Source organism: Corapipo altera, unplaced genomic scaffold (assembly GCF_003945725.1).
Source record: "Corapipo altera isolate COAL_440 unplaced genomic scaffold, ASM394572v1 68, whole genome shotgun sequence".
Taxonomy (NCBI): domain Eukaryota; kingdom Metazoa; phylum Chordata; class Aves; order Passeriformes; family Pipridae; genus Corapipo; species Corapipo altera.
Genome location: NW_020884919.1, coordinates 4,177,041 through 4,321,219, shown reverse-complemented (window position 1 = coordinate 4,321,219; position 144,179 = coordinate 4,177,041). Strand labels below are relative to the sequence as shown.

Genomic DNA, 144,179 nt, shown 5'->3' with positions numbered 1-144,179 from the left:
CACTTTTCCTGTCCATTACACTCATTTATAGTAAGCTGTGGACCACATCTGCTTGTGGAGCTGGAGCTCTCGAATGATTCTCTGGGAGTTTCCCAGGTGCAGTCCCTAATTAGGTTAGGTATAGCTATAGCTGAACCTACCTCTAGTTACATATAAATTACTGGAAATATTTCCAGTTTTCCATGCCCTACTTGTGTACTGCAAATGACAGGAGAAGGTTGAGACACTTCAGCAGTTTTCCTTCTCCTGACCTGATTTCCATGAAGGGAAACCTGCACACACACACTTTGGAATGGAGTAAAAGGGTATCCCGTGGAATCCTAAAGTTCTCTGTGCTCCATTAAGGGGTGATCTCCTGGGACCATCCTCCTAAAGCAGCGTGGTGAGCTTTGTCCTAGGTCAGATCCAAAACAGAGGCTTATTGGTGTGCTAAGAATTCAAGGAAACCCAGAGGTTAGCCCTTATCTTGGCTCTATCTGGTCAATTCCTGCTATGCTAATCTGCTCGGGAATGATGGTGCAGTGCCAGACCTGAATCCAGCAAGTGAGATGTTGTCCCAGTATGTAACATTTTCTTTACAAGCCTCAGCCACCACAAAGCAGAAACAGTTTCACAACACATGCAGAACACAGAAGGATTTAGAAGGAGGGCAAATATGAATATTTCAAAGGAATTTTCATATTTTTTTTTTCATGTCTAAATCTTTCTGTAGGATCCTCACCTGGCAGTGTAATTAGCCAAAGTCTGCAGCAGTAGCCACTTAAGCTACAGGGTTTCAGAGGACTGAATATTTCTCAGCCTCCTCAATCCATTTTTGCAAATGTGCAAAAATGGGATTACTGGGAGGTTTTGTATGACTTGCTTTAGCTATAATTCCCGAAGAGTTTTTAGAGCTGCTAATCTAAGAGCTCGTCTCTGGAGGCTGATGACTCTTAAATCTATCTTGCAGATTTAAATACCTCACCCTTAATATCCAGCGTTGGGGTTAGAAATGCCACTTACCCTTTCCATCCCCTCTCTGCTCTCTGAGAAGGATGATAAAACTACCAGGAGAGACAGATAAAGACGAGTAGAAGCGTTAGGAAGAGGGAGAGAGCCATTTTTCCTGGCTCAGCCCAGCTTGCACTCTAACAGGTATTTACAGTCTCTGGCTCGTGGTGCTTGTACTCAACTGTGTCAATCTGCTTCTATCCACAGGCTGACTGTAGCTAGGAGCAAGATAATTTATCTTTCTTGCTCTTACCCTTGTCTGTGTCCCCGCACATTAAGGATGTTTCTCAGGCAGCACAAATATGTGTGAAATCTCTTGATTGCCTTTGCCCCTTGTGAAAAGACATTGTATGCTCTGCCCTTGACCAGCTATTGTTATGCCATCAGAACTGGCTGATGGATTCGCAGAGCACAAGCACAAATTCTGATGGTCTGGAAAAGAAAAGTATATAAATATATATAAAAATATATATGCTCTGTGGTGGAAGGGCATAGCTCCTGTGACATTGCCTGCCAGAGAGCTGCCCCGCACTCCGTGAGCTGGATTTTCATATTCATGGGCTACTTTCTCAGCAAATAGTTCCAGGTGCTTAATGGACTCTGTGCATCCCTCCTCTGTCTTTCCACATTAGTGTTTTTGGGTAGGGAAGAAGGGTGCTGTGTGCTGCTGCTCTTCGTAAAGGTCATTGTTCCCAAAAGGATCAGCACCATTACCCTTGCACAAGGTATTCCCAATTCTGCAAAACGTAATGGCTCACAGTAATTTCTTCCTTGTCAGCTGCAAGGATAAAAATCCGTGATTTTTTTTTTCTTTTGCTTCTAATGTGCAGAACTTCTGTGAGCATTTTTCACAATAGCTGAATATTTCTTAGGAAAGGACTAAGACTAAGTGGAAGCTGGGAGGGAGACACAAATTATTTTCAAGTGGTCATGTTCCTCATTCTCTATTTAATGCCTGATACAAATGGAGCCTTCCACAGATATTTATCAGGCTAAAGAGGGAATTTTTGGTGCTGGTAGACTTCTCACAAAGCCTAATCATTCAGGCTGCAGTTTTATATTCAACATCTCTCAAGTGATAAAATATAACATCATCAGTTTTAGAGAACAGTATCAGAACAATATCTAGAGATTATAGAGGAATAATCTGTAAATGAAACTGTGACTGTAAACCACCTCTGGGAGACCAAAACATCATTCTGGAATTGCCTCAATATATTTAGTTTTAAGATCACTGGGATAGTTTGTGCAGCGGAGACTCCCTTTCTTCTGGCCCACATGCATAACAAATAGATTTGGTAAAAAAATGTCAGGCGCATGATTCATCTGAAGAACATACTGAAAATCAGCTTCAATTTACTATTATTTTAGCTCTTGAAAGTAGTTATTTAAACCAAAATGGGTCAAGTACAACCAAGGATTACTGATTCAAAATCCAAGGTTTGACTAAATTAATAATTTCATTTTGGGAAAAACGTCTGTGAAGTATCACATAACACAGACATTAGTATGCTTTATGTCTCTGAATTCTTCACTTCTGTCTTTTTCAAATGTATTGAGAAGAGCTTTATAGATTTAGTCCTAACACTGTCTTCAAGAGAATTGTGAGCCAATCTGTATTTTACAACTATAATCAACAGATATGTAGAAATACTGGAGAAATATTGGGAAACAGCAAAGAAATACCTTTGCAGATTGACAAAATGTACAGGAAAATAATATTCTGAGCCTGCATAAATTCACCTCATAATTCAAATGCTTAATACAAATATTAACGTTTCAATAAGGAGAAAGTCTTATAAGTTCTGTGCAGCTTTTCTGAACTTTACAGATTTTTTTCTGGCATAGAGGCTTCTTCAGGACGCAAGTTTGGAGAGCAGATGCTGACAAATGATGCTGCAATGCATTCCCAGGAAAGTATTTTTGCAAATGTACAGCCATAATCCAAGTTAAACATGAAAACTGGGCATAATTAATTCCAAAGTGAAATTGGAGGCCACATGAATATTTGGAGTGCCCTTTTCAGTTAAGTAGGGAAAAAATAAACGTGTGGCAGCTGAAGCCAAAGAAAAAGAACTAAGATCCTAATGTGTTTATAGCAACATATCAAAGAGCTAACAGATGTTGGGTAAGGTCTAAGAGAAGTAGCCAAAGAGCTCAGGTCAGAGCTCTGAGACCTCTGTATTAGGAAAGTCGAAGCTCACAGCATGAAGGAATTCTGTGAAATCTTGTTTTTGACTCTATCTACTGCTATGATGTTACAAACACAAACACGTCCCCACCAGACTGACTGTTTTCCTCTAAATCTCTGAGGAGCTGCTATAAGCCCCATGGTGCCTGTGACACATCACTGTGCTGGGTTCATTACAGATAGATGGATAATCAAGGCCTTCAGAGACTATCAAGACTTGATCTGGCATTTGCTGACATGCCATAAGATGATGTCAAGGCAGCAGAAATGGACCTACAACACTGGCTGGATTTGCAAACAGCTGGAAGGTGATCATTGTGTGTCTGCCAGTGTGTGCCTGAGGTGTGCATTCCAGCGACCCCTTTAGCCAGGTTATCATGTGAATTCTCTCACTTCTCTGTGGCATAAAAGCCCTTTACAGACCTCATTTATTGGTCTGAGGGGTGTGAAAACTCTTGAAAAAGTATTATTATCTTGATATAGGAGCAGTTTTCTTGCTCTTTGTATATGAGTGAAGTTAAGGACCCAAAGGACACTGAATTTGAATTCAAATTCTTTATGAGTGAGTATATGTAAACATATATATATCTTTTCCTCACCATAAGTGGCAGAAGGCAAAGGACTACAACTCCCTCATCTGGTGAAACATCCCAGTCCTTTGTTTTTCCCCAGACCAGACCTGAGGGAAGGGAGACTTGGTATCTTTATGAAGCAGCATCAAAAATTTCCACCCAAGCTTTCCATTACTTTGGGGAAAGTTTGTCCATGTTAAAAATATTTTAGCCTCAATTTGTTTTCAATTTGGTTTTTTTTATTTATTTTTTATCATAAACTAGAGGGTTTTTCCCCTGTTGCTCAGAAATGTTCTGCTCCCCCATCGTGTTGGCTTCAGATGTATGTGCAGCTCCTATTGAATTCAATGGCACTTCTTAACCACAAGTATTCAATTATCTGCTGTTAATGGCCCATCCATTTTGAAAACACCTATTGCTTTCTCTAAATATTCTCTTAACTCATGCTGGTATTGACCAGGTTTGGCTGGAAAAGACATCTGCTAAGCGTGCTGTCAGAACAACACTTACCAGTGCAGCCTTTCCTTCACGGGATGCTCTCTCAGTCCTATTTTAGCAAAATTCTTTTCTTTTCTACAGTGGTGTTTCTGTTTGTGCATGAATCTTAGAAGAACGTGCAAAACATGAGCTTCAATGACAACCCATAGAAAACAGTGTCAGAATTTGAAGTAACATCTCTGTAAGAAGCCAGGTAGACTGGTAAACTCCAGCTTGTGACCAAAGTACCACCAGCTCTTAAATGCCCAGGTGGAACAGACATGATTCCCTTTTTTAACACTTCATTTCAAAGGATGCCATCACCTATAATACACAGAATTAAAGGAATTTCTGCTGCAGAAAGATTAAAAATAGGCAGTGCTCCTGGGATTGGAATCTTTTGGTTCAGGTGGTCTGACATGGGTACCTGAGCCTCAGCTAAAGAAAACCTGCAGGGTAAGAAAAATCCTGGCTCTTCCTCCAACCCTACGAAGCAAGCCATGATTTTTTCCCATGTCTTGCCTTACCAGCAGCCCCTTCCTGTGGGTGCCTGATGGCTTCATCCTCACACTGCACAGAAAGTTGAGTAAGTTATGCATTCAGACCCCGGTGAGCGTTGCTGAAAGCTTCACAACTCCCTGACGGCAGCAGCTTAGCACGGACAGCACAGACTTTTCCTCCTCCAGCCAGCCTATGGAAAACTGAAGTCTTTCACATGTTCACCTTGACAGATCTGGGTTAGCAGCATCCCTGACAGCCCAGCTGTCTTGTGTCCCGGCGTCTCTATTTGGACACAGACAGTATATTTTAGGAGGGGCAGAAAGAAGAACAAGAACAGCTAATTTGCCCTTCTGAAGGAGCTGTGGTTTGATGAAATCCTGCCAGCTGAGCTGTGCCAGCCTTTCCGCTGTGCCTTGTCACTGTCACACAGGTGCTCACTCCTGATCCGTGGCTGACAGTCTGAGACACAGAACAGGAGACGACACTTTTTCTCTGTTTACGTGTTTCATGTACTTGCTAATTACTTCAGAGGATGGTTAAATTTTACTTTGAAAACCCTATTATGCAAGGTATTGTTTTTGTCTTTGTTCCTGGCCAATGTAGTGCGTTGTTTTCTTTGGCATATCACATCGACAGTATTCTCAGTGCTAGTTAATATTATTTATTTATCAGTTCAGTGACTCCACTGTGCTAAGGCAAATACAAGGTATTGTCTTTGGCCATGGGGGACAACATTGCATTTGAATGCTTTTATTTACTGGTTGATCCTTATTAATATAAATTTCTAGGTTTTAGTCAGGACATTTTCACGTTCATTAAAAATGAATGGTTTAAAAAAACCCAACCCGATTGCACATGGTACTTCAAATAAGAGTCTTTCCAGATACAGGGCAGCCAAAAGTTTTCGTGGAATATTGGATCATTTTGTGGATGGGTCATGTTGGAGGTCTAAGCAGGTTTAGACCTTAGGTCACAGTACTTCTGTGTGACACATGGAGTCTCCTTCTGAGCATGTACAACTGGACATGCAGACATGCAAATTGCTGTCCAGGTTTATCAGGTTTATCAGGTCAAGCAATAGAAGCAGGACACTCTCCATCCCACTTCAGTGTTATCCACCTGCACACTCTATGAGCAGTGGACAATGTTAACTAAATCTAATTTTGGCCTGCACAAAGTTTTCATAGCCAGATTAACGAGGGATGTGAAAATCTCCTTCCTTGGCACTGCTGGTGTGATCCCACGGCGTTACCCTCACACGGATATAAAAGTCCCTCAGTGACTGTAGCGCTTCCCACACAGGAATAAGCTCTTCCAGAACACGTATGTGGCATATTCTCTTTGTTTGCACTTTCTCCACAGTTGTTTTACATTCCTTTGAGAAGGTGTGACAGAGCCAAGCGAAACCTTCTGGAGAGAGACTCACTTGTGCCTGCAGGGGTGGAGCAGGGAGGGCACTGGGGGCTTGGCATGGTAGGGCCCCCACTGGGAAGGTCTAGGAAGTGCTGAGGGTGAATTTTGGGCTGAAACCACGGATACTAAGGATTGATATAGATGTATCTTTAGCTTAACCTCCAGAAAAATATTATGCAGTCTTTCCTTTTTTATTTTTTTTTTTTGTCTCTAATTGCTGTAATATATGGAACTGAGTAAGTCTCCTTTGTTATTATAGCATGAAGTATCTTTCCCATTAATCATTGTGTCCCTGTGGCCCACTAAAGTCCCTATGCTAATTTGAATTAATCGCTCTGTTCTGGGCAGGTATCTCATGGTATAGTCTTTCATTATCCCTATAATTTGTTTTGGTTTGTTGTTTGGGTGTTTTTTTCTTCAGATGGATGGGAGATGCCAAACAGAAGCTGGGGGTAAACAGGCAACCATAGAGCAGACAGGCATTAGTTTCCCAGCTATGTTTATAAATTGCCAAATGATGCAGAAGATGCAGCGGTTGCACCAGGAGCTCAGTGATCATCATGCAAGTGAGATGGTGCACAGGTGTTTGGGCTCAAACAAGGAGATGAATTTCTGTCTGCTATTCCAGCAGGATGCTCGAGCTCTGTATCCATTGGAGGAGGAGGAGGAATGGCAACGGGTTGAAATAAAGATGTTATTTATATTCTTGACAGTGCTGATCTGAAGCACCTTACTGGGTGAGGCGAAATGGCTGAGCTCACAGGCATTGACTGGTGAGAAAGAATGATGGCACAAACTGTTCACTGGTGGATGAAATCAGGTCCAGGAAGGTCTGTTTTTTTAAAGACCTTTGCTGAGCTCATCTGTGTTTTGCAGCAGCAAAATGCTGACCTAAGGCTTCACCTCAGCATAAAGCAGGGAGATGCTCTTTTCATCAGAAAATGGGTTCCTGGCTGTGGTAGTAGGAAAACTCTTTTGTTTAGAGATCCCAAATGGGCATAATTAGGTGGAGAACCAGGTGGTATGCATTGCAAAGTAAGAGAGCCTGGTGGGAACACCAACTCAGCTCTGCAAGGAGGTCTTGTGATTGCATCCATCCTCTGGAGTGAAGCCACATGGAAATACAGACAGGTTCTGTTTGCAAGGCAAACCACTCTTTGCCCAGGTAGCATTCCCCAGGTGGAGCAGGAGGATGGACAGGTGTCTGTCATCCAGAGTTCTGCCAAGCATCTTCCAAGCCCTGATGGAAGCAGCCACCACTTTGTACACCCTGACTCTCCAGAAGTATTCAGTGGGTTAGAAAACTACCAGACTTTTACAGCCAAATTGCAAAGTATTCTCCTCGAGATGAATCTTAATGTCTGTTCTGAAAAGCCTTCTTAGCACAGTCTGAGCTATTTGCCTTGTAAATTTATAAGCATTATGCTGAGTAAATTATAAGTATTTCCTAGTGCTTCTTTTCTACCTCTTTATTCTCTTCCCCTAAAGAAAGGTGTCTCTCCCATGATGTGTTTTATTTGTAGATTGCTGTAGCTGACAACTTGCATGAAAACTTAGGGCAGGAGGACAGGAACTGGAGAGGGAGAATATATCTGTGAGGGAACAAGGCAACCACATGGTAAATAAGGGTATTTCATGGATGTATTTAATTAATACTCTGGAAAAGGAGGAAATCAGATGTCACATGTCTGCAAATGAGTGTCCACATGGATATTTTTGTCTAGCATTTAAATTTGGTGAATCACACAGTTAATGACTGCGTAGGATATTTCTGGTTGGTGTGGGTTTTGAAGGCCCATGATTCTACAAAATCTTACAGGAACAAACTCTTCAGGTGAATTAACTCCTGCTATTTATGGCATGGGAGGAAGTAGTCTGTCAGGAAGTATCCAGACAAGGGGGTTTTCATACATTTGCTCACCTCTCCTTGTAGAGGTGGAACTTGACTGGGACTGAGGATACTTTCCATGCCCTTCACTGAAGCATAATGGGAAATGCAGAAATCATGGCTGAATAAAGCTGGTTTTGAGGATTTGAACCTTGACTTGTTGAGCTCAGCCCCCTGTGCACCACAACTCTTACATCACATGGTGTACAAAACCAGTGAGAGGGTCTTTGGTGAACTGGATGCAAGAACACTTTTACACCTGTATGTTCTAAACCTTGCCCAGAAAAAAGGTCTGGTAGCTGTCATTCGGAAGACCACTTTGTAAAGACTTTCAAGTGACAAACTCCACACTTTCCATCACGATCTCTTTAAAAAGGTTTGTTAAATAGGGCATTGCACTTGCAAAGTCTTTGTTGTTCTGACACTTCTGAGTAATTCAGATTGAATTTCAGTCTACTGGACTTACTGATTTGCACTTCAAAGACCCAGAAAGTGAGCTGCAGAGCCAGACATTTCTTGAGTTTGGGGCTTAAAAAAAAAAAATTAAAAATTTTGGCAATTGTTAGCTGAAATGCTGACTCATCAGTGACTTTTTTAACCTGCCTCAGTGGCTAATTAAGGATTTCCAAAATGAAACATGGTGCAAAATGGAGAAGAGCAAAGAGAATTTGGCTGACAGGAGATTAGCAAAGGACAGGGTTTGATCTAAAGGGAACATTATCCTCTGCACATCCCTGAATTGAGCTGCAGGAGTGTACCTGCTTGCTGGGACCACTGATGAGTGCACAGGATTTATAATAAACTGCCAGGTCTACTGTATCTTTCATTAGCTGACTGAATGTTTTTTGGTCTCAAGTGAAGACGACACAGAGCTAATACCCTGCTAACCCGTATCCTGCCTCAGAGCTGGAGATAAGCTGCCAAGACTTGAAGGGCTACAAAAAAACCCTCTATAAGCCTATGTTCCAATAACAACAAAGGAAAATGAGGGCAAAAGACTGAAAAAACCCTGTTAATTTGCTTCTTTCTTCTTTTAATTTGCAAAACTGAACACAACCCATCTCTGAGAGTGGGTCCATTTAGGTCTCTGGTTCCCTGTCCGACCCTTGGATAGTACCAGTTTTATAGGAGTTCACATAACTGTAGTGAAATAAGTCACCTTCAGATATTCTGAATGATGGAATGGTAAACACACTCTTATTTATGCATTTTATTATTTCAGATTATTATTCCACTGGCAAAGGAAATCAACCGTACTTGAATTTGCCTGTTTGGAAATCTGACTATTGGATTTCAGTGCAGTGTTGAGGAACACTCATCCATTTTTTCAGGGTATCAGTTGCTATAGAGGGATGGTGGATTGTTTTAGTTACACCCTCAATTTTGGTGTCATTAGCGAAGTACATTGAGCCTGTAACCAAAGGTTAGGGAATATGATTACCTAGATGTTCCTGTGCACTCTGTTTAAATATTGACAAGGTGTTTTTTTTTCAGGTATCTTCTGATAATTTGGAATATCCCTGGATTATTCTAATACTGTATCATACTAATATAATAATGAATACTTACCAATATAAACTATATTACTGGTTATGATAGCTGCTTTGCCAGAGATTTAGAAATTCCTCTGTGGAACTAATAACCCCCTCCTTTTCCTAATTATCTTGATTACTACAGGAATTAAATAGTTGATAAATAATTGTCAGAAAATCAAAAGACATCTTAATCTTAACAGTAGTAGACAAAATTATAGCACTCAACAAAAGCTCTTTTAATGATTTCCAGAAAATTGGATGATTTCTTTTGGAAAAACAATATTTACTAAAATTCACATTATACAACATGACTATCAATGGAAGTTGTTCTTTCTTACTGAACTATACTTTTTTATATTTTTGTTAGGAATGTAAATTAAAAATAATGAATGTCCCAAGAACACTTACTTTATACTAAACTAAACATTTTACTTTCGTGTTTTCAATATATTTGTTTGGAGTTTTTTGTTTTCTTTTGTTCTTCTTGTTTGCTTTTCACTTTTAGTCTCCTTTGTTACACATAAAGTTTGAAAAGGTATTTTGAAAGAGAAAGCTGAAAATTAAAAAAGTAAAAAATATATCTTTTACCTTATTTCAAGTTTAAAACCAATGTTATGTTATTAATAAAAAAAGACTCCTTTCAAAAGAAGTTTACATTTTTGATAGCAGAGAACAATTTAAAATATTTTAAAATTCCAATGATCTGTGAAGAAAAACTCAACAAACATTTATGTATGAATTATCCTAAGTCATACTCTATATCTTCTTCCTTTTTGATTGTTTTGTTTTGAGGGTTTTTTGTTTGTTTGTGGGGTTTTTGTTTGTTTTGCCACCTCCCTGGCATCTGCTAATGAGTGTGCAGGCCTAGCACTGCGGCAGGACAACTGGGAACTGGTTGAGATATCCCAAGAGGAGACAGGCACAAAACTGCTGGAGGAGTCTTTAAAGTTTAATTAAAGAAGGAAACTGGAACCAGTGCTAAAATTTTAAAGCAGTTTTTAGAGTTCATGAATTCAGGAAGTTTAACTAAACAGTTGCAAAAAGCAAAATAACCCAGTAATCAGTAAAAACACCTCTCTTCTTGAAAATTAGAACAACTGAGATAGAGACTCAGATAATCAAAACTTCACTATTCTAGTGTAAAAATGTCTTTATAAGAGAAAAAAAATGTTCCTTTATGGCTCTGAATATTATACATTTGTTATTTCACAGTCTCATGTCCTTTATTATTTCACAGTCTCTTGTGACTCTAAGCAGGAGCAGAAGGAAACTGTACTGGAATCAAAGACAAAATCATAATATTTAAGATTTGAGAGGTCTGACTAGGAAGTTTATCCTAACTAAGAGAAGATTCCATGCAACTAAACTCTGTGACTAACTCCCCAGTTCTGGAGCTGGACCATACAGGCTGTGCCACTCCTCTAGGCTCCCCCAAGAGCCACCTCTCTATATTGTCACATTACTTTCTGTCTGGTTCCTTAGAATTGTGGCAGTTAATAAGACATTTTAGGAGTCCAGCTTTATTATTATTAAAAATTATTGTTTTCTCTCTCTGTTTTGTTTCCTGAAACAACAGTAAAATGTATTTCCAGTTCCACTGATGTCTTCCATTTCCCATGAACTACCTGGAGAAACATAGCTTAATTATTTCTGTCTGCACATTTCTAGTCTAAACCATGCAAAATTTCATGCAGGTTCTCACTAGTTTAGGAGATACTTTCCAGGGAACACCATTATGTCCAAGCACAACTTGCAGAATACAGCTGATTTTATACAGCTACTTCTATTTGGCTGTTTAACTTCTGGAATACTTTAAAAAATCTTTTTTCAAGTACAAACGTATTATTAATATTAAAGGAAAAAACATCATCATTATGTTGACATAGGAAAGATGAGTATTATGAGGAAAGTATTCATGAATTTGCTTAATGGTCTTGCTGCTCCAGTTTTTGGATTAGGTTGTTCTCGTGGTGGGATTAGGAGGCACACACTGAAATAAAGGGCAGGAGCACCTGATGAATATTAACAAAACTCAGACAGCTCCAGGTGTAAGTAATGATTAACCTGCTTGCTTTACCCATGCCAAAGCCCAAGAAAGCTGAGCTTACTGCTTCTGCCACCCGGGTGTCAAGGTTTATGCAGTATAAATTACCAATGAATTCATAGCCAGACTGCATAAAATACACCAACAAACGAAACACAGTAAGAGCTCCTGAAGCAAAATATGTAGGATGATAGAAATGTTCTATTTATAAGCCTCAATTATTAATCAAGTTTTTTTTTTAACTATAGGTTAAATAAAAATTTGGAGAACAGCATCATTGGGTTATCTGTCTGTAAGTTCTTTTAAAGGAAGTCTCACCTTGGTCAAGTCCATCTTTTTCCACCAATTTATCTTTAATAATTTAGTTGAGACACTTTTTTTGGCTAATAAAATTAATTTTTTAGTGTCCCATAAACACTTTCTGCATGGAACAAGTAGCTTCTCTGTTTTATGCACTGCGTTAAAAATTCAGCATAAATTTTTATTTACAATGGTTCTCTGAAAAAAATTAGAGTTTTGCCCATTTTCTCCAAGAAGCAAAGAGCTGAAAAAGGATAATTTTCTGAAATTGTCCGAAAATATCCCCAGTGCCACTGACAACTTGGCTTTGATCTTTTGAGATATTTAGAGTGAAGCCCTGACTTGCCCAAGGGAGTTTTACTATGGAATTCGAATCTCCCCATACACCCCTGAAAAAGGATGAAAGAGCTGGGAGTGTTCAGCCTGGAGAAGAGAAGGCTCCAGGGAGACCTTAGAGACTCTTCCAGTGCCTGAAGGAACTCCAAAAGAGGTGGAGAGAGACTTTGGATAAGGGCTTGGAGTGACAGGACAAGGGGGAATGGCTTCCTACTGCCAGTGGGCAGGGTTAGATGGGATTCTGGGAAGGCATTCTTGGCTGTGAGGGTGGTGAGGCCCTGGCAGAGGTTGTCCAGAGAAGCTGTGGCTGCCCCGTCCCTGGAAGTGTCCAAGGGCAGGTTGGACGGGGCTTGGAGCAACCTGGGCTAGTGGCAGGTGTCCCTGCAGGGAACAAGATGATCTTTAAAGTCCCTTCTAACCCATACCATTCTGTGATACATATACTAAGATATAATTAGAACAATAAACTCTTAGGCCACCCTTGTAGGGTGCTGAACTGCCCCATCCCACCTGCAGAGCAGCTGAGAAGTGGTGAAATGATGCAAAACAGCCACATCCCTGGCTATGCCTTCCAGAAGTACCTGCTTGACTTTTGCTTTGTGCCTTACCTCAGTTTTGGTTAATGCACAGGGATCAGAGGGGGCCTTCCTGCCCTGAGCCCCGTAATGCACCTCATCCATCCACGTAACCATGGAAAAGCAGCCCTTGCTCCTGCACGGGGAGTCAGGCAAAGTTTCAACTGCACTTAAAATTCATAACAGAGCTTGTTCTGTGCTGACCTCCCCGTGTAGACAAGTCCTTTATGAGATCATCTGCAGTTTTGATGATAATGGTGGCTTTATTTTCTTCTATTAGGCCTTGGGGTGCAAGAGCTATTGTAAATCCTCTTGCACTTGTGCATGCTATTGCTCCTTATTTCTCTCCTAATTCACAATTCCTATCCCCTAGACCAAAATACTGATGTAAATAAGCTTTTTATTTTCATTTTTCAAAGTTATAGCTCCACACAGTATGACACAAAAAAAAATCCACACACTTTCTTTTTTTTCAAGAAAAGTGTTTTTTTCGAAGAGGAGAGTTTTACATAAGAAAGGTCAAATGCTCTATCTCACATTTGATTCATTTAATAGCAGGATGCTCTTTCTGGCCATCTGCTTATTGTTGAATTAATTGTCAATTAATTGTCTCTTAATTGAAGCATTTGTTTCCAATTTTCAAAGATTAGCAGGGTATTAAACAAGAGAGGTCAACACAATTTAGGAGAATGTTTTAAATTTTGCATCTAGAAGCTGGGAATTGTAGCTTTCATTAAACATCACTCTGGTATAATTTGTGTCATTAAAAGTGGCAATTTCAGCCGATTACCACAGCTGTTTTCAGTTTACTTGCTTGAATGATTCCTGATTCCAGGAGTTAAGAAGTGCTGAACTCTCACTATTCTTGCTGCTGCTATGTCTGTTAAAAAATAGAATTAGTCCTATGAAGAAACATGAAAAAAGTTATTATTGTTTTTCTGGAAAATATAACTCTTTATTAATTAAAAATAGTCATATACAAATACCTGTTAATAAAGGAAGACACTAAACCTGAATTAAATGGGTTTTATACTAAGCCAGACTGTAAAAGTGAAAGGCTGATGGAGGAGGAAGCAGGACCAAGGCCCTGACTCTGCACGAGGACTGGTAAAATGGTCCCACATGCTTTAGGGTGATGTGTGGAGGGCAGGAGTGAGCACAGGGAGCACGGAGACAGCCTGAGTTATATCAAATGTAATTACACCAGGCAGATTATAAAAACATACAGGAACTGAGCCCTGAAGTCTGAGTGGGACCATTAGACCTGGAGCTCGGCACTGCACCAGCCATTGACTTTACCATCAGCTATTCAGGTGTGGAGCCCTGCAAGGCGGCTTTGACTGATGAATGTTGTCCAGAAAGGAGTCGATTAAGCCCATGGCAGCTCAGGACTGCCGATAGCTATCACTTTAAAGTTTTGCTTCTGTTTTACATTCCATTAAGTAATTTAAATGCTTAGATTGAATAAGGCCTTGGTCCCTTAATGCATCTGCTTTATTAAATGGAAATACAAGCCTAGGAAGATATGTTTTTGGAAAAAAACTATTGTGTTTTATTCCCTAGAAAGTTACATACTGAGGAAAAAAAGTCATGCTTTAGTTTAATTCAATCTATAACTTTATTAATCAGTGATTCAGCAGGTTCTCGGAAGAATCTTTTCTTTCACGTCTGGGATTTGATATTGTATATCTTTTTGTACTGAGTAATTTTAGGTAAACTTCAGTAAATTTAGACCTGGGAAAACAAAGTCTGTCCCCCCTAACTTGATGTTACTTTATTAAACAGACCACTACCTTCTCCCCAGATTTTGGGCTGCAGACTTGGAGGGGTCTTGTTTTCCCAGTATCAATGCCTAGGCAGTTGTGTATGTGCACTGATACAACCATTCCTTTGACCACATTATACCCACTATCTAGTCATAGAGAAAGATCTTCTAAAGGCCAAGCTAACAGAGTTTAGGAGATCAAATATATCAGTGCTTGAGTAGATAACACTGATTACTTGAAGAATACAGCATGCTCTGTCTTATTTGATAGAGAAGGAATTAAATTTGATTTTGATGTTTGCATGCACTCAGGCTGTACAAAGTTGGGTGTACATTCATCTGTCACTGTGTGGGGAGACTCTATAAACTCTAAGCTTGCCCAGCCCAGTCTTGTTTGCCTTTTCTCAGAAGTATAAAATCTTTAGAATAGCCACAAAATATATTAGATAAGTAAGACATCAAGAAATGTAAAGTGTTTTTTGATGCTGCCCTTCAACCCTGTGGCACGATATCTTGTGGCTCTTCTCCAAACTCTGCCAATTCCTGAGACAGCCTGCAAGTCAGTTCTGAGACAGATTGTAGGACAACTGCAGTGGAAAAAAGGACCAGGTATTTGAAGCTGCTCAGGGTTGCGAATTTCAGCTTAAACCCGGAGGAAATGAATCCAAAAGAATGGTAAGATGAGGATACATTATTTCTCTCCCTGGCTCTGCAGTTTGTCAGTAAATTGACACTATTGTGTGTGATAAGGGTAAAGAAGAGGATGCTCAGGCAACAGCAGGATACTAGGGAGAACTGAGGTCTGAATTTGAATGGGATCACAACTCCTACTTACAGTAATTAGCTCACTTAGTACATTCAGGGAAGAATAAAGTGATAAAGCCTGTTACAAACCCCCAAATTCCAGGCGTTTTCTATAAACCAGGAGCGAAGATAAATCTGCTCTTTACTTGCATTTAGCGTAAACCACAGAATCCAACAAATCTTTCCTGACTAAGCCCGTGCTTAACAGCTGGGAACCTGTTCTCGCTGGGTCACGCCTGCTGGCTGGAAATGATTTATTTGTGATTTACATAAGCACGAGTGGAAAATATGGCCTGATTGCTCCTACTGAAGAGTGTTGTAGAGGTGCATACAGTAAAGATAATTTAGTAGTTCTACACCAAAGTCTTTCCGAAAAGAAAAAAAAAAAAAGGCATATTTTTAAAAGTACTTTCACAAATTCACCAGGACAAAAGCACTGAACTGGAGTATATTTATTTATTTTTAAACAATATGCATTGTGGATGTCCTCACCAAATGCTGTGCAGAATAATCTTGCAGAGAAAGAGGAATATTTAAAGGAAAATTTTAAAGGAATTGGACTATGCAGCTGAAAAATAAGTATTATTTAAACTGGAAAAGTATATATACTTTTTATTTGGTTCAACAGTCCTAAGAGTCTGTGTTCATTTATATATTTATTTAACACAAACCCAAATTTATATAATATGCATCAAGGTTCAGGATAAAATTTCCAGTGCAGAAAATTTGGTTAATTCAATTCTTCAATAACCTAATTATCAATGTTGTGTATTTTCCTCTGGAATTTTTTCTCCTTGAATCCTTTTATAGCTCGGAATTACCTTTTTTTTTTTTTTTAAAACACTCTCTAAGTAATATTTTGGTACATTTAAGAATTAAACTAGATTTAATCTTTAACCACAAAACCTGATATTGTCCCCAAAATATTGGGTTCACTGTCAAGATTAGTTCAGATGAGATAGACTTAACTGTGTGAATTTCATCAACTAATTACAAAAAATAATAGGTTTACTATGAAAAAATCTGAAGAATTGGTTTGAAACCCATGTACTGAAACTACAGAGTTGTCTATGGCAAGCCATTGAAGGCAGCAAACAATACCTATTTCACCTCTTCTATTTTTTTTTTTAACTTTTATATCATTTTAATGTGGTCTGGCATGTTGAGATGCTGTTGAGTCACTACACATCCCAGGAAAGCTCCGAATAACTACTCTCAGATGCCTTCACTAACTATGCATTCTTGCAAGCACGTCCTTGCCCAAATTACTCTTATATTTTCCTCAATCTGATATCAGCAATTTTCATCTTATTAGTGGAGTTTTAGTCTGAACATAGTTTCTAACAAAGGCAATTCCTGCAGGTACTCTAAATGCTCTAAATGTTTTAAAATATCATTGTTTTCCTTTATAACTATCAGGCAAGGTTATTAATAAAGTCCTTGTAGACTTTGATTAATGAATCTCCACCACTCATTCCCTTATGTCAAGCAAATTTCTGAAGCCTAAATTTTTCTTCTTGCATTTTTGTAATACTTAATCTTTCATAAAATCAATGCATAGCACTGCTAGTTTAATGTTGCTTCTTCCTGATATGGCAAACTGTTCAGCAAGACACAGAGCCACATGAGGTGCATTTACTTCAAATGTTTAGGACCTCATTTCATTTCTTGGTAAATTGAACACAAAAAAATTTGTGAGTTTTACCCTGGCTGATATTAAATAGGTGTCTTGTTCCTGCTGTGAGCAAAACCCTTGCAGAAGAGAAAAATGTGGGATGTGGGATGTGCTGCCACGGTGTAAAAATTGTCTGGCTTGTGCTACAAATGGCTTTATCTGTTTCAAAGCCACTGAAGAGAGAAATCATTTTAAATTATTGTGGAGTAATGTTCTAGCATATAAAATCAGAAAAGTGTCAGCTACCGACCATTGAATGTAACAGGTGACTCGCTCTTGAGACATCTGTCAGTAATACTGGGGGGAAATGCTGGGTTGTCAGAAAGGGCTTCAGCTTGAGTGACATAATACTGGCGGCCTCATGCTGACAAGCCTGAAATGCCCTTGAAATTTATAAGTATTATCAATGGCAAATTCCTATTAAAAAAAATGTTACACTTGGAGGCATTCTATGAGAAATCTCATCTCGAAAAAGAAATCGATATTCATCACAGAAATAAAAGTAGTTCTCGAGTTGCTGAAAATAATCCTAATTTAATTGCCTTGGATACATGTAAAAAACTTCAAATCCTTATTAATATTAATATTCTCAAACACATAGAGTCAGTCCATCTCATCACAGGCACTTTGCAAGGAGGGTCTTCATGACTTGGAATCAGTCAAAGCAGGACAAAGAAATAAAAAATAACCAAAGGGGATCATTGAAATGAGATGAATAGCTATACACATAGAGATTAGCAGATCAACTGGCTTCATTTAATAAAAAGAAAGAAAGTAAAGTGTTTTTGAGATATTTTCATTGATTTTAGTACCTCAGCTCCATATATATTCCTTAAGCATATGTTACATACAAAATAACTCCACTGGCAAAGCAGTATTTTAATGGTGAAGGTAAACACTTCAGAATTAAGAAATGCTAACTGTGTAATTCTCTGTAATTTTATTTTTGTCCTTTGGCATACCTGTCCTATAGTAGCTCCCCTGGGTGTTGCTGTGGGGCAGCAGCAGCGGTCAGAGTGTTTAAATTTCAAATTTGAAACTTTTCTTTTATTCCAACGTCTCAAGTGTTGGTGATAATTGTTCTTTAGAAGAAGTTCTTTGGAAGTTCTTTAGACCCTTAGGTCTGATTTTTCAGCTTTCTGCGTTTGTGTTCCTCCTGTTCAGGATATGCTCAGCCTGGGAAGGAGGTGGTGATGTGATGCTGAGATCTACAGCTCTTCTGTGAATGCTCAGGTTCTGCTCTGTGAAGAACACTAACCTAGGCAAAGTTACCAGGGTTTTTATCTTTTTTACCACAGTTTTTTGAAGAGTTGTATACCCAGTAAAGCTGCTGTGAGCCAGCTGTTCTTCTCACTCGGTGTGTTAGAACCACAGAATCACAGAATTGTTTAAGTTGGAAAAGACCTCTAAGATCGTGAAGTCCAACCATTAACCCAGCACTGCCAAGGTCACCATAAACCATGTTCCCAAGTGCCATATCCACACATTTATTAAATCCTTCCAGGGAAGGAGACTCCACCACTGTCCTGGGCAGCTTTTTCCAGTGCTTGAAAACCCTTTCGATGAAGAAATTTTTCCTGATATCCAATCTAAACCTCCCCTGGTGCAACTTAGGGTTTAGGTGGATATGTTTAAGAGCATATGAGATTTAGATTGAAGTTGTTTTATAATTCCTCACATCAGTTCATCTTGGAAAGGGAGGAGTGTTACTGCTGGTTTAAGAAAGGGAGCAGAAGCGTGTGAGATGTCAGCTCACAGCACTTTAAATCCTCGTGACACTCTGATGGAGCAGTGCTGTCACTGTGACTTGTAGATGTGATTCAGCTGTAGGCTATGTTATATGTGGTGGCCAGGAACAAGGAAAACATGCTCAACATAACATGTACTGTACAGAAATTATATTTTTTCAGAGAAAAAGGTGCTATCGGAAGCCTCCAACCACTTCCCAATAGAGTTCTGACATTATGATGGGGTTTTCAACAAAGATTTCAAAAATACATGTTTCTGATGTTTTATTTATTAATTAGAAATGTTACCGTAATTAAGAGTGTAACAGCAATAAAAGAACTGCATTGTAAAATAACTCACTATCAGGAAATACCAGCTATGAAATAAAGGCCACATTAACAATACAGATCCTGCCCTGTGTCCTACATTGTACCACTCAAATTATGTAGAAGGCTCTGATTTAAATGTATGGATATGTGTTTCTTTAGTCTCATTATAAAATTTAAGAAAAAATACTGTCAAAGTCTTTTGGGTAGAGCCAGAGAAGGCCAAACCTGAGAAATGGATTCCTTTGTAGCTTTTGTGATTGATCTCAAATTATGCTGAAGGAAGCACCTCTGTTTCCTCTGTTCAGAAGTTAAGGCCCACGTTTCCATCACAGACTCACCCCTGTACTACAGCACCAACTTCATTTTTAAAGTCCACAGCCAGAGAAGGTAACAGGGAAGAGGAGGTATGAGATTTTTAGTCAAAATCCTTTTTATCTCTACTGAGTGCCAGGCAAAGCAATTTTTTGGAAAGATCCAGAGACACTGAGAGGAGTGTGGTTGTTAGACGTGTTCAAGAGCTGCTTTTGAAACCCTACAAAAAGTTTCCACCGAGAAGAGTGTGAGTCTCTCAGACTCATCAGCCAAACTGGGAAGAAGTGGAGGTGGGTGGAGAGTTACAGTAAGTGTAGTAAAGCTGTTGCACGTGTACGAGCCCTTCCTTTTTCAGTTATCCACCCTAAAAATGTCTGTGGGAAGGCTGCATCTGAATATGTGCATCTCTTTGGTTATGAATAACAATGACCTGGGTGAGCATGAATTTCAGCAATTCTCCTCTCAGGAACCAAGGGCACAGCTGAGAATGAAGGATCTGACAGCAGCATCTTTTGAATACTACTTTGCCAATGAATTTCGGACTGAGAGAAAAAAAGGAAGAGCTTCTGGCCTTTGGAAAATCCAGTTAACAAACACAGGATCTTTTAAGGTCATGTTAAAGCTCAATTCTATGGGATGGTCTTAATATACAATTATGAATATACTACATGTAAATTATGTATAATGCTTTGGAAAATAACAACATAGTCCTGTCAGCAAAGGGTTTTTAAATACAGAACAGCAAAGGTTTACAACCTCACAGCCTTATTTAACAAATTTTAAAAAATGAATCCTAAAACATTTGAAAGTATTTAAAGATAAAATAAACTGTTTCTCCCTGCAGTAAATAATGAGGCATTTTCCCTGAGGCTGCCTGGCAGCTGGTACTATTGTTTTCTATTTTTTTTTGGTTAATGTTAAGTCCAGTGAGTTCCCTTGTGTCAGTAAGATGGAGAGCAGGGAAACGTGGCTAGAGGCTCCATCCCACAATCTGTGTTATCCCTTGCCCAGCTGTCTGGTGCTTTGGAATTCTTTCTGCCTGTTTTGGGTGATTAAACCCAGATTTCTTGGTGCCAGTCAACGTTCACTTAATTTCACGCACAGAGAGCAATACAAAACACAGAAAATGCTTCAAGAAACAACAGAGGACTGACATGCAGAAGTAGCATTAAATATTTTGGATATTTGAACCTTGTCTCCTGCAAGTTTGGCAGACCAAGAGTCTCAGAATATGTTTGGTGAGACTCAACCTGTTTCACTGGCCCTGTGAATTTAGAAATCTGAGTTATTTTCTCTGAGCTCAGTGAATCCCAGTGGTGAGCTGGAGCTGTGGGTTGTCCTCTGCATCATGGTTTTGCATGGGTTTGAGGGTATGGTTTGGTGGTTTAGTGGTGAACATGGTGGTGGTGCTGGGTGTGATGGTTGGAGTCAATGATCTTAAAGGTATTTTCCAACCTCAACAGTTCTATGATTCTATTTCTTCTCTGCCTCCTGTCAGCAGCTGATGAAATTTCTTGGATGCTGGACCTACTCAGTGTTTTTTCTTCTTTTTCTATCATTGTATCATGACAGAAATCCTCAGTCTCCTTGTGTGAGGTATTTGCTACTCACTAACAAAGAGCTTTGGGCTTCCCTAAGAGTCCTTGGTGTCTTTCTCTGTGCTGTTGTGTCCTGTCTTGCCTCAAAGCCTTTGATAACTTAGTTTGAAGTCTTTGGGCTGGGAAGCATCACCCCGGTGAACCCCAGTGACTGTAGTATTAATAAAGCAGGACTGACCTGGTCCTGCAATTTGGTAAAAAATGCAGTGGTTAAAAGAAGTTTTTATGTATAAAAAGTGATATAAAAAGTAATTGATCTCATAAGTTAGTAAGGAAAGGACATAGTTACTGTGATCTGCATCTCACTTTTCTCCCACTTGTTGGATGTTTTCTGTTGTATCCTCATAATGCCAGAGTAGCCTCTATACTCCTCATTTTATACTTTTGTAACTAATGTCTTTTGTTCAATAAAATCACTTCAGCAGAATATGTTACTTCTGAGAAAAATTAAGCAACATTTTTGATACATCTTGAAAAAACTCTCAGCATGTGTCTCTGTTAAATCTATTTCATTTACCTCTTCAATAACAAACCTAAAAGAACCGTGTGAGTAAACTATGTTGCAGATATATTCCTATTGTTCCTGCAGGGTAGGTGATTGTAATCTTTTATGGTAAATTCAAAAAAAATGAACTGCTTCAATAAATTTTGTGTTTTACAATGAACACACTCAACATGTTAATCTTTTATATGGTCATTGTCTAGAAGAAATATCCGTAGTGGATAGTTAAGACACCCCTGCAAGGCACTAGAGCAATGTGCTTTCTATTTCAAATTAGGATAGCCAAGCAGTTTTATTCTTTAAGGCTGCTGTAAAACCTAAAAAAAAAAAAAAAAAAAAATCTAAATGAAAGATATTAAATGGTGAAGTTACATAAAGATGTGTTTCATTAAAATCTTACTGGAAGGTGATTCTGTTTTTTAACTCTTGTTGTATTTCGGAAGGTATAGTATAAAGCTGAGGAATCTATACTGGCACTGAACAAGCCTTGCACATTTATTGCTTAATTGCAGATAATTGGCCTGGCCACAGAAGTGTAGGCCCTGCCATTCCAAGATCATGACATATAAAGGTTAAGTATCACTTCCAGGAAAATCTTCTCAAGAAATTTAAAAGTTGCAATGCAGTTTGGTAAGATATCTAATTTTCTTGCTGACTGTGATTTTTCTGGTTTTTAATTTCAGGTTAATACAGCATTTGAATTTATTGATAACATGTGTGCCCTGACCAAAAATGATTAAAGTACTTAATGTTACTTTAATAACTGCATACATTTGGGGCATTTTTTAAAAACGGCTAGAGAAATGTTAAAGTTATCTCGCTATAGGATAATTACTTGAAATGGAGTAGGACAACAAGGATATTCTCTTATGAAACAGAAATACTAGGAAAAAATTTAATATTTCTGTCTGCAAATTAATCTGATTATTGGACAAAGCAAATTGTGAAATAACCGTCATTCAAGATCACTGTACTAAGAAATTAATAAACATTTATTTAACATTGCCACTTCAAAACTATAAACCGTAATTTAATGGCAATACTGGCATGATATAATTTATTTTGAGGGCTGCTGTAATAAACACTGTGAGTTAACTCTCAGCTGGGGCTGGATTGAGTTTGATTCCTGCGTAGGTAAAACTGTATCAAAACCCAAACATTTCATCTAACAGTTGTAGATTTGCCAGGGGGACACATTGGATTTGATACTGCTCCACGTGTCACCTAGAAATGAAATATATTAACTTGTATCACAGTTCTATTAGAAAACAAGATTTTTAGGTATTTATGACTAAGCTGTAAAGCTTGTTTCTGAGTGAAATGCAGAGACTTTCATCTTCTCTAACAAGTTTTTCTCTCCCAATTTCAGATAGAACCAATTTGTTTTATTATATTGTGTGGTTTTTGCACTGGAGTTAACAGGTACAAACACACCATGAAAGATTGCATGGGGCTTTGTGTAATATGGACATCTATGTTTCCTCAGATGAGGATAAATCAGACTGCAAGTTTGCAACTGGTTTGAAAGGTCCAAGTTAGCACTGAAGATATCATTCCTTCATCCTTCTTCTATCTGTGCAAACATCCAGATGCCTCCCGCATAAGCCATCAGTCCTACTTTTGAGTGACCTTACAGTGAGCTGGGTAATAATCTGAAAATTAATGTAGATTAAAGAAAAAAAAAAAGGAAGAAATTAGTTTCTAAACTTGATTATTGGTACTGGCACAAGAAAGGGGCTGGAAGTATGTGGCCAAGATAAGAGAGGATCTTAAAGCTTCGTAAAACTTGTGTGTTTAATTTTACTTCTTTTCCATAGCAAGGCCAAAAATTTAATTTCAAGGGAAACAGGGAAGGATTTGCTCCCTTTTCCCAATGGCACGTACAGTTCATCTTCAGTTTTCATCGTGTTATGAGCTGCCAGACATCATTTATAGCCACATGAATAATTAGGAAATGTTCTTCTGCAGGTGTATGTGTTCTCTGCTAATCACATTTGTCCTTCTACAGTCAGGAGAAACAGTGGATTAGAGAATATGATTTTGACAGCACACTGTTAATTACGCCAGCATCTAATATCAGAAAAAAACAACCCCTTGCTTGTTACTGACATGGTATTAAAACACCGATTTTAAAAAAAAAAGACTTCCATTTTTTTGCACGTATATGTTACTGTTGTCATCATGACTACTCTCCCGGAATTCTTTCACTTCCTTACTTATTACTAGGATTCTAATTCAGGACTCATTTTCCCACGTACCCCATGACACAAGTGGTTTGTGGACGGTGTCACTGCTGATTCCTGAGGGGAACCTGCTCCTCTGCAGGGCAATGTCTCCTGCAGCAGCAGGAAACCTGGCTTTGTACCTCTGCTGTGCTCTGTGATGAGCAGCCACTTCACCCCCAGCACAATCATGAGCGGTGTCACTGCAGCTCTCAGTAGTGTCTGACTGATTTCATGAGTAGTGCTTGCTGTGGCACTGAGGTTTTTTAGCTGAATATATCTATATATATATATTTTTTTTTCCCATAAAAATAACCTTCTGGAGGAGGCAGGGTATTACTCCAGCAGCGAAATCCCCAAGACTTATACTTGGAAGACATGTAAGAGGTGTTATTGGTGGTATTTATAGATCTTTTACACTAGAAGAACTGTAGAAAAAGCCTGTGGTGAAGATGAGAGCTTGGTTGGGAGGCCTGGCCCTTACCTGGTGGATGCTGAATCTTATCTATGCTCTGAGAGGCTTGAAAATAGTAATACTTATGTGTGATACAGAACAAAATTAGGTATTGGCTAATAAGAGTTTGGGATAACCTGCAGTGAGGTGTTTTTCTGATCACTCCTGAGACATCAAAATTATGGTGCTGCTTTTAGTAAAACTGTAATAAACTCTGTTTTCAGGCTTTTGTAATGGAGTGCAGAGGAATATCTGAGGACATTTTTGGGTTAGGCCTGGCATACTGTAGAAATACATTGTCATGTATGCAACCAATTTTCAAGTAGTTTTACTGGTTTGTTTTGTTGTTTTGTTTTGTTTGTTCTTGTTGGTTTTTTTGTTTTGTTTTTGTCTTTGTGTGGTTTTTGTTTTTGTTTTTGTTTTTTAATGGGAAATTCATTGAGAATTGCACCAGGCAGGTATTTTATTTTCAAAGGTAGATTAATAGATTTACCAGACTGGAGCAATTTGAAATGCTGACAGAGCTCCAGTACCTGTATTAATGCAATCATTACCTCCTTATCTTTTACTTTTTGGCAAAGCTCAAAGTGGTCGTAGGGAGATACTGGGATCCTTTTACAGCAGACTCTGAATTTTTGTAATGAAAAGATGCAGCACCCTGCTGCAAAAAGTTTATCTTAAACCTAGTTTTGCAACTGATTATGATTATGATATTTAAAAGACATATAGATGTGGCTCTTGGGGACATGGTTTAGTGGTGGACTTGGCAGTGGTGGGTCAGCTGTTGGACTCAATGATTTTAAAAGTCTTTTTCAACCTAAATGATTCAGTGATTCTGAAATTCTAGTTTAAATGAGTTTGATCCTGATCTAGCCAACAAAGATGGGACCTTGCAAGGAGAGAAGGTATTCTAGGAGAAGGAGAAAGTCTATATCCACTTTCAGGATACACCTTGAAGAGGAATGAAGACATAGTTGTATTGTTGCTTGAGTATCAGGTTGGCCAGGAGGAAAAACATATTTATATAAGAAAAGCATCTCATAAAGCAGACAGCTTGGTTCCCCAGACTGCCTCTGTATCTGTGTCTGGCTGTCACTGAAGAATAACTGCCCAGGCATTTTGCTGGGACACGCTTCCTAAGAAGATCCATGAGGAGGTATCAGGTGGCCACAGCCCCATGGACAGCATGTTGTTGTCACTGAGCATTCATCTCCCTCCAGGAGATAAATGGTGAGTGTGCCAAGCACACAAGGTTGAACACTTTACATCATGAACAGCCAGTGGATGGCATTCCCACAGGGTGTGGGAACTGAGCTCTGGGATGGCTGAGGATGTGCTCCTTGGAGATGGGAGGTTTTAGAGCTGTTTTAAAGGGGAACTGCTCTGCTCCATCTCATACAACGATGAGGAACAGTTATTGTTCCTCCTGAGCCACGTACTTTGCTCCTGCCTGAACTGCAGCCTGGTCTCAGCAAAGCTCTCTTTCCCCTGTGTGAGTCCAAATTCCTTGTTTGAAAAAGGCCTTTCTTGCACTCCAGGTGTATCTCCTCCTACCTCTCATCTGAACTGCCAGAATATACAAATCCATGTGGTGATTTGGTCAGTGGTGGCTCCTGGCCCAGAGAAGGCAACACTGAGCAAACCTCCAGCACGTTTTGCAGCTCCCATTTGGAGCACTGCCTCCCACATGGAGCCCAGAATTTTCTATCCACCAGCTGGTCTAATTACGCTTTCTGTGCCTGTTCATGATGCCTCTCTCTCTAAATTTTGGATATGCTCAGTTTGGGAATCTAAAACTCAGATGCCTATAGATTTGATCTAAGTTTAATATCAGGACCCTGCCCCAGGTCATTACATTGCATAGGAAGCTCACATCTTTTCCTTTCTTACTTTTGGCATTAAAACATTTTTTCCATGTATCTGGGCATTCAAGTACTTAACAATACCTACCAGATTTAGCATACTAAAAATCAGCAGTTTTGCATCTTCAGTGTAATTTTCTGAGTTATGTTGCTTTAACACTGTTACATAGTCTTTAAAATATTTCATATTTCAGCTTTAAAACCATGTTAAAAGGAAATGTTCAGAACCAAGCAGCTTTCAAAAAGCCCCTGGTTTTTTTTTTTTTTTTTTTTTTTTAGTGCTGATGAATATACAAACCGTGGCAAATAATTAAACATTCTAATTTGAGATAATCTTTGATTAATGAAGAAGCTGCTTTCGAATGCTCTTCTTTGGCTCTAATAATTGATCTTTAATTGTCCCATCTAAAGGTTGTATATTGCCTTTCCTCCTGATTGTGTCCTCCTAATGCCTTGTAACTCGGATCCAGCTATTAGCAATGTTCATTAATTCCTCTGGAAAATGCTGTGAACTTTCCAAGTTGAAATAGTGCTTTATGAAACCAAGATCAGTTTTCTACCAGTTTGGAGTCTCTTAAGAAAACCACACCAAGAGTTGTTACAAACGTGCTGTGTAATTATTCAGACTGAAATTATTTTAGAATTTACATTTAAACTGTTTGAGGACATTGGACAGAAGAGGTGTAGGAGGGTAACCTAATTAAAAATAATGGCACAGATGCTTTTTATTCTCTTACTGCGTGTAAACAGGTGATGGATTTGCAATCAAGTGAAGTCTAAGTGGTAAGTGCATTTATGCAAAAATTGCACAACAATGGAATTTAGGATCTGCTGAAATGTTTGTGATGGTAGAAAAACTCTGGGTTGTTACAAAGGAATTTTACTTGGATCTCTAAGTAGGGACAGCTAAACATACTTATTTCATCGTACCTGAGAGATGAGGCTTCTTCATAAGTTGTTTGATTCTGGAATAAGCTGTGTTTTAATCTTATTCTACTTTAGTTAGACAAACTGTTTTAACCTGTTGCTCAGCAGGCTTCCTTTTGTAAGCTCAAGGAAAAATGGCTAAACTGCTTTGTTTTTCCTACTAGATGCTAAATTATGTGCCTCAAATGTTGGTGTGTGCCTGGTGCTTGACCACAGCACAACAGCACCAAAGGCTTGTGATTACACAGCACATTTTCTTCATAGTTTGATATTAAAATATGCATAAGGTACTTGCATGAACACAGGTTTTTACAAATATGTCTAATTAATACAATTTGAAAAATGTTTTTGCTTCCTTTGCTCCTGAATTTTTCAGTCTAATTTCATTAAAAGTGAAATACTTATTCATGTGCTGCTTTCCCCAATTTTGGCTTAATTGTTTCCAGTCTGTACAGCCTGGCTGTCTGGAGATGTTTATTACAGAGCAAATGTATTCTGAAAGGAGAGAGCCTGGCTAAATTGCTGGAAAGAAAAATTCTACAGTCTGATCTTATCAAGACAGGTTCCAGAAGGTTCTTGTTTTTCATTTTGACTGTGGGACCGTTAGCAAGGCAAAAAACAATCCAAAGAAGTTAACTAAAGTCTATCACAACAGTCAGTGGTGCTGGGGAAAGGAAAAAAAAAAGAAAAGGAAAAAAACCCAGCGCTGTCAAACTTATAATCCATTCTGCAGAATTGCAGAAAAAGCATTACATATCCTGGAATTATACAAAGCTATTTTCTCCTGGCTTTGGAAAACACAATTCTCTTCCATGCAAATGCTCTTGGTATTTAGGGAATCTCTTAATATACTTTAAATATGTGATAACACAGAATGAGAGTACAGCATCAAAGTATTCAATAATCTATTTTGAGTGATCTTTAGCAACTCTCCTGAGCACTTATAGCTTGCTGGAGGGAAATGCACTTTTCAAAGATCATGAGCAGTCCCTATGGAGACCTGTAACCTTCCTCAGAGCAATTCACCACAGCCTGATGGGTCTGATCACTGCACAAGGGAGACAGTCAGTGGAAGATGCTCAGGAAACACTCTGGGAATACTAAACATAACCCTGCAACTGCTGAGTCACCTCCTGCAATCAGGGAGGGGCAAACAAAGGGTTATTTGGGGATTGTAAATATCATTAGGAAGTATTGGCAAAGGCTTCATTTAGACCTTGGCCGCTGTGTGGTCTGATTTGCTGCATAATGAGTTTATTAGTAAATCAAACAAAGATAAAATCTGGGGTTAGGAAGGTCTGGGAGGTTCAACTCTGCGGCTGAGGAAGGAAGGAGTGACTGTGTGGGTAGCAGAAGCCTCCTCTGAGCAGCACAAAACCTGTATTTGTTCTTCTAGACAGAGTTTGGAACTGATGTGTCATTCTCGTGTAACCTGCTGGGTTTGTGACTAAAGGACAAGGTTTTCCCCTCACCTCTGTCCCCTTGTAAGAGCCATGCTTTGCCCTGGTGGCCCTAATGCACTTTCTGATTTTCCTATGGGTTTTGGCATTTAAGTGTTTCCCAAGAATGTCATCTTTGCTGAGAATCTACCACTGTTTGTGAGTATGTGTACTGTTAAACCCCCTCGGATGGAAAGGTGCAGAATGAGTTTCTTATCACAGGCCCTGTGTGACTATATCCCCTTCCTAAGCCACTGCTGGCCTCCCTCAGGTGTCACATGCCATTTTTTGCCTGTCACCATCCTTATGTACTATTGCTTTCTCTACTGATTCAAGGCCACCCAGAACAGTAGCACACGATTTAAATCAGGTAGAGCCCATCCCTGTAATTTCAGCTTTTAGAGGGTCCAGATCCATGTGATTTTTTGTTAATCTGTAATGTGCTTTGTGTGGCATTTGTTTGGGGTTTTTTTTGTTTTGTTTTTTTTTTAATGCAGCATACATGTAGTACGAGCTCAGTTTGTTATTTTCTGAGCCGTCTTTTCTTTTCTGCCTGAGTCTTGCTCCACATGGTAACTGCTGTAAGAGCTTAAAATAACAGGGAAAGTGTGAAGTGCATTCACTTTTATGGACCTGCAAACAAGGGGCAGGGGAAGGAGGGAGAAGGTACCATGATCGTTTGTCTACCTCAGTTCAGTTCATGTCCTCAGCTGTTAGTCTGCCTGCAATGGTGTGAAGGGCATCATAAAAGACATGGTACGAAATATTTAAGACAAAAAGAAAGCTCTGGTGTTGTGGGGAGCCTCTCAATGAGGTCCTATTGTTATTATCCCATTGTATCTGACCTGTTACTGGCTTCTGATTTCCTCTTTCCCAGAAGCTCTTTGACCACAGGCAGGAAATGTGCTGCAAGTAGATGAAGAGGTTGGCAGTTGTGTTGTACTCTCAGAGTCTGGACACACAGTTGGTCATTTGGAGGGTGAAGAAACAGTGGTTAGATAGAGGCTATATCTGAAACACAAACACTTTACCTTTCTTTGAGAGGACCTGAGAGAAAGAGGTTTGCTGTAAATCCATCCCGAAAGTACTCATGTTGATTTTTTAGAAGATTTTGTAAAATATAATAAGCAGCTGCCATGAGAAAAAGGAGTGCCATGTTCCCCATTTTCCTTTCAGTCCCTGAAATGCCCCCTTGGCCATCACACTGCTGCTCCACCAGGAAAAGACAGATACATCCCCTCTCCTGTTCCTACATTGGGAAAGAACTGCTTCAAATGTCCTTGCTGTCCAAAGCAAACACTGAGGCCAAATATTTGACCAGAGGCAGGGGAAATCTCTTTTTCTTTGCAAAACATTAATATAAACAACAGTGATAACCCATTCCTTATAGCAAGAGACTTTAAAAACACGTGTGTGTGCATCCAGCCTGGAAGTGTGGGTAAGGGCATCAGAGGTACAGTTGTCTTTTATTAGCAGCAGCTCACTCAGAGGGATACAAGGAAATTTCATCTATTCAAAATATGTTCTGCTGTTGCAGCTACCACGGAGTTATCAAAGCCAGGGGGAGTTACTGTTCTTGTTTTCTTTACATGGAAAACCCTTGACTCTGATTCCCTCATTGTCCCTCTCTGGGTATTACAATTATTAGTGCAGTGGTGCAATATTTCTCTCTAAATGTTACTGCAGAAAAGTAAATAATTTCTTATTTCTGTGATAATTTTTTTTTCATAGAGACACTACTTTAGGAATAAATTTTAAGGACAAATACTATGTTTATTGACTCAGAAACAAGTGAAAATGATAACCGATACAGAGGCTGGAAAAAAAACAATATTAGGAGCAGGTCACATTACAGGAAAAATCCATATGTATTTAGGGAGGTATGCCTAACACTCTGACTGAAATGAAAATAGGGAAAATTGATTCATGAAAATAAGATTTCATGACCTCACTTTGGCCACCCAAAGGGTGGTCAATTATTTAACAGCAGTTACTAATAACTGCTTTATAAGTAAATAAAAAAAAATAAACTCTGGATTGTTATTATAGTGAGTTAACTCCCTATGTGGTAAAGCTAAATGGACTGAGTGAAGGTTTTTCAGTCTTAACCAGAAAAACAGTAGAATCACACAATCAGAGCAATCCACTGCTGCAAATAGGCCAAATATGCACAATTCCCTTCAAATCACTTTAGAAGGAATAGGTAACTCCCTGGGATCTGGGAGAGAGGGAAGACAACAAGGTAAGTGAGGGCAGGTGTAGGGCAGCCTCATCACAGACGGTTTAAATGTGACCTGAGATAACAGAGGAGCTTTTCAGGCAGAGCAGATCTGTTGATGGGGTAGAGAGAAAACAAAAGTGATAAGAAAGTTGTTGTAGCAAGCTCAGTAGGAAGGAGACCAAAGGTTCTATGCTGTTGTTTATTGAGTGATTGCTGCGACGCCCGAGGTGAGTTGCATCCTGCCATCATAAGGTGCAGATGGCATGCTTTAAAAATAGCTGTGGGGCTTGCCTTGTAAATACAGACAATCTTGGTTTTTCTAAGCATTTGTGTGCTGAGCAGAGCTCTATGCTGCAGGTGCACTGTGTGCCGCTTGGACACATCACTGCTTTGCTGCTCCTTTTCTGGCTGTAAGAACCACAGGGTTTTCCTGCCTGAGGGTCTTCCAGGTCACCTCATTCTGGGTAAGACCTGCTTATTCCTGTTAAAGAGAATCTTTTTTTACTGGATCATTTTACCTTCTTGATAGCAGGAAGGCTCTGGGCTAGCACTGCCAAGGCAAGCTTTCATGACCTGATAGACCCAGTGTCCTGGCATCCCATCTGGCAAGGGCTGAGTTTGCTTCAGGGTGCCCTTGGTTGTTTGTTGTCACATGTCTTGAGAAGAAGGCTCTTGTGCTTTGTCAAATTAATAATTACAACTTTTATTAGCATTCCTGTGGAAAAAACTCACATAGTTTCTTTCAGTCAAGGGACAAGACTCCCACGACAGGGGCTTGTACAGGCTCTGGTGAGTCTGGGGCTAGTGGTGACGGGTGGGTACAGCAAATAACCGGGGTGAAGGATGAAATGAAACAGTGTCAGCACACTGGTGGGTGTGGCTGGCAGTGTGTGACTTAATGTGGTTAAGCTCCTCCAAACAAAGCAGGAAAGCTGTTGGTATGAGAAATGTGTTTTTCTGCCCACCCCTTAATCCCTTCTCTGCCCTGTGTACCCCACACAGCCCTCAGTTACAGACATGCAGAGCTCCTTTTTTTTAATTCTCTAAACTGTCTGTCAAATGTCACTACCTTCCCATCACTCTCCTAACAGCTCCTTTGAGAGGGTGATAGCAGGGTCGCCCTCCATTACATTTGCTGCCCGCTCTCTGTCCCTTGTGCTTGCTGGGACTTTGCCCCTCTCGTGTGGCCTCACTCCCCTGTACATTGGTCTTGCTGTAACTTGCAGCAGCTCCTTCTTCTCTTCCTGTCCTCTGGCTACTTCACAGCAACACAGGAAAAAAACCTCAACAGACTATTATACTAGTTCTGCAGCTAAAAAAAGGTATATAGGCTACATGTTTGCTGATTTTTTTGGGGTTTGTTTTTGGTTTTTTTTTTTGTTTTGAGTCTGAAATTGAAGGGCAAAGGTTTTTGTCTCTATTTTTCTTTCATTCCATCAGAAGAGCTGAGGAGAATAGCTGGGAAGAAGGGGTCAATATTCATATTCTCATGAAACTCTACAAACATATGGCCTTTGCCAGCACAGCTGCTTTCCTGCCACCACTGACAATCAAGGTTAAAACACACGATACTTATTCAAAAGGAAATGCAGTGGGAAAAATTTTCACTCCACTGTTTGTGTAGTTTTATTTCCAAGGGCAACTTGAAAAGTTGTAGTGTATTTAAGCTTGGTTTGACCTAAATGGTCAACCAAACAAGAAACAAATACCCTTTTGGGTTGAGTTTGACACTGGATCCCTCTTACTTCAGTAGCCAAAGTGCCTCAATGTACTTCTTCCTTGGACAAGATTCCTGGTGGGACCAAGTTTCTCTAGGAGCAGTCTCATTATCTGGCTGGTGAAGTAAAGAGCAAGTTAGTGGGAAGTCTAAAAAATCATTTGGCAGTGCAGAACAGGGCAATGATACTGCAGGAACTGATGGATAGAGGTCAGCTCTATTTTGGGTCAATATTAAATGCTCTGTGTGGTTGTTTTGTTGGGTTTTTTCCTAGCAAAGAAGATGAAATGTTACAGTTCAAGAGTGTCACATCTATTGGTGCTTACTGAAAATGGAAATCCAGATAATAAACAAGTATTACTGCAGGGGTCTGGGCAGGCAGAACACCAGGATGGAGATGTGTCTCTGAATTACACTGTTAGTCCACAACTCTGACCCGTTTGCCCCTATATCTCTCCACAATGTTTCAGTTTGTTGTGTGTTGGTTTGGTGTTTTTGTTGGTTGTGTGTTTTTTTCCCTTCTCAGAGGTTTCAGGGACTGAATAGGGAGAAAGTATTTTTCTTTTTCCAGATGACTGTGTTCTAGCTATGTGTAGGAAGGGTGTCATTCAAGCTTGAATGGAGGGGATTGGGCTTACATGTGGCTGGTTTGAGATAATGTTTAGAGAGAAAAGAGACATATCAACTCTGTTCTTCCCTAATTTCACCCCTAATTCTTCTGTTTTCCACCCTGGCAAATCTATATTCCATGTCTAACTACTTCCTCTGCCACCTGGCTGCAAACACTGCTGACTTCTTGCTATTATGCTATCGTCTCCATCATGAAAGGGAAAGAATTTGGTTTAAAACTATTTTCATAATAACTGTGTGTGTATTCTTTTGCCTGTGCTGGAAAAAAAAAAGTACCTTCTTAATTTAATTAGAGCTTTAAAATGGTGACAAAGGAAAAGAAAACAATAATAAAGGACATAATTACATATATGCACACCTGGTTTTTAGTTAAATCTCTGAGATCACGTGTCTGGTGCTGTGGGGTCAGAGCCTGGAGAACCAGGCATGTGACTGTGGCTGTTTCTTCACGCAGTGACAAGTATTTGCCCATAAGTTTCATCATCCTCCCTCAGGAGTGGCTGCCGACCGCGGGGTAACGTGGTTTCACTGTGGAGGGGAAAAAATGAGTTTTCTATGTAAAATTACTTCTAACACCATAACGCTTCTTGACATGAAGGTCAATAAGTGCCTAAATTACTCTAAGTAACTGAGTTTATTATAATTCCTCTCTGTCACATTCCCTTGCTGCAGCTGTGACACTGTGCATGTAACTTATTTAATTATACAGTGGTGGCTGCTGCTGTGTGTCTGTTGTCGGGGAAGTTATGAATATTTAGATTTTTCTCCAGTTCTGTAATTTAAACAAATTCACTGAAGTGTATTTAACCTGAAGTAATCTACATTGCGTGCTGCTCTGGGCTGTGCTTTTTTAGAAACTTCCTTCTGTGAAATCATATTCACCAAAGCAATTTTTTTTGGTGTAAAGACGGGAAGAGAAACAGTCCTTAGACACTGTGCAGATCTGTAATTTCTCTTTTGTTTGTTTTGTAAAACAACTTCAATTACAGTGCTATTGGTGCTTTCAGTGGGTGTGTTTTGACAGCCTGGACCTATACGGCAAACTTTCACACTCACACATGTGCACACCCCCAGTTTTCCTTCCCAAGAATTCATTTGGACACCAGCCTCAAAATATCAAAGGTCTGTGGGCTGAGCTGTGTTTGGCAACCTGGTGAACAGCTATTGGAGGGCAGAAAGTGCAGGATAAGCTATTTCCATGACAAACGCTTTTCCTCTGAGGATATTGATACAGCTTAAAGTAGAGATTCGTTGTATATCTGTCAGCACTGTACAGGGTAGACTGTGAGTAACATCTTGCAATATTTAAAGAAAATGTTTAAGGGGGGGCAAGGGAACTTTACTTTTTTGCTTTTAATAAATATCTCAAGACAGAGGGTAGGTCCATAAAAATATAAGAGGATCTATAAAGAGAACAAATTATCATTTTATAATGAAGCCTAATGGACCTTCCTGAGTAAATATGATGACTTGCTAATATTCACACTTTTTTTCTATTTAGCAGTAAATTATGCATAAAGGACAAAACAGAAATAATCACCCAGACATTCACGTCACTTGTGTCTGACTAATTCTCATCCATTGTCTTTTATAGTTTTAAAATGGGAGATGAAGTAGCGTGGGGCAATGTCTGTGCTGATAAAGTATGGAATAATGACTGTTTTCTTAATTTAAGTTGCCTATGCTCTTTTTGAATATAAAAGTTTGCCTACAGTCATTGCTGAGTTCTTTGCTCTAAATCAGGATGTAGTACAGGCAAGTCCCATGGAAGAGTCCAAAGAGCAAAGAACTAGGAAAAAGTAAAAATATACTGACTTCTTGTCATCTGTTGAGTCAAATAGTGTTGTAAAAGTTTCAAGGAAAAGAAGTAAACCTTTTCTAGTGAAAGAACTCCCTGCCCATGGCAGGAGGGTTGGAATGAGATGGTCTTTAAGGTCTCTTCCAACCCAAACCATTCTGGGATTCTATGAAAACACCTGAATGCTTTTTTTTCAGAGTAGGTGGTGGAGGCAAATGGTTTCTTTTAAGATACTGATTATTTTTACTCTAAGCTGTCTGGAAAAAAAAAAATCCTGGTAAAGAACCATGTTTATCAAGGTGGGAAATGCATTTTGCACTAATGGGTCTGATTTTTAATTTGAAGAGGTTACAGAATATTGTTTAAAGTTAAATGAAGATAATTGGAATAAAGCTGCGCTGTTCTTATAAAAATATGTTTGCTCTACCTGTAGAAAACAACAAATGACTCATGAATTATTGTAAAATAATTACACAGACCTCTATTCTGTGATTAAAAAAATGAAATTATGCCAGTTAAATGGTAAAAAAACCCCCAAATCCTAAATAAATTCTGCTATTCTGCTCTATGAAGCCTAATTCCCATTCAAAGGACAAACATACTTTCTTATTCTGGTTTTAGAACTGGATCTCTGGAATTTCGTTCCTCAATAGGATTTTGATTGATTTTATTTCAGTAGTTTTACCTCATTTCATAATGTTTGTATTAAATCAGATCCCACTGAGCATTTAATAATTTTCAACTTCTAGGCCTTGGTATTTATATTATATTTGCTGTCAAAATTAAATATCAATGAGAATAAAAATAAATGTAAGTCATTGATCAGATGGAACAAACTACAGCAATGACAGGGAACAAAAAGCCTGATCCAGAAATCATCTGTAATATTGACTTCAGTGAGTTTTGGGTCAGGCCTCAAATGGAAACCAAACCCATCTATGCTTGCCAGACAGGTCAGAGGATGACCTGGAATATGATAGTCATTAATCCACTGTAATAACTGGCTGTCCTTACATGGAAATGGTGACTAGTAATTTAAAGTGTAGGACACTGGGCTGTGTTCACGTGGTGTAAAGCAGAGCATTTACAGGCCAGATAATACCAAACTGTCCTTCAAGCACCCTTATCATCCATCTCCTGGCCATAAACTACAGGGGAATTAGCTGGCAGTGCCTCAGTGGGCCAAGGAGATAAATGTTGGCAATTCCCAAAACTCCTTCGTTGGCTGTATTTAGGAGAGGACGTAGGTGATGGCAGTGTTAGTTCTTCAGGTCTCCCCTGCATGGGACTGTGGGAGCTGAGCATCCCTGAACAAATCTCCTTAACTCAAGTGAGTGATCTGTTTAGAAAGCTCAAAAGGCTCCTTCCCTTACTTCAGGAGCTACGTCACTGGGGAGCAAAAAAATCCAGGCATCAACTTGAGATTGCATAGAAAATACTACACAGGTTACTGTGTGGTTATTTACCTAGAAGGAGACAGTCAGGGAAGCATGGTTTCAAGCCTGTTCTACGAGGATTTTTTTATATAATTTGCATTGAATACCCATTATTAAAAATAGAGGGCTATATCTTGCTTATTTGTATATGTGCTGGACATGCCTTGATAATGGGATCAGGAAATTCATGCTCGTGGGATAAATCGAATACATAAACCTTTGGAAACAAAAACTAGTCTTGCTTTCCAAGTACTGATCCAAATATTGCTTGCCCTCATTTATTGATTAATACTGTGGGTTCTTAAAACTTATAAGTTGGAGAAGTGAAAATGAAGTTACCTTACAGTGCCTGTAGGTTATAAAGAGGTGCCTGTATTAGTGATGGCCACAGTGTTCATGAATCAAGCTTGCTTTTCTCATTTCACATCTCCCGGAGGAAATAAAGATCCCTAAGTATCCTCCCTGATGTCTGCTAAGTGAGGTCCAGAAGGTCAGTGTTCTTCTGACCTTCAGAAAAGCACACATGTTACTGACATCTCAGCAGAGAAACTGTCGGAAGCAAGGTCTTGAATCTGCTGCTCAGCTGCGGAGGAACTGAGGAGTAGTTCCCTGATGAATAGGGAGCCTGGTCACATCTCTTTCAAGGCCTTCAGTAGGGTGGCAGCTCTCTGGGAGGTGGCTAGTGGGGTGTATTGGTCCAAACCAGCTTGGCCTCTTGAGCATCACACCCAGTGACTACTAGTCTAGGTGCAGCACTCTCAGCCCTCTGCCTCCTAGAAACCTTAAAAGGCACTCCAAGAACCAGGATGCTGAAATACCTTTTTTTTTTTTTATTATTTTTTTTAATGCAACCACTTTTGTTATTTTATTTTTCTTTTTACCACCTAGGGGATGATTAGGACAAATGAGTGGGAATGATAAATTTGGCAACAATGAGGAGGTGTGAAAAACCTGTATGGAGACAGCACAAAAATAGGATATCTCCGGTAACTCCCAGGAGTTTTCGTTTCATTAGCTGAGGGAAAACTGCTGTCTTAAAGAACTCTTCTGATTTTTTTATTTTTTTAACTCTGCATGCTGGTGGGAGGGGAAAAATTGTTACTGTGAAAGATATTAAGACTGGAGGGGGGAAAAGAATATGTTTGCATCATAAACCAAATGATAACAGATTAAAGCAGGTAAGCAGCATCATGCTGGCCATTTGGCTAAACAGGTTTGGATCAACTGGCACTAGTGAGTCTGTGCTGTTTAGGGGTTTATATTTAAATACCAACCGTTGTCCTTCCCATATGTGTTGACAAAGCTCTTCTCAATAGTCATCTGTTGTTCTATCCACAGCTTGTTTCTGGATAACTATCCACAGAATACTTTTAGCTTTAAGAAATGAAAGCTGGTTCTTATGGAAGATAAGTGCTTAAAGGGCTTTCTTTCTCAAACAGAGAGAAAAAAGTAATATTCTCTAGTGGCTCTGTGCTGCACGTTATGTGCTAATCTGCCCTATTTCAGCCTATTCCCTTGAGTGCTCCTTTGCACCAAGACTCTTGGGGATGTTAAAAAGGCAGAAAATATTGTGTGGTGTAACTACACATTTCCCTAAACTGGGGCAACCACCAAGCACCTCAATGAGCCTCTTGACTGCCTACTGCCACAGAACACAGCAGGCTGCACTATTGAAGCCTTGCCCTAAAGTGCAGGGTATGTGTCATAAATTTTCTTTGTCACAGATCTGTAAAGCCAAGTGCACAAGTACTATCTTGAACACAATGGTGTCTCTGAGCAGTGCAGTTAAAGGACTGTTTTTCTTATCAAGATCAATGAGCTTGTAAATTTTGCAGTTAGCTTTGGATATTCTCAGAATCTATGGTCTGTCATGTTTGCGGTTTGACTCGGGCTTCTCGCTTTTCCCGGGACAAACAGAGCTAAACCCACCAGGATATTCGGTGCAGCTGAAAGGAAATAATAATTCAAGGTCCTGGTCTTGAAAGTGAAGTTTCTAACAATACCTTTGCCTGTATCCTTCCTGCTCTACCCTTGAACGTGAGCACGACTGTGCACAAACTCCCCCTCCAATTTTTGAGGCCGAAAAGCTGAAAGAGGCTGAATGTTGCACAGCCTGGAAGCAACTCCAGTGTAGCTGTGCACCTGCTATTCTTAGGAGCTCAGACTGCAGAAACAACAATGCTGCCTCTGGCTTTGACATCTCAAAATTGTGAATGACACTTCAGCATTTGGAACTGCTGTCAGTCTGATGGGAGAACTTAGAAGTGGCTGATACAACTTAAAAAGGGAAGAGCATTGTATCTATAGAAGGGAAAGAAAAAAACCTTTGGGGGGTTACAGAAATATGTTGCCTTGGAAATATTTGATCAGTTTTACCATTCTATTCAGACATTTCACTTTTTAAAACCTTTAAATCAAGTAAGTTTGGGTCTTGAATGATGCAGCTTTAGTGGCTGCTTATCAGCCACTCATGAATATGCAAACTGCAGGAGCTAAACTGGCATTTTTGATTTTTAGGTGAAATTGAATGACCTGAAAATGGATCCTTCTTCTCCTGTGGTACCAGCAACCATTTTGGAACAAACTGCCTCGCAGCTCGGATGCAGTCCCACAGACAAAAAACTCGCTGTTCACTTAGATGAGCAAGATGAGTTAAAACACCTTCGTGAATGTTTCTGTATCCCAAAAGTCAAGGATCTGCCTCCAAGTGAGAATTATAATAGCTCTGAGGGAGCAGGGAGGGGGGAAAGGGCTGGGCTTCATATCTTGTGCATGTGTTTATCACGAATCTTTGGAAATCATCATCATCACTTATGAGATAATTTAGCAATTGTAGTCATATCTGAGCACAGAATGTCCCTGCTGTTGCTAAATCAATCCGTCAGCTTATTCTAGCACCAGAAGCTTTATGCTCTCGTTCCCATCCTGAATAAAATGTGAGGATGCAGTACTTACATGGTGCTTATGCTGTCAGTCAGCAGCTTTGAACAATATAGTGACTGATTGAAAATTATAGGCAGAAGCATTTCTGTCTAATGGCTCGAAACGGCAAAGTCGCTTGTGATAGTTCAGAGCAGTTGCTTCCTTGGTGTAATACACTTTGGTATTATCTATCTGGTTACAATTATTTTAGTTAATGAAAGAGACAGCACATGTATTATATTAACATTCATGTCTTATTGCTGGTAGTAGAGATATTTTCTTCCTGAGGCCAAATGGAGCACTGTGCCTTAGAACAAATAATTGATCTGAGCAAATAATTCCTAGTGAAACCTTTTATCAGAGGATATTTCCTGCTTTCCTTATGAATTGCCTGCAAATAAATAACTGCACATGGCTTCAATGTAGATGTGCAAAATGGTTCTGGAAGTTTTTCTGCTTCTTTTCTGGTCTGTAGGTTGTTTTGAGGAGCCTGTGGCATGCCCTGAGTGTGGAGGGGGCCTGGTGTGGAGGCAGGAGGGTTGTGCAGGAGGGCTGGCAAGTTGAAAGCCTTTGCTTCAAGTTATCACTCCCAGCCCACCAAAAAGCAAAAAAAAAAAAAATCTCTATGGGGGTGTTTTGTACCCAAAATTTCTGCCGTGTTCAGCCAAAATCACACAGGGAAACCTGGTGGAAGCACCCACCTTGTGGAGGCAGCAGGGTCCAGGGCTTCTCTCCTGCTTCCCAAGATCTGTCTGGGTTTATTTTCAGCTCAGATACATGGGAAGCAAAAGTTGTGTTGCTTCTGCAGCCCCTGTTCATTGCACACTGGAAACTGAAGAAATGGCATATTGTTTCCTCAGATGGTAAACAAGTATAGGCACAGTCACACTCTTCCTTTCCTGCTGTGGCAAAATACACCCCTTGAAAATTGAAGGAAAAAAATATGACAGAACTTTCTTGCAATTTTTTTTTTCGTTTTCCAGTAAAATTTACATCTGCAGATATAATTTTCTGCAGATTTTCTTTTTTTCTGAAAAGAACAGTTCTGATGTTATATGAGAAACTACCAGTGCATTCCCCAAATTGTGTACAGGAAGGAACTGTGATAGAAAATGGTATCCATAGTTTCAAAAGATGTCCAGGAATTCAGACTATCTCTGTTTTCAGTATCTTCTTGCTAAACAATGATGAGTGTTGAGAATGCTGTCTGCTCCTTCCCTTAGGACACAGGGATGATAAATCCCAGTTCTTTATTATTCAGAACAGAACTGGGCACTTTACAAATATCTAAACTAGGTGCTTCTTCCACATGGAGGAAATTTTCTCAGCTGGTCTTCCAAGAACTAATTTTATTTATTTTTTTTTTTTTTACCCTGGTTGCTTAAAAGAGTTTCCTAAACCCCATCTGTTTGTTTGAGTATGACTATTCTGTGCTCAAAGCTCCTTCAGCTGCCACAATGATGTTGCAAAATGTGCCTCTAAAGCTGGAAAGGTGCTGGCAGACAGCTCCCATGGCCGTGGTGCTGCTGCCCTTCACTGGGCTGTGCTGTTGAAATCCAGCTCCAGTAGGATACCTGAACAGCAGCTGGATCTTCAACTCAGCGTGTAAAATGTCCCTCCAGAATATCAAAGGTCACCTTTCAGTGTAGTGTTGTAGCCGCTTCATGTTAAAGAATCTTCTGAGAAATACGTAGAGGTTTTGATACCCCTGTGACAATTTTGATTTCTTCCCTTCCAGCCTTTATTATTGTTTATTTTTCAACCACCATCATATTTAGACCCAAAGACTGCTGATGTGAATGCTTTTCCCTGCAGTTATGATAATATTTAGTCCTGAGACTGTGGAGAGATATATGTTTTATTGAAGATAAGCAATGTACAAAGTAGTACTAGTTGTACAGCACAGAGAACTCATCATTCCTGTGTTCCCAAATTAAGGGATTTTTTTTCCCTTTCTCTTTTTCCCCTGTCTCTCTTTTTCCCCTGTCCCTCTTTTCTGCACTTCAGCTGTCATCAGGAACACCTTCCCTGCTGAAAAACAGCAGGGTTGTAAACATATATATATTTACATTGTGTGTCTATACCACAGAGACAGATCTCCCTTGACATTTATCTGCACCCAGGAGCGGATCCTAGATAACATATTCCTAAAGATAAATGTCATTACAGATATTAGCCATCAAATATTCTTTATGTATTTACATAAAACATTACAATGAGGTTTTAAAATTAAACCTTACAAGAAGCAGATCAGAACATCCATAGGAGACAACTGTAAGATGACGTACAGAAAAAATATTTAGGAAGTCATTAGAATAGTTTAATTTAGTTATCAAGTTATGAACTGTCACAGCTGTTTGTTTGTTATATCAATCAAGTGGAAACCAACAGCAGCCCAACTCCCTGCAAATCTCTGAGGTTTTATGTGCAAGCATGAGGGACGAGGCTCAGGTGAGCAAATAGGGAAAGATGACAGCGGGAGATTTAGAGAAATGTTTGGATCTCCCCACTCTTCCCCGAGCTGACAGCCGAGACCCCTTAACGCTTTTCCATGCACCACAGGGAGGAGGCAGGAATGCATGGATTGCAGTTGGGCACCAAATCACCCGTCTGATTAAGGCTTTGGCTTGTGCTTTGTCATCTTGTAAAGGAATAGAGCGTCATTTGGGTTTCTTGGGAATAAAAAGATGCCCAAGAGTGAAAGTGTTGAGCTGTATTTCCCAGAAGAAATGGTTAAAGGCAGTGGTTAATCATATAAATGTGGTTCTTTTTTTGGAGGGCTTGTGAGGGGGGTCCAGGCAGGTGTGAAGGGTGTAATCTTTTATCCTTCAACAAGGGACAGATCTCAGATATGTATAAGCAGGTTTAGTCCTTCCTCTCTAGTTGATAAAGACATTGAAATTTTCCCTTTTGCTTGGACTGAATATTTCTGACAATAAACTTGCTTTTTCTTTTAAGTTTAAAAGGTATAGAATTGCATTTTTAATGTGGACAAATGGGTATAATTACCATGCAAAATAATTTTTTACATGAATCTCAGTAGGTGTGAAAATATGTATTTAATTAATACACTTAGTTTTTTAATTCCGGCTTCTCTAAGAACACATTTCAATAATTATTTCTTGTTTGCTTTTCCTTTATTTCCTCAACTGTGTTTATTTGCTGTTTGAATATTTCAATCTATATTGCATATCAACTGCAGCTCCTCCAGAAATAAAAAGGGTGAATACTTTGAGAAGTAAGGGTAGAGTAATTTGGGAAAAGTCAAGTGCTAATTTTAAGAAAACAAATGTATTATTGTAAAGAATATTACTGTGACTGTGGAAGTGTTGGAGCACAAGTGTGTGCTGGTCAGAAGAGGGGGAACTAAACAGCTTTTTGTCAAAAGGAAAAAAGTATAACCAGATAAAGTATTGATAAAATGCCAAAAACTATATCCAAAGTAACAGGTAGAAAAATACTTTGTTTTTCTAAAAATAGAGAAAATACACTTTATGAAAAAGGTAATGTCATCTCTCTTCAACAGTGAACAAGAGGTGGTTTTATTTAGAAAGGACTGTGGTGCAAGGAAAGCTGGTTTGCTTGTAATCCCTTACCTGTTTTACTGCTTGGTCAGAGCATAAGGAGCATTAGTGAGATCGAGCTCCAAATTCTTGAGCAAAAATCCTCCTCTCTAATCCCAATGGGACAGTGTTATTGTGTTTCTTGATAGGAAAAGAACTGTTAATAGAATCAATTTGGGAGCATGGATAATGTTTGTGCCTCTCTGTTTTCATTCATATTAGAATGGAGATGAAAAACAGACATAGTATCTGTAAAACAGATTAGGATGAAACTGCTCTCTGACTTATGCTGTTTAAAAGCTTCTAAAGCTTTAATTAAGAAATTACCTAAGTTGTCTATATTCCTGAAAAATGTGTTTCTGGTGAAGTTCAATGAAGTTGGGAACTGTTAGTGCAAAAGGTAGTGAGAGACCTTTTCCAGACTATTTTTCTACAGCCCTTTGAAAATTTTCCGTGACTAAATTGCAATTTTATGCTCATTTTTAGCATGTATCTTAATAAATTCTTATCTTTATTCTGAGATCTAATATAATCTATTTTGGTAAATATCATTCTAATTATTATATTTACCAAAATTACATGTAATATTAGCTTTTGGGGAATTGTAAGTATAGGTATAGACAAATGTAAATTACTACTTCTAGAAGGTCACCATCATTTGTCCCTCCAAGAATCTCTACCATGAGAAATAATAGAAAAAGGCTTGTGTTTGGATTGATAGATGATGACATAGGGTAATTAGATTGTTCAGAACCTCAGTACAGCTATTATTTATAAATTTCTACCGCCTTGCTTTTCTCCTAATCATTGAAAGGATTTGTCAACATAGATTTCCTCCTCCTCCTCCGACGATGACATGAAGTGCAGCCCACAGTATATGCTGGCAAGACAAGAACTTTTGAGAGGGCCTTAAAATATTCTGTGCAATGACTACATTTTTCTAAACAGAGATTTAATCATACCAGGAGAACTTACATGAAAGACACAGATTTACCTAGTCTTAACTGTTATTAAATGCATGATTCAAGTAGCTTCACGACTCAGGGAAGGCATATACTGATGATGGAAGAAAAGTGGATAGCCTGGTTGGGAAAATGCTCCCTCTTTGCTCACCTGTGGTTACAGACTTGATAAAATTAGTGCCAGTGGTTGCTTCTAGAGAAGCTCTCTTCAGAGAGCTGGGGATTTAGTGATGCTTGAACTCACATTAGCTCCAAGAATTGTAGGAGGACAAGGTGAATAACTGCTTGCAAATTACTCACTGTCCCCCTCCTTGGAGGCTTTGCAGGGTCACCTGAGTGATGCTCTGGGAGGGAGGTCAGGAGGTGGCACCTCTATCTGAGTGTGGGGACCAGGATGTCCCAGGGAGATGAAGAAGGGACAGAGCTCTGGATGGTGGCACGTGTGTGCTTGGGGGTGTTTGTACACATGTGCTGACCCTCCTGTGCTCACCTCCATGTACCTGTTGTTTCTGTGGTTTCCCTCCACAGCTGATCTGAGCCTGGTGAATGGAGAGGAGAGCTGTGTGTACTTTGCTGGGAATTCTCTTGGGCTCCAGCCAAGAAAGGTTAAAACTTACTTGGATGAAGAACTGGACAAGTGGGCTCGAACGTGAGTACACTGTGGGATATGTGAGATGCTAACCTGTGCTCCAGGTGAGCAATTTATTTTGGGATCTTCCCTGGAAATGCTTGAATTGCAGAATAGTGTGTTAAAAGCACTACAGTCCAGGTGTAAAACACGCTCAGTGTTTTCCTGGCACTATTTGCGTCTCTTTTATAGGTATGAGCAGTAAAACAGGCCAAGAGACCCTTCCAGCTGTGATGACCCATACTGTGCATTGTAGCTCTGATTTGGCTCATCCAACAGCTTTTATAAACAGTGTTTATACACAAGGCACACAAACTCATTTGGTTTTTGTACCTTGCTGATGAATGTGGTTGGGTTTCAGGCCCTGTGATTTTCTAATTAGTGTTTTTAACTGTGTGTGATTCACCCTGCAGGCCTTGCAATGGGCAGTTCCCCTTGAAATAACACTGAGCACAGGTGATGCTGCTGCCAGCACTGGCAGGTTTTTGGCTCTTCTTAAACCAGGTCTCTGCTTGACAAGTTCATTTTATTTAGAAGGAAACATTCCTGTCTTCTCAATAGCATCTCAGCAAGGAGCTGAGAGTGGATTGCCACAAACTCTGCTGAATGAACCTGACGTAAGAGACGCAGGAGGACAAAAGAAGGACACATTGCAGGAAAGGAATATTATCATCATAAAAAATGGGAAAATTTTAATATATATAGGGGAAAGAAAAAGGTTTTTTTATTATTTATTTTACTTTTATTAATATTATGCTCTGTTTCCATTGAGACTCTGTGCTTTGAGGTATCCAGCCCCTGCCTGAGCAGCTGGACCAGGGATAAGTAAGGAAAAAGATAAGTAAAAGCCAGGGAACTGAAGGTGGGAAAGGAAAATAACATCCAGACGAGTAAGTGAGCTGGGAGAGAGATGAACTCTTTTATAGGGTGCAGGATATCAGTGGAACAGATGTGATTTCATGGTGAGAGAGCAGAGGAAATATGGAGAGGCAGAAGAGGAAAAATGAATACTGCTAACTGGGCAGCCCTGTTTCAGTAGGAACAGTCTAGATGGAGGCTTCACAATGGAAATGGGAAAACTCTGTAGCTGCTCTTTCACTTGCTAATATATGAATGCTGTGAGTTCATACATATGGTTTACTGTTTCCTATTTATCACTTGTATTCTTTTAAGTAAGAAGCTGAGAATGAATGGGAATGACTGTGAACTTTGGGAAGTGTTTGTTCCTGCTGGTTATTCAGTCAGCACAGTGATGCAGTTTCTCCAGTGGTTTAGAAAAATTGCAACCCTGTCCATTTCTGTACTGTTCATCCTACTTTATCAGGGAAACAGCTGAGCTCCTTCAAAAGGTAGAAGTCAGATAGCACTCTTATCTGTTAGAGTGATGCACTGGGAGTGCAAACACATTTCAGCTCCTCCACTGTATCTTTTCACTGGCTCACTTCTATTCTTATGTTTGTCTTTGCTGCAGTGAAGGATGGATTTTTCCTCAATAACTATAAAAAAACCACAAGAAAAAGGTAGGCAGCATGTTCAGATCAAATGTGCCTTCAGTAACTGTATCCAAGGGGGAAATATGGCTGAACATGATTTTGAGCCGTTGGAAGTGAGGGAGCAAAACTAGAAAGACTTTTTTACCAAAAATACAGCTTGGCTACAAAAAACCTTACCCAGAATAAATCAGAAAGTTTAAAACCAAATAAATAAACCTCTAAAGAATAAAACAAAACCAACAAAAATAAAAAACAAACCCGAACTAAAATCAATCAAAAACCCCTAGAATAAAATCCTGCTAGTTGCAGATGCACCTAAAGCAACTGAGAAAATCAGAGTAGAGGTTAAGATAACTTTGAAGAGAGTGATGTATGCTTAAAGAAGCTGGTGGGTAGGATGGTGTTCTGGGGGCTGCAAAGGAACAGGTGGTTGGAGGTACAGAAATGGGTAGTTTTATTCCAGCCACCAAGGACAGCTTAGCAAAATCCAGTCTAAGGTGGAAGCTGTTCCCATCTGGATCCTGTTCTATGGCTGATGTGCTGGTAGTGTGGAATTTAGTGGCTGTGGCTTGGATAAATAAGTAGAGAGAATCTAAGCAATGGCATGCAAATTAGGCACATCCATCAAGTCAGCAATGGTATAGATTCTGGCTTTCTTATAAATTGTTTTATCGCATTTTCTGTTTGTTGTGTCTTGGGACCCATCTCAAATAGCTATGAGTCTATTTAAATGGTTTTCACTGCTTACAGGTAATGGCAAGAGTGAAAGGGAAGATTTACCCAGCAGTGGTGGTCAAGGGCAGGGAAGCTCAGAGCTTTATCTCCTTGTGGTGATGGTAACTCTTTAGAGCAAAGCTGGGGGAGAAAGAGGCTTTTTCGTGCTTTTCTTGTTGTGTTCCCTCTCAGTGGTGAGTCTCTTTCATGCACCTCCAAGTTAAGTGGTGAGTTATGGATTTTTTCCCTTAGACTGCCTCCCACACACCTTCTCTGGTTTTGTTCTTCCTCTCCGTGTTCCTCAGTCCTTTTCTTTTTTAAAGCTAATGTGTAAACACTACAAATCCAAGCCACTGGCATTCTTAGTATGCATTTAAAAAGAGCCTTTTAGTCTTCATCTTTCTGTTATGATTTCAGCTAAATCCAAGACTTATTGAATAAGGGGCAAAAGGGGATGAGGAGTTATTGTGCTTAGCCTAGAGTAGCCAATAACCCAATATTTTGAAATCTAAAAGTCCAAACTTAAAGGGACTTGTTTGGTTAGAGAAAGGTCAAGGGGTGCTTTTCAGTATTTTCCCTTTGCCCTGCCAGAACTGGTTAAGTAACTAAAATATTCTATAGAATCATTATTGCACGTGAACATACTCAGTGCAGCGGGAAACGTCTCTCACGTCCGAGTAACTCATGAAAGTGGAACTATTAAAAGAGAAGGGAGCTTGCTGTAGCCAGTTGTTATGCTCTTGTGAAGGGCTGGCAGGGCAACTGGGGAGTGGAGAACCTGCTGTATGGAAGTCTCGAGGATTAGAGTTGTTAAGCTGAGCAAAATTAAGACTGAAAGGAAAAAATTATTGTTCTCTGTGAGTGTATCAATGGGCAACTGTAGGGGCAAAATGGAGCCACTTATGTGAAACAGCATTCTGGCACAGCAAATGTAAGCTAGGAATTAATAAATTGAGGCTAGAAATAAAACATGTTTATATACACACACTTCTAAGCACTGAAACAGGCTGGCAACAGGCTTCTGACTTGAAGATAGTAGATTAACAGCCTCCTAGTCTGTGGAAGGTTTTATAATATAACACCTGCAGTAGCAAAGATTATTTTCAGTGAGTCAAAAGGTATCTTTGGTTCTATGTGGTGAACTAATCCTGCAAGAGGCAACAGCCCTGCAAAGAGCAGTGCAGCTTGGAGGGGCTTGGCCATGTCCTGTGTGACAGACCCACCTCTCCTGCCATTCTCAGGAGTCATCCCAGCCCTGTGCCTTTCAGCAGGTTGTTTGTTAGACCTGCCTGTTATAATGCCCTGGGTTTTTAGCTTTGCCTTTTATTTACTGATCAATACAGTTCTTTTTCTTTTTGTCTGTTTCTTTGCTTGAAACCATGGTCCAACTTCAGAGTCTGTACTGGCTCATTAAATACCTTGCATCACTTTTGGCAAAGAAGCAAGAAAGAAATTTGCACTTGAACAAGATTTGGATGAGCACAGAAGATTCCTGAAGCTGGCAATTAATTTAAATCCCTTTTCTCACTGCCTTTGAAACCCTGGGATCATCTCACAAAATGTGTTTCCAACTCCCCTAGTGAGCTTTAAATCAACCAGACCTCAGCGAATAAAACGTGGCATTGTGATTTCCTGCCAAATTGAAAATAAAATGGTAACCAACTAAAAATTAATTTGGACTACGAGAAATTCGCACAGTAGTTGAAGAAATAGGCTGTTTGTGTGATGCTTTATGAATTGATGGGCAATGTTTTGTATTCATTAATTTGAGTACCTTGATTTAAATCTCTCTTCCAACCAAGGGTGCAGTGGGAAAAAGAAAAGGGATAAAGGCTCTCCATGTCTGAGGGGAATACCAGAAACACAGCACTTGTGTCCTTAAAGATTATTACCCCCAGTGCCTACCAGAGCTGAGAGAGGGGTGGCATAATATACAGAGATATAAATTCTCTGAGGCAGAGCATAGAATTTTACAACCTAAGTGTAATAGGATGTATTGTGCCATCAGCAAAGTCCACAGAGTTTCATGTGATTAAAATAAAAAAAGGGTCCAAGAATATGCCTTTAACTACCATTTTAATGGCAATAATTTTTATCTCTTGTCATTTATATTGGCCATCAAGAGGGAGGCAAGCTGTAAGCTGTGCAGTAATAATAATAATAATATGAATAATAATAAATGCTGCCTCTCCCCTCTTTCACTATAGTTAAATGTCCATGTTTTCCTCTCAAAATAAAATATTCTCATGCCCAAAATCTCATATCTGTTCTCATGATCACTTGGAAATTTATTCTGAAGTTTTGTTAGTCCTGTGTGCTGATAGAAAGAACTTTCATCAGTAAATTCCCATTAGGAGGACACTAATGGCTATAAAATCAGAGAAAGCTAATGAAAGAGAATCCCATAGGTAGTTAGGACTTATTTTTCCCGTCTTATTAAGTTCACTATCCTCTTTCAAAAATACAGATTCCCCTTGGGCTAGGAGCCACTGAAAATCTTTGGGGGTTTTACTTTAACAGTCTCTATTATCCTAAAGTCCCTTGATCACTATATTATGGTGAAGAATAAGAAGGGAAATTACCAATAAATGTCTTGCTGTTTGTGAAACACATAACACTGTCTTTAGGGAAGGCAGCTGCATTATGGTCTGACAGAAGGGAGGGAATTTTAGCAGTAGTCCTGCCCCTTACAGCATTTTCTCCTCTACCCACCCACTGCCTTTATTCCTCATCTGTGAAATGTTCTTGTAAATGAGAGCTGTTTCACACTGCCCGCTCTCTGCTGTCAAGGTCTCATCAGAGAGCAATTCTAAAATGGAGAAAAGCAGTGAGCTGGTGTACCATGACGTTATCCAAATTGGGGATCAGGGTGCTCCTTGGCATCTGTGGAGGACTGGTCTTGTCAAACCTAGGGATGTTATTTTACCTCTAAGAGGTGTTCCATTGTACCTGTGCCCTTTTTCATCTGTTGACCTAATGTAGTCTGAAAGTAGATGGTATTTTGCAAGGATGACAGGCTTGAAATGGTTAATACAACTGTGCTTTTGCACCAGTTCTATTCTCTAGGATTGTAGGGTTTTTTTGAAATATCTCTAGGAGGTGTGAATTAGACCCAAGTCAATCAGAAGGGGTCTGACTGTAAAACGCCCAGGTAATTTGTGTGTGAGACTTTCCCTGAGAAGGGAAAGTATGAGGTGGATAGCAAAAAGCAATCTTTTAAATAGCCTTGAGGGTGGGGTAGTGTCTCATGCACCCTCTTTTCTCATGTCTTAATCTTCCAGCTGTCCTCTCATGATTTTATGTGAACATTGTGGGCTTGTTCTTCTTTAAAAAGTTCATTTTTTTTTTCTTTTTTTCCCCACATCAAAGCTTTCAGGGCCTTTTTTTCCTCTCTACCCAGCTTCCTACTGGCTTTGTCCCTATTTTGAAACAGCTTTATAGTCAGCCTCATGCAGCCTGGTGTTTCTGACTCCACAAGTACCCTGTGGTGCTCAGCAAATATGAAAATCATCCAGTGTGAGATGGGAGCCCAGAGCAATGTTCCCCTGGATTAGCACCATTATTACTTTCCTCAATCTGCCTCCATTTGCATTTAAATCTCTACTCTACACCCTGCATGTTTAAGAAACTTGGCAACTTTTTATTTATATATGCATGGTAGCTACCTTAGAAGTTTCCTTCTCTGTCATAATTGAAGGAAAAATTAGCTCAGAGCATATAATCCAAGACTGAATGTACATATCTGTCACTCCAGGGTAGTGGGGCACTTGGGTTTAGGGTGACCATGTGATCCACTGTAGACAAGAGCAGTTTGCAATATAAAGTTTTTAAATACACTTTGTCAACCCCAAAAGATTTATGCCCTCTCAGATCTAGAACAGTTTGTCAGGGAGAAGAGAAGCAGTAAAAATTAGCAAGCAGCTCAGCTGGGGCAGGTGCTGCCCTGCACAAACACGAAGTACCTGCTGGTTTATGCAGGAGGGTGAACTCAGACAGGAGACGCAGGAGGATGAAAATTGTTTCTGACAAGAAATATTTCTGTCTGGCAGCAAGGCAGTATTCAAGTCTATCATCCTCTGCACCATACAATGTTCAGCTAGAAATGCAGGTGGGGTGACTCTGTGGGTGATCTCTACTCCCTGTGCAGTTGATGTGAGCCTGGGTTAGCAGGTGCCATCCCACACTGAGATACCCTTTCCCAGCATGCCTGCTTCCAGAGGCTTCTGGTACCCATGCAACCACTTCCAGAGGGCTTGTGAAAAAGCTATCATCTTTAATGCTGGGGAATTTTTAAAGGAACTTTTTGGGTCAAAATAAGTAGTTGTCAAGCAACTGAGAACCTGTCAGAAACCAACAAATGAATTTCATTTGCTACAAGCTTTTATGGCATGAGAAAAGTTATCAGATTAGGCAAGTCTCTTCCTCTTCCTTCCTCCAAATGTGGGGTCTCCAAACCAGATATATTTCTCAGGGCTGATCCAAAGGGAACAGCTCCTGTTTTCATCATTTCTCTCTTCCTTTTCAGAGGTGTTCATGGCCATTTCAATGGCCGGCGCCCGTGGGCTTTGGCAGACGAGTGCATCCTGGACCTGATGGCTCAGCTGGTTGGTAGGTGGGAACTGCAGGGGAAAATCTTTCTCCAGAAATAATAATTAAAAAAAAAAATTGGTTTCTTTGGGGACTGAAAATCCTGAACTCTGTAAGCAGAATTGAGTTCCTTTAATTCTTTTGTTTTAAAGTAGTTTTTCTGAGTATGGACTAAGACTTTCTTAAGACTGGAGTCATTTAATAGATGAATGTATGTGATAATATATGAGCATATGCATATCATGAAACTAATTGCAGCAAAGGGTTTCTTGGAGCATCATAAACCACTTGGACTAACACGTGAAGCCCTTTTAAAGGGCACTTGGTCTTACAGATTCTCAGTCACTCTCCTAAAAGTAAAATGATGAACTTTCCCCTTTGAAAAATTATTTCTATCTGACATTTTCTGCTTTTCCTCCTCTTCCCACCACTAAGTCCAGCCTCATATTTGAGAGCTGCTTATGTCAATGAAGCAGATAATTGAGGCAGGACCTGTATTGATGAGTTCCCATTACCCTGCTGTACCTGGGCCTGCAGTGCTGGAGGACCTTGGCAGTGAGTGCTTCTGGTTATTGAGAGGTTGAGAAGGAGCTCTGGAGACTTCTCCTGGTGAATTTGCCAGCCATGAAAGCAATTGGCTGAGTCTGAATGCAAATTTCCTCTATTGTGTCAAACTCTGTGTACTCGAAATGATTTTTCATTGGGATTTCCTTCAGAGTTGTTGCTGTCACAAGGGGAAAGAGAAATTATCTTGGCAGGGTCTTTTTCTCCCCCACTCTCACAGCTGTTGTCAAGGCCAGGTTAGTAGATTTTAGAGAGATTTGGCCCGTATTTCAGTTTAGGTGTTGAAGGCAACTGTCAATAGTGACTGTCAGAACTGAATTGTCAGGTATACATTTGTGCCATCACTAAGGAAAAATATTACAATTAAGTTGACCTACTCTGTGCTGGATATTGTATCGTAATTTCTCCTTGTAGACAAGTGTTCAATGAGGAAATTATGGTTTTTCTCCTTCAAGAAAAGCAAATGGAGTCGGAACAATTGAAAACAGAGACATTAAAGAATGCTTCATGACAAGTTTATTTCTATATTCATAAATAAAATCACTTTCTGAATTCTTTATGAAGTTTCCAAATAGCTGAAATGCTGGTTATTATTACTGGAGCAGAACAAATGCAATAAATTATTGTTGTAGTTGGTCTATCCATGATGTAAGCACTAAGATAACATAAATATGAGTGTGTTTACACTGGGTATCACTGGGCTATGCAGAAAAATCCCTTTTGTAGAATGAAATAAAAAAACCCCAAATGCAGATTGGGGTTCTGATTTTGTAGATTGCTACTGTTGTACCTGGTATTGCTCAGGAGGTTAAGAAATTACTTTTCTTGCTTATGTTACATTCAAGGACAAGCTCTGCACCTTCATCCATTAAGTATCATAGAACAGAAATATGTTAGGATATAAAGGGGTGGAGTGCATTGAAATGTAGGGATTTCTTCTAGTATGACCCATTCCCCTTGGCCCCTGGATATTCTTGTTCTGGTACTGTGTAACTGGGAAGTTGTGGGCAGGTGGGGAAATGTGACTTGGAATTTGTAATTGGAAACCTTGAATTTCTGAAGGAGGAGGGTGGAGAATTTCTCTTATGTCCTGTGAAAATGGGAGAGTAGTCACACTGCATACTTCCATGCACCTAAATTAGTAAAGCAACAAGGTAAGACCATTGATGCTCTTCAGACAATCATGGGAGAGACAGACAAGATCCCCCAAGGGAGCGCTGGAGACACCTGAGTTATCATCTCTCTCTGCATCACCTTCTGTGAACATTTTCCACTGCTTTGTTTGCAAAACTTGGACCTCTGTGTGGTCCCTGCAGGGTGTTGGGGCAGGCTGAGTCCCAACCTCCTGCCACTGCTGGTGCCAGGGTCCATTTGGCCTCAGCTTTAGGTTAAGAGTCACTGCAGAAAGCAGGGAGTCAGGCTGAGACCCTTTTTCCCTCAACCATCTGTCTTGCAGAGGCTACCAGCTGTGTTTCTATTTTAATATTTGTTTAACTAAAAGATGTGTTCTAGATCTAGGGAGAGGAAAATGAGACCTTTACTTAAATTTCATCTAATTGCTTGTCCATCTCCTTATTTTCCTTTTCTTTTCCAAGCTCCATATGACATTGATGTTTTATTTCACAGTGGCCAAACCACACTGAACTTATTACAATTTTCTTCATTGTAAATGAATATTTTAAAATTTTCTATAAAAATTTTGACTGAGGTCACACTACCACTAACCTACTTTTTGTTTTTAAATTTCTTTCCTGGGAAGTGTTTCGTTGTTTTATTGTTTTCCTCAGAAGTACATGGAATGTTAACATTATCAGCTTGGATTTTGTTCTCCAGGATTTTTGGGGCTTTGTTTAATTGAACTATAAAATATATTTTGGGCTTAAATCTGGTCCTCAAATTTATGTTCAGGGTTTTATTTAGAGAATATCCTCATAGCTTTTTTAAAGATTTAGGTGAGTGATTCTTGGAATGCAAATGAATTAATAATTCCCTAATAATGGATGCATTTTAATAAATTCTGATATTTAAAATTGTAGGTAATAGTGAAGTGGCTGAGACAATAAATGTAGGAAAAAATGTTAAGGTAAAATGCTCTCTTCCAACGCGGTATTTTGTAGAATCACAGAACAGTTTGGGTTGGAGGGGATCTTAATGATCATCTAGTTCCAATCCCCCAATTTTTGTTTAAGTGCTGTTTTCCTACAAGGTGTAATCTTGATTATGTATGAGTTGAGTGAACTCTGAATTTCCTTTTTTGGTGAATTTAATTTAAGAATAATAACAGAATTTTACTGTGTTTTTTACTCAGTATTGAATATATTATGGAGGAGAGGGAAGAATTGTCATTTCTCACTCTAAGCAGCAGTAAGAAGTAAAACCATTTGGTGAGATTTATTCGGGAATGGACCAAAGACTGTAAAACACCTTTGCCTGTTTAATGGTTTATAGTGCTCGAACACCTTGCTTATTAAATGCAGTCACATTTTCTTGTTCAATGAAAGTTACAGTAGTAAATACATTGTGAAATGAAGAGTCAAGGTCAATGGAGGCCAAAACTCTTTTTCTGTGCTCACACCGAGTGGCACAACGCAGTGAAGGCAATCTCTGCTTCTCCTACTAGACTTTATTAAAACATTACAACCTTGGCAGGATCACCTTCTGATGGAACAAGATTAACTGTATGGCTGCTGCTGCACGATGTGCTTGGGCAGGTCTCTGTTGAGGGAAGACTGAATGCTGAGCAGATTTGCAGTGACTTTGAGTGATAAGAATTATTTGAAATAACCAAAATGTTTTCTAAATTGGGGCCCTTAGCCTTTTTCCAATCATTTTACAAAATGCTTTCTACTTACTCCATTGAGGATCAGCCTTCCACAGCAGTCAGAGAGGAGAAGGATGGCAGTGTCTGCCTAACACAATCATAATTGTCTCTGAAGCTGTACTTTGCAAATGCTGCTTCCTTTTATTAAAGAGGAGATTTATCACGCAGAACATACAGGTTTTAGCCTGTCTTGGAGATATGGTATAAAGTTAGGAAATAAGGAAAGCAAACATAATTTTGTCTCCCGTGTGCCGGGTCTTTGAATATTCTAATAGGTTAATTGGATCATAGGAAGGTTGTTTTCTGAAACGCAGTGCAGGTTATAAAGGATAACAGTTTTCCAATGACACGGATGAGGTTTGTTTTGTGGGCATGAAATTCAATAATGGAAAGCTTTTAATAAATATATAATTTACGGAAGACCAAGACTTACATGACAAATGTAGTGTCATATTTAATTTGGGATGGTAGCATGCAGCTAAAAGGGATCTACACATTAACCATTTGTTTTATAGGGAAGCAGTACAGCAGGCAGAGGATTGTTCGTGCAGAATTTGCTGGGAAAGCCACAGATTTCATGTAAGGCGCAGAGGGAAAAATAAGAACAACACCATTTCCTGATGCTGTCCCTTTTTTCAGCCTCAAGAGTTCCATAGAAATATTAAGACTGCAAATAATACTGTTTTGATCTGCAATCACTCTGTCTAGCTGTCTTCTATATCTGCAAGAGAACAGCCACAAGGTGACCTCTTCCAGCAGCATGGATCCTGCAGATGCAATGCTATCAGAGGGAAGAAAAGAAAGCAAAGGAGAGGAGTTTAAGTGAGGAAAAGAGCTTATTTTTGCCTATGAAGAACTAGTCCTTTATATATTTCTTTACAAAAGAAATATATATTTCTTTGTGGTGTCTGAGGGAGGGGACTTATTTGCAACATCTCTTTTTCCTCATGGCTCATCCCTGGACAGGTCCTCCAGAGTCCCTGACAACTATTGCCAAAGTTTTCTGTCCAAAACTTGGAGATTTCAGCAACACGTAGAAAGGCCCTTGAACACCTCAATGAGGATGGTTCTTGGCTGCTCCTGTGCTGGCAGAAGCTGAGGCCTGCTTGGGAAGGATTTATTAACACTTCTTAACTATAGATTTCCATGCTCTTTGACTGTATTTGCTTGTATCGAGGTCAGCCCATGGTTATGCCTTTTTACTACATTGGCAAAGAGTGAACCTAAACTCTGTGGGATATGGTGAGAGTATCCCTCTGCTTCTGCTGCCGTGTGTTATTTGGGACGTTGCGCACCGTCAACAGCAGGGACAGGAGAAACCCAGGACTCACCTCTCCATTTCTTGTGAAGCTCCCCTTACCCTTTTTACCCCAATATCATGTTTTATGTCCCCTTCATTGATCTCCAGTGTGGCTGCTGCCCTCCCTGCCTGCTTACACTTGTCTTCACCCCTCTCTGTCCACAACCTCTCCCCACCTCTGGTGAACTCCACATCTGGGAGATGTTTAGGGCAAGGTGCACAAGCCTATGTCCCAGCTGAAGAAAACTCAAAACATGGATTTGTCTCAAGGGTGAATTACTTCTTTTCAACAACAGACATCAGGTGAAACAGAAAGAAACAGGAATTAATTTTCTCCATATCTGAGTGACTCCCTGACCAACATACAGTCTCTTGACTTGCCTAAAGTTTTTCACCAGGGCTTGATAAGCACTGGAGAATTTTTTACTAAATACTTTGTAATAACAATTAGTTGTTACTCCATTAGTTTTGGCTGTTATTAGTCTCCTGGGAGTGATGCAGATATGACTTGTAGTGAAGCTGTTACATTAATAATGGTCTGTTATATTCAATGGGTCAATTTTACGTGGTTTTTTTTATTGGGAATGAGATTTAGCTTGACATTACAGTAAGCACTTACCTTAGGTGATTATCTCAATATGTTTTCTCACTTGTGTTACGTATGAACTTCTGACAAAAATAAGCCTTCAAGTCTTGCTTTACATATAGACTTCTGACCTGATTTGTCTGAGGTATTCATGATAATAAATCCAGCAGTGGCTTGCTGGGAAATGGAAATACTTCATTGTTTGTTGTTTTCTGTGACTGACCTGAAAAAATAAATATTTTCCTGCCAGTGTAGTGTAGTGAGTCAGACAAGAAATCTTTTTACTTCACTCTGATGACACCTCAAACATTCATTTCCTTTCTAGTCTTTAGAGAGACTTCGACTGAACACATACTTTTGCTTTCTCACCACCTGTACTAGATTTTTCTGAAATTTTCAAGAAAACCTCCAAGCAGTATTTTTTATGTTTTATCTTCTTATTATTTCAGGGGCCCAAAGACACGAAGTAGCCTTAATGAATGGACTGACTGTTAACTTGCACCTCCTGATGGTATGTCTTTATGATGTATATTTGATGTTGTGTTGACAAGTATTTTTCTCCTTTCTTTGTGTATGTAAGCAAAGTGCTTTCTGAAACCTCACAGAGATAGACCTGGGTGACAGACTAACTTCTTTTAAGCCTTGGGAGTTGTATCTTGAATAATGTATGTGCAAGACCTGGCCTCACTCAATACTAAGCAGAAAAGCTGGACAGAGAAATATTTTCAAGGACTTAGGATGGGAAGTTTGAGCTGTTCTCACATGTGTTGTATGTCAGTCACCAAATGAGACCTTATTATTTAAGTAACATTGCAAGTAATTTTTCAGATTTCAATTTCACACCAAATTTCGAAGTTCAGGAAACGAGAGCTCAACTGTGAGCAAGGCAAAGCTGTAATTTCAGTCAAACTGTTAAACAAAAGATAGTAGAGTTAAGCTGTTTTATATATACCTAAATTGTGGTAGAGTATTTTGATTTGTATTACACAGTGGCCATAAGTGTGTCTTATTTATGCTCAGGTGCCTCTGTGGCTACAGAAGGCCTGTCTCTGGTTCTCTAGTATTTCCAAAGATTTGGTTCAGCTGAGTGTGGATGTGAAGCTTTGTTTTGAGTGATTCACACAAAAAGGTTTATCCCTTGAATCTACTCCTCTGTGAAACGTCTCTGACTTTTGTTAAGTTAAGATGGCAGGATGGGGGTAAGTACGAATCAACTCACTTAGCTACTCTGCCCTGAATCAGATGCAGCGAAGTCAGACCTGTCCGAAATTTCTTGAGTACACAGTCCATGCAGAGCTTTGTGTAACCCAAACTTGAGCTGAAGGACTTGTAAGTCTCCTACTAGTCCTCTTGGCATGGTGGCCAGCCCAGCTTGCCTTCACATGAGGAACTAAGAAGGAAAGACCATGCTGAAGGTGCTTTGGAGAAGGCAAAGGTCTTTGCAGAAGGCTTAGTCCTTTGGTCAGAGTTGTTTCAGAGTAAAGGATGATTCAGTGATTGATATTTTAGTGCAGGAATGAAAATCCAGTTCTTTTTCACCGTTTGCTATCGGCTGCTGCTTTTGCTTCCTGGATGGAGCTGGATAAAATCCCAGCTTCCCTGGCTGTAGTCAAAGCTTTACTGTTGATTCCTGTTGAGTGCAAGTTTTCACTGCTGGATTTTTGTGGCCTTTGCTATGGATACATGAAATACAGTATTATAACACTTTCCTACTTTGATAAATGTTATATGGACAAAGAAATATTTGTAATTTCTGGGGGATTCTCTGTAGTCTACATGAAAGTAAAGCAGTCTTTATTAAGTTGTATGCTGAGAGCATCTCTCTTATCTCTGCTTAGATACATTTCAACATAATTTTTTTCTTCCTTAACAGCTATCTTTCTTTAAGCCTACTCCAAGACGCTATAAAATTCTTCTAGAAGCAAGAGCTTTTCCCTCTGACCATGTAAGAAATTAATAATTCACCATATTTGTATTATTAATCATATTTTTCCAAAGAATATCAGTAGTATGATTTGAATATTTATTAGCTCATCTTGTCCAAGTAACATTACAATAAAAAAATCTGTCAGAAGCCTTTGAGCTCAGCATATTTTACAGATCGTAGCTTTATTCCTTTTGTTCAAATAAAAAGTGCTACAAGAGGAAAAGATTGAATGGGTGCATTGATTTATTAGTCTTTTTAAAGACATTGAGCAAACTACTGACCTAAATCAACTAAAGTTGTAAATGTTTTATTAATTCTTGTTGCTGTTTTACTTTATGAAACCAAATCAATACAAACTCACAACATTAACACTTATATATCCCCAGACAGAGATGGAAATGTTTGTTCTTAGCACTTTAGATTACTAGTTCAAACATCATTTGTCTGCTATAAAATAGGAGACAATAGCCCGTGGATGAGAGCTTGCAGCAAATTAATCTTTGGGTTTGTGGCCCACTGCTACTTTATCATCAATGCCATCAACTTGTGGAAATTGATAACAAATTTGATCTCTAAGGTGTGATAAAAATGGCTCTAGCTACTAATGGGTTTATTTGTAGCAAACATGGTGGCACAGATGTATAAACTTCAAATTGCTTATATTCTAAGTAATGTTTATATTAATCCCACATTTGTTCCAGGCACACTTGTGTGCTTGGACTCCATCTTCCTAAATTTCTACAGCAGTTCAGTAATAATCTCTGCAACTGGCACTGCTTCAGCTCCTGTTGTGAAATTTTAAACTACTTCATACTGTTATTTGATGATTGTTATTTGATCACCAGAATCGTTATTGATAAAATTGGCAGATAGGATTTTCAAAATATTGTGAGAGTTTAAAACTCTTATTTCCTGCCAGCTGTGCAGCAAATAGAAGAGGTGAGAATAGCACAGGACCATATGTATGTGCTGACCAAACCTCATTTGTGGTGGCAGCAGGGCATTGTGACTGCCTGGAATTGAGTGTGTGTGACCAAGAAAAGTAGGTACCCAGGGCTCTGCAGAGGTGATGCTCTGTCTTCTCCTTGGCTGTTATCCATGCAGGCTTGGCTTTCTGGCAAAGAAAAAGGTAAAGCACATCCTCCATCACATTATTGAACCACAGAATGGTTTAGGTCAAAAGAGACCTTAAAGATCACCTCGTTCCAACCCTCCAACCATGGGCAGGGATGACACCCACTAGATCAGGCTGCTCAAGGCCCCATCTCCACCCTCATTCTGCTCCATGAACTTATCCTGTAGGATTTAGGCTTTGACTTCTCATTCAAAAGTCCTTGCAGTCTTCTATGAATTAAATTTGTGTCTTTTTTAATCCAAAAGAAATCTGCAAACTTTTCAATGAAGTTGGATTATGCTTTCAAAGCATTACTTTCAGTGAAAGGCAAGGCATCTGAATTCCTGTTTGAAGTTCTGATGTGTTTGTCCTTTTTTTTTTTTCTTTTAGTTGTATAGCAAGTATTTGTCTTAATGTTGTCTGTATGGAATTCTCTTCCAGTATGCTGTTGAGTCCCAGCTTCGACTGCACGGGCTGGACGTGGAGAAAAGCATGATCCTGCTGCAGCCACGGCAGGTTGGTGAGGAATATGTCAGTTCTGCTTGCTGTCACTAAGGGCAGAAACATATTTCATGTGAAAGTAGGGCATATATTCTCATATATTGTAGTGTCTACCTGCAGAAGTTATAATTTGTATTAAAACTTTTTAGGTAAAATTTATGAATCGTGTGATCTGTTTCAGGGTATATTTTTTGACATTAAACCCCGTTTTATAATTGCTGATTCAATAGTTAATTTTCCTGGAACAACAACAAGAAAAAGGTTATTTTCCCTATTTTTCCTGTTTGCAAAAGCCGACTGCACACTGAGTCACCTGCAAAATATAGTAACTCATTGAGAAAGCCCATTGTCCTCTGAATGTCCTAAGGTAAGAGATTGCCATAACACGAGCAACACTGTCTGTATCAGCACAGACTCAGTGAAAGGTCTGCTCTGAGTAATATGCAATTCAGATTAATTTGAAAGGCTGCCTCGCTTCACTTCTGCGGCATTAAGAACTTTGTCACCTAACTATAAACCGAGGGTGACCTTTTGCTTCTGAGATCTGAGTCATCTTGTGAGTAAACACTCCTGAATGCTTGATAGATTTGCAGAGCCCACTCCTGAATGCTTGATAGATTTGCAGAGATTGTTGAGATAATAACAGTCCCTTGCAATTCAACCATCTTGCCCAAGCTCTTTTCAGTAACAAGTCTAATTTAATTCTAGGTTTTCACTGCCTAATTGATCCCTAGGTGGTGGTATGTTTTACAAGATCCCTTGCTAGGAAGACAGGAGGAGGATGGGGCAGTAACTTTCCTATAAAGAATCAAAAATGAGGTTTTTTTTTTCCTTTTGGTTGAAATTTTTCTATATTTAATGACCATAGGTTTGGGGATTTTTTGTGCTTTTGATGATGTGAGACATTGTTTTTGAAACATAAATATGGCAGGTTTATAATAGCTTCCTGTGGGATACCAAGTTTATTAAAAAAGTACAGAGTGAAAGTGATAGACAACTTTCAAGTCTTGTGGGTGTCACAAATTTCAGATGCCACTTAAAAATCATTAGATATTCTGTTTGCACCAGGAATATTTTGTTGCAAATTAAAACTGTCAGAAATATTAGAAAGTATAAAGCATGTTAGAGCATGAATTGAATAGACTTTTTATAACTGGCACCTTCAAGACTCATTTGCTAATGATTTTTTTTGAGGTTACTTGCTCATAGGCTACTTCATAGCACTACCTTTGTACATCATTACCATGCTAAGGATTTGCTTTTGATCTCCTTATGCAAGCAGCGTGGCTCATGGTAAAATATAGATTATGAAATAAGGACTGACAGTTTCATTACTGCCAGAGTTGATGTAAAATGTGTGCTTTAACTTTGTTTTAGGGGGAGGAGACCTTGAGGACTGAAGATATCCTTGCTGTAATTGAGAAGGAAGGGGACTCTATTGCTGTCATTATGTTCAGTGGGGTTCAGTACTACACAGGACAGTTGTTTGACATCCCCAGAATAACAAAGGCTGGCCAAAAAAAGGTAGGAACTACTCCACATTCATCCTCTTAACACCACTTTTAGATCAATTTTCTGTGTGATATATTTTTAATTTCTACTATTTTTTGGTAACAAAACATGGAATTTTGTGTGACTGGTAAAATGTAAAAGCATTCTGTGCCCTTATCCTTTGGGGGCTGTGTGCTGCATGAAGAAACAGCAGTTAGAGCAATCTTGAGGTAAGTCTTAACCTATATGGAAAGATAATTTATGACTATTAACTTATACTTGGCTTTTCTTGAAGGATAGCGTATCAAGAGTTTCAGTGTAGAAGGAGGAGGAGGTAACCACAGCTGTAATCTCTCTATAAAAGTTAGTTTGTGTTAGATTTCTGCTTTATTTGGCAGACTTTCATGATTTTCCTCCTTTCCCACTGCCATGTTATGGCAGTTTCTGCCCCCAGTGGGTAGGGAGGGGAGTTCCCCACGGAGCCAGTACTGCTCAGACTGGGCTGATGAGTTTTCAGGAGACAGGCACAATGTGGAGCATATCAACATCACAAGATGACTGTTTTTTAGAGAGGATTCAGCCTTTGGAGCTTGCAGGCTCCGTGGACATAGCTGTAAAACTCTTTAACCATCTCAATTGCCTTAGGAATCCAGGAAAAAATAGTTTTTAATTAAGTCACGTTATCAACAGGAGGTCACCAGACTTTCCATAGTGGCAACCTTTTACTGAATGCACCTTATCTCACACAAGATTAAATCACTCAAGGGTAAACTTATTCAGTATCCCTGGATTTTTGGCAAACCAGCTAACCCTTTATATTTGATGGTTTAACTCTCTGGAGAGGTTCCTGGCTCACAACAGGCTATACATCTTCTGCTGCTGTAGGTTTGGCAGTGGAAATTTTTCTGGAGGTCGGGGCATAAGTTATGCTGCTGGAAAGTGATGGTAAGGTCCCCCCTGGGAGAGCAGAGCAGGTGTGAGAGCTAGTGCATGGCCCATGGGATATAAAAAGGGAATGTTCTCACAGAGCAGCACCTGGCGACAAAATTGGTGCTAAAAACAGTACAAAACAAAACCAACTTCTGAAGTGGATGTAGAAAACCAAGGAAAAAAAGGAATGGGGGGAGTCAGCTGCGGGGGGAAATGGTGTTGTGTATTAGCTCTAAAAGCAACACTGTTATGGTGCTTTCTTGGGGGGGTCTTCCAGCACTTTGCTGACCACAAATAATCACAAGACTATGCTGAAATGTCAGAAAGGGAAGACAGGTTATTAACAGGATGATGCCACCCACTGCTCTGCTCTCTCACACTCCTGGTGGCAGAAAAGCTTTCATTCAGCCACCAACACCTACGTGCCTTCAGTGCTGCTTCCCTGAAATCTGCTGCGTGATGTGTCTGAAAGGTGTCTGACAGAGAGAAATCTTTCTTCTCTTCTATAAACATGAACGACCTGGGAATAGCCTATCATTTCATCACCTCCCTAAAAATGCTCTCTGGACTATGGGATGCGGGCTTGGATGAGTGGAAGTGATGTGGTTTCACTGAAAGCTATAAACTACCCTGAAGTGGTTGAGAACCTGTGTCCTGGGGAAGAGTGGTCACTGATAGTTTATTGCATAGAGTAAAAATGGATTTGATTTTTATGATATCTGAGGAGATAACCAGGAATTTGTGGAGAGAGATTAAAATATCTATAAGGCAGTGCAAATAAAAATATTAACTCAGGGGTATGTGCTTCCACACGGATACACACAAAACCCCTGCACACTTTATACAGAGACTGTATCATGTTACTGAAGAGGAGAACAATTTCTGTCAACTGTTCTTCATTCCAGCAGGCACAGGTAAATGTCAAAGACCTGTTTCCACCTGCATGCCTGTTAGGGGTGCTATAAGTAGACCTGAATCTCCTCCTCCAAGATTTTTCAAAAGTGGGGGGACCCTAACAGATTTAATTACCAGTCTCTTTGTGGTTCGAGTGTGTAGGACTGGGATATCCGGGTAGATACATGCTTAAAATGTCGTTAGTATATTGAAAAATCAAAACTTATTCAACCTGAAGAACTGTTTGAGTACCCTTAAAGCTTGGAAAACGTGAGCCAGCCCTGTTTTTAATTCCCTCCTGTCAGATACGCTCAGGTCATTGTCCTTATGGATTCTGCCCTGGGGTTAAGTAATTGTTTATATGTTTATGCAAACCCACTATGTAACAGACTCTTATACCACACTTAAACGTCTGCATATGGTAAATATTTACTTGAATAGCCACAGAATCAGCAATTCATGAAGAGTTTCTTTCTTAATATTGGTAAGAGCTATTCCTACACCCTGCTGCTTCTCTTAATCTCAGAACTTCTGGTTATCAAAAAGCCCCAGATGGGGGATCTTCAAAAACAATTGGCTCCTCTCCCCTTTACCCAGGTCAGAGCTGATGTTTGGAGCTGCTGTTGGATTAGAGGAGAACGAAGCCAACTTCTAAAGTAGAGTAATTAGCATCTATGTATCTATAAGTTTAATTGGACTTAAAGACTATATGTCCTTCAAGAGCTTCTGGATCCGATGAAAACAGTATTGTCTTATATATATATTAGCACAGAAAGACTGGAAGTCCTTTTAAAATACATTTTGAAAGAAGATAAGACTGAAAAGCCATGTTTAGAGCAAAAATGCAAGGTTCTCTTTCCCAGTGGTGAAGGGTGGTGAGTGACCCTGTGCTCCCGAACAGAAAATAGGTTGGGGAGAGCTGACAAGCAAACGACTCAGAAGGCAAAAATACAAGGTGAAAATGTCATTCAAGAAAAAGAGAGGAAAAAAAAAATCACTTGTCAGACAGTATATTAGAGAGAAAAGTCCTACACAGATGGTCTTAATAATTCTTTTAATGTACAACTGAAATAAAATCCCGCAGTGTTGTGCCCTATCAGGTCTTGGAGAGAGATTTGAGCTGCAAGCTCTGGAGGTCTGGAAAATGTCCTAGGATTCTTGAGGTCAATCATTTATGAATTAAGTTACTGATTTCCTTTTACATTTTTTAAGCCAATTTCCTAAGTTCTCTACGTACATTAAGATTCCTCCCAGAGTGAAAGCTCTGCACATAGACAGCTTCATTAAGTCATTAAATATTAAATGAACTAAATTAAGCTTGAAAAATTACCTCAGGCTATTTTTCCATCTAAGGTCTCTCAGATAAATCAAAATTACTACATATTGTGCAAGAGACTCATCAGCAGGCTGAGGAGGATGTAACAGTTTTCCTTGTTTCATACTTTTGAGCTTGCTTTAGAGGATGGAGGGGGCTGAGTCGTTTTCTTCTTCTGCAAGTTAAGAAATGACTGACTTTTAGGAGACTCTACCTTTCAAATACAATTTTAATTTCATAAGTTATATTGTACTTTCCACTGACTCTGTACCGTTATGTAAAATATTTTAATCTCTTGAGTTCCCAGTAGGAAGGGCTTTAAGATCCTTCATCTTCATTTCTTTTCCTGTCTCTCTTTCTAAATGTCCCAGCTTTGCCGGTGTGAAGCTGTCATTTCTCTCCCTCTCTCCAAATGTCATTGTCCATGCTGAGTTGTTACCTGCTGGTTATCAGCAGCTACCCAGACACTTTGCAGAAATGACTTTTAGATGTTGGAACGGAGCGGAAGAGGCAGGGGAGAGCACACGTCCTCTCCCTCGCCCGGAGCAGATGGAGAGCTCTGTTTTTCCCCCAGTCTGGGGAAGTGCTGTTCCCACGCAGTCCTGGTTCTGCGTGGCTTGTGCAGGGAGAGCTGTTTCAGTTTGTTTTACTTTTTCCCTGCGATCTGTGTGGCTAAACATTTGCTGTTTGTGTGACTCAAGTGCCAGACACCTCCCTGGGAAAAACAAACCAGCACAACCCATCTTGCAGATGACGACTCGAACAAACTGGTGCGAGTGGGTGTTTCTGAGACGATGCAGGAAACCTGCCAGCTCCGAACCCAGATTTTCAGGCTGTGCCTCAATACTGAGTTAGAAAGTGACCAGTAGGATTTGCCAGCTGATTTCAAAGCACTGGGAAACAGTTAGAGGAGTTCAGGAGGATGACCCATGGGTGGTATGTCTGTGGTCCTCCTGTTTGAGGGCTACGAGCCCATGGTGTGGGTTCAAGCTGATCTATTCCAGCCAGTGTCAGTGCCCAAAGAATTATGAACATATCAAGGTTACAGAGATAGATATGACTATGGAGCATCTTTATACTACCATGACTCCAAGGGCATTCAAACTGCCACTGTCCTAAAGCATCTTGTCTTACCTCCTGTTTTGTCATCTTGTGCTTGGACATATTTTCTGTGGACTTTATGACTTACTGACAGGGAAAAGACAACTGATTTTGGCACATGGCTTCTAGAATCAAATTTCTTATAGTTTGTTTGTTTGTTTTTTGTTTGTTTGTTTTTGTTTGTTTGTGGGTTTTGTTTGTTTGTGTTTTTTTTTTTTTTTTTTTTTGAGAAACTTCCATTGTTTTGTTAGTTTTGATTCTGTTATTGTACTGCCAGGCATACATATTCTGAAAGACTCTCATCCTATTGTGTTATTCCTGGTTTCCACCAATGAATCTGTCATAGAATTGCTTCCAAAAGTTTGTATGGAATGTATGTACACAGGGACACCTGTAAAGGTCTAAATCTAGTCAGCTGAAGTTTTGAAGTTAATACCTTAAAACCCTGTGAAAACCTTCTGCTTCACTGGCAATTGGCTTTAGTTTGCTGTAGCTTATTTCTCTGAAGCCATTTTATCCCTGAATGAGAGCATTCCCATGGGAATTCAATGTACTTCAGCCTCTCTACCTTAGCTTCACCGTGTCAGTTGATCTGTTTTAACTCAGTTCTGCGTGTCCCTATGAAGTCAAGCCACTGAAGTTATTTATTGGGACTCTTATTCCAATGTTTAGATCATGCAAGTGCTATAGCAGTGAGTTTTCTTCCCATTGCTTTGCAGCAACTTCTTAAGCTGATAACTGCACCAAAACCTCCATTAGAATTAACATGTCACACCTTCTTAAAATGCTACTTCATTCAAATTGTTATCTAGTTTATACAGAAGATTAAATATACCAAAGTACTGTTTAAATAATTTAGCTAAGGCTCTCTCCATGCAAGAAACAGCAGGAGATTCTTAAAAAAAACTCTTTTGTTTTATTATTGGATGCTGATTTTTCTGAAGCCTGTGCTCTCACTCCTATTCCTACCCTGCTGCTTGCAAGCAAGCTGTTTGTGTTTTAAAAGCAAAATGCAAAATAGCATTTAATTCGTAGTCCAGGAACAAAAAAGCAGTTTTATTTCTCTACACCTAAACAAATAGCAAAGCTTGGAAGAACTTTTTAGTTTAAAAATGCTGCCATCCAGTGGTTATTTCGTGTGTAAAACCTGCTTTTTTGGTCTAGGTGTCTCTGGTCCTTAGATTCCTTTTTTCCCTTTCTTTCCCTATGCAGATTGTGGTGATGGGAAATACACCACTTTTCACAGAGGAATGGCAGAATTCTTCTTCTGAGGGACAAGTAAAAATGTCTTTAAAGATCAGTGTTGTGCATAAGATGCTATCTCACCCATTTGGATTTCCAAAGAGCAAAATCCTTCTAGTTTAAATATCAGTGAGACCTTCAGTAAAAGTATATGGTGGAATGTAATTGTTCATGAGTAACTGGCATCATCATGTACTTTACTACTTTGTTTCTGCATGTTGTGCCATAAAACAGGTTGTATTTATGCATTTGTTCTAAATACTTATTTCAAGTGATTCTCCTTTGCTACATGATCAGCATCTTAGGAATCTAAACGATATCTAGTAATAACTCAAAGCAGATGGGTCTTGATAGATTCATCATAGAAGGGTTTGGGTTTGAAGGGACCTTGAAGATCATCTATTTCCAACCTCTCTACCATAGGCAGGGACACCTTCCACTAGACCAGATTGCTCCAAGCTCTGTCCAACCTGTCCTTAGACACTTCCAGGAATGGGGCAAGAATCCAGCCAAGAATTTCTAATGTCTAATCTAAGTCTCTCCTTTTTTAGTTTAAGTCTATTTCTATTTGTCCTATCCCTACCTGACTTTTTACAAATAGTCACTAGATATCATGCCATGGAGAGAGCAAGTAAAGCTCTACAGGTGTTTTTTTTCAAAATAACTTTATGGTGATGATTATCTTAGCAAGTAGCATAATAATCATCTCTTTCCTACAGGGATGCCTTGTTGGATTTGACCTGGCTCATGGTGTTGGGAATGTAGAGCTTCATTTGCATGACTGGGGAGTAGATTTTGCCTGCTGGTGCTCCTACAAGGTAAAATAGATTCATTGCTGGAGGCTATTTTCCATAATGTCACTTATATCATGGGTCAGCAAACAGGTCAGATGAATAAGAACTACACCTGAACTGTTGATCAAGACTTGGCTGAACCTTTGAACCAGCCACAGTGAGGACATGGACACTGATTTTAGTGGTGGCTTTGTTATGAGAGGTTCCAAAAACTAACAGTGGCAATGACCTACAAGGTCTTGTGAATGTGAGGTGGATGCTGGTGGTGGTTAAACATCTGCTCTGAAGCACATTCTACCCTGTGGTCGCAGGATCAGAGGCTCTTCTCTGATTTCCCACACTGAGAAGGTCTCACAGCTACAGGGTTTTATGAAGTGGTCCCTAGATAAAATACTATTCTTGCCCAAACTTAAATAATTTTTGTCACAGAACAAGGTATCTTTAATTCCTTTGACTTCTGTTGAGATTAAGAATCGACAGATATAGTCAGAGAGATTGTTTGATGACTTTGCTATATGTATTATGAAATGGAATTGTTTCAGCTGTACTTCAATTTTCTAGCCTGTTAGACTTCAATTATTGTACCTAAGCCAAGAAAGATATTTTAAAATCTAACCTGAAAAAATATATCTGCTTTTATCTACATCAGCACTTTGTGACAAACGCTAAGATCTCCAGTTAGAAACCTCTAGAAATGTTAAAATTGGTCTGTTTTGTAGAGCTGGGTGAGGGAAGGAAGGTGATATTTTACACATAATGAGCACGACATGTACATGTTGATTTATTCTTTGCAGTATTTAAATTCTGGAGCAGGAGGCCTCGCTGGTGCCTACATTCATGAAAAGCATTCCAAGAGTGTTAAACCAACGTGAGTATTTTTCTACACCCAAATAAAAGTCCTGTGAAGTTGAAAGGGGAAAATGTCTTCCCTTTGAATTGAGATCTGAAAGTGAAATTGTGTAGATAGCTAGTCTTAGAATATGGGCATGTGCATCTGCGTATATATTTATAGAAACAGAAAAAAATTCCTATTGCAAAAAAAAAAAATCATTAGGCTAACATTGTTACTGATTTATTGTATCAGTGAAAAGGATAGTACAAATTTAGTCAAATTGTTTATAGGACTTTGTTACTTCAGATGGGTTATTGTATGTTAATTTTAGTAAATTTTGAAATTGGTAATGCACATGCTCACATCTTAAGTGCTTTTCCTTCTTGAAGTCTGCTATCAGTTTTAAACTGAGTAGAATCATAAAAGAGAGTGTTGATAATATTAAAAACAAGTAACCTAAATCATGTCTATGAGGCTGTTTAATGTAAAGAGAATATTTAACATCTTCCTTTAAAAATGGATTTTTAAAAAATCCTCGAAGTCTCTGGGTGGTGAACAAAATCAAAGACAATTTCGACTCTGTGCCTAATAACTCTTTAGTACTGGCATGTTTTCATTAAAATTATATCCACTGGCAAAGCTAGGAAGTATTACACGGAGATCTGTGTTCTCAAAGACTGTATAATCCATGGAAAGCTGAGCTATCAAATGAGGTTAGCTGCATTAAAAAAATACCTGTTATTTAAACCAGTATATTACTATATTCTATGTATCTATATTAAGAACAATAGGATTAATACTTTCAATGCACTGGCAAATGTAAACATTTCTGGCTGTAATACTTGGAGAAATTGCTTGCACTTCCTTTTATTTTAGCTTGAAGAAGGCAAACTAAATCAGGTTTCAGAGACAAATAATATTATAATAAGCAGCTTCGCTGCACTGTGCTCGTTTCAGACTGTCTAGACTCTCAGGAGATAACAAAATAACACTGATAAGTTTTTCTCAGTCACCCATAGCAGAAAACTCATTAGGATGACATACGACCTGTTGTGAGCTGATTTGATCCTTATACGTGAATGCTGGCAAAATATTCCGGATATCTGGATATTTCTTCTGGAAAGTTTTATGCTTCCCTGTTAGTTGGGTGCACACATTGTTCCCATGGCCCCACCTAGTTCTGTGGTTCTCGTTGATCCTGGTTTTGGGGAACTGGGACGACGATGAATAGTTGAAAAAAACGTGAAAAATCACAGAATAGCAATAGGGCAAATGAATAAAATATCAAGGACTTTGAGTCTTTTTTCCTCCTTGATGAAATTTTGAAACTTCTGTGAGGGCACTGGCTTCGTATTGTAGGTAACAGTTTAAATTAGTTTTTTCTGAACTGGCTCCTTCATACATAGTCATTAATTTGTGTACCAAATCTGGCTACTGAATATCTTAAACACAATTACCTATATGAAATAGGCTTTTTCAGCCTGGGGCCCAATTAAGGATATAATTCCAACCTTCCTGCGTAGTCCCTCTGCATTATTTAATCATAGTTATTTCATATTTCCTGAGATTTGATAATCACTCATCAAATTTGTTTGTAGTTCCTATGCCCTGGTTGCATTACTTCTCTTTCTTTCCCGCATCAGCCAGTCATTTTAGGTCTCCAAATAAGGCACTGAGACAAAGGAGAATTTGTCTATGTCAAAGTATTCAATTTTATAGCTGATTTAAATGCAGAGCAATTTTGTGTATGTTGTACAATCAAATAGAGTGGAATTTAACTGCTTGGGAAGTTGCAGCCTGTCTGCTGGAGCTACAAAGTCTTTGGCTGTCATCTGAATCAAGGATGACACCCAGTGGCCACACAACTTCAGTCAAAAAACAGAAGCACCAAACACTTGTTTCTTTGCATCTCAGCCCACACAAATGCAGGGAATTAAATTCCAATCCAGCTGACACCCTTTTGTCATTTAAAATGTCTGAAATATTGTTTTTAACTCACAGCCAATATTCTGCAAGTCACTTTACCCACCTATATAGATTTCCTTAAGTTGTCTCATCCTTCATATTTTCTGCAAGCTATCGACTAGGTAGTTATTTTTGTAAGGAAATAATGTATTGGGCCTTAATAGAAAAATGTATGTTCTGACCGTAATTCAGAGAGGCAGTTCCAGGGTGTTTGCCTGTTACTGACTGAGGCTGGGGCAAACAGGCCTTAGGTACTTATTGAAAATTAAACAGCTCGATCCAAAATTTTCATTTTAAACCCCTCAAACCCAACTACTGCCAATCACCAAAGGAATTTAGGTATTTTGATCTAAATTCCCTTAATTTTGTGAGTATTCTTCTATCCTATGCCCAGTTTAAGAAACTGGCTTCCTCTCCAGCTTCTCCCTCCAGACCCTGCTCCCCTGATAACAAAACACTTATTTGCTGTTTCTTTTAAAATGCAACTCAAGAAAGAGTTACTAAAGTATTTAATAGCCATCAGCACCTGAGGCCATCCCAAAACTGATTTCTGCCTTGGGGCTACCATTGAGGTCGTGGCCAAGACCTCCACAACCCAAACCTGGCAATAATCAGTAATAGCATGGCATGTCCCAGCAGACAAAAGGCAAACCAGTCCCACTCTTCTTCTTCATGGATATGCAAGCTTCCTACAAGAGTTATAAAGCTGGTAATTCACTAACTTGGGAAAGAATTTATGTCTAAGGGCAAGGTTTTGTCCTTAGATCTGATGTCTGGCAGATGGCGACACAGTCTTATGTGTCCCCTTCTTGTTTTGCATCTTTGCAGATACCATCCTTGTGTCCTGCAAACACCTTGGCTTAGCTGGGGATAGTTCTCTAATTCACTGCAAAGGTCATGGGTCTAAAAGTGACATGTTGTAACCATCCCAATTAACATCACCCAAGTATGTTGGGTAGTCCTTTGCTAGTCCCCCCATCTTTCTCCTTAGAGCAGTAAAACTGAATCAATCTGACATATATGGGTTCGATATATCCCCATTCTCTCATGATCTCACCTCTTTTGAAGTCTGTTTTAATACTCAAATAGCTTTTTTAATACCTGCTCTATATATCACAATGCAATATATTCCTGGCTAATTGTGTGAGAGTGATTTCTTTATGGGAAGGTTTCAAATAAAAAAAAATGACCTGGAGAGAGCAGAGCTATGAAATACTACTGAAACTGTTGGGTCAGTGCAGGCTGAGCCTGTGCCACCAAGTTTCCATATGAGTGTTGCAGAGGGGAAGTTTCCAAGACACAGAGAGCACTGAAGTGACCTACTAATATTGAAATTTTGCTTGTCTAGCTGTTTGGGCTCCAGAAAAGTTTCCTTTTTAATTTTTTAATATTTTATTTTTTTCTCCCTCTATTTCTCCATTTATAAAAAGAAGGATAATTAGAATTACCGAGCAATTAACTATAATGAAACGTGAATATTTGTGAGCAGCTGGGGAAGAAGGTGCAAGAGAAGTCAAGTGTTCACAGCAGAGTATTTGCAGCTGTAGACGTGCAGGGGGTTCAGCTCTGCTGTCAGCTGGCATAAGGGATGGGAGGGGGAAAACTCACAGAGCCCTGAGACAGTAAAGGAAGAAAAAGTAAGGCACAATTTAAAGAGATGAAAGGGAAATAAATGTATGTAAAGCAGTCAGAAGAATAATAGATAAGCCTTGGCAGAGGATTAAATGAAAACTGTACACAGTTTAGTGTTTAAAATGAAAGGATTTATCAAACTTAGCTTTAGCCCACTCTAGCAGCAGGTAGAGTTTAAAAATGAAAAGTTTGTGTGATGTGAAGAAATGCTGCATGTGCAGGAAGCAGTTGATGTCCAAAGAATGTGTTGGCTTTCACTTTTTTCTATGATTAAAAAAAAAAAGTTTCAAAGAGCAAGAAGCAAAAAGGTAGCTATTTCATACTGGCTTTGAGAAACACAAGGCACCTTCAGCCAATTTCTTCATAGACAGAGGTGAGATATCAACCCTCTCTCTTAGATCATTTCCTTGTTTGTTGTCTTGATGCCAATGAAAATGCCAGAGCATAAACAGCTTCCTGTTACTTTATAGAGACTTGCACAGCCTTTTTGGTATGTGAACTTTAACCCTGTAATGAGATAAACAAAAATATGCTACTTCATAGACCTTCTCCTTCCCATTTTTCCCAGGTGCTCTGGGTCCCCATCCTGCTCTAGTGCAGATCCTGTCTGCCCAGTAACTCTGTTTTGCAAGAGGTTACTCCACACCTTCCAGGGCTGGCAGTTCCAGCTGAGTTTTTCTCTAATGATTTTCTTGATTTTGAGGAGATACCACATTACTCTCTTTTGAATTAGAGTCAAATAATCCCCAAAATAAATAGCTGAAGCTTCTGTGAAACTGCTGCAAATAATGTATCTTTGGTGGAATGTGAGTTGGGAGCAAATGACAGTCGTAAAAAGATTTGGAAGGCTGTTTTATATCTACTGTACTGGAGAGAACTAAAGCTGCCCTTGTTTAAAATGCTTCCAGGAATCACGGAATTACAGAATGGTTTGGGTTGAAAGGGACCTTAAAGCTCATCTCACTCCAAACCCCCTGCCACGGGTAGGGACACCTTCCACTATCCCAGGTTGCTCCAAGCCCTATCCAACCTGGCCTTGGACACTTCCAGGGATGGGGCAGCCACAACCTTTCTGGGCAACCTGTGCCAGGGCCTCCCCACCCTCACAGACAAGAATTTCTTTACTCAGAGGAGTCTTCTGCTCAGACTTTACTGAGATAACAGGCTAAGGTGGTCCATTTCTCACTGACTCTGGAGTCTGTCACCTCTGAATATCTCAGCAATGCTGAAAGCTTTAGTAGAACAGAGCTCCTCATCCTGGTCAGGGAGAGGATCTGGAGAAGCAATGTAGAGACTCCTGAATGCAACCAGATGGGAAAGTCAGTGGTGACCGATGGAAGTGTACATGCTGCTGTTCCCAGAAGGGTTTGTCACTGGTCCTAGTGGACTCAAACTGTGGGCTAATATAGGGATAAACTACCTGTGCAGTGCAACATGTGTCCCCCGAGCACAGGAAGTATCCTGTGCTAAGGTAGAGAAACGAACTGTTGCTTTGCCAAGGAGATGAGAGCAATTTAGCTCCTTGAGCTAATTTAGAAACCAAAAGTTAAAACCTCCCTTGGGAAGAGACTGTTTAGGAATAAAGCTATCGGCTAATTAGGCTTAATTGCATTGTCTTGGGACAAGTGATTTATTGGGCCAATCTAGATCCATGATGGGCCTGCAGGGGTGTGTTCTCGGATTCACCAACTGCGTGGCAAATATCCAAGAGCATTTTTTAACTTTGGAGTGAGTCTCTGTGAGGAAAAAAAAGAGAGAGGTTAATGTGCACTCACATCATCTATTCCCATTCTTATTCCTTCAACTCTGCACATCCTTTTATGTGGCTCCCATGATTGTCTCCTTGTTCTCTCTCAAGCATTTTCTGTCTCTCTCCCTTCAAATTCTCCCTTGTAATTAAGCTGTATCTTCAAGCAATCTTGCCTTTTTTCTCATTATAAATAACCTTCTCATGCTTTCCTCCCTGAAGGTCTTCCCCTTTGTTTTGCCATCTTTGCCCTGGTTAGACTTTAAGGTGTTTTAGAGAGGAGCTGTAGGCCTCCTTGTTAACTCCTGGGACCGTGTAAAGTTGCTGTATGTGAACTCTGCATCACCTATAGGATAGCTGGAGTGGGGGTGAAAGAAATGTGCTGTTTTCATTCCCTGAGTCTGTGCTCCCATGCATCTCTCCTGAACCACACTGATGGGACGTACACCACCTTGTGTGCTCTGCCATGACCCTTTCCCACTCCCAGCCCTGGAAATGGCAGGGAGGTGCCTGTGTTCCTTGTGGATGTGCTTTCCCATCTGCTACCTCCAGCTTTTCTCATCAGATGGTGTAAGACACAATTGCTCAAACACTTAAAAGCAACCAACAGGCTTAGCCTGATGGAAAGGTGAATGTAGCCTGGGGGCAACTCTTACATCCCCTTAACTAGCAAGGAAGAGATCCCGGGGCTCTCCTTGGAGTCTGGATGGCTGCTGTGATTTTTCCCCCCACTTCAAAGACCATGTGTTGTTAGCTGCCTGCTCTTTGTGCCTCAGTTCTCTGCTTTGAGACAGGTAGTATTGAAAGCACTTTGCCGTGTCTTGATTTTTCCCAATAAGACAAAGCAGCAAGTTAATTTCCTTCCCGCTGAAGGAAGTTCCAGAAATTCAACACTCATGCTGGTGTCACACAGCTTTAAGAAAATGGGAAAAAACCCTTCTGTGCCTACTTTTTTAATAAGTCACAAAAAGAGGCATTCTCTCTCCTCTTGTTCTTATCTATTCATCTGTACGTTTCTGTATCCACCTCACAGAACCTCTCCTTTTTATGGAGGGAAAAGTTTATTTTCAACGAAGTACCTCAAGTAAATCTTCTGCTGTTTCCATAAGAGTTCGCTTACCTCTGTGCAGAAATGTGCTGGAACTAATGCAATTTTACATGTGGGATTTCCTACTAGATATTGACTCACTTTCAGCATTTTTCATTTTTTCTACTTCAGAAAATTTTGGAACTTTCTACAAAGCTTTCCTCCTAGGATTCTCAGACAGAGCTGTAGTCTACACTTGTCCATTAAAAATGAGATGCTCACTCTTTTGTATTAGTTCATTAGACCGGAGTGGGGAATTGTTTCTGATTTTTCCTTATAGACTCTGCTTCGAGATCACTATGTGCCTTGAAATTGCTCTGAGCTGAAAGCACCAGCAATAGCCATTATGCTTTTGTGCCATTAATAGTTGCCTTTTTTCCTCCCCATTCCTGTCCCCTGGAGAATATTCCTGTAATTGTCAGGTACAGGTTCAGACGGGGTTTCCTGCCCAGCATGTCTCCCAGAGCTATTCGTGTCCCTGTCCTGGCGGGATACCTCTCTGGCTTTAGTTGCAGCTCTGGGATCACATATCCAGCTCATATTGTGATTCATAGCACCAGCCAGCACCTGATTCAAACCATAAGCATTTTTAAAGGTAATTGGAAGGTCATTGCCCAGGTTAAAGAAATAATTGTCTCATTATTTCTTGCAAAGTTGGTATCCTGGGTGTGTGCACTGGAGGATTATGTGTGTGTGTGGGTGTTTCATTTTTTTCCTTGGTTTACAACTTGTGCTTATTTGTTTCCACTTGTTCATGGAGTTTCTGGTCCTCCTATCCTCTCTTTCTCCTGGCTGAACCTTCATCTCTCCACTCCTCAGCCACAATAAGGTCTCACCAAGGCAGACATCTTCACATTCGCTTAAGAGTTGGACTTGATGATCTTTGTGGGTCCCTTTCAACTCGGTATATTCTGTGATATTCTTTTTTTCCTTTGTCTCCCTCAGTCTATTTTATCTCTCAAATCTGTTTTATCTTCACCATTGCTTGGGCAAGCCAGACAAATTTTTTTCTGCCCCCATGCCATCTCCTCTCTTGCAAAGTCCAGCGAAGCACATCCACAGTCTCCTGTCCTTTACTTCTTGCCCATCTCCACACATCTTTGAATCAGGAGCTTCCCAGAGGCCTTCATGACATATATTTTTATTCTTGCCCATTTTCTTTAAGCCATCCTTCCTCTCACTTTTCATTTGTGAAATGCTTACTTTCACATCTCTTTGTTGCTGCTGGTGAATTTTTAGTCACAGTGACTACTCCTTATTTTTCACTGAAGTCATTTTAGTGCTTGCTGGAAGTTGCTTCTTCCTGCCTTCCACTGTGTGGAAACTACAGGGCAGCTACAGCCATATAGTGCTCATCAAGTGATTGAAGGGCAGTTTCCAGTGAAATGCTGGAAGCAACATGTATCCTTCTCTTCCCTTTCCTTCTCCTAGTTTCTCAGTCAGCATGGCATCAATTTGGTGATCTAATCCACCAGTGCAACTGTTTTGGGAAAATTTTAGGTTCTTTCTCTCCCATGGTATGAAAAGCAGCAGCTCAAAGTGAAGAATTCTGTATTAATCTCTTTAGCTATGTACAGATTATTGAGCAAAAAGGTAATAATTCTCCACTGTAATCTAGTTTTTCAGCATCCCTTTGTTTTCATTGGTAGTTTTCTGAGTTAACTTTCTAGCAGTCCATTGTGAGCAAATGCAGAGAGGTTTAGTCTGTGTGGGTTCAAGGTCAATGTTGCAGGTATAGTTATTTTGTGACAGGAGAATAAGTCCATATAAATGTCCTTATTTAATATTTTTTCACCTGCTTCTGCAGTGAGAGGAGGTTGGGGGCTCCTGAAACCAGTGTTGGACTTCATGTCAAATGTGACATACACTGTACCTCAAACATTTGGCTTCGTGTCAAATCTATTTTGGGGCCAAAAATGATAGTTTAGGTACTACTGAAAATTAGGGCACCTACAGCCCTGTAAAGAAAGGTTCCTATGTCACATTTTTCTTATGGTTTTTGGCAATGGATGAAGTTTTATCTTTTTGGGGAGAGGCTCTTCAAAATAACTCTGAAAGATTATTTCTGTTCTCCCTTAATTATATCATGTCTTAGACTTCAACTGGAAAAGCTCCATTTGAGTTCTTTTCTCCTTAAGCATCACTTAGTGTTAGTAAATGTTTTGTAACACAACTAGTGGATCCTGTGGCAAATCTGCTGGCACTTGAAACTTTGAATTCAATTAGTTCCAGCCACTGAGATAAAAAAAACCCCTAAAATCTAGTCTAATGCTGATTGTTTCTTGTTTCAGGCAAAGAGCAGAGGTGATAACTTACATTTTAGCTAATAAGGATTGTAGTATGATAAAGGTCTTGCATTAATATTGTGATTACTCTGTTCAAAAACAACAAAGACCTGAGGAAGCTCAACTTCCCAGAACTTAAAATTTTTGTATTATAGTTCAGTCAGATGCATTTATTATTTAGAAATATATCTAGATATCTTCCCTTGAAAGGTTCATTCAAGGGACTATGTAGGCTGTATAGTTCAGTAAATGCATCATAGTAATCAAAACTATCCAAGTCTCCTTTAAGTCAGAATTCACATTTAAAGTAGCTCTAGGAGGGATTGTTGCTTTCACTTATTTAATTTAATCTATTTGAAACAGCCTAGAAAAAAAATTACAGAATTCTTAAAGAATGTGTAATATGAGCTTTTTTTTATCACCATAATATAATCGAGAACTATTCAGTACTTTATAAAAATCACTGAGAACTTTATTAATATCTCTATGAGTAAATTGGCTCTCTGCTTGATTTTTAATTTCTGGTGTTAGGCAGAATATTCAATTTCCCCTTACTAAATGTGCGAACATACTGTTGGCTGAATTCCCCCTTTTCATATATCTGATATTTGGCCAGTGAAAGTGTTATATGAGCACTTTGTGCTAATAGTTGTTCGTAAGCTGATTTAACAGTTTTTAATTCAACTTCATTAGCCTGAGGGGGTTTGTTTTTTTGTGAGATCTTTTCCTGAGATTTAATTTAGGCTCTCACTTTGTCTGGTGCTTGATCATACCTTTCTTTTGCCTGATCGTGGCGAATGAAATTATCATCCCTCATCCCAAGCGCCTTGGAGGTCTGGTGGAGAGCTCTGTGTGGCTCTGAGGGGCCCTGATTGGATTGGCAGCATTGCAGCCATTCCTCTTCCCCATGCCCTGATCACAGCAACTTGTTTCCCTCTACAAAAGTGAACTCAATCTCCTTTTGTTTTGACCTGGAGGGGTAATATGGAGGGACGTGTTGAAAGTGGTGTATTCCCACTTGTGTCGAGCCTAAAAGACTAACAAGGTAAAAATCAATCCAAGAGGAGCTTGTGTACCCTCCATCTTCAAGTACCTGTCAGCTGTAAACCACCTTGCACTAGATTGACCAAAATGCCCAGGTTTTTCACCCAAGAGTCTCTCTAATTATGGCAAAAGTTGTGTTAAATACCCCATCTCAACGAGTGACACTCTGGGAGCTCAAAGCTGCCCAGCTACTCTTGGAAAAAGGAGGATTACTCAAATCTAGAGATTTCTTAATTTCATCCATTGCAGTCACATAGTTAAGTGCCATTGTTTAAATCATGAGACTGTTTTTCAGGATTTGGGTCTTTGCTGCTAAAACTTGCTGCTAGGCAGAAAGTGAATTTAGCTATTTTTTAACAAAGACAAGTCTCAAAATAGAGGAGAAAAAATTTTCTCCCTTAGATGGCACTGAAAATGCAAGCCTCTTAACAGAAGAAAAATGTCATGCTATTAGCCTCTAATACAATCATATTACTTTGGTCCTTTGACAAAGTAAAGCCTCATTGATATTAAATATGAAAAGTTACTACTTTCACAGTAGCAACTTTTCATAAGGAGTTTTGATTTTTTCCACTGAGTTCTAAGAGACTGGCCCATTAATAATGTATGACGCCTCTCACAAGTCACATATGCTTAATAATTAGGAAACATTTGTAATGAGTTGAAAAGGGTAAGGAAGGCAGCAGAGTGTGTGCAAGTCCAAAACTACAGAAGTCTGAGGCTAATAATTACCTGGGCTTCAAAAGCTTTTCAAATTCTAACAACAGATCCTACTTAAAATTAACAACAGGCACTGCACAGAAGAGAATAATGAAACAAGTCCAAGCTTACCATTTGGGATAAAGGATATCTAAATAGATATAAGGAAGGGGGGGGGGAAAGGCTTTAAATATAGCTTCTGGCAGTCTTGGAAAGGTTTTCTGAAGGAGACAGTGAGAGTTAGGTTTGAAATGTTGCTAAAGTCTAACAGGGGTAACTGCTAACTCCCTTAATCCTCCATGCAAATCCTAGCCCATATAGATATATACTGTGGCACATATATATATATATCTACTCCATAACTGACAGCTCCACAGTATATGAACAATTTCCCTTACAGAGGGGGGGTTAGAATCTTTGAATTAGGGATTTTGGTGATGAAACTGGGAATTTCTTTCCAATTTTTTTTTTTTTTTTTTTTTTATTTCTAAACCCCCTCATCACAACGCCGGACCTGGTTTGAGATGGTTTTTCTCCCTTCCAGTGAACTGTCAGAAGGGGAGCACTGGGGCAGAGCAGGACCTTACTTAGGTGCTCCACCTGTGGAGAGAATGGTGTTGGAACAGAATAACATTGTCCATCCACTTGGGCCTCAGTTTTGTTTCAGCACAGCTGTAAAATACCACGTGGAATTATATAATAAAAATATAGATTTTTAAAATTTTTTTTCCTTATTGGAATTGCCAGTTAAGTGACATAGAGCAAGAAAAATATTAAATTCTGAACCAATCGGAAACCCAACACTGGAAAAAACTTTTGACATTTGGAGGATAATTTGGTGAAAGGCTGACAGGAGAGAAAAAAATCAAGTGGCATCAGCCTTTACCTCCAAATCCCCTTTCCTTATCTGAATATCAAAAAATCCTGTATCAGGTACTCCAAATAATTCTTTTTCTCCATTCTTACATGGTCCTCATTACTAAATATGTGAAAACATTTTAATAAATTTATTCTTACCCCTCACAGCAGAGTTAGGGCAGTCCTGAATTTCTAGAGATTAGGGCTTGAGGCATAGAAAGACTAAATATTTCATCAATGATCAGACAAGTCTGTGATAGCAAAGAAAATTAAAACTTCTCCTCAAACTCCAGTCAGTGAGCCAAAAATATGCCACACGAAGCGACGAGCAGGTTTTTCTGTTTTCTTGGTTGTTGTGTGTATGTGTCGTTCTTACTATTTATTCTGAATTTTGGCATTGCATCCAAAGGAACACAGTCATGCTCATGTGCTTGCAAGAAAATTAATGCAATAAAAATTAAACTGAAACATATAAAAAATGCAATTAGAAAAAACTGCAATAAAATTAATGCAGAGCTGAATGCAAGGACTGTGCCCCAGCTGTTGAGCCTGGGGATCAGGTCTCTGCTCAGAGTTTGCGGAGAGGCGTTTGAAAATCTGGATGAGAGTAAGGTGGTTTTGAGAGGGTGTTAAACTGTTTTCATGAGTTTGGTTTCTGAGACTGACCTTTGAGTGCAGCAGCATTAGGACATGTTCCTGCTCAGGGCCTGAGTCTCGGATATTTTTTCTATCCATATTTCACTGTGTGGAGCCCAGGACTCTGGAGGAACGTACCTCAAGACCTGGAGTTAAACTGTCAGTTGAGCTGAAGATCTACATGTGGACATAAGACATGTTAAGGAATATTTTTGGTCTTTGGGAGCTGATTGTACCAATTTTTTTTTTTTTATTTTTTAAAAATTTTTTTTAATTATTATTACTTTTATCCTGGATTTTGAAACATGAAAGCTGGGCTTTGAATGTGGCACCAGTGATGTGGTACCACCATGTTCTCCTAGGCAGCAGGGCGATGATCAAACGTGGTCAAATTGCCATGACTGAGGTCAGATGTAGTTTGCTCCTAGCTCCAGGCTGGCTCCAGCCTCCAATCTTTCTGTGTTCTTTTGTAGTTTAATTTCTAAGACCTCCTGGGTGTTTATTTAACACATTTCCTGCTAATAGAAAGATATTTGAGTCACTATTAACCTCTATCTTCTAAATTTGTCACACTGCACAGTGACTCTTGGTTGTCTGTTGTAGCTGTTAAGGGTGTCAGGAGAAAAGGATGTTCTCTTCAACCAGTCAGTTGTGCCACAGACATATAGAACTGCAAGAAACTGAACTTAATGAATGGTTTTGGCCCTTTCATTCCTTTTCCTGCACGAGGCTGCTTTTTCAGACATAGCATAATATCGGCTTAGTTCTGTGTAATAAACTTTTCTAGTTCTGTGTAAATAAACTTTGGGAGCAGTGACAAATCTCATTAACTCCTCAAAGCTGATTCTTACTCATAGATAGAACAGTAGCATGAAAAAACAAACAGATCTTTGCCAATACATGGATGCTTTTGCAAAAGGAAAGAGATGTGTGAACGAAGAGCTTAGCAGCCACCCAGCAGTTACATCAGCTGCTTTGTGGACACAGTCTGCCCCAAAACTACCTGGCTATGATTTTGCTTAATCCATGATTTCATAACCATAACATGCTTTGCTGGTATATGCTACTAATATAATCTAAATAATGACTATGAAATTTCTAGCTCACGTTGTGACCTGATAACGGAGAGGAGACAAACTGTTCCATGCCCAGTGAAGCTGGCAAATGTAATATCAAGTACTACTAATTTCACACTGCATTCCTGTAGCTTTTCAGTGTGCCTTCTCATGGACATGAAATTATTATCTCACACAATATAATGACAGGATACTTCCAGCACATTGCCCTGGATTGCAAAAGCTGGGCCACATTAATGGTATTTCCCTGTTTTCTGTATCACTACTCAAGAGTTTCTTTATTTTTTTTCTTACTGAGAAGGGAAATGAGACCCATGTTGCTTCAGGCTGTAAATTATAAATGAGTAGCATGATCGTCTGTAACGTCGAAGCAAAGGTCAAAAGAATTTTTTTTGTATTTTTCCTGTGTTCTTTAACTGGATCTCCTTTGATGTTTACACTGCACATACATCATGATCATTATATCCTGCACTCCTGCATCATTAATGCAGCTGCAAACGAGATGACTCAAGCTATGAACAACCAGTGCTTCAGTCTAATGCAGACAGATATGAAGGAGGAAAATGGGCTAAATAAAAATACTTATTGAAGGGATTGTTCCCTGGTGTAAATGGCCTTAAAGAGGGCATGACTAAATGAGAGGATACTGTTCCTTTTTGCAGTCATTTTCCAACCTGGCAAATCTTTGTTCACTGATTTGTATTTTGAATATTTTGATGTAAAAATAGGGAATTCAAAAACCTTTCAGCAATATTTCATTATATTTTTACCTTTTTCATGAAACTGAGCTGGTAACAGTTTGTTTTAAATTTTATGTGGCAAGTGTAAAAATTAGTCCCATGCAAAGACTGGAAAGTTGCGGAATTCTCTGGGAAAGTCTCAGTGTTATCAAACCATGAGGACATAGGCAAGGTTGGATGGGTCCCTGAGCAACCTGATCATGTGGAAGGTGTCCCTGCCTGTGGCAGGGGAGTTGGTAAGATCTGATCTTTAAGGTCCCTTCCAACCCAAACCATTCCATGACCATGGGTTTAATTTCAGGCATAAATTAAAACAAGGAGTTATCTATTTAAAAGTTATTTTCTTACAGAAGAGCATGAACACCTTGCAGAAAACCCCACAGCTAATTCAACATTAATTTACTCTACTTTTTGGCATGATTGCAAAGTATTTCATGTATGTTTTTGCTCTTGCATGGGGAGATGTTCACTGTGAAGGTGTTCCAGGACATCTCTGCTGAGCAGCTTTGGGAGGCTACTGGAGGTACCTGGGACTGGCAGGAGGATGCTGCAACCACAAGTCACCCATCACTGGGATAGCAATTTTGATTAGTGCTGTGTTAAAACAAGGGCTCGGTTTGGATAAATTTGCATTTTTAAAATTATAGTGGAACATTTGCAAAATTAAACCCTTTTCTCCTTAGACACTGATTTTTATCAGACTTTCCGAAATGGGTTTTGTCTGCAGTGGAAAGCACGTGACTCTAGAGACTCATCACTAACATGTTTAACGTGGTTTTAAATACAAGCACATCATATAAAGCTTTTCAGAGCTTTCCACACTACGATTTTTGCAAAAAAAAATGTTTTGGAATTCAAAATCAATTTAGATCTTGTTGCTTTTGTTTTTTGAAACAAGGATAGTTGAAATGGTGACTGCAGTTCACTTTGCATGCAGAATAACGACTCTTTAGTAAGAAATTTTACTGCAGTAACTTAATGTGCAGTTTTATTGCCTATTATTTTTAGTGAGCACTTATAAAGCGTTATGTTTGGGGTTTAACACCTTAGCTCTTTCCCATCATAACAGGTTGAAATTTGGCATAGCGGTGGCAACCTTCATTTCAAAATTTTCACAGAAAATTGTAAACAGCAAATTGCTATAATTTGTGAAGATTTTGTTAATTTCCACACTTTGAAGCCTGTCAGCTTAAATGTCAAATAACGTGACATCCATATGGACCATTAGATCAATGAGAGTGTAGGACCAGAGCTGCTTCAAAGTGCACATCCTGTAGTGACACCTCTGAAGTTCTAGAACAGCCAAAAAAAGAAAAAAAAATAAGAAGAGAAAAAGCAAATTGTCAAATTATGGTAGGAAAGGGCAAGACAGCTAAAACTGTCTTTAAAAAAATCCTTCATTCTGTCAGTTTGGAAAAGTTCTGAAATTTCAGTTTCCAAGTTGCAAACGTGGTGCTGCAGCAGAGACCTGGGTGTAAGCCAATTTCAGAATTAGCGAGTCTTGAGCATTCACAATGCAAACAGAGTGCTTTTCATCAGGCTCGACCTGGGTCACAGTCTGATTGATATTTATTTTGTCTTTCACTTTAGGATGTGGTCCACAAAAAACTTAGAATTGTTTTCTCCTTGCTGCAGAGTAATAGTCCAAATGTTATGTTTCCCGTGGATTTTTTCTCTTTAAATCTTTTGGAATTCATGGAATGTGTGTGCCACTGACTTTAGTAGTATGTGGTAGTAACATAGAATATTCAGTGTTTTCTCTACAATGTTGTCTATATATTATAGAGTTCATATAAAATATCTGAAATATCTTTTATGATTCAAAGCATCAGTAACTGAGTCACTTGGGCAGAGGCTGCATTACACTTTATTTGGGGTGTATTCATTTTGGCAATATAATATCTCACGTGAAATGAATGTATATTGCACTATTAATTTTCATGGGTCTTAGAATAATAAAAACATCATGCAGCAATAAAGAAAAAAACGTGCTTTTTCTGTGTACACTCTGTTTGGATGCAACTCAGAACCTTTCATAGAAGTAAACATAAAACCTGTGTTGTTATACAGAAATACGAAGTACTTTATTTTACACTCTGCAGTGTTCATATAACAAGTTTCTAACTTGAAAGTGGTCTTAATTCTGCAGAGCTAAGCTCTTTTAGGCAAATTGCAAAATGTTCCTGCTTTACTGAGGGGCCATGACTTTCTTTTCCCTCTTTACTTCTAGGAATACTGATCTACTGTGAGTTTTACTTGTAGATTTTTTTACTATTACAACTTTTGAACACTTGCCACGTTTAATGCCTAACAACTCTTCTGGCATAGGGAAAACTGAGCAAAACCTTGGAAGAAATGGTGTCCAATACGTCCAGTCCTGTAGAGCTTGGAAGTTCAGGAAGGAGTCTGCAATAGTGACTCCTTGATATTGTAATAGCATTGATACATGGGGAATCTCAATTAGAACTGACAATATTAGTCACTGGTATTACTGTGGGCTGAGTTAAGAAGTAGAGAACCCAAGGGAGATGGAGAGAGGCTCCTCGATTTTGCAATATTGATTTTGTCTGCCGTGCCTTGGGCACTAGGTGATCCAGTGCATCCAACTGCTTTGGAAAACTGTTAACAGCTATGTCCTTGAGTATATTTTTCAGTAAATGTGAGTTAATAATGTAGTGTCATCTTAATGTACAAGCTCAGGGAAATTATTTTCAAAAAAGTTGTTTGGGTTTTTTTCTGGGCATAACCTTAAAAAAAGGAATATTGGATTAAATTGGATTGGTTTTTATTTAAAAGAAATTTTTTTAATGAGGTCAATTCAGGAGGAGAAAAGTGTGTGCAGAATTCACATTGAAGTCTCACAGTAAAGACAAGGCAATGCTCACACAATCCTCATTCTGAGGTCCTGTTGTCTGCCTGCTCTTCATTACAAAGTCCTTTTCTTGGTGAAACTAAGTCAGATTTCAAAACACCTTTTAGCTTTCAATATTCATGAAAATAAATTTAAGGGTGAGGGTTGAATTTAATGCCTTGGGAAAAAACAGTGGAAATATTTCTGTTCTATTTTTTGTTTTGTGAAATGATTTCAGAGAAAATGGGTATTGTTAAAAATCAATAGCTAATTGAAAGATGTGGTATGTTTTATCATTAGTAGTAAAAGAGAAATTTCCAAATAGTAAATTTTTAGTACTATTTCTTTATAGAATTTATTGCATTTTAATGTCATTGTTAGAAATAAAATGTATTATTGGAAATGTATATATTTCTTAATTTTATACTACTCTTAGCTCTCAATTTAAATTAAAAGATATTATACCCAGATTTCTATTAACTTACTTTCTTTGTAAAATCTTAGGCTAATCGGCTGGTGGGGTCACGACTTCAAAACAAGATTCCTCATGGAAAACAGTATGTACTTACACTTCCAATTTTACCTTATTTGGTGTATTTATATCTAACCAGTTCTACTTTTGTAGTAGCTTGAGGAGAAAGGACAGAGCTTTGCATTTCCTCACTTATGTTAAAGGCATTAAGCTAAACTCACCCAAAACATGTAATGCAATGGTGTTAAGAAAATATATGTTGGAATAAATTTATGTGTGGGCATATGGGTCTGACTGTCTGCTTCTAGACATTTTGCTGAAATACCTTCAAAATGCAGATGTAGAATATGGATGAAATTTTCAAAGTATCTCAGTGAATTAAATTCATAAGTCCCTGAGGAGCGAGGATCTGCCATCATTCACTTGGGTAATATCTTACTTCAGGATTAGTTCCACTGGAATTAACGAGAAATCACATAAATAAAGGTAAGGCAACCTGACATAAGTCACGAAATACCACTAAGGTTTCAACATCTCCAAATTTCTTGTACTAGGGGAGTATGGGTTATAAGGCAAAACCTGCTCTGAAATAGTCAAGTATTTATTGTCCCAATACAAAATGAGGACTCCTTTCCAAATCTGACAGCTAGACTGCTCAGCTCCAGTTTAAAGTATGGCAGAGAGAATATCCTGGGGGTTCAGGATGAGAAAGGAGCTTTTTGGTTTGATTGGTTGTTTCGTTTTTAATATATTTTTAATTTTCTGTGGCAGCGCCTGTTGATGTGGCTTTGGCTGGAGAACACCTCCCTAATAGCCTCAGTCTGCTCTTTGTTTTCTGACCAAATGCAAGAGAGTGGCACTATGGAAAGCCAGCAGGAGACACAAATTGCCTTGAAACACTGTTAGAAGGAAGAAAACGTTGTTTATTCATTTCCATGAGCAGTTTGTAGGGGAGAAGTTGGGCATTATAAAATTAGCCGGTCTGCTGTGCGCGAAGAGCATCTCTTCCGCCGAATCCTCTTGCTCTGGTGCTGGAGCATGAAATATAGACGGTGACACGGAACTTACAGCGAGGCTTTGTAGATTTATTAAACAGATTTCGTGAAAATTTCACAGCCCAAAGTCTGGGCAACTTCCCTACGTGGCCTGAAGCTACACTTAGCTGCATATGCAGCCTCCCATGTGTCTCGTCAGTTTAATAAAGTTAAGGAACGTGATTCCCGGCTCCGCGTGAGCGGCGCCGCTGCTGACTTGGAATTTCTCTGCTTTGTGCCAGCATTAAAAGAGATTCAAGTGTAAAGGTGGTTTTAACACACACCATTTAAACAAATTAATTGCAGTCCTCTGGTTCCCATGAAGCTGCTAATGAGGTCTTCTGCTGGATAAAATTGGGCTTTTCTCGAAGTTAAAAGTATTAGCTGGGAATAGATTACTATTTGCTTTTAATGACCGATTCCTACAGGCCACATTAGGGAAATATTTTATTGCATGAGGACAGACTTCAAGATAAGGTCCAATCCATTAAAAGGAAGAAATCAAAAACACTAATATAAGTTATTCATTTTCCAGAATTACAACTAAGTGAAGGAATTAATGGATTTCGGTTATCAAATCCTCCAATTTTACTGGTCTGTGCTCTGCACGCCAGTTTAGAGGTAAGTAATTGCTTTACTTTGAGCTTCAATTTAAGAGTATAAAAATGTTTAATGAATGTTACATGTATTATTGCTGTCTGCCTCAAAGAAATCTTCAGCATAGTTAAAATTGAAGGGGAGAGGTAATGAAAAGCAAACAAAATAACCTCACAACCCTGAGACACCAAGGCCTGTAATGAATATACTCATCCCTTCACTGTTCTCACAGACTTTGCTGTTGGCCCCAGTGAGTACACTGGGCTTTTCCCACTTAAATTTAGGGGCTCAGTACGAACAGCAGAGCTGTCCCATAGAGATATTCATGTTTGCTTCAGTGGAACTCACACAAAGGATGCTGTCCAAGATCTTCCTAAAAAGGAATCACATAACTCTGAAAAGTTGCATCCAGGGTTGCTTTTACATATGCCTCATGAGCAAAGCATACTTAATTCCTTTATGAAAGAAGTGGATGTCCTGGAGTCTACACTGAACCAGTGGCTTAGGGAACCTGTCCTCTGCTGTTGTCCCTTCGGTTACAAACAGAAAAGAAACTGTCTGTGAATGCTTCCTAAAACCGGAGTTTATGCGTGGACTAGCTCCAGAATGTTTTTTCTTTCATCTCTTCATTTGTTTTCTGGTGGCCAAAGGAACAGAGCCCCATCTGTTGTCCTATCTCTGTATGAATTGCGAGACCGTGGCATTGGGAAGGGTAGTTCTGCCACACAAAGATAATCCTTCCTTTCTGTAAAGGTGTGATCCGTATGCTGAAAGCCTGTGGTCCACTTTGGAGAGCACAATTCATCGCTTTTTGAAGGCATGGAGTTGTACTCCCAACACCTTACATGGTGGTGTGTTTCATATCGAGATGTACCAGCATTTCCCTTACGGATGGTTCACCCCTGAAATCAGGACTCTGGGTCTTTGTGGCTGAAAAAGATGGCTTTACTCAGATTAACCAACTATATGCTAAATATTCTACTGTATTAAATTATCACTAAGCTTCTTTTCAAACCAGCCTTTGGTGAGCAAGGTTTTGCCACCAGCAGAAACAGGTGAAATATATTTCTGCTTAGCATTCCATTAATATTAGTGGAACAGCAAAGCTGATGCTGGAACAAAGAACAGTGTCCATGCACTGTATGTCTCTCTTCTTTATTTACCGAAAAAACAGTATCTTAAGCAAACAAAGTCAGAAAATTGCCAGTTATGCTCTCTTCATCTTACATGCAATGCTGAAGGACTGCAAAGGGCACAGCAATGCTTCTTGTTCCGCCTGACAATTTGTTTTGTTAGTCCTTAAACATCCAATATATTGTTTTAAACTTTATATGACCTTTGAGATAAGCTGAAAGCTATTCTGCTATGACCCAGATTGTCAGTGTTCTGGTTTGTGTGGGCTGGTGTCATTTAGCCCACTGCAGGGAGCCTTGAACAATGAGGGCTGAGCAGTTTCCATCGCCTCCCCTTTCCATGCCCACATTACCTTTTGGCACAGCCAGGATTTCCCAGTGCTAATTGCTCCAATACAGTGGGAAACAAAATAGTTTTCATGTCTGGCAAGAGATGGCTACTGAAATTGCATGCCACCTTCACTGGGACACATTAAACAGAAGGCAGTGTTTCCAATGGAAACAATGAAAACTGCAAGTGTTAATGGATGTTATTCCTCAATAATGCTTAAAGTGACTGTTATGGCAGTAGCTGCTCCCTGTTATGGAAAAAAGGGGAGCGCTCTACAGCCACATTTAAAAGACCTTTTTCGAAAAATTTCACCCAGGAGACCAAATATTCCTTGCTCAAAGCCTGTGGAAACAGATTTTTGCATGCAGCCTGAGGAGATCCATCCTTCATACTGCTGCAAATCCTGGAGGAATAGGAGGCACATCTCTGTTTTCCCTCCGTTATGTGCTGAACAGTACTGTGTGCTTTCTGTCTGCCTGGGTGGTGAGGGAAGCACCTCTAGGTTTTTGTTGACCTGTACAAGTGCTGAATGCTGGTGTCTCTGGTCCCTGCCACGTTCATTTCCTTGCAAATTCTGTCTTACAGCATCCATATTCCATTTCACAGAAAACACACACAGGGGCTTTTGGTTTTGTGCAGCATCTAGTGGTTGTGAAAGCATCAGGGAGTGAGACTTGGGATATTCTACAAAAGAATGATTTCCAGAGGCTGTTGAAAACCAGAGTTTGTTGTATTTTGAGTGGGATTTCTCAGGTACCTCTCTACGTGCTCTTCCAGGTTACGATATAAGTAATCTTAACATTGTTACTCCTCCAGTCTGGAACAGTGACTTCTTGAGAGTGAAGATCATGGATTTTCATCCAGGATATCTGCCTTGCCTCTGATTTTCCAGCTGTAGTTGGTGGAGGGATAACTGTCCATGAGAAGAAATATTGCATCGATGTTCCAGGATGTGATTTGAAGTGGCTTGTTGGGCACTTGCATATCTATGTCTTGTCATTTTCCCCTGAAGTTACTTCCATGGGAAGAAGAAAATAGAGAGTTTGAGGAAGGTGTGGGTAGATTGTTTCTGCAGTCACCTATTTCATTATTCCCTGTAACTGAGCCTTTCCAGAGCAAAAGCAGAAACTGTTTCGTCTTTTGTTCCCAAACTCCTCTGTCACATTGTTCTTGTTTGTGTGGCAAAATAGCACTGCCATTTTCAGGCAGTCATTTTTGCAGGTCTCATGATATTTTGAGTTTCTGAAACTCACCAGTTCTTGCAGCTGTGTCAGAGCACAGTTATTAAATAAGAATTTAGTGAATATTTTTTCTTCATGTGGACTAGAGGGAGAGCCTCTACAGGACTTAAAGCAGTAAAGCCAGTATGTTAGTAGAAATTTTGAGCTTTCAAAGGAAAGAATTTGTAGACCAGTCATGATGTTTCAGTCTCAGCCCCTGGATTTTGTTAGTAGAATCATAGAATCATTTACTTTGGAAAAGACCTCTAGGATCATCGAGTCCAGCCTTTAACTCAGCACTGCCAGGCCCACCACTAAACCAAATCCTCAAGTGCCACATCTATGTGCCTTTTGAACAATTCCAGGGACAGTAATTCTACCACTTCCCTGGACAGCCTGTTCCAATGCTCAAGAACACTTTGAGTTAAGAAATTTTTCATAATATCCAGACTAAATCTCCCCTGATGCACCTTGAGGCCATTTCCTCTTTTCCTATCACTTGTTATCTGGGAGAAGAGACTGACCCACACCTGGCTACACCCTCCTGTCAGGCAGTTGTGGAGAGCGAGCAGGTTTGTACTAGAGGTACATACAGAGAGAAACCTTCATGTGATTTTGAGTTTTGTGCAGCAGTGTAGCATCTATAGGGAATTTATGGATCCTCTTCAGATATACAGATGAACGCTCTCTTAGCAAACTGGTTTTGTGTGCAAGTTCAGTTATGCAGGGATAGATGTATATGAAAACTTTTAACAGTAGACACAAATGTCTTTCATTATCTAAAGCATAACACTACCTTGTGTTTTCAAAAGCTCAGTTCTGCCATGTTTATGTATAATATCTATCTGATATCACTACTGGATTCCAGTGATAATGTATGAAGAAATGTACCCTTTTAGTCTTCTTTATTTCCTTTCCTTTTTCTGTAGCAACACATTCTCATTCCAGTGATTTCAAATCATTATAGGTTTTCAGTCAAACTACGATGAAGGCATTGAGAAGGAAATCCATTCTACTCACCGGTTACTTGGAATACCTGATAAAACATTACTACAGCGAGGATAAAACAAACCCAGAGAAGCCCTTTGTAAAAATTATCACACCATCTCAGGTTGAGGAAAGAGGATGCCAACTCACTCTATCGTTTTCCCTTCGAATCAAATCTGTGTTTAAAGAACTGGAGAAGAGAGGAGTAGCAGTGAGTAAATCAAACTTCATCTTCTTATGCACTGTTTTCTGAGCCTATACCGTAACAAAATGTTAATTTTATTTTATTTAAATATAGCCTCATGTAAGAGAAAAAAAAAACACTAGAACTGATGAAAATTTCTTACATCTTCAATCTTTAATTGTGCACTTAGAAAAAGAAACCACTGAATGGCACTGCCATGTAATGGAATGATTGCCACGAAGCACTTCTCCAAAAGAATATAAGTTAAATTTAAGGCCATACTTTGGGTGATTTAGATGTGCTGGAAGGTGAGGCTGATAGTGTAATGCCATATTTATTTCTGCTGGTGACTTGTCTCCCCAAAGGGCAGCTCTTCTAGGCTGTGTGTGCTGCTGTTTTGGTGCTGCCAGGGAATTCCAGGAACTGCTGCTTTTAAGAGGGCACGAGGCCTCACATTATTGGCTTGTCTTTGCAATGCAGTAATATGTTTCAAATATGAGGGATTATTATATTCAGGATAATGTTCAAATTCACACAGAGAGGGAAAAAAAGTACTGCAAGCCTTGTGATATTAGTTGTACCTGTAGTACAACACTCTATCCTATTGGAATGTGGGGGTTTTGTGTTTTTTTTTGTCACCCTTGTGCCTCTTCAACTGTAGGTTGTTAGAGGCACTAAGGTGAATTTTGGGCCTACACAGCTGGTTTGGAGCCCTAAATAGCACTTCTAAAGTCCTGCCCATCTTGAGCTTTGCATCCATTTTTAGGCAATGCATTACTCTTTTCACTATGTTTTTCACAACGATGGTCCTCACCGTAGTTCTTTGAGGATCCAAAGGTATTTACATGTGTCTCCTTGTCAGTCCAGTCATCCTTCCTTGAAGACAAGTATGGCATTTGAAAATATAGTCTGACAGATAAACATGAAGTGACCTGAATTTACTGAATGTTCCCCCTCTGTTTTGCAGTGTGACATGCGAGAACCAAATGCTCTCCGCGTTGCCCCAGTTCCTCTCTACAATTCTTTCCGTGATGTGCACAGATTTATTGAAATCCTGGGATCTGCAATTACATCTTCAAAACAAACAGCAAACAATACTGCACTATCTGCTTCTTATTGATGGCTCAGCTGTATCTTTTAATCTCTTTCTGACCAAGATGCATTTATTCTGCTGAGCGATTCTTAGCTTCGAGTAGACTGAGCTATATTCCATGCAATTTGCAAAAAAATGACTGTGCTTGAATAGTTATTTACAACAGACATAGTTTTATTAAAGCTCATATTTCCACTCCGCTTTGACTTTGACTCCATGAATTAGTATGCTTTGTATATTTTAATGGGGCTTTTCTTGAACATTTTATGTAGTTTTATTACATTAGCTTTGAGAAGCATGGCAGAATTGCTATCAAGTAGAACAGGAATGGAAAAAAAATCCCTTCTTTATTATAAAAATGATACATAATAAAATGTGGAAAATAGACAAATCACCAACTGCTAAAAAGATACAGTCCAATTTACATTTTTAATTTAGTAATTCTATTTAAATCACAGGGTATACTTGAAAAGTAAAAGTTGAACAATTAGTTGTTTCAAAACTTTTAACTGCTGCACACCAGATCTTTCAAAAGGCCCAATATTTTGAAATTCTGGTTTTATTAATTGTTTAATTGTAAAATAAATTTACACTGCAGATACATTTTTTGGTGTGATACAGTTGGCTGAACCAAAGCAGTTGATCTTTCTAGGTAGTCATCTTGGGGACAATGGGCTTGAGAAAGCTGAGAGCAGTTGTAGATTTGTGTAAAGCAGCATGAAGAGCTCTATGAACACTCCCTGCAGCTTTAACAAGATTTAATTTGGATTAGGCAAAATGGACTCTGAACCCTTTTAGCAGCAGAAAAATGTCTCATTGTTAACTTACTGTGTGGCACGAATTTTTGCAGAGATTTGCACCAGGCAGCTAAAAGCAAAGTAGAAAAACTGCTTATATTTCACCAACACATTATCCAAGTTGTTTCAAGACATAAATAACATCTTGGCATAACTGGCAACTAAGCCCATATAGCCCTGTACTATTCACATATCCTTTTTCAAGAATCAACTAGAACTTTCTCTCTGATGATATTCAATGTGTCTGATTTTTGGTATGACACACTTAGAATATTACTTCTGATTGTACTTTCACTACCTCAAGAGGACCTACAAGAAAGTTGGGAACAAACTTTTCATCAGGGCCTGGTGTGACGGACAAGAGGCGACGGTTTTAAACTGAAGGAGGGTTGATTTGGGTTAGACATAAGAAAGCATTATTTTACAATGAGGATGTTAAAACACTGGAACAGGTTGCCCAGAGCTGGTGGATGCCACATCCCTGGGTACATTTAAGGCCAGGTTGGTTGGGGCTCTGAGCAACCTGATCTAGGTGAAGATATTCCTGCCCATGGTAGGGAGGTTGGAATAGATGACCTTTAAAAGGTCCCTTCCAAGCCAAACTTCTCTAGGATTCTATTATATTTCTTTTTATTCTACTTCAAGGGTGAGAAGGGATTTGGGGGGGGGGAGGGTAGTGAAGATTACTCCATTTTGGCTTATGATATTTTTGTTCCTTGAACTTGTCACATTCTTAGAGCATCTCCAGCATCTCCTGGGTTTCCTGCAAACAAACTGTGAAAATAATGTCTTGTGTCTCTGGTTGAGGAAAGTGAGGAAAGTGAACCAAATAGGGTAGATAAAGTACCGAATATACTTTAAATTTCAAAGACTAAGAGATTATTAATAAATGTTTAATAGTATTTTATCTTTTAGTATCATTTCAGGCTACAAGTAAAAATGCTGACTTTAAAAAAAAGTATTTGTCTTTCATTTGATGGATTTACTTAAATTCATTGTGCAAAAACTCACTTATTTCAACTTTTCTGAGTTACTCTCTCTTTTTTACCTGTGAGCTGTAAAGATAAACCTGAAAGCTCCTGGCTTTTATAGGGACATGTGTAAATTCAGAGTATTATTTCCAAAAAGTGAGAAAAGGCTACATTGCATTTTACTGAAACAAAATTGCAGCTTAAGCACCAGTTTCACATGGGCTTTCCCTACTTGGATGTAAAAGTTTTGCAAAATGAATAATACTGAAAGTTAACATTAGGTGTCAGTATTTTACATATTATTTAGCAAAAGAATATCAAGTGAAAGAGCTTCTGCAGAAAAAAAAAGAAGAATATTACAGTCTGCTTTTTCAAATGCTTTGAGTTATCATATTTAGAGTAATATCATATATAATTATGTGTGAAATAATTAATTGTATATACCTCAAATGCTTCTTGCTAGTTACATCTCTTATTTAAAATTCAGTATTAAGTACCACTGCTTTTTAATTGTGATAACATTTTGTTCCTGAGTTGTCTAAAGAAATTACATTTTTCAAATTGAACTGCAAGACATGAGTGTCTGTAGATGACAGAAAATTGATACTCAGGTAGAGTGATAAAATGCCTACAAAGTGAAGGAAGATAAATGTGAATATGTAGATGCCTTGTTTTATGTGTGATCTTTGTGTGATCTTTTTTCAGCACGACAGAATTTAAAACTGTACAGAGCTCTTAAGCAACTGTGGAAAATGAGGGGAATATACTATTTGTGCATTTTTAACTCTGTTTTTCCACTGGAAGGCAAAAGAGAAGGCAGAGTCCTCTTTCATAAGCAGAGAAGGATAGGTTTGTTTTCCAAAAGAACAATATGAGCAACGAGAAAGGCATGGCACGCAGTGCTTTTCTCATCTGAATTTGTGACATGATTGAAAATGGGAAGGATGAGGCCCATTTGAAGAGCTTAAGACCCAAAACGTTGGGAGTCCTTGGTTTGACTGCTACAGAATCCACCTTTTACCAGCAAACTAATAAACATGGGTAGATTAAGCAAGAAAGATGAAAGGAGAAAGCAAGGTTGAAAGATACTAAAAAAAAAAAAAAATTTTTATCTGTGCTACATATTCCCAAACACAACTGGGTACAGGTGGGAATTCCCTGTGGAATTCTGGGATAGGGATGGGCCTCAGTTGGGTTCACAAAGGTGAAAACAAGCAATTAGGGCTAAATACATATCAAGGCCTGACAGGATATGTAGACATCAAAGCAGTGACAGCAATATTTTATTTTAATGCCTTTCCCTGAGTCATAGAATTGTTGAGGTTACAAAAGATCATCGAGTCCAACCATCAACCCAGCACTGCCATGTTCAGGACTACAATGAAGACATGGCTGAGGTAGGTGTGTTATTTCATGTACTCACCTGTAAAACCCCCTCTTTTCAGATGCAATTAGCATGTCGTGATCTGACACCTTTCAAATGGAGCTGACCTGCTCAGAGACCCCTAAAAACCTCTGTAGGTTCCCATCTGAACCTCGGGGTACACAAACTAATGCAAATACATTTCTGAAAAGCCACTCACTCTCCACAACCAGCTGAGAGACAGTTTTGCTTCGTAAGCTTAAACTTTTGTCAATATTTGGGAAATATATTTAGACAGCTTATTCAGAAATGAGTAAGTTATAGATCAGTAATTCATACTTTTTATATGCTGAGTTTTTATTACCTAAACTTACTCTTCTAAGCATCGTTTTATGTTTCTAGTTAAATATAAGTGAGAATTGATTGGGGTATTTCTCAATGGAATTCTATCTTTATTTCATCATAATTGCTTCATATTTGAATAATGACAGATGAACTACTTCATTCAATTGCAGTTTTAAGGCTTTGAAGTCACAATAGCAGCAAAGGATTTAAATTCTGAAGCCATTATTATGGCAGAGAAAGCATCAGGGGAAAGGAAAACTTATGGTCACGTAATTTTCTAGACAGGAAAATTTTTCTGTGGTTGCAATTTTTTTTTTCATTATTTTTTTTTTCTAGACATTTTTTAATGTTAAAAGGATCCACTAAACTTCAACAAAATGAAGTAGCTGCAGCTTCCAGCAAAATAAATGGCTTCCATCTACCCTAGAAGAAGATATTGCAAATGCTGAATGAGAGTCCATCCTGTAAGTAAACTTCTGTAGTTACTTTGCTTTGGAGCTGACTAGAAGCCATTTAAAATTCTAGGCAGCTGCAATACTGTATTTCACCAATAAAGAGTTCATTAGATCTTTTTCTCTCTGACATTTACATCTAGTCCTGAGTACATGTTAATACTCCAAGGTATGAATTTCAAAGTTCCCTTTATCTTTGTGTACAGTTTTAAGCAATTAATCAAATGATAAAAAAATAGCTTTAAAAACAGGAAACGAATCGTGCATTTAAAGTATATGTTCAAAAAGTTGCTACATTATAATTTGTGGGGGGACAGGGCCTCTTATCAACTGAGCTAAGTGCTGGAGCTTTTTTTTTTTAACTTACATTTTATTGAAGAATTTTGAAGCAAACCTCAAATTGTTAAAATATGACCAAGTGGTATATCCAGGATAGTTCTTTCTCCTAGGAGGCTACATCAAAGTGGGAGAGACATAGAAAAATCATTATTTAATACGTTCAAAATGATTCCCGTGTGGGGGAAGATTTATACAGGCTTCTGAAGTGAGTGTGGGGGCAAAGGGCACTGAAACCCCTTCATCTGAAATAAAAGTGAATGACAGTTGTATCTTCCTTGTACAAGGCACAAATATGAAGTTATGTATGATGGGGGTTGCCATATAGTTTTGGCAATAGAGGCTGAATTGAGCTTCGTGAATTCAACTTGCAACTTTGCTACTTCAGGTATTTTCCTGGTCCCTCAGCTTACCATCCAGGACAAGGCCTGGTGTGAGGTGGATGTTGCAAGTGTAGTTGGGAGTGGACATCTGCAAAGTTAACATTGGCACAAGGCATTAAGGACTAGGAACTTTTAAATGTCATCAATGAATCTCAATAGAAACATGCCCTTAATTTTCTTGCCTGTGTTTTCTATCTCAGAAATAAGGTATGCCAGGCCAACACCAGGTTTCTTTCAAATGATTGTTTTATTTTATTTTCCACCTTGGAGGTGAAAGGAAATATTCAGAAATATTCATCCTTCAGTGAGGACATAGGAGTTTTAATGTCTCAGTTGAAAGTTTGTGTAAAATGCTCAGATGCCCTTGTATGAGATATTTAATTTAAACCATGGTGGTCAAGAAAGAACAGATTCTGCCAATTCTTACCTTCTTAAATAGAAAACACCTTGCAAGCTGGTAACTTCTGAGTATGTGGACCTTCCTTTTTAAGGATGCTTCTAGGATTTCTTATATTGCTGCTACTTAGAGAAAAGCAGGGTGAAGGTCTCATTAGAGAAATGGTGACTGAAAGTCCATATTTGTCTGCTTCTGGGTTCTCTTAATTGCCCCTGAAAGTGCCTTTTTTTTTTCCTGATTCCACAAGTGTGTTTCTGTATCACTGAGGCAGCAAACACAGTTTTGATGTGACAGATATGAAAGGTAGAATCTCTGAGTGCAAGGGGCTTTAGTTATGTGTAAAGAAAGAGAGGGGAAAACTTTGGCTTAAGAATGGAAAGGCCTCTATCAACTGATTTTTCAGGTACAATACAGTACCTGTGGTGGTATTCTTCCAGGTTTTCAGAAAAATAGTTTTACATCTTTACTCTTAAACTGATGTGAGAACCCCATTTGTTATAGAATCATAGAATCATTTAGGTTGGAAAAGACCTTTAAGGTCATCGAGTCCAGTGATAAACCTCGTGCTGCCAAGTCTACCACTAAACTATTTCCCTAATTGTTGTTTATGACTTCTGGTTTCAATACAGTTCAGGGGCAGACTAATTTAAAGAATTTATAAACCTTGTTATAATATTTAAGTTTCATTTGTTGTTGAAAGAACTTGAATTAGAGAAGGTAAATTTCTTCTGCATCAAAGCAGCAGTGATAACTACAACAAATTCTGAAAATGAAATTCCTCTCAACTTTTCAAATTTAACTAACAAATTAAAAAGATTCTATATTGCTCTGTATCAGATATGGATGAAGGATAATGCCATGTGTCAATTTTTGGAATATCCTAAATTCTGTGGACGTATGATGCAGCATATGAATGCTTGATTTTCATTAGTATTCTTATTTTAGTCAAACTTCCTTGCTTAATTGGACATTAAAACTGAAGTGATAAAATACCAGAAAAAAGTATGAATCACCAAAATTCCATGCTAAAGTCTGTTATCCTGACATTTTTCTGAATGAATATTGAAATACTTCATTAAAAAAGATCTTGAAGTTGCTCCATCAGTAATCAGACCCAGATTTTACTTGAAAAAAGTTCTTTTTGTATTTAATTATGAAAAGCATGCTCTTAATTATAATGATGTTCATTAAAACAAATGCCTTGTAAGACTACTATTTTCAATTCAAAGTTTCTTCAAAAACATATAAAACCCCTCATAATATATGTTTCTGTCCTGAAAAAATGTTAGACAGAAAAACATACCAGTTTAATGAATATAATATAGATGTACATCTATATGTATGTATATGTGTGCTCTTCTCCAGAGAATCAAGAGGTTTGGTTCTGTCTTTAATTTTTTTTTCTTATGACATTTATAGAAAGTGTAAGAAGTGGTTTAATTTGATGAAATCAAACATTCAATGAAAACAAAGGCGTTAGCTCTGAAATAAGACATCAGCTTTGCAGGGCTATAGATCCTTTGAACTTGGATGACATTGTCTCTGAGGACAAGATGTTTGATGAATTTTAGACTTTAAAGCCTTTAGTAGGAAAAATTAGTCCAGAATCTGTTCCTGTAGGATGGGAAGAAAAAAAAAAATCATTCTTCAAAAGATCAGGGAAAAAATGATGTCATTTTCTATTTCCCTTAAGTACCTTTTCTTCAGATGCTTATATTAGAAGAGGCTCAACAGCCACGAATTTAGGGGCTTATGCTCCAAGTGATCAGGGCATTTATGTCCTCTTTGCACAGAATATTGAGGAGAAAAAAAAAAACCCTCTTAGAATATAAAGATAAAGGGCTCTATGGATAAGATGGTCTTACAAAACATCGTTGACTAATTCTAATCTATTAATTCAATATAATGAACATAATGATTTCTGTAAAATTGCTTTACCCCTGTTATATGCCAAATCTGTCAGGAACAGCTGCTTTGCATTCAATATCATAATGACATATACTGTGGAGTTATAATATTTAATTTTTTTTTCATTGAGGTCCTATTTTAGATTTGCAAGCTCGTGCACAAGGGGAGAGGGACTGTTGCCTCCATCACACTGTCATTAAAGGTTATCAAAAAGAATTCTTGACTCTGTGAAGAAATAATGAGTGCAAGTTGGTTTTGCAGACCCTGTTACAAGGGAAGAATAAACCAGGATTAAAAAACCTCATGGAGAGTATTTTTCCCTACAGGCCTAATGTTTAATGCTTTTTTTGCTCTGAAGAATTAGAAGGGTCACGATAACTGGAGCTTGAAATAAAGGTGAATTGATAACACAGGTGGGGAGATGGACTGAAGGGTTTATAATTAATTGAGCCCTTATAAACATACAAAGGCTGCACTAGAGACTCCCTGTCTTACTCTTTCCTAAATATTAAACACTCCTTAAAGGTATTCCCTGACTCTAAATACCATTTTCCTTTCTAACTGCTGAGGATACACTTTGTCCTGCTGCAGAGCTTCTCCGGACTTATACAAATAAGGGACCTAAAAGAACGTTTATCACAGCTCAGAAGGTCTAATTCTGGCTGAGAAGGAATTAACGTTGTAATATTTTTGCTAAACGACCCCCTCCCCATCATTCAAGAGTGGAAATGCTGTAAAGCAAAGCTCTAGGCACCTCTATTGTAGCCTAAAGGGGATTCTTCCCTGGTAAGCTCTGTAGGTAACTGCAGCATCGGAGTAGGACAGGGCTGTGCACCTGCTTTAGGAGAGTCTCTATTAATTTTGACAGATATAAAATAAAACAGGGCTCAAAAAAAAAGGAAGATTACCAACATGAAGCAGAGCAAAGAGGAGGACGGAGTGGTGTTGAGAAAAAAGGGAGAAGGAAGTCTACAAGACCACAGACTATAGAGATTAAAAGGAACCGAAAAACTGGAACAAGCTCAAAAGCTATAGAATGAGGGTTATCAGTTTTCTATTTTCTGCTTGGAGTAAGCTGAAATTAAACATATTTGTACAGATATGTTGAAGTGCTCTTAGCAAAGACATCCTTATTTTCTGTAGGTGGCTGATGTGAATTTGTCTTCCAAGAAGTGCAAACAGCCAACACGTCTAATACTTAACCTTGTGGCTACTAGTTGCACTAGAGGTACATTTCTTTCTTCTTCTTTTTTTTTTTTTTTCTTTCCCCCAGATCTGGATATCCCCATTCACCAATAACCTGTAAGATTTCCTGACATCTCCCACATCATATGAGAATATAAAATAGCAATTGCCTGTCAGAAGGAGGGAACTGTGCAAAAGGGCAGCAGAGTAAACTCACGTACATAAACTGAAGTATTTGTGTATATGAGCACATACAATCGTAGGAAGCGATTGGAACTGACATACTGAACTAATTAATTCAACTAACTGCTTCAAGTCTTTGATAAACTGACTTATTTTGTTGTTTCCCAGTCCATTTTAGGCAGTACAGTTTTCCCTGAAAGCTTCTGGACACAAGAGAGGTCCCTCGTCTGTCTGCAGAGGAGTTTTACATCCTGCATCTGACTTTCTCTTGCATTTATTGATTTCTTTTGTCTGGCACCTCTGCCCAGACAGTTCTAACACTCTCTGTGATGGCAGTGTGGGAGTGAACAGGGTAAGAGCAGAGCCTGTCACACAGATAAAACTTCTATCAGGAAGAAACAAGAAACTACTTCAGCAATTTTTATTTCCATTAGATTTGATGGGGTCACATTGTTTTTGTGAGCATCTTGTGTGGCTGCATGCTTGCATTTACCTTTTTTGGGGGGGAATGGGGAGTGTGGTACTGTAGAAATGAAACTCTTCCTCAAAGGCTGAAGTAAAAAGAGAAAATATTCCAGAACATCTTACCTTTCTTCTTTTAATCTTACCTTTATTCATCCTCAGCGTGGGATTTTACAGGGCTTGGGACTTTCTTCACTAAAAAATTATTCACCATGGAGCTAAAACTCTTTTAACAGACGTAGAAACAACACTGGCTGGATCATCATTTTTATACTAAGGACAGAAAATTCAGTCTTCCTTTGCTGTGAAAACATTGGCTGTTTTTGTAACTGCCTTGATCATGGACACATAGATCAAGATGCTGTCTCCCAATGTGCACAACTCTCTTATCTTTTTAAGGTCCCTTATTGTGTGATGTAAAACCACCTTTTTGGCAGTTTGGTATTGTAGTACTTTTAGCACTCCAAAAAATACATTTACACTGCATTTCAAGTTTGCATATAACTAAATCCTGTCAAGGAAAGTCTTTACATAATGCATCAACATATGCTGGGGGTTTGTCTCTTTTTTTTAGTACAGTATGGCCACACAATGGTTTGGAGTGGCTTTTCTAAGTTATTAAAAATAGCCCAAGGAAAGGCTGGCCTTTAAAATAAGTGTCAAGATCCCTAAAAACAGCTGAGAAAGAGAGAAGAATGGACCAATTTGGATTCATGTAGAACTTTCTTACCTAGTAGTACCTTCAGTGTCCTACTTTTTTTTTTGTTTGTTTAAACAGTGAAATATTGTATTAAATAAGCCTGAAAAATAATGAGGGTAAAACAAAAAATATTTATGTTATTTTCTTAGATATGAATATTCCTAAATCCAAAAATCGTTTTGAGGCAAAATGAACTAAATGAAGTAAATGTTCAGAGACTTCTGTCCTAAAATTCTCTGCTGCTTTGTAAAGTATATCTATTATCAAAACTTTAGCAGCTCAGCTGGTAAGTGATTTAATGTAAGATCATTTTTTCTCCTGAAATGTGAGTGTTCTGGGCTTTAGACCCCAAGTCACAGTGCATATGTTCCTCCCATGTAGCCAACATTAAACTGTTGGAGAATCTCTAAAAATATCTATTTTCTACCACCTGTGACCATTTTGTTAAAAATGTCTTTTGCACTTTCAAGACTGCAGTAAGTAAAATGGATTGTTTAGGGGAAAAATCAGCTCAGAGTAAAAAAGGTTTTGGAAGATGATACCAGAATGTTTATAATGTACATTATGGCTGAGAGGGCTGTGGGAATTTAGCCATTACTGTATATTTACATTGACATTTACATTCAGGCATGAGCATTTATAGCCCAAGCAGGTAATATTAGAGGCTGCTGTAGGACTATAAGCTATTGGAGCTGTTATATGGACACATGCATGGCCTTCTCAATACATAAGAATGTGCTTCGAGAAACATTTTTGCTGGGATTAAATATTCAAAGCCCTTGCAGCATAAAAATAACAGCTACTGAATGGACATCAGTTCTCTGAGCAAATGATGGCTCTGAGCAGGAATATGAATTACTGGCCATACAGAGAAAATTCTTTATTCTCCTTTTTAATTTAAATATTCTAAAACCTACTACAAATATGAAAAATACAATTTCTCTGGTAAAGAATGGGGGAAATAATTCATTATTTTTTCATTTTCCAAGGCGAGGTTGGGCTTGGAGCAACCTGGTCTAATGGAAGGTGATCCTGCCCGTGGCAGGGAGTTGGAATGAGATGATCTCTGAGGTCTCTTCCAATCCAAACCATTTTATGATTCCATGATTATCCCACAGTCTTCTAATTTCCTAGGGTTTTTCCCAGTGAATTGCAAAGTTTTGAAACTTTAACTATTTTCATTAATAAAAAATTATTTTCTCTTGCACCCAGCTATTGGATGCTCAACTGTTCTTCCAGGCTCGTGCTGTAGGTTTTGTATTGTCTATTTTGGCTTGATTTAACCACTGAATTAGATTTGCTACTGGGTGTCTGCTATAGAAGTCAGACTACAGGCTGCCTGCCAGTCATCATAACAGAGAACTAGGCAAAAAGGAAAAAAAAAAAAGTCGAGTTTCTTTCCCCCTCAGGAGACTGTTGGTCCAGAACAAGTCTGAGAATCACTGTTCAAGCACCTGAGGAGGCTTATGATACTTCTTGAATTTATTATAACAGAGTTGGTAGCAGTTGCTCAGCATTCAGCACCCTCAGTCAACAGTGATTATTTAAAACTGCTTTTCTAGCCTTGATTCTCTCTTCTCTGAGGTATGAGATGTGGAAATCTGGATGTTCACCAGCTTGATGACATGTCTCATAAGCAATGACACCATGAGTCACTGAAATAGGGACAAGAATCAGAGCTTCAGAAATGATGCTCCATCTTTAACTTGCACAGCAAACACACAAGGTTCAACCTATTGAGCAGCAATCTGCTCCAGGTAGTGTCTATGCAGTTTCTGTTTCCTTCCTGTTTAGTTTTACTTAGGTTAAATCATCTCTTAGATTTTGTTAACTGGCTTTTTTTTTTTTTTTTTTACATCTAAAGTATTTTCAGCCTTTCAGAGATCACACAGGAAGCTTGTGCTGCATAAGTTTGAGCTGTATGCAAAGCTGCCATCCTTTTATAGAATTTTGTCACTGCTGACATACTGTCAAGTGGATGTGAAGGGAATCAGATGCAGGATCCAACTTGATGTGAAATTTTAGGTGTGCAGTGAAAGACATTTTCATGAGAAATGTCATGTCCTCAGTAATCCAGGGTTTGGACAGAGTAACACAGGCAACTTCTGCTGCAGTATTTTACAGGTTTGATGATGGTTTCTTCACAATTTAGTGATGAAGTTCTGTTGTCCACACTGTTGCAAAATTTTTTTTATTGACTGTAAAAATGCTTTTGATGATTTTATTTGAGAAAAATCTTAAGATCCACATGGCTACAATAGATTTTTCAATTAATATTTATTTCATATGACAAAAATAGTTGGAACATACACTGGTTTTAAAAGAACTAGCAAATAATTAGTGTTGCTGCAAGTTCTTGAAGCACTAGCAGTGGTTAGTTTACAGAAAAGCACCATTTTACTTTCTCACCTCCCCGAGCCTGGGAGAAACAACTCATCACTGTTCTTAGACAACATTCACTTTTTTATTCCAAAAGTTCCTCTTTCAAATACATCATTAAAATGCAGTGCCTACAAAGAAATGATATTTTAGTGTAGAACAGTGAAGACCAGCTGTTGTGCTGTTCAACTCTCCTGCCTGTACCTGTGTGCTACCTCTTGGCACATGTAGTAAGTGTTTGGGAATAAGGACAGTCAGGGTTCTGGCTTTGAATGGCCTTTTGCAGAATTGGATTTTAGCCATGAAATGGATGTTGTAGAAGTCACTAAAAAAATCAATAAAATGAGGGTGTAAGGTTCACTCTGTAACCCAATAGCTCTGCCATTCCTTCAATAGCTCTATGTTTCCGCTTTTTTTTCTCTGTACTTAAGAATATCTTGAGTCCCTGAAGGTCTTGCTTCCCCAGTGCTTCAGTGAGTGCATGATGTGCTAAAACTCCTTTCTACAGGAACTTTGTTGCATCTTTTATTTGCTGCAATAGGAAGTTATCTGCCTGAAAATCAGTCCTTTCTTTGCAACCCTGTAAAATTTGTCAAAATCCCATTCTAGGTGTTCCCGAGAGCTCTACTCCAGCCACAGCTTCACCCCTTGTTTCCTATCTCCATTAGGATACTTTCACTGTCTCCACTATCTCTATTTCCATTCCTCCATGGATTGTTCTGCAGGATTATCCTTTAGGGCACTCAATGACTTTCTTGCTGGACATCTTCTTGAGGAACAACACTGGCATCCCTTGTCAAGAGGGTTCATTTTACCTCACTACTGGGACAAACACTTAAATATCAGGTTGGCTATGATTTTCTCAGGTCACATGGCAGCTGTTTGGCTTTTTCTGTGGGAGACAAGCAAAAAAAGATGCCCTTGTTCTACCAAAGCATCACCAGACAGCTCTTCAGCCTGACCAGCACCATGACTGTCCTCATACCCACAGCACCACCACCCTGCCCTGCATGGGAACCCCCACTGCTCCAGGAAGACAAGCCCTTGTCTCGTAAGTTGACCTAGAAATACTGGAAAGATATTATTGTTCCTTGCTGAAAAAAAAGAACAATAGGCATATGCAAGGAAGGGGCTTTTCCAGAGCCCCACAGGCGCAGAGCTGCCCCTAAATCCACAGGTTCTCTGGGTTCCTCCTGCCTGAGAGGGACCATTTTGGTGTGAGATGCTGCAGGAAGTGATGCAGGGCAGCAGCTGTGTGTGCCTGTGCTTCTCCAAGGGCTGCTTTGTGGAGAAGTGTTAAAACAGAAAATCAAAGAAACAGAAGTGTTTGCCTGGGTGACCCCTGCCAGGCAATAGTATGAGTCATTTTTCTTCTTTTTAGCAGCAAACTCTCTGATTGTCCAGAACTTGTTACTTTTTAAGTCTAACTAACAGTACAGTAATTGTCCTGTTTACTAAATCTATATTTCAAAATAGCAAAGCAGATTTGTAGAAAGCTATTTATTTCAGTAGTCAAAGGGTTTCATTGAAGGTAAGAAAAGGGAAGTTGTCTTGAAGCTTATAATTGTAATTCTTTTCAGTATTTCCTTTTAAACCTCATGTTTACCTTCTGCAAAAGCTAACCTTCCCTGTTTGCTGCAATTTTCATGGAGAAGCTGCTTTCATACTATGAAAATTGTTTTTTCTCTCCCATAAGGAAGAATTTTGCTCTAACCCTGGGTGCAAGTCACTCACTGGTGAGATGGTTCACTTCTGCTCTTGCAGGAAGTGGTTTTATTTTACTTTTTACTTTTTTTTCCTGCTTTCTTTCTGTCTTTATGAGCTGTGGGAGATTAACCCAAATGCTGTCTGTAGACATGTGACCTACATGTTTTCCGTTCTTTTGAAATAGTTAAAACTGTTGCTGGTTGATGGCGGTTTGAGATGAGACGACAACGTCCCTGAGGCTGCAGGTAAGGGACCTTAAATCCTTCTTAATGCAATTTAGGAAACCTGTTCCTAAAGATTTTTAAAATTATCATAACTATGTGTATTTTGTATGCATTCAACTTGGATTATTTTAATTGAACAATTATTTCTATTGGCATTTGCAAATTTGAAAGCAATGAGCAAAATTGTAGAGGATAAAGATGTGAAATGATATTTTCAATTAGTGCTCAGAATCTAGCAAACCTGTTGTATCCTGTGCAAGAGGCAACTTTATCTGACCTTCTCTAGTACTCCAAACCACTAACCACTTGTCATATTCCTGCTGGGACAAACTAATTGTCCCCAAAGGGTAGAAAGGCCCCAAAGGCACTGGATATGAGATTAGATCACTTTTCCCAGCATTTGCTTTTCTAAGTGCAGTTTAGCACTGTTTGACTAACTGGCTTCCCTGCTGGTGACCACGAGGAAGGTGATTAGTAGCCACAGATACTGTAAAAGTCACTGAGTGGTAAGGGTGGGTATCTAGTTGGCACTTGGTATTGTTAGAGACTGAAGACATAGATAGAAGGATATCTTATCCTGCTCAGTATCAAATACTCTGTACCACTCTATTACTCCTCAGTGGCACTGATAGGGATGGGACATGGGGTGGCATAAAGGACATTGCACATAAAATATCCTTGGTTTATCTGTGAGCAGCCAACTGCGTTCCTTGTGGTGCTGTTCAGTGGAGATACCATGGCTGCATGTTTCCTGCATGTTTAAATCCAGTCTAATTCCTCCTCTGCCTTGGAGCTGGCCAGAAAAGGGTTGTACATCCTGACTCCTCACTTCACTCAAAGTTTTCTATCAGAAAAGATCTCTTTGCATTGCTGTGAGTGGGCAAACAGCTTTCTGGTCTGCACAGCTTTGCAAGGAAATAGTAATTTAGGAAGATATTCAAATAATGCAACAAAACACTTTGATTATCGGCCACATAAAGGAGGAGAATTAGCAAGATTTGTTTTATGGTGAAGATTTGTTTTCCCAGTAAGGTATAGTTTGCTGCAAACTTTGTGACATGTGCCAGTGTTTGTAACTGATAATGTTATTGTAACAAGAAACTTGTTTTTCTTTTGGAAGTATGGGTCAGAGTTGAAAGATATCACACGTGGCTTGAAGCTCATTTTGGAGTAGTGCATACTAATTGGAGACAGATTTTAGTGTAATGTAAGATTGCATTTCATTTTTTCAGTACTTTTTGGAGGAAAAAAGCTGTCCTGCCTACATACACAAATCAGCACAGACAGGGAAATTGTATAAAGAGAACATGTTCTCTTCCTGGGCTGTGTTTGTCGTGGTTTTTATGTTTCTGCTGCAATGTCTTAGAGTCATTTGAAATGCATTTTCCACAGAGCTGTGAGATTTGGTGAAGTAGTTTGAATTCTCAGAGATATATTTCTTTATTTTCTCCATTTCTCTGAAACATACTTCTTTGTGTCCAAGGGAAATTCATTTAAAAGCAGCATCTCTTGTTCACTTTGCCTCTCAATCCAATTACATCTGTAATGTACATTTGTTCATTTTCATTTCCAAACAGAGTGAACAGCTGAAGCACTCTGTATTTTAAAGAGTGTACTGTACGTTATTATTGAATTGCAAAAAACCTTTTGCTTTTTTTGAAAGCATTTGTTGTAGAAACTTCCTTCTGCTTTGACACAAAGATATCGTGGCTTGGAAGAGATGCTCCATCTTCTTCCAACCAAGCTCGAGTGTGTGATCCCCTCAGTAGTCCCTGTCACCAGGGCAGCAGAGCAGAGGGCTGTATTGTGGTCTTGGGCATGTTCCTCCCTACCTGGAATGAAGAAGCTAAAATGGTGCCAGAGACACATTTGGATTCCTCTCCTGGTGTTTGGGTGGCACAACACCACAACCTCCGATGTGGTGCTAGATCAATCCCAGCAGCTGTATACACCTCTGGTTTGGATTTCTGTGTCTGTTTCTGGTTCAGAAAGTTTTACTTTGCAGTGATGAGCTTCAGGCCAGGCTCTCAAAAGTAGTGCCCATCGTGATCTCTAGCGCTGCAGTGATCTCTAAGCTTTGCCTGTGCTGTCTAGACTTCAGCTTGGATCTCTGCTAAGCAACTCCATGGACTTTGAGCAGTGGGAACTGCTGTATTATGGCCTATTTTACTGAGTCACATCAAGGTTAGTGGGGTACAGACAGCATCTTCTGAATTTTTTGATACTCACAATGTGTAATTCTGAAACTATCTAATCCTATTTTTCTTGACTTTTGTTTTTTTTGTTAGATGCCTCTGTGCTGTGTCAGCCCAATCAGTGTGAGTTGTTAACCATTTAATGAGCTGTTAAAGCCTGCGTGTGGCTAAACACTTTCTCTTGATGTTGAAGACCTCTGTTACTACTTAGGTGTGTTCTTGTAAGATGAAACATGGCAGTTGTACAGAACATACCCTAATCCTGTGTTGTTACCCTAATTCCTGTTTCGACGTTGTTTGCACTGATCTCTTTTAAAACAAAATGTCACCTGAGCTCTAGCGGAAGTCTTTACATTCCACTTATCTCCTAAAATTTCCACATGGATACATCAAACTTTTTCTCAGTGCTACGACGACAGAAACTGATGCTGATGGATAGTGTATATATGGAGATGCTTTGACGGTTTTCCTGATTAATTGTTGATAACATTGATTCTGAAGAAAGCAGATGGGATAAAATTTTGGTTCAGATTTTCCATGATAATGCAAGTGCCATTCAGAGTATTGCAGCAGATTTCTTTACCTTGCTACAACAAACTGCAAAAAACTGTCCCATTTGCCATCCTGTGGTGGCTTCCAATAGCTTTTGTCACCACCAAACTGATGGAATGACCTCTGAGGCTCAGAGTAGGCTGAATGCCCTGCTTCCTTCAGCCTGCACAGCTCCCTGTTGGGTGTGCACTTGGGAACCTGGGACCTCGGTCTAGATGAGGAGGCATTGCTGTTACCTGCTTCTGAAACCTTCTCTTAAGGTTGGTCTGCTTCAGCCAGCAGCCTCAATGAATCTCAGTTTCACTAACAGCTCTCTTATCAACATCTGGAGGACAGAGGAGGTTGTTTCTTTGCTGTGCTGGATGCTAAGATTGTGCCTTCACGCACTCAACGTGCCTCTGTCGGTCTTTCTGCTTTGAGAAATACTATAAAAAGGTTGTTTTGGATACTCACTACAAAACAAACACTGCTAGCTCCTCATTTACACTGGGACTTCCTCAAATCTGAGCTGTTTTTATTTTAAGAGTAAGACCTCTTGTCACAGGGTCTGTAGACTCACATCATCTTTATCACGACTTGAAACTCCTCGGGTTGAGAACTTCCAGGCTGGTTGAGACAGAAGTAAAAGGAATGCAACTGGATTTTTATTAAGAGAGCTGTCTGAATGAGGAAATCAGGCATTAATTTTCTGGGCACAAATATTTAGATGTTGCAAACTGACCATGGGACAAACATAGTCCGTGCTAGATCTCATCCTGGGGATGCAGCCAGGTCATGCTGGAGCAGATTTTCAGAGCATTACTGGCTCATGTTAAAGTCATGTGGGGGTGTTGAGGCCTGAAATGTGTAAAAGTGAGTCCTGTTTGTGGAAACTAAGAACCCAAATTCACAGGTACTTGAAAATTTTGACCTTTTTCTCTTAATTTGTCTGTATTTTCATTCAGCTCCCTTAGCATGAGAAAGAGATGTTTTAAGAATTAGGTGGGAAAGATATCAGAGGGTTAAACAGATATTGGTATTCTCCAAACTGTCTTCTAAACTACTGTGTGTATGTGCAAGTTGCATTAACTCAGACAGTGTATGGATACTTACTGAAGCATTTCTTCAATAAATTAACTAAGCAAGTTTGATACTGTTATGGTTGGTGGTTTAAGGTTGTTTAAGGCCCAATATAACTCTTCCTACCATTTGAGATTGTCAGGTATTAAATCATTCACTTGTAGTTAAGGTGGCTATTGTGGGTTTGTACTGTGATTTTCATGAATATTTCTTCTGTGACATTTGTACTAAAAAGACACAGTCCTCAAATAGATGAACTTAAAGGTACTTCTAATTTCTTCTCCAAGATGTCCCTCAGTTTTCAGTACAAGTGCAACCTGATAAGAGGGGAGAGGGAGACAAGGATGAAGGAAAAGCAGAAGTGAATGTGGCTTAGAGCTGAAGAGATGTGCTTCAAGTACGTGCTTGCTCTTTGTTTTGGATTTCTTTTCCTGCCCCACCCTGAGCAAAGCCACCACTGTGTTTGGTGCTGAAGCTGCTTTTGGGCAGGGCACAGGGCTGAGCACCTGTACTTGTTTGTTTGCTGCTCAGGATGTTACTAAACTCCCTTCCTTTGCGGGGGAGGAAGGAAATGACAGAGACATTTTGTGAAGACAGTTCTGGAGTTCTGTCCCCAAGAGAGTCACCTCTGTGACTGGTGGGCCTGTCACCAGCCTGCTGGATGTCAGGATACTCTCAGCTTTCTGGTGTCTCTGCTGCAACTGGGGCTCAGGAGGCACCTGGTGCTGGGACAAGTAGGTGCCTGCTTGGGACAGTGGGGTTGGAAGAACTGAGCAGTCCGTGGTGGAAAGAATGGTTGGGGGTCCATGGTGGGGGACCCCAGTCCACATGGTCATGTTGGCCAGAACCAAACACACACATACACTGCAGGAGAACCTGGACATCCTCAGCAAACACCAACAAAAGCCTCCCTGGGCTCTCTCAAACAAAAGACATTTCTAGCAAACAGTTTTGCTACGAATGAATTGATGTTTTCCACTGGGAAGGTGTTACCTCAGACTTTCCAACTGGCCAAGATGCTCTGGCACATTCTGCCATTTGTGTGTCAGGCTGAGTAGTGCTGAGGTTTGATCTAGAGAGATTGATGTTTCTATTATCAGCAGTATTTTCCATGCTTGGTTAATTTACTAGCCAAAAAAAAAAAAAAAAGAAAAAGCAAAGTATAGTAACCAGTAGTGATGAGTAATCAAATTCTCGTGATGATTTTTAGATTTAGGATTAATCCATTTAGCATTAATCCACCTACTCTTCTCGGAGTGGCAAAGAAAGTAGAAACAGCCCTAGTGAAAACATGTCAATTCCTCCTCTTTCATTAAGGATCCTGGAAAAGGCAAGGAGTGCTCCAAATTTTGACAGAAACTTAGAGGAAGTGGTGTCCTCAACCCATTCTTGAATTTCCTTTGGAAGTTCCAGCACTGGCTCTGGGTTGAGTAGGATGCAGTTGTACAGACACGAGACATTCAGAATTGCTACACAGAGTTTGGATTTGAAAACTTCTTTTCTAGGTTTAATTTTCTCCTAAAGTTTGTGTCTTTTGCAAAACCTTTACCAGAGTGTGAGTAACAGAAGAGAGGGAATCTATTAAGATGTGGTACAAAAATTGTATAAATTAAAAGATGTTGAATGTAGCTATTTCTTACCAGACTTGTTCAGATGTTTAGGGAATGATGTTGATGCACTGTAAGGACATTTTACCTCAGGTACATAGATCTGTAAAGGTTTATTTGAGCTGAGTGCAGCTATTTCATCCAACAAGGGGTTTGAGGAGTCCACCAGCTCTGCATGTTACCACGCTACCTGATAAACCCACAGTCGATGGAAAATGTAATACTCATTGAGTATTTTTGTTTTTAACAAGGTTGGGGGCAAATGAATGGCTGTGACTCTTCTCACTATGACTGTTGGTGTTCACATGTCGATCCTGCTGTTGCTGTTGACTTTTACTGCTCCTACCAAGTGTAGCACGTCCGTGGTGGGACTGGGGGTTCAGGAGGCCTCCTAGCCTGCAGAAAGTGTGTGTACAAGGTTTCCTGGAGTCACCTTGAACCACCCGAGTGAAATGAAATTTTCTGGTCTCGTCACTAAAGAATTACATTTGCAGCAAAAAAAAAAAAATAATATATATATAATTAATACAGCCTATGCTCAAACTTCTTGCATAATCAGAGAAATCATGGTGGGGTTTGGAACTAGTTGATCATTAAGGTCCCTTCCAACCCAAAGCATTCTGTGATTCTGTTACAGTTTTGACAGCACAACACCCTTGGTATTTCTCTGCTGTGAAGTGCAGACATCTTAGCTGCACTATGTGATATCAGATACTATCACATAAAACAAGTGCTTTTGTCTTCTCTCTGCTTTGCCACGTGGCGCTGGGGAGCAGCGTGGTGGGGCAGACACTCCTGCTGCCTTGTGCTCTTTTCTGGGCCATGGCAGCGGCGCCTGGTGAACAAAGCACACTGGGAGCCCCAAAAAATGCAGAAGAGGGGCTTGCTCAAAGCAAACCACAAAGAATTTCCCCTTCTAGTTCCTGCTACAGCTTAAAAGTTTTCTCCTAAAACTGTAGGTGCCGTCTCTGCTGCATTTCACAGCAGCGTCTCTTAGAAGAGCAGCACCAGGAGCTCTGCAAAGGAGAGTGGAGATGGAGTGTGGGAACAGATTAAAAGTGTCTGGAGGCTTTTTTTTTCCTCCCTCAGATGGGAAGTGGGAGCAGTGAGAAGAAGTAAAGGGAGCAGCTGCAGGATCACAGCACAAAAACTGCTGCAGAAACATATGACGGAAGATTGAGAGAGGGTAGGAGGGACTGTTTCATGTGCACAGCACGGGGAGTGGAACATCATCCCAGGGAGTGGGAGGGAGGAGGTTTCACTCTCTGGATTAAGGACAAGCCTCTTGTTGAAGACACTATTGAGGCAGGCAGTGTCAAAAAAGAAAAAAAATATTGTAAGTTTTGAATCAATAAGTGATAGTTTTATTATAAATTTACTTTATTCTTTAATTCATTTTGAAAATCTGAGAAGATTTAAAGCCTTTTCTATTCAATAAACTCAGCATTTCAGTTTGACAGCCATGTCTTCTGTAGGATGATGGGTATATGGAACTGCAAAATGGAATAAGACATAACAGATATGCATTTAAACTTGCTAGTTTAGGAACTCTGAGATACTCTAAGAGGTTAAAGCTACTGTTGCTACCTCACCAAAGACTTTACAGAACTCAAGGAGGTATTTTTGCTAGCGAAGGGGATAGTGCTGCTGCAGGAACTAAGGACCAGAGGGCAAACTGAGGCTTGACTTACAACTGCTCCAAGTGTTCAGTAGTGCCAAAGTGATTAAGAGGCAGAGTGGGATAAAACTTATGTGTAGTTTTATGAAGTGATGAAAGCGAGGTGCTTTCACTCCCCTGAATCAACCAGTGGAGGATGTGCCTGTACACAAATGTGGTGCAGAGCACAAACGGGCTGCAACATCCTACCTGAGCTGGCCTTGTGATAATTTCTTCTTGCAGTCTCTACCAAATTGAATGCAAAATTTCTGATGGTAAAGCTCTGAAATTTAGGACTTATATGAAGTTTATTCCTTTGGCTATTTGCAGCAGGCCTTCAGATGTTTAAAAAATATTTTTCTAGTACATCAGTTTGCCTTGTGGTACCAACTCTTCTACTTCTCCAGAGAGTTTGGGCTGTTCCAAAATTACCATCACCACATGTCTAGTTCAGGTAAGCATGGAAAGCTTGGATGAATATCTGAATCTCTGTGGGGAGAAGTTCTGCAAAAATTGAGCTGGAAGTATTTCAAGCAGCCTTACTTTGAAATTTCTGTCACTTCTTCTTCTGCTTGTATCTGTAAATACTGCAAGAATAACCTTTCCCATAGTATCTCATCACTTCAGATCTGGCAACATTAAAAGTAACAACACTTTTCTGAACATTTAGGCTATACGAACAGATTTCTTTCAAGCACCGGGTAAAATTTGTGATTCTTATGTGATCTTCCTAGGGAAAACATTGGATTTTTTTATTTTTTTTTTTTAAATCAGAATTAGACAGCTTTAAACTAAAAAGTCACCTTTCAACAAGCATCATATGCAGGTCTAAAATGAGTTTAGACGGGTCAGTCTTACTTGAGGTGGTTGGAAGGCCGTGACTCTACTCTTTACTTATCTGTAGTATATAAACCTATAGAAGAAAGGAAGGAGGTAGAAGGAAATTATCTTTTCCTCATGTAGGTCAGGCCAGGAATAATCAAGCATTCTCCTCTAGCGCTTGTTAGGTCTTATTTAGTGTTAAATCAATTAAATTCATAGAATCATAAGAAGTTATGAAGTTTGCTGCTGTAAGCTAGTTGTTGCCGTTGGTCTAATGTCTAAACCGTCGTAGTCCTGTTATTTCTGCTCTTCAGTGTAGTGGGATGCCTTAGAAGTGCTGAGTTTTGGATGATATTCACAGTTTGTTTAGTTAATACCGTGTGTATAACCAATACTCTTCATCTGAAGGATTGCAGTCTAGCTTGCACAGTGTGGAAAACAGAGGCAGGTGTCGTGGATCAGATGCACTCCAGAAATTAAGGAAATGCACTGCCAGCAGGAAGACCTAGAAGTAGCAATTTTTTTTTTTCCAGGCATGTTCTTTTACATATTCAACTGAATTTATACTATGGACAAATGTTCCCAGAATACACGCAGGCCAAATTGTACACAAAGGATTCTTTTAGCTTCAAGTTCCACTCAAAAGTGAGATATTAAATTGACATGGGAGTGGTGAAAACAGACCCCATCATGTTATCCCATATGATATATTGGGACAGAGGAACTTTTGAAACAACTGTTACCTTTCCTGAGACCTTCACATGTAACATAATTAAGAAACTAGGGGATGCAAGAAGATACATGACCATATGCAGTCACTTGCTGACTTGAAGATGCTCTTTTACCTTGTTATACGTGTTTTTGTTGTTTTCAATAATATCCCAGAGAGGCTTCCTAGCTTTTCTTCATGCAGGGCACCCTGTAGACAGCAGGTCATGGGGAATTACGGGATTAGAGTTGTTGGATCTGCAGTCATTACATTGGAATGTGAAGAGTTTGTCACTGTATCCACAGAACTTTGGAATAGTAACTGTCTTCCATTCCTTTTTCTTTCTAATTCTTAAGCCATTTCCATCCAGATAGGAAAGCATTTCCAGACGTAGCATGTCTCCACCTTACAGGGCACAAGTAGCTTTTCCCAGTCCCTGTTTTTCTTTGTCATCTATCCTGCTATTTTCAAAGAGCTATGCATAGCAGTGAACAGGCTATGGGGGCTTTCATATATTATCTTCTAAAAAATTTCAGAAAACAAAGGAGGACTTTAGGTCCCTGTTTAAGTCCTCACTGATACCCATCACCAGTCCAGCAGAGGTATGTAAATTTTGTCTCTTAGTGTTTCTCTTCAGCTAGTCCTTGAGGCAAATCAAGCAAAAATTTGTAAAGATTAATAGTATTTCTACTGAATATATCTGGATATTTTTCTACCATTTGCTAGAAAGTCCTGAGACTCAATATCAGACTTCAATTATTTTAATTTATATTTTTAACTTTTTGACTGTTTGATGTGCTACTACTTGTTGAGGAATTAGTAAAAAACCTGCAGTTAATCTTTATAGCAGAAAGCCACTCATATTTTTATTGCGTTTGTCAATGGACAGGAAATCACCAAACTGTAACAGTCTGTAAGGTATTGTGGGGTGTAGACTGTGCTCATGTGTGTCTGTAAGTAGAGAATCACATATTCCTAATATGTGTGGTAATTATCAGGAATGAGAAACAAAGCACTGCATTTTAACACTTTAATTCTTAGGAATAGAGTCATCAAAACAAACTTTCAGTATGTTCCTAGATCCAAAATTAAACAACATCATTACTGCTGTACAGCAGTGCAAGTCTGTGCCCCTCCCTCTTGTAATCAAGTGCATTTCCATGCCTGGCTCCATAATGCAATGAGTGTTCTGGTTTTCCTCCTCAGCTGTGCTTGATGTTATGATTGCTTTGCTGTAATTCCATCAGCTTCAGCTTCAGCTGGGAACCTGAGAACAGGATCAGCCTTTAAGACCTGTCTGGAACTGCCTGTCCTGCATTGCACAAACTAGGAAGATATTCTTTAATATCATAACACACTTTGTGTTTGGATATTAAGCTGGTACAGGAGATTTCAGTTGTGAGAATTGTGTTGTTGTAAAATATAGCCCCCTCCTAACATAAGAGAATAAACCAAAAAAGGCTGAAATGGTCATCATATCAAGGATTGGGTTAAAATCTCAAAGACAAAAGATTTTTCAGCCTGAAGAGTTGTTTAATGCTTTACTGTTGTATTGAGCTACTACCTAGGTGGTCTGCTGAGTGATAGGACAAGAGGAAAAAGCCTCATGTTGTGCCAGGGGAAGTTTGCATTGGATATTAGGGAAAATTCTTTCACTGAAAGGGTGGTCAGGCATTTTGGAACAGGCTGTCCAGGGAAGTGGTGGAATCACCATTCCTGGAAGTGTTCAAAAAACATGTAGATTTGGTGCCTGGGGACATGGTTTAGTGATGGACCTGGCAGTGCTGGGTTTCAGCAGATGATGTTAGAGGTATTTTCCAAGCTCAATTATTCCATGATTTTATGATTTGGGTCAAGCTGTGTCAAGAAATTTGCCTTTAGGTGCATCCTACGTAAAGACTGAATTATATATCTCAGAGCATAAAATATTGTGAATAATGGTTTGAGCAGCTTATGCCACACATGGTAACAGAGAAATTCTGGACAGTGAGATATGGCTACAAACAAATCAGAAAAGATGATTTACTCTTCTCTTTGACCACAGGAGAGAGATTGGTAACTGTACATGTAAATTAGAGTTGCCTGAAGAACTAGTGGGCCATTTCTGCTTTTATTTGCAGAAAGTCATCAGTACTAGTGGGCTAGAAAAGAGTGACTATAAAGCCAGCTTTTAGATACGAGGTAAGATGACCTCTGTGATCCTTGCTCTGAAAGACACCACCAAAAGCCTAATATGGCTGCATCAAGTAAAAAAATTAAAAGGGATTGTCATAACTAATGCTGATGAGCATGGCTTTTGTAGGACTTAGGGTGCATCAACTCAGTGATGAGTTTGCAATTTTGGGTCATAAGGGAACTGAGCTGTTGAGTTTAGGGCATTTAACATTTTACAGCAGACTGAACTCAGCACTAAATTCCGATTTATTGTCTATCTGATATAAACAGACAAAACTGGAGTAAGGACCCAGACAGTGGTGATGTTGTGTCATTCCTGATCACATACTTTATTTAAAGATAGGACTAATGGTTGAAGTTAATGCTGCTTCCTAAGTACGTGACAATTTTTTTTGTAAAAGAAAAGCCATAGGAATGTTACGTCTGCTTTATATTTTCATTACAATGGATTTTTCTGTTTTTCCAGCACTCAGATAAACTGGCTTCAGGACACTTCTGGGCACCAGCCCAGGACATCGTATCCCTCAGCAGTCTCTGCTGTTTGTGTCCATGCCCTGGGCACAGTGAAGTGACGTGTTTGCTGTGAGAGCAGCTCAGTGGGGACGGCCAAAAAAAATAAAGACACAGCGGAGTGCAGATAAGAACAACTGAAAAAAACTATGAGGCAGTTTACTTGCCGTCCCCTCTCTTTACCTGTATTTTTTTCATCTGTCCCCCTTTATTTCCATCAGTGTGTGTTTAAGCACTTGCTGCCCCAAGCTGTGCTTCAGCAGAGATAACAGAGAGTGCAGCAGAGGCCAGGAGCAAAACCCAACAGCAGGAACATCTACATAGGTGTGCTGGTTTTAAATGCTTCTTTCACAGACACAGTAACATGTTGTCCTCAACAGGAGTGCTCTGACTCACCACGTGTGTGGCATTCGCTTGGGTTTTTTTCAGTTGTTAACTGTAACTTCCGCTTCCATTTTTATGGTTTTGCAGGCCCACAGTTCGAGTGCCGTGGTGAACCTGGTGTTGATTTTTATTCTTCTGTGATATTGTTGCATTAGGTTTTTGTAGATTGTCTTCAAGTACAGCATGCTCTCCAGCAAAGGAATTACATTAGTCAGTGCAACAGGATGCACTTGAGTTTTGCAGTGTTTTCACACTACTATGTTGAGCACTGACTTGATAATGGTGCATAAGTCACAAGGAGAAAAGGTGGAAGAAATGAAAGCTTATTTTGATAAATACTGAAAAATATATGCAGTGATTTTAACCTCATTATCCTAAATAACAAATGCAAGAAATTATATTAATTACAGATTTTTTTTTCCTTTTTTTGGAGGAAAGTACAACTACTTCATCATAGAAACCCAGAATGGTGTGGGTTAGAAAAGACCTCAAAGACCATCTAGTTCCAACTTGCTACCATGGGCAGGGACACCTTCCACTAGCCCAGGTTGCTCCAAGCCCTGTCCAACCTGACCTTGAACACTTCCAGGGGTCGGGCAGCCACAGCTTCTCTGGTACAAGATGTTGATGAATTGACATTTGCATTCTGTCTTTTACTGTGTGTAGCTGTAGGAAGTGTAGGCATAGCTCAAGCCAAAATTTGGAACTACTGCTATCCTCTGGTTTCTTGAAGAATTAATGCTTTGCTTTTTAGAAAACCTATATACTGACTTTACCAGTGCTGCACCAAAACTCATTAAAGAATTTTTGGCTAATACTGGTCAGTCCACTCATTATAGGATCACTTTCTGGACAGTGAAACATGTATAAAGTGAATTAAAATGCTGATAAATGCAATATGAAACCCATTCTAGGTCCATGAGCTGCTGTAGGAGGGCAATACTTACTGTGAGACAGAAAGTAAAGTTACCAAAGACGTAAGAATGGCAGCAAGATGAGCCATCTTCATTGCTTCAAAATGCTAAAAAGTATATTTTTCCATTTTTTCATGGAAACTATAAATAGCAAAGGAAGTCTTTGTTTTGGTTTGTTTTTCATCGGGAAGTTAACAATTTTACTTTGTTTCCTTGGTCATCTCCTTTCTCTGTTTGAAAAGGTAGAAAAGACTTTTTCCTCATCAAACAAAAAAAGAGAAATAACTGACATATTTTCATTGTTATCAAACATCGTGATTTTGTGAAAGCGCTACTTTTAAAAGAATGTTACAGAAAACCTTCTTGAGAATAGTTTTGGCAAGATCCAGTACTTTGTGAGTAAGACTGAGACCTGATCTTCACAATTTGCTGCGCTACTCTCTCAACCTGGGCCTGATTCTCAGAAGTGGGATGGCTTTGCTGTGTCTGTGGATTTGCATCTTCAATAACCTTTCCATTTTTCACCTCTGTAATACCTGTGTTTGCAAGTCAACTGTATATTTAGAAATTGGGGTTTTATGGTCTGTCAAATGTCACCTTGAATATTTATTAGCCATCTCACCCCTGTAATTGGTGCCTGAGCTCTGGTTTAAACCAACCTGCTTCGCTATGAGGTTGCTATGCTACTTTCTGGAGCAGACTGGGATCCTCTCAGAGCATCCCAAACACATGGAAAAATTTGTGGGAAAAGTGACTGAAAGGGTTGACCCGCTGAGGCTGCAAATTTTATTTAAAGGATGAATCGCTTCTTCCTTCAAAGATGGCTTTTGACCTCCTGAGGTACATTTGAAAGTATCTGGCTCTGTAGGACTATATTTCTTTTGCTTCCAAAGCCAGAAAGATGATTTTATCCCTTCAGCTTGGGGGTGTTTCTTGCCTCATAAGAAAGCTGATTTACCCACTTCCCAGAAATTAAAGTTCTCCTTTCTCATACCCAATGTAACAACTTTTCCCCACTCTATGAATCAATTTTCCCTTCCTGTGTCATCCATCCAACCTCATGTCAAGGATTTTTCTTGTCCCTCACTCTTTCTCATCCTTTTCCAACCTGTCCCTTTTGTTACACAGTGCCCCAAACCAGGTACTTCCAAGAGGAATTTTCAGTGTGTTCCCTTCCCCCTCTTCTCTCATACCAATGCCTCGAAGTAATGCTGTCCCTTTGCTCCAGAAACCCCATAAACAACAGGGAGGAGAGGGGGGGAAAGTCTGTCTTGGTTTAACCCCTTTCTCCAAAAAATCAACCAGAGGAGGTTTCAAAACTAAAATTTGTATACAGATGCTAACTATTTGCCAAAAGGCAAATTAGCTAATTGTATAATGAACATGGAATGCCTCACAAGGAGTTACACGGGGCTTGGCAGCTCTGCCTTCCAAAGGAAGTGAAACCTGCCCAAACTTGGCCCTGATGCTGCTATTAACAGTTTGGAAGCACCAACACATAAAAGCGGAAGATAGGACCCTTTTTATGTTTTCTGTCAATATTTTATCTGTTTCCTGGTGGTCTTCCCCTCTGTTATTTTTAAAAAATGAAAATAATAATAATAAAAAAAATAAAGGCAGGGCAGAGTGTGAGGATTACCAAATTCTTCTGGCAAATGCAAATGTGATGCTGTTGCATTTGTGGAGCTCATATTCAGGGTGCCATCTACTGGCATGTAGGGCTGGTAACGCTGAATGGAGTCTGGACAGCAAAGGATTCCTACCTGAAAATCCTAAGAGAGCAACTTTTGGGACTTGTACCTTTCTCTTGTATTCTGCAAGATCTTCTTTGTACCCTGCAGGATCTTATCATTTTTTACACTAAGACAAATCTGGTGGAAATGTTCAGATTTTTTTTTTTTCTTTTATGGTGGTTCCTGTAATTTTGGTACTCAGAAAAGTCACCTTATATACCCTGATGTGTGCAAATTAGTTCCAATTTTCAGGAAAATTAATTAAGGTTCAATGAGATTACAATTAAAAGTTTCAGGAGTCTTTGCAGACCTGTCATTTACTGGCTGTGTCCCTACTTGAGATCCAGGGGATGACTTTGTCACACTATTAAACTTTTTTATAGCACATCATGTACTGGCAACACCAGACAGAGAGTACCTAATTAAAACTCATAATGCACCCAAGAAGGGATACGTCAGAGTTTTATAGGTGGGAGATTTCAGAAGAAAATCTGAGTGATGTGCTCCAGCCAAACATTGGATCCGTGACAGAGCCAGTGTTGCTCTCGTCTCTCGAGTCTGATCAGCTCTCCAGCCTGGAGCCTACTGAAAATCTGTTGAGAAGCAATTTTGATTTGATACCAACATGAAATACAAAATGGTTTGACTCTCCAAGTTTAGAAGGAAGGAAAAAAAAAATAATTTCCTGCTTGGAGCAGCTGCAGTCCTTACTGCCAAAATGGCAAAGTGTCCCTGTGACATGGATTTGGGTGCTGACTGCTCTGAAGGGTGGTGAGGAGTGTCTTGGGGAGGGAGGACACACAGTGCTGTACACCAAAGGACCATGCAAAGACTTTTGTCCAGTGTCATACACCAGCTCTGCAGCAACAATGCATGCTCCTGAGTAACAGGAAACAACTTTAATCTGATTTTTCTCATGAGGGGTTCAACTTCTGTGATTCTTGAGTAACTGTTTCAATGCAGGAAACAGCCAATGGGCGTAAGCTTTACTTTTTCTCTTACTAAATTCAATGTTTGTGTCACGCTGAGCGAGTAATGGCTAATATTAAAACACTTTCTTCTTCTCATTTCTCTCTTCAAGAGTGCTGTGATTCCTCATGTTTGCATATATCTGGCTGAATGAGTTTAAAATCCCCTGAAGATCCCTGCTTATGTCAGGGGGGTTGGAACTATATGATCTTTAAAGTCCCTTCTAATCCAAACTAGTCTGTGATTCTGTGAAAAGCCTTCTGAACCTGGTCCTGGGAAACCACCTCTAGGTGGTCCTGCTTGACCAGAGGGGTTGGAACAAATGACCTACTGAGGTCTCTTCCAACCTCAGTCATTCTGACCACATGACCTCTCGTTATCATCCTCTGCATTTGAGGCAGTTTCCTGTAAGGAATGGTTTTATCAGTGACAGGAGAGGTTAAACCTATGAGAATTGTGTCCCTGTACCAGCACAGTGTCTGTGGTCCTGCTCAGAGACATGCAGCACGGCTCCTCATCTCTCTCCCAGCTTCACACCAGGACTGTATCCTCTTCTGCTCCTACACCTTTACAGAAATGGGCTTTCTCAAAATCAGGGAATTTAATCTTTTAGAGTCTTCAGAGGTTGGGTGGATGCTGCTGAAATAGTTGTGGTCTTCAACCCATTTGGAAAATGCTGATTTTTCAACAGTTTATATTATAACTGCACTTAATGGATTTCTATTTCCCTGGCTCCATAGTTGAGAAACCAGCTATTTCAGCTCATGTAGTATCTCTTCCTTACGTGTTTTCTCATGAGGTTACATGAAACCATAAAGAACCAGTTTTCTTGTGACTCTTAGAATATTACTTTACTCATGATTTACATATAGTAGTAGTCCCAGGGTGAACAAAGGGGGAGAAAAACAGAGTAAGCGTTGTAGATCGATATCTTGATGTCTTGTACAAGAAACATAAAGCAACTTTTGCTTATGAAAAATATTTGGGATGTTGAATCACTAGAATGGAGTTTGATGAGTGATTCTAACACCAAAACAGGAGGTTAAAGAGCAGCACTGTTGGAGACTGTGATCATTCTAAGTTCCCCCCAATCCCTCCAAGGACTTGAGAGCTCATGTGTTCCTCCATTTCTCAATCTCAAATTTTAAAAATGAGTAGAGAAACAAAAATCCCATCTGTGCAGTCAGAGAACTGTAAAAATTAAGGGAAATTTTATTAGCTCTGGGTTTGAATCTGACTCTAGCAGGGTTGCAGCATGGCCCTGTGATGCACTTGTAGCATGAACGTATGGAACTGTGGAGGTAAGATATGTTAATTGGCTTCACAGCGTGTCGTTTTCCTTTGCAAGATTTAAAATGTGTAGTGTGAGCAGGGCCAAAGACAAAATGTAGTGGCTGCCAGCTGGACGTGACAGAGGCTTGCAGGGAGATTACACCATGGAGGAGAATGGCTTTTGAGATAAGGATAATCTTTTACACAAACTAACTCTTCCAAGGCAGTTTGGATGTGTGAGCGATAAGTACAATAATAAAAACTACAGGCTGACACAGCTGATAATTATCCTGGTGTTCAAAGATGATCAAGATCTTGCCAGCAAGGCAACTCAGCTTCTTGTCCTGTCTACAGTGACACAGAACTGGCATTGATACACTTTTGTAGGAAGAGTCCTCAGACTAATGCTCTTGTTTTATGTTGTTCAGGTCGACCCAGTAACCATGGAAAGGTCTTCAACTTCTGATACAGCCTCTGAAAAGCCTAATCCTTCCCACCACAGTACGGGGGCTGTTCAAATGAGGATCAAAAATGCCAACAGTCACCACGATAGACTGAGCCAAAGCAAATCTATGATTCTGTCTGACAATGTGAAAGTTGCTGAGCCTGTAAGTAAAAAACCCCTAATATTTTCTGAGTCTTCCAGCTTTTAAAAATCTACAGAATTATCTCATGTGTGTTAAGATACTGGTTTCGTGATCATCCCTTGAAAGGAGGTATTTAAAGTCACTAATATGTTTTCAGGAGTATGGCTAGGTACTGGAATAACAATTTTACTTCAGTGAAAGGCAGAATTTGGCTTTGGTGGCCATGATCATAACATCTACTCAGCATTTCTACTATCAGTTGAAACAGTACTTAGGTAAGACTGCTGTAGAGAGTAGTGCTTACAGTGTCAGATATATGTCACAGTCTCTCAAAAGGCAGACTTTAAAAATAGAAAAAAGAGAATGCAAATTTCAGCTCTGTAAATAAATAACAACTTTGTCTGTAACAAAAATAAGTCTTGTTTTAAGGCTGAATGAATTGTACAAAAATCAGACAATGAACTTATTTTTCAATAGTTGACAGAGTTGAAGGAGTTGAGTCATTTTTTACCCATTACCTTTTTTTTTTTTTTAAATTAAATAGTTAGTGATGAACTCTATTACCAGTTGTGTCCCTGCCCCTGTACTCCTTCTGAGCTCCTAAACAAACTGATTGGTATGAGTCTCCCCTGGTTAATTTTCTTTCATAATGGTGGCAACTTGCAGCTGAGGCCATATGATGTTACAAAATTATTTATGCAATGTTAGCCACTTTTTGGACTCCAGATCCATTTATTCTCAGAGAATGCAAATGAGGGAGAAAACTCTGTTAGCTGGGGACAGAGTCCCAGGTCTCAGTCACTTCTCATAACCATGCCAACCATTAATTTTTTGTTTTGTTGATGTAATGAATTCCTATGAAACATTCAGCTTTCTGACAAAGTTATTAAATGGAGGAACACTACAAGACCTTCCATATTTTATTCCCTTTTTACTCAAAATTCAGACTTATTTAGAAATATGTTATTCTACTCATTAATTTCTCTGGTATAACAACCCATTTCAGCTTAAATTTCCAGAGAGAAAAATCTGTTTAGATCTTAGCAGCTGATAATATACTCCATTTAAATTACATTCTTTGCCTCAGACACGCTGCACATGTTTACTCCTTTTATCTGATGTGAAATGTTCCTCCACCACAAACCTGGAACACTACTTTCAATAATTTACTGGGAATACTGTAATGTATTATGAGGAAGAACTGTACCTTTGAAAAAGTTTAAAAGTTAAGTATATTTAATGATGCCTAACATTTTATTGGCTGTGTTTAACAAAAGGCAGTAGGCTGCAGTTGTTTTTGACAAGCATGAAAACATCACAGCATGAGACTGCAAAAGGAATTATGTAGAGAAATTACAAGTGATCCATCTCTCAATGAATTATCCACCTCAATAGCCTGCAGAACTCAGCTACCAATTAACACCTACTTTATTACATGTTGGGATGTACTTAATAACTTTCATGTGTTTATGCACTATTACCTTGACTGATGCCTCTTGTACAATTAGGCATAATTGGCATATCAATATGCAAAAGTTAAAAGGATTAACCCTCTTAAAACTAATGAGCATTTCTGTATCCAGCTGCTAAATGAGACAAAATTAGCATTTTTCACTTTTGGGCAGGATTTTATCATGCAGTTTCTCATTGTTGATATTACCTTGTTACATAACTTTAGTTTGGGGGATAGTATGCTGGACTGTTACAGAGCAAGGGCTCTAAAAAGTTAAATTAGACGTAAATATTCACTGCTGCATTCCAATAACCATAACAGGTACAATATATGTGCATTGGCTGGGAGCTGAAAAGTTGCTTTGTATTACATTTGTTTAGTAGTTAATTATATAAAAGCGGAAATTTACCGAGTATATGTCATTTTACCAAGCAAACTTGGCTCTGGCATAATAGATTGAAAGCTTGCCATGCTACTAATTTCCTTTCTATTTCGATTCTTTTCATCTCTTTTTGCCATGCAGAATTTTCTGACGAGATATTGACAGACTGAAAGTGTTTGGGCGTATTTACTCAAATAAGCCTCTTAAAGTTGTTTGCTAACGCCCAAAGTAAAAGCAAAATTCCTACAGATCCAAACATTGTCAAATACAGGCTTTAAATGCAGCAAGATTCAATTTAAAAGAGAAATTTCAGTTGTGTGTATCAGCCCTGTGCTGACATGTCTGTGCATGTGACTGCTGAAGGATTTTGGGAAAAGTAATGGAGGGGGGTATTTTCTGTCCGTACAAGTGTCTTAAAAAAGAAAGATCCAAGTGATACACACAGACATTTATATATATATGTATGTAAATATAAATTTAGTAATATGGTTTTAAAATTCATGACACTCTTCTCCATTGCACTTCTATGTACACTTTTCACCTTTCTATTTAAAGGTACACAGATCCCTGCTAAAAGATACATATTACCAGTATATCAATAAAAACTAATAATTTTGTGCTAAAAGATAAATTTATCCTCATCTATTTGGAAATTTTCTGTTTTCACCCTCTGCCTCTAGGTGATGGATATAGTCTATGAGGTGTCCATTGATTGTCCATTGATTATGCTTATTTTCTATTTTTCATTTGTCCTATTATTGAAAAGATTTTTCTTTGGAAAACCTAGAAACAGCTGAATAAAGGACTCCATATTACTCTTTCACTGCCCATATTTGGTGTGTGCAGTATACTCTGTTCTACTAATAAATGGGTCAAATCCTTTTTATTCCACTTATGCAAAACCTGCCGACTTGAGTGGATTAAGGCAATCACCATTTGGCACATATTGAACAGTCACTAGAAATATAGGTTTCTAAAACAGACTCAGAAAAAAAAATAAATGCCCACTCTGGACAATAAAGGGCAAAAACCAGGCACAAAAGTAGAAAGACGACTGGTGATTTATAGAGAAGAAAATACCTAATTTTCTCTCCGGGATTTGCTGTATTCTCAACCATTTGCTGTGGTGCTTGTCAGCACACCTGGGGCTATACTTTTGAAGGTGGACAGATTATTTTCCGTAGTGTGACAAAGAAGGATGTGCATCATACATCAGTAGGGCCATATGCACTTGTGCATTTTATAGTGGTGCGGATGCAAATGTGGGATGCATGACCTAAACCATGCAAGAGATTCTTGGGTGTTTATGTTATTTAGTTTGATGGAAATGCTTGAGCTTTGTGCAAAGGTTGAAACTGATATTAATGTAGACTTTAAAGAGCACAAATAACGAAGCTGGACACAGACTGTGGCAAGAGAGGGCTCTTTCTGTGCTTTATGGTAGCACCTGAACTAGCAGTGTAAATGAATATTTGCTATTTTCATTTGCTATCTGTTAAACCCTAGGGAACTGCATTTTGCTTCATTCAGAACAACTTCAAACAATGAAATGTCTTTTTTATTGGTGTCTATATTAAGAATTAGAACCTATTTAGACATTCCAAAATGTTAATGTATTAGAGCTTTCTCTGATTAGGTTAAACAAACTGGTAGGTTTATTTATCTCCCTAATACATTATCAGAGAAACAGGAAGCAATCTTCTTTTGTTTCTTACTCCTGTAATCATAGAACACTTGCCAAAGTTATGGCTAGCCAAAAAGACAGAAATAAATTTGCTAAAAATATAAGCCTTCTGTTTAGCGGAGTTTTTGAGCCATATTTTGAAATTGCAGGGCTTGTACATGTTTACTTCAAATCAAGCTTATAGTCAAGTTTGAGGCTTTGTTTGTATAGATTGTCCTGAAGTAGATCCTGATATTTAATTAAAATGACACTAAATCACATTGAATTGATAAGACTTGGCATCTCAAACAAAGGTAATTGCCCGTATTGGTTTTGTACAAAAATAGAGCTGCTTGGAAAATGTGCAGCCAACACAGACTGTCAACTCCATTTATAGATCAATATGTGAAAACCATTGATCAGGCAGGCATGTGTAACAGTAACACTTTGCATTTATTTGTTGTTTTTATACCACGTTAAGGCTTACAGGATTATCGGCTTCCAAAATATTTTGACTTCCTTGTAAATATGTTATCTGTTTAATGTTAATTACGAGACAGTCTCCAGACCTCTTTTCGAGTATTTTCAGTTTCATTGCTATGGGTAGTTTTAGCTGAAAAGGGGATTATTTCAATCTCTGAAAGATCATCAGAGCTTCTTTTATAGTGTAGTTTATTTAGGGAAAGTTTTTGAGGATGGCTCTTTTTTTCTTTCTCTAGTTTACTTTTTTTCCTGGAGGAAAAAACAAATCTTGACAAAATATTTCTAGAAGCAGAAGAACTTCTCCTGTCATAGTTGTGAAAGATATTCTCTTTTTTGTGATCTAATACTTGACTGGCCAGGCTTTATTCTCTGCAAATTTTATCATCATACAGCAGTCTGTTATAGATGCATCTATATTTATCTCTATAAGGAAAAAGCTGTGTTCCTTTCAAATCATATAATAACACTGGGACAGATATAGAAAAATATATGAGTTTCCCATAAACAAAAATATGTGAACTTCCCATGACAAGTGTGGGAATTGTTAATAAACGCAAGCTTACACCTTGCTTGCTCCAAATATTTCAGGGTATGAAAGCAGTGAGTCCATAAACACAGTCCAATTTTACTTCTTGAACATGAATATTGCTAGAAAAAATAAATCTGTTGAGTAATGTTAGTCATTCCCGTTTCCAGTGCAGGAAAATGTGAAATGAAGTGTGTCATATGTCCCCTTCCTGTACTCGGACTGGTTTTGTGCTTTGAAAACCTGGACCTGCTCTCCGTTCATGTTGTGATCACAAACCGTCTCCTTCGGTCCTTGATCCAGTTTTTCATCCGTCTCAGAGTGTGTGTCCCTTGTTCCCCACCTGAGGAGCTGCTCCATCTCCAGGGTACAGGCCCTCAGCCTGCACAGATGTGCCCCTACGTGCTCATGTATGTTCTACACACCATAAAGTCCTTTGACTTAGACCCTGAAAGTAGAATATTAATGCATGAGACTGTTTTGGGGCTCAGTTTACCTTCAGTAAGTGATTTTTCTCAATGGATGCCTCCCAACCTTTTTAGAGGACAAACATTTTATGTGTAGTCATCTTTTCAGGCTAAGAACAATCCTTTTGCTTTTCTGAATAATATTCTTTTTTCCTTTTTATTTATTTAAATAAGCGCTGTGAGAAGGTGTTCTTTATTGTACACTTGCATCATGGCACTTCAACTGAAATAATCTTGGCTAAAAAGGAAGAAGTTAATTTTGTTGTTTAACTCCCTGTTTATTTCTCTTCCCCACAGTTTCACTGTACCATTTCAGCTGTGCAGCTTGATAGGCAGCATCATAATGAGATCATAGAAAAAAGAAATAACCAGCACCTATTTCTTCTTAAAAGTGAGGATAAATTCATTTCAGCTCTATTAAGGGAGTGGTGAATGTAACTAGTTTGGCTTCCTTGTTAAGCCAAACTGAAGTTCAGACGAGATATTATATGAGTCGGAATTGCTGATTTTGACTTTTACTCAGTGTGACAGAAGGGTAGAAAAAAGGTTCAAAAACCTCCAGGTTCTCCCCCCCCCCCTTTTTTTTTTTTTTTGCAATCTTACATTATCTCACGCTGTGAAAATCTTTACTCTATTTACCAAGCACAAATTAGTCTTGCCAAAGGTTCTGAAAGTTTGCTACTTCAGCTTAGATCCTAAAACTTCAAAGAGAGCTGCAACTCTACAAATTAGTGTATGTGCTCTGCCATGGCTATTTTAACTTGAACTTAGCTAAATTCGTTTATAATTTAGTGCTGATTGAACGCTGCCATAAATGTACATGGGATACATTTTTTAAAGTTAGTCCTCTGATTACTAATTTGAATAAAAAACTCTAACCTTGTTAGCATCTGGACTTATTTTCATAATAACAACCCCTTCAGAACCTACAAAGTAATGAATAATTGACAACAAATGAAATGTTTTGATAGTTGTCGGCACAAAGCATGTTTAATGTTTTGTGTTGCTTCCTAGCTAATTATGTAGATGACACATTTGTCAGACCTTGACTGCCATTAGAAACGTGTTTCCAGAGGGGAGAAAAACAGGCTATTCATAGAGTAATTAACTAGAATGCTCAATGACCTGTGAGAGATTCAAATGGCTGCCAGTTCAGACATTGTTTTGTTACAGAAGCAGAGGGGTAATTAAAATTCCAAATTACAGTGCTATGATGAAGCATTTGTTTGTTGACAGTATACTCTTACTCTAGTTTGTTAATTCTTTTTTAAATTGCTTCTAATCCATTTTATAGCTTTAGGAGTTCCGTCTTTGAATTTACTGACAACTAATATTATGGTAAATTGTTCTTCGGTGGAGCACTGAGGGCTTGGCAGTTCCATGGGAGCACAAGGTGGGTGGGATAGAATCGCTGCTCTCTCCCTAAACTGACATACCATGTGCTGTCACCGAGACACGGCTAACGCGGCACATCTTGTGAAATGATATGTTCATAATTCTGCGTTAGGGAAGATGTCTAGTTAGGGGAGGAAATGGTTCAGATAAAGTAATAATAATCAGACAAATTGAGGAAGGTGTCCTGAAAGGTTAGCGGGGAAGCCGTGACGGGGTTGGGGTGAGGATGAGGATGACGGTGGGTTAGGTAAAGCACTTTGGGAAGGCGAGGTCTGCTTGCTAACAGAGATTTGGAGGACAATTGTCCGCTTAAAGAAATCAAGCACAAAATATGAAGAATGGGGTGTTTCGTAAGAGTGGGTTGTATCTTTGCCAGAGCCCTTTGCAGGCAGTAATGGACCTGACAGGATAAGTCGTCTTTTCTCCTCCAAATAGGGACTCATTGCAAGTCCAAAGTGTTAAAGTTCTCTAAACAATGAATTAAATGCAAGCCCAAGTGAAATATTTATTTACTTTGCCAAAAGTGAGACTCTGGTTTTGTTAAGGAGATGTGACAGAAGTAACATGGTGTTTGATGCAGGAGAGCTGACAGCGGCATGGAGTGAGCGCTGATTATCCCGAAGACACTGTCAGCCGGGATTGATTTCCACTTTCTCCGTTTATGTAACGGTTCCTGTAATACAGCTGACCCCAAATCACGTTACCTTGTCATTTCTCTGCATGGATCAAGAAGAGATGAGCTGAAAATAGCTAGGCACTGACCTTGAACTTGCGGGAGAAGCGAGAAGTGACAGTGGGGGATGCTCGGCGGGCGGTCCCCGCGCAAGGGCGCGGGCGGCTGCTCTGCGGCCGCGGCAGCACCAGGGGGCAGAGCAGCACCAGAGATTACAGGTGGAGCAGATGATGCCACAGACCCACAACCCTGTGAAAAATGCCCTTTTTTTTTTTTTTTTTTGCCCCCCCCCCCTTTTCCTTTTTATTTTTTAATTTTTTTTTTCATTTAAAATTTGGGCAGATGCTCTCTAGAAGAGCCACGTTCCCATCGTCCAGCACTTGAAAATAGAATTATCTGAAGGGATGATCAATATCAAAATACCTTCCTAACTGAATGCACTGCTAGGAAGTTTTGCATCCCTCCCTGTTGTTTTCTTCGCATCCAGTGAAAAAATGTAGTATTTGCTTTAGCATTAATAGAGTTTTCTACAATTTGGGGGGGGATGTGACAAGACCAATGCACTTCTCAGAGCCTGTCAATCTCTTTGAGTTTCATTGAAAACATGGTGAAAATATATTAAAAATATTTTTAAGCTGCTAGGACAAACTAAAAAAAAGGTAAAAAAGATTAAAGAGGTGTGTTTTTTTCTTTTTCTTCAGTTGTGTCACTTCTCTCTGTTGTAATGTATGTCTTGAGGGGGGAAAATAAAACAAGCTTGGCTATGAAAATATTATATAATTTACCATCTAAAAACCATGCTTCACTTCTTTTGTTCCATATTTTCTTTTCATCTCTTCACAGCCCTTTTTGTCTGAGATGCTGGCAGGAGCTGTGGAGACATGAGATGCCAGCACTGGTTCTTCTCAAGGATCTGGTGCTTTGGGGCAACACTGCTTGGGGCAGGACATTGGGAGAGCTTAGGGCAGGACAAGAAACCCTCTACTCACACTCTAAGATATCTGGCCAGAGTTTTCACCTCCGTTTGGGGACACCAAGGCACTGAGAGAAAAGGGGATAGAGAAACAGTCAGAAAATATCTTCTAAGTTACTGTTAGTAATTCTTCAGAAAACACATGGAAAGGCAAGGGGTAAATATGTGTTTCTAATTTTATGATTCTTGATTTTACTGTCATCTGTAGGATAGCACTGGAAATTTATGCTAATATCAGTTTTGGGCCACATCACAAAAGATGTGATGCCTTGTTTAAGAGCTGAGTACAGGTGTACACTGAGGTTGTCATTTCCCAAGAGCAACTGGGGACTGGGGCTGTGGAACCAACAAGGAAGAAAAGACACCCTCCATCATCCTTTTTACCAAAAATCTGCAAAAATTGATGAAATTAGGTAAATTTTAGGATCTTCAAATGTTTCTCTCCTTTGGCTTAGCTTGTTCAAAGCCAAAGGACCACCATGGAGTTGAATCAGGAGTTTGTAGCTCAAAACTTACTTGTTCCAAAACAGTTCCAAACAATTCCAAAACAAAGGCAGAATGTAGCCTTTGAGCTGTTCTGGTAAGGCAATGGAGCAGACTAAGAAAACTTAGACATGAGGTTTCACCTAACCAGAACCCCCTAAATAATATTATTTTCTGTAATTTAACATCTGGCTCAAATTGTAATGATCCCCGTGCTCTAGTATTATCATTATTTCATAGTCCATACCATACATCCTTGTTTTTACTAGTAGAAAAAACTTATTTTTACTGGAAAAACTTATTTCCTGCATCTGTTCTGATTGTGTTCCTCAGGCTTCTAATTTTTCTGCACTTATCATGTAAACAGTGGCACTCAGCTATACAGAAATGTTGGTGACACTGGAGTTACTACCCTGATGCTAAACAACACAATGCACTATAAAGTTACACCTTTTTGATTCAGGAATGAGATAGCAACATGTCATGATGTTAGAAAGATTATATATACATATATATATATATATATGTATAAAATATAATTTGATTTCCAAGATATCCTTCGATTGTATTTATTTATTGCAACCAAGTGGAGAAGGAGTTGGACTGGAATTTGTCATGTTTCCCTGGTCTCAACGTGGACATTGCCCTGCCAAGGGATTTTTACTTCTTTCTTCTGTTTCTCTACCTGTAAAACAGGACGGTGGATGATGCATATTTCCTTTGCACACATTAAAGATGGTGCTTCAAAGTTGGGTTGACTGTTACATTTCAATCATACTCTTTACATACATAATTCTATTCTCATCATATTAACTCTATTAATTGAAATAGAATTATTCCACAATTATGCTAGTGTAACTGAGAGGAGAACTTGGCCCCAGGTCCTGTACATTCTTCTTATCTATATTCTCTGTGCTTAACTGTTTCAGTATTTTTCATCAGAAAAAGATCTTATTTTGGCTTCATCATTAATCAGTTCTGTTCCCTTGACTCTATACCCATGTGCTTTCAGCGGTGTTAGGTTTCTCTGAGGGTTAGGGTATAAAACACTGTATATTTCAAAAAGTATGTCTGAAAGTGTTGTTTAAAGGAGCCTCTTTGGCAATCTGTGTCAGTGCACACCGTGACAAGGAACATAAGCTGTGGAATTATATTCCTTCTACGCTATCTTTATTAAGTACTGTATTACAGCTGAATTGTGGCATCTAACACGTTTCCTTTCAAAATGCCGTCAGATTTGAAATATGTAGGTACTGAAACTGAGATTATATCAAACTTCCCATAGCTAGTCTTGGGCACCTGACCTGCATAGTTTCCCACAGGGGAAAAGTAAGCTCCATTTCTTTAAATTTCCAATGAGAAGGGACATGTGTCTCCTTGCATTGAGCTACATGATATCACATCATGTGGCACAGAGTGACCCGATGCAACATGACAGCAGAGGTAAAGAAGCAGGGGTTTTTTGTTTGTTTTATTAATGCAGTGAAATAATTACACTACCAATGCGATGAAATGGGGATCAAATTATTTTGTGCATGCCCTAAATACATGTGCTACTGCACTATGTACAGGCATGCTTACTAAATGTTGTTTAATGCACTGAGAAGGGGTTTTAAAACAGACAAGAGAGTGTCCTTGTTAGGCAATGTGCCTATTCTTAGACAAATAGTTGACAGCAGCACTCTCCTGCCCTAAATCAGATCAAATCCCATTTGAAGCCAACCTTTCACTTCTTTTTTTTTTTTTCCAGGATCCTATCTGGTTGTATTAACATGGTAATATTTTATTTTCTGTTTGATTTCTCATTTGGTGAGGTTCATAGCCTGAATGGAAATAGGTTTATACCATCCATGATTTTGTAGTTAAGGATGTGCATGCACACAGCTGGGTTGAAACCTTCCCCTTCAAAGGTCTCAAGACCTGACACCTTGAGAGTAAAAAAGAGCTTCGTTTTTCAGTATAAAGCCTATGGGGGGAAAAAATTTCTTTATATTTCATAGACCCATACAACTAAATTTATGTTTGTTTTTTTTAGGGCAGCACTGCATATGCCTACTTTAGAAGTAGTTATGCCTTTCTTTTTGTGATTATTGACTATCTGAGCTACCACACATTCTGACAGTTGCAGTAAAAAGTTGCATTTAAGAGTACAGCCAAAACCCGAGTAAAGTAAAAAATTTGCTATCCTCTCTAATCTCTGAATCTTCCCCCAGTTTTGGAATCAAACTTGAAAGATTGTGAAATACCAGGTCCCATTTTCCTCACTTCCCTCCCCTGCCCCAGAGCTCTGCAAGAAAGATTGTTCTCCTGGATATTTCATCCGTGGCCAGAACGGGAAGTGCTGCAGCTGTGATGAGCAAATCTGTTCTCATGACATCTCTAGCCCCAAGGCAGGTAGAAAACCCAGATGAGCATCCAAACTTTTCTGTGTTTATTTGGACCAAACCTGGATTTTGGACCAACTGAGCTTCCCATCAGTGGTTCTGTCATCCTTAAGAGCTCGTTCTTCTCGATTGTGGTCCTGAAGTCAGACTCTTGCTTTATAACCTCATTACACAAAAAAGCCCAATGTTTAAAAATTAAAATGCCAGGTGCCAACTCTTCTCAGTAGTTGGCTACTTTAACTTTGAGCTTTCCATTTTTTATCAGCAAATGATAAACTGAAAATTCACTGTTCCCAGTTTAGATCTTTCTCAAAATTAAAGTGTAAATCTAAAGTGGCCACCTGTAAGCACTAAAACCTGAAGACATTTGGACACAAGTTAAACAAATTGTTTAAAGAACTGCCAATTGGTTGCATCAGGTTTTAAGAATAACTTTGCAGGGAAGATCCAAAATTAGTGTTTTATCATTTTCAGGTCTGATTTTTTTTTTTCTTTTCTTTTTCTTTTGGTGGAGGGGGAGGTTATGATTTATTGATTTTTTTTCAATCAAAAAATTAAAAAGCTTTGAAAAGAAACAGCATGGTTGTAGATAAAGTGTTGCAGAAGCACAAAGTTGACACAGCCATGCAAATCTCCAAAGCCTGGGAAAGGTTGAGGCAATGGGCCCCAGTGTGAAAAGCGTGGAGCAAGTAGAGAGAAGAGGGATTTGGACACAGGTGGGCTGGAAGAAGGGGGGTGGGAATAGTGAATTTGCTGCAGCTGAGTGGACTTAGAAGAAGGGTTGTGCTCCTGGTCTGAAGTTCTGGTGCTTTCTTAGCAGCTAGGGAAAAAGCTCCTTGTCTATTTTGGGGTTTAACTGACTGCATATCCAGGTAGGTGAAGGTTTCTACATACAGTATTTTGTAGAAAATCTTTAGTTGCACTGCATTTGGCTGAAATTCCTAATCCTCTAGTTTTGTGGGTCATACTTTATGTTGATATAAACAAGAGAGACATCCTAGTACACTCTGAGCACACGCACCACTAGTTCCTTAAAAGCCACCATCATTTTCCAAGAATCTCGTTTGGTTTATTTATTTCTTTTTCTTCACATAAATTCTTTCATGTTTTTATGGCAGATGAGCCTGATTACATGAAAGTTTACCTTTAAAATACTTCCCATTTATCACACAGTTTCCTTACCTAGAAAATCCCAATGCAGCCACTGCTAATGCTTGATAAGATTTGTACCTGGTAGATTCTAAATTACATTAATGCATAAAACCAGCGATGCCAGGCTCCCTATTGTTACAGTTATTAAAGCTGTAACTGAAATGATATCTTTCATATTGATCTTCAGCTAGCAGCTCTTATCCAGAAGCTTTGTTTCACATTAAAGACACTAATGATTGTCTCCACAAAATGAGCAGCTTAATAGTTAGAAAAAGTTAAATGGGGAAAAAAAAACTTTGATAGCCACCTTTGATAGCTCTTCGTTCCAACATCTCTCATGGCCACAAAGTGCAAGCCAAGCATTAGTAGGCCTTTTAATAAAATGACTTAAAAGAAATCAATGGGATTTCTCACAAAGCCTAATTTCCAGCAAGTTATGTTATTTAAATGTTTGTATTCCTTCTGAACAGCTCATGTCCTTCCTAGTTGCCAGCTTTTCCTGGAGTTTCTCAGTATATCTTCCTAAAGTTTTCAATTTATTTTTTTAGGGGCCTCATTTTGGTTTACTACCTAACTGAAATTTTGTAAAAAATGGAGAACATAGAAGTCCTGTACTCCTCCAAGGCTGGCAAAATTTCCTGTAGACAGAGAGACAACAACCAAGTGTCTATTTGTGGAGTGGATGGTGAAGTCTAGTTAGAAACTAACTAAGAGCCTTTTGGAGTAGTCTCAGGTACCTTGGTTCCTTCATGGACTATGAGAAATCTTTCTCTTTCTTTGGCTTCAGGTGAGAATGGTATGTCTTGCCAGCTGAAATTCTGATGAATGCATCTGCAGGACAGGAGGCTTTAGCTCAGGCTGGAGTTTGTGGGTGAAGAGAATAGAACCACAGAACCATAGAATGGTTTGTGTTGGAAGGGACTTTAAAGCTCATCTCATTCCACCCCCTGCCATGGACAGAGACACATTCCACTCTCCCAGGTTGTTTCAAGACCCATCCAGTCTGGCCTTGATCACTTCCAGGAATTGGGCAGCCACATATTATTGTACTTACTATTTTTCTTTTTTTCTCCTAGAATTTCTGTGTAGCTTTTCTGTTAGTTTTTAGTTCACTTGTTTGTTTTGGCTTAGGGTGAGGAGCAGCTGCTGGATTTTTTCTTGTTTTTAGCTGGATAATTTTTTCCCCCCATTCTTGGCTGTGGCAGACAAGTGCAACCTAGGTGCTTTCCATGAGGCCATCTAGTATGAGCAGAGAAATGTGAAAAACGTGAAATTTTTATGTTCTCTGACCTCAATTATTGTACTTGACATGTGACATGTATCTATTTAAACACTGATATCCAAGTGAAAGATATAATTTTTTTTGAGGACCAGCAGCAAATGCACAAACTGTCCTATTTGGGAAAACATGTTATATTTATTTTTTTACGTGAACAGAGATATAGCATGCTGATAAGGTAGAATATAAGGCACCAAATTAATTTGCACTGCTATAAACTGGAGTTTAACAGAGATCATATTCTGTGTGTTCACTGGGGGATGGCTTTTCCCTGGTAAGTTCTACTCAATCCACAGTAATGATTAAGTCAGATATTCCATATGTTAAAAATTCATATAAGAAGTCATGGGGGTGAAAAGAGAGAGAGAAAGGAAACAGAATAATATTGATGAAAAAAAACCCCACAAAACAGCCACAGAAAAGAGTAGACATTGCAGAGGTCCACAGCTACAAAATATTTCCCTCTTTTCTCCACATCACATGGGGATTCAACCCTTGTTTCTGCTGCATTTTTCCCAGGCTCCACTGGAAGAGCCTGGATTAAGCTAATGCAGGGACATGTTTTGGCTGCTTATTATTTATTACAATTTTAGTTCCAGGTTTCAAAAACAATTAGGGAAACTGCTTAATAGGAAAATGACTCTAATTACTTGTTAATTGAGGTTATCTGCTTCACATTATTCAAAACGTAAATTGTGTTGACACTTGTACCCAGATATGATTACTTAATAAACAGGCTGAAACTGTATCATGAATGCATGCACCCCCCAAAAAAGGTATTTTAGTTTTCAACTCTGGTTTTCTCATCTGAAATATGTTAAAAAAATATGCATACAGTTTGCGTTAAGCTCAGTTATAACATGTTACTACAAAAAAATAATTTATATGTTTCACATAGTGAAAAGATGAAGGACTGAAACTGAAAAGTGAAAAGGTTTATTAAGCTTGCACATAATATATTCAGGTAGGGTTTACATACAATAGGGTTACATGGAATATGGTGTTACCTCTTAAATAAAAAATTTAGCTGATAAATCAAGTATCTGGATCCCAATAAAATAGCAGTGTTAATATTCGTCATATTGGTATGTATGCTTGTGTTTGATTTTGATTTTGGGGATCAACAAAAAGAGGAGTGCTACTTTTTAAAAAATAAACTCATTTTGGGATGAGAGAGGCAGGTTTCTGACCAGTATTACATTTTCTAGAACAAAATAATTCCACTGTATGAGAATTAAACCCAGCTATCCCCTTTTCAATTCACATTATTCTGCCCGGAGACTTCTATTTTTTTACAGAAATATTCAATCCTTATTTTTTAAAAAGTCTCAGGCCATAAATTAGGTTTCATAGTCACCAAATGGCTCACGATTCCACATGATGGAATTTACCAGCCATATCCATGTGGGTAGGATCATCCTTTTTAAAGTATTGTGTTTTGGGTGCTTGTGGGTTTAACATTTTTTTTTTTTTTTTTAATGTGGCTTGAAAACATCATAATTTCCTTAGAATTCCAATATTTTTGTTCCAGGAGAAAAAAAAAAATCAATAAGAAAAGATGAAAGGTAACATTTGTGTTCTAAAGACTTAATTAGTAAACCTGTTGACCAGAGGGATTTCACATGTGTTTCACCTTGAAATTGCCTCATTTGAAATGAGAGAAAGACCTCAGTTCATGCAGAGGAGCCTCAGGGTCCATCTCTCCGTGTTTGACCTGAAACTATTTACTGCTGAGGCATTTTTGGAAATGTGAACCTCTGCAAACCACGGTGGTCGAGCAACAAAAGGAGGACAGCAGGAAAATGGTGGAGAGTGGAAAAAAATTAATTCTTCAGATTAAAGGCGCTGATTGCACAGTTCACAGGATTATTTATATTTCTTAATATGCAAGCATAACTCTTCCACCTTGAATTTTTGGACTTGTATTTTCCTCAGCTAAAAACCTCTGTAAGGCATTTTCTACAGAAATACTATTACTGCCTTCTCCCACGTATTTTGCCAAGAAATGATGGAAAGTTGCAAAGCCCACAAGGATGGAAGTTTCAGAGCTGTGTTTGTGCCCATTAATTTTCTCTTCTATGATATTTTCCCATTTTCACTCTGTTTGACATTGAGCCTGAGCTTTGTTCCTGACTTGTAGCCTATGGCAGTGGAACGGGGAGATGAGACATCACGGAGATGTAGAGCACACATAAAAAGAGAAGATGTGTAAAAACTGAAATGACATGGCAGCTGAAGCAGCTTGTTGCTCAGCTTGGTTGCATGTTTGAGTGGAGAAAGCGAGGTAAATTGTGATATGTAAGAGAATAACACTCGACAGGGTGTATGGTTGTAAGGTATATGGATGCTCAATCATGTGGTGAGGCAGAAGGCTGAAGGACAAGCGCCTTCAGTATCCACACAGTCTGTAGATATCCGTATGACCTACAAAACAGAGGGTGTTAGGCTTGCAAAAATATCACTTACAAAGCATATGCAAGCAATTTTAAGAAAACTCCTTCTACGCCGTTAGAGTACCTCTTAATCTTTTGGTAATTATTAAAATAATGAAGTTTAAGGAGGGGAAAAATCACTATCACACGGTTCTTTGTGCATTCGCCCCATAAATAGATGAATTCTCACAGTGGTCTATACACAAACAACCATTTTCACTTCCCACTGGTTGTACTTATTAACCTATTAGAGATACATGTGCCTTTATGCTAATTTTTCTGATCATTTACAACCGCCACTCTATCTGTGCCTGGATGGGTTTGTGTAATGGATATGATGATCTTCAAATCTGGAATAGGATTTATTTAGGTCAGACTCCATTTAGAGCATTTTAGGTATTTGAACAGGGAAGTGAATGGCTCTTTGTATACAGACAGTAGAACATTTTAAGATGTTTATTGAGAGTGTCTTTTTAAGTTTTGATACTTTTAGAGCCACATTGAAAATAGTTTGCAAATTAGTTTCTATGGCAATGTGTAATAAATTACTGAAGAAATTATAATTTAGGGGATTTATATTCCTTTGTGTTCCACTTTAACACACACACACGCTTCAACCTGCAAGGTATTTAAAAAATCAGTGTGACACAATACTCCAGCTCTGCCCTCCTGACTGTATGTGCACCTGTATAAATGAGAAAACATATCCCATTTTTGATTTGACTTGGCCAATTTCCTCACAGATAAACGGGTGATTCTATAAAATGCAGTGCACTGCAAAATCGAGTTTGTTATTTTAACATGCGGAAATTTTGGAGTCCAGGTAGTTTTGTTCTTTCTCTAAGACATGCTGTGCATTTGGCAGTTGATAAATCTATAGTCACTGAATCTGTGTAGTGGCAAACTGAGATATATCGACTAATTGACTTGTTTTTGTAATGGCACCCACTACAAACATAGGCAGGTCCTTTACACAGTGAAAAGCAGCCAGATGCTAAACAGTGTATAAAACCTTCCCTATAATAAACTTCAGATATCGTATCACTAAAGGGAATCCTGCAAGCCTTGCAGTGCTGGACTAAACTGATGCTTCACTGTGTCCTGGAGGTTTCCAAATTCTTTAAGTTTTGATCTCTCTATGCAGGAATGATTTCAAGAACCTTTTTATCTCTAAAATCTTAATACTGTGCTGTTACAGGCTCATTGATAAGATGATGCAGCTGTTAATAGTGATGCAGGAAAATCAGGAACGGTTGATAAATATTTGTAGTATTTTATGTGGGTGATTTGTTGTTGGTTTTTTTTTTAAATCATGTAGTTTGATTACAAGAGATTGTTGATGAATTTTCCATCCTATTAATGACTAAAAACATGTGGAATGGCTTCTAGTACTGTTGCTAATTTCAGAAGAAATTAGCAATAATTGGCAAAATTTTAGGAAACCTAAATAAATGTCATGCTAGAACGTTATAGAGTTTTCTCTATAGAGGTGGTCCATACCTGTTGATTTCAATCATAAATATTGCTTTGTCATTACAAATGGAAATTCCAAAATTTTGAGAAAAGGTAATAGTTGTATCAATATTCAGAAAGTGAAATTGGCACAACTTGGAAAACTTCACAGTCAAAATAAGCTAAAAATGTATTAGGTCAATTGATGGAAAAAACGTTGCAGGGTTCCATTAGAAAAAAAAATGTTAGCGGTATCATTGACGTCAACATCATAACTGAATAAACAACAAATTTTAAAAACTGCGACCAAATGGATTATTTTTTTGATGTAAGTCTCGTTGGAGAATGCAGCCATATTTGTGAAGTGCAGTGAAAGTTTGTAAGTCACTCGACTTAATAGTACGTGACATTTCTGATTAAATATTAGCTATGTGCTGTATCAGTGAAGCACACATTAAATGGATTAAGAACTGATTAATTTACACGTTTTGGAAAGTAGTCCCTGGGGAATCATCATCAACTGGGGGAATTTTTAGAGTTGTTCTCCGGGGACTAGCACTAAGCTTGACACTAATCACTCTTTTTATCCATGATATGGAAGTAAATAGAACAGTTCTGATAACATTTGAAAAAAAAAAGGCAAAAATTGATGGAATGGCAAATAGGTCTGGGTAAAGGCACTTGTGGAGAGTGATCTGGATGGCTTAGTGGCTGGAAGTGCATTTTAATTTATCCAAATATATGTATATATGGGAAATGGACCATGCTGTTCCCAGAACTAGGAATTATATTCTGATATTTTACTGCAAAATATAGCTTTTATGCGTGCTTTGGTGTCAATAAGTTTGAGCTGACCATTGTGAGTGGAAATGAAGAAGGGAGAAGGCAAATGTTCATGTCTGTCAGTGGCACTGATGAGAAGAAAGTCAGCATAGTGATTCTGAAATAATGAATATTATGCAAGGAAGAGGCAAAAAAAAAAAAAAAAGAAAAGAACAGTAATTTAGGAAAATTATCTTGCCAATGATGGACTTACAGACCTCAACATGTTTAAATTACCTGAAAGAAATTGAAAGGTAAATGATTTCCCTCTTATCTACCTTAAGGGACAACACTGGGCACCAAAGAGTTCTTTAATGTAGCAGGAAAAGGCAATGCAAGATTAAATGTCTGGAACTTGGAAGCGCCCCAAAATAAAATGAGAGTTACAGCACATTTTGCAAAGACTAGTAGGAAACTACCAAGAGAATTGGTAAATTCATCGTGTTTTCATGCTTTCAAATAAGAAATGGATCCCTTCCAGGGAGATATCAAAGAGAAATGTCCTAGGCCAAGTCCAGCATAGTTTGGATAAAATATTTATATAAACATTTCCATAAATGGTGACATCTTGATTCCTCATCCATATCAGGGGGTGGAGGCACAAAGACATACAGTGGCAGGTGCTATTTGAAAGTTTTTGTTGAACTGGGGATGAAAGAGGAAGAAAACTAGCACATAAGTGATAAATCAAAGTCCTTGTCCCTGCATTACATGATGTATATTTGTTACTTTGCTGACAATGTGGTATATATGTATGTACAGCATGAAATTTGCACTGAAATATAAAGTTCTATTTTTGTGTGCCACCAAAGCATCTAATAATATTTGTCTCATAGGTTTTTTTGAGGTACTGGCTGGCTGGTGTTTTTTGTTTTTGTTTTTTTTTTTTTTAATAAATTATTACATATTTATTTTATTTTAGAAGGTAAATTACTTTTTTGGAAGTGTACCTGAAGTGCTGGCTTTACAGACTGTCCACATTTTGGATGGCAGTGGATGATTCTTGTTTTGTTGAGGGCATTTTTTTATTTTATGTGAGGTAGGTGACTTCTCTATCAGAACAGAATTAGGAAAATCAAATCAGGGGCAATTTTCAGTCTGTCTAGACACTTCAGAAGTTTCGAACAGGATAATTCCATTTCTTCTTTTCTTTATCTGCTGTGTTAGCACTGTGTGGTTTGCTGCCAGTGTAGTGCCACAGGAGTAAAACCAGGAGATCTACTGTGGTTGGATAAGGAATATGCATTTTCTTCTCTTCCGTGTTCTCTTCAATACACTGACCAATTTGTGGAGTGGATTATTTAAAATGTTTCTATATCTCTGAAGAACAAATAATGAAATACTACTTAAACAATATGGAAAACAGCATTTTGCAATTGTAGTTCTTATTTTACCAAGACAAAAATAGTTTGTGCTTTTTCTTTTCTTTTCTTTTCCTCTACTTTTTTAACTTGTGTGACAAAGAATCTCATCAAGAACCCTGAAGCCTGATACAAATTGGAAGAACTAACTTTGGTGTTTAAAAACTCCAAAGCAAACCCTGACCTTTACATTGTTGTACTTTTACTGTGTCAGCAGGTTTTGGTAAAAATGCTGGGATATTAATTTTGTGTCAAATGAAGGCAAATTGTAAGTGGAGAATCCCCAAGCTGGGAAGCAGCATTAGCAATCACTGCTGTCCTACCTGGTTTGCTGCAAGGTCGTGATTAAATATAAAACTGAGAAATCTCCAAGGAAGAGTGAAGAAAGTTAAGTTTTTAAATATTTTCATTCCTTTCCTAGCTGAATATCATGATGTCAAATCGAATAGGAAGGAGTTGTCCCGCTAATTGACCTTTGCAAAATTACCCATTTGCTTAAAAAGCTACTTGAAGTAGATCAGTTATTATCTTGATTACTCCGTTTCTTTCATGTAAATGTTTATAATGGCACCTGGGAAAATCTGTTTGAAAACTTTGCTTCATTCTTTCTTGTGCTTCATCTGTAATTTGATCCTCTGAGCAATGCTAATAAGCAATACTGATTTTTTTTAAGAGATTACAGGTCTTGGTGATATGAGAGACTAATATGAGCCAACAGGACTGGGAAAAAAAGTATTCACAAGCTTATTCAGGTTATTAGTGCAAAGGGAAGGGAGAGCAGGTGGCAAGTTAGATGGCCATCTAGATATTATCAATCTGACAGGTATCCAAGTGGTTCTGTATTACAGTCTCTAATTTTGGTCTCTGAACAGTTTTTAATAAGATTTAGCTGTGGGGTTGTCAGGCATGACCCATGCTAGAAGATATTCCTTCCAATCACATAAAAAAACGTTCTTTGTGAAAATTTCCGTGCTGACAGAAACAAAGGACTTTCCATTGTAAAAGCCAGTGTTTTACCTCTACTTTGCCTGGGATCAACAGCCTAAAAGTTAGAAAGAAGGTGGTCTTAGTGGGTTTTGTTCGCTTCAGGTTAAAGAAGCTGAACTAAGCTTGAGAGTCAGAGCAAAACAATTTTTATTCCGATTCTTTGATTTTTGTCACTGGATGTTCATAGCGACTTTTTTGGCTTGTGTCCTTTATAAATCTCATTTCACTCTGGAGCCAGGACGTTTTCGGCACTGCTCCTGTGAAACTTGGACACAAGGATTTGACAATATGTCCAGACCAAAACAGATCAGACCGTCACACACGACTGATTCGGCCGAGCATGCTCAAAGACAAGACTGATGTCTCCACACAGCAGACAATTCTCTAGGGCAGAGACAGAGAGCTCAAATCCAGTCACCCCAGAGTAAACACTAAGTTAGACACAGCTTAAATGTGCCTTGGAGCACCGGCTTTCACTGCTGACTCAATGAGAGCCCCGAGCCATGCTGCAGATCCAGCCTTGCCGCAGCTTTTACATCTATTTTCGTCCTGCTAATGCATATCTGTAACCATTGGAGCAGTGTTGGGGTGCACTCAGAGAGGGGAAGGGGAAGAAAAAAAGAGAAAAAACACTTGTTAGAATAATTTTGTCAATATGTTCCATGGGTGTTTGCAACTCAGC

General features: G+C 38.9%; 2 protein-coding genes across 8 annotated transcripts in view; both read left to right on the top strand.

Moving 5' to 3' along the window:
• The first annotated feature begins 33,469 nt into the window (after positions 1-33,469).
• Positions 33,470-92,391, top strand: KYNU (kynureninase). 7 transcript variants are annotated; one of them, XM_027656347.1, is made up of 15 exons: positions 33,470-33,521; positions 38,759-38,948; positions 42,366-42,401; positions 44,217-44,337; positions 51,049-51,131; positions 56,831-56,892; positions 58,255-58,326; positions 59,864-59,938; positions 61,301-61,447; positions 67,616-67,714; positions 68,485-68,558; positions 85,647-85,699; positions 87,184-87,269; positions 90,897-91,127; positions 92,068-92,391. In XM_027656347.1, the coding sequence occupies exons 2-15, from the start codon at positions 38,780-38,782 to the stop codon at positions 92,218-92,220; spliced, it is 1,461 nt and encodes a 486-aa protein (XP_027512148.1). In that variant the 5' UTR covers positions 33,470-33,521; positions 38,759-38,779; the 3' UTR covers positions 92,221-92,391. The 7 variants fall into 7 exon arrangements, with proteins under 7 accessions (XP_027512148.1, XP_027512149.1, XP_027512145.1 ...); XM_027656342.1 differs by lacking the exon at positions 33,470-33,521 and adding an exon at positions 33,530-33,605; XM_027656346.1 differs by lacking the exon at positions 33,470-33,521 and adding an exon at positions 34,172-34,291.
• Positions 92,392-105,917: 13,526 nt separating this feature from the next.
• The window catches only part of ARHGAP15 (Rho GTPase activating protein 15), a 330,910-nt gene continuing 292,648 nt past the window's right edge, over positions 105,918-144,179 (top strand). Inside the window, exons 1-2 of the mRNA XM_027656307.1 lie at positions 105,918-106,006; positions 122,972-123,151. Of these exons, the coding sequence (XP_027512108.1) occupies positions 122,987-123,151 (165 nt within the window). The 5' untranslated portion in view covers positions 105,918-106,006; positions 122,972-122,986. The remainder of the gene's footprint in view (positions 106,007-122,971; positions 123,152-144,179) is intronic.

Coding starts and splice junctions, on each gene's coding strand:
- KYNU (XM_027656342.1), top strand. CDS start 33,552: ATGAGTTTTCTATGTAAAATTACTTCTAACACCATAACGCTTCTTGAC. Junction 61,448..67,615: donor CAAAGGCTGGCCAAAAAAAG/GTAGGAACTACT, acceptor TCTTTCCTACAG/GGATGCCTTGTTGGATTTGA. Junction 91,128..92,067: donor TGGAGAAGAGAGGAGTAGCA/GTGAGTAAATCA, acceptor TCTGTTTTGCAG/TGTGACATGCGAGAACCAAA.